Genomic DNA, 127,819 nt, shown 5'->3' with positions numbered 1-127,819 from the left:
AATGATCTGATTGTTAATGTTCCGGCTGATTTTTGCTCTGTTGGTCTAATTATTACAAATTACATTATTAATAATTTACTGTAGTTAGGGATATTCACTTTTATGTTAATTTATTAATAATTATCGATGAGTTGGAATAATCAGCTTGTTACACAAAAATAGGGTCATGTGACGGAAAACTGGCCATTATGAAAACAAGTCTATGAAAAGGGCTTTGTTGGAACACAGAAACTTTCAGATCTTAAATGAATGTAAAGAAGAACTTATCTAAATAGTGCTACTACGACTGCTAATAGGTGTCAATATGTGTATAAAACTTCTGTAGAAGAAAGTCCTTCACATTGTTTGTTATAGACACAGGCTGGTCACAAGTGTTCTTTTTTATTAGTCCAACTTATACCATGTCACTAAGTCCCAACATTCATTAGACAGACACAGACTTGTCAGTGCAGCAGTGGCTGATTCATTAAACCTTCCACAGCAACTGAGCTCTGTAGTGACTTTTACATGTAATGTGATATTCTTGACAGCAGGTGTCACTAATCGGAAGGTCAGTGGTTCAATTCCTAGCTCCTCCAGTCTGCATATCAAAGTGTCTTTGGGCAAGATAATGAACCCCAAAATTGCTCCCAATTGCTGCTCCAGCACCCTGCATGGTAGCTTGCCACCATCAGTGCGTGTGAATCGATGAAAGTGGCTTGTAGTGTGAAAGCGCTTGGAGTGGTCAGAAGACTAGAAAGGCCCTATATAAGTGCAGTCCATTAACCAAATTACAACACAAGACAACAAGCAGCAGATGTCACCTTACACCACGGAACATGTTCCCACTTCACATGTGTATCTAATGGAACAAGGTGTTTTTTCTGAAGTTTTAAATGAAACGGGAGACCTCGCTGCCAATGAAGATTTCATCCAACAGAGAGAATGAAACATTTCTCGCTCTCAGCATTCCAGAATACATAAAAGTATATCCATTAAATTTCTGTCTCTCATTAAAGAGCCGTAATTATATGATCCTTTCTCAGGGGTGATTCCTCAACTATGGCTTGGTGGAAAGGATCTTGAGGAATTTTGCATTAATTCTCATATCAGAAGTGTTCTTACCTCTATTCAAAGTCAATCATCAGTTGTTCATCGGATGATGAACAGAGTTAGAGCCTTGTGGAAGCCTTGTGGAAAAGGTGAAAGAATTTTAATCATATTATGCAAAAAATATAAGAGGCAGTTATCGTGGTGGAAAAATGGTCATTTTCGTCAGGATTCAAGTTTTCAGTAGAAAAAAACAAAACAATGTTCACTAGAAAGAGGTAATGATACACATATAAAGATCTGTGGGCAGAGTAGGGATGTGCAGTATTTGTATTTGCATCTGTATTTGTTGAGACAGCAAAACTATTTGTATTTGTATTTGAATAAAAGTAGATATAGACATAATGATCCTGTTTTTGTTTTTATTAAACTTCTGATTTTAGGATATCAAATTGTTAAAATGTGTTCTTTAATAAAGTATTGTAGCAAAGTAGGATTCCTTCACCAGGTCTCAAACGCTGGTCTCCCAGACTACAGACTACTGCCCTAACTAGTCAGCCAACAGGCTCAGCTCTGCTGGATATACAGACCTGCAGTTATTTATACATGCATGACACAGAGACACTGATGTAACCTCACTACGCTACAAGGCCCTGACCTGCATGCTGTTATTTGACATGTTTCTTTTTCTTGCCAAAAACAAACAATTTTTAAAATATTTTTACATAGTAATAATATTTGTAAAAAAAACCACTATTTGAGCATTTCTGAGTACTGTATTCTGATTCAGCTCCACCCCTAGTTAGTTATTTCTTGTATGGTAGCACTGTGGTCCAGTATAAATAGACATCATTCAGTTTCAATGACAGCGCAAGTTCCTAGTACTGAATTACTTGGTATAGTCATTGGTATACCTATAATAATCTCATGAGGGGTAAGGTTCCTGATGGGTGTGGACCTCTGACATTGGGGCTAAAGGGAACAGCACTGTCAATTTCAGGCATGTTTGAGTACACAGTTTGGCTAGTTTGTACTGAAGGATACCATTTTGTCTTTCAACTAGCCCTACAGACTGTCGGTGGTATGGACAAAGTAGTCTTTGAGTAGTTTTTGTTTAATTCCCAGTGATATTTATTTGTCCAGTGAAATGACTACCTTCAGCAGACATTTCGCTACAGAAGTAGAGTCAGTCTTCTTGAAAGCCTATGCTTCAGGCCAGTTTGGGAACATATTTACATCTACAAGAATATTGTCATATTCATCACATTTTGGCATATGAATGGTCTATTTGCGGAGCTTCAAAATGTCCCCAAAGGGGAGGATGTGTTGACATCATCATCTGTACTGTTTTTCCGGGGTTGTGTTGTTGCACAGTATTCACAAGTGTAGTTCAAGTGCAGCGCATCTCAAGTGTCACAGGAAGTAATAGGCAAAGCCATCAATGGGAGTCCTTCTTTCTACTGTGTTGAATGAATTATAACACACATAACAGTTCTTAGGGTTTGGACTATTATTAGCTACCATTTTTTTGAGGAATGTGTTTTTGAGGGCTGTGGTTCATATGCAGTAGGTGTCTTTCTCTCTTGGTATACCAAAAGGTCTAGTTTGTGGTATCTGTAGATTTCTCTGTTCACTATGCATAATCCACCCAGGATTTTTGTTGGTCCTTTGTTCTCTCTGGCGTCACTTCTCCATGCTTTAGTCAGCATTGGGTGTGCAGCGCCTTTGTCTGGGGCTCTGATGCCTGCATTGCTCCCCTGCTCTTCTGACGGCTGTCAATGTCCTACATCTTTTTCTGGAGCACGGTAGAGGAGGCGTCTGCCTACATTGGGATGTGTGGACCCAAGTGGGACGACCCTTAAACTTGATTGTTGTGGTTGGTGGTAGGCAGGTCGTGTTGCAGCTTGGACCAGCAGGGTTTCAGGGTGTTTGTTGGTGGAGCTCCCTGATGCAGACCTAGTCGACTGGTTAGATGTGGCATGCTTTGTCCCTTGGAGGAAACTGGACAGTCTCTACCTAAGAATGGGTTCGCCAAACGGCTGAGGTTAGGTCATAGTAGAATGAGATTGTTTTCTTATTCGTTACATAAGATCACAATCGTGGGATATCTGGCACAGGGAGAGGCTGAGATGGGTATTTCTGCAAACTCAGGCTTCTGGCCAATTTACATCAACACACTTACAGAAAACATTGACAAATTTTCACACTTCAGTTTTTAAGAGTCCATGTGGGGAAGGATGTGTCAGCCTTTTCATTTGTTTTCAGGCGCTAAAACATATCAATCTTTTAGAATTATCTGAAAGGTGAGGGCAAGGTTTAGATGAGCATGAAATGACATCCACACAGTTATGGGGATCGCCATCATCTTCTGTAGGTAATAGTGTAGCAGGGTTAAGAACAGAATATGTTTTGAGTGTAATGTGTGGAGCAGTGAGTGTTAGTACAAATTTTGCCTCTCTGGACTCTGTTATATGTCTGTTATGTGCCTCTCTGGTAATCAGGGTGAGTGCAAGATGTGGGACCATGTCTGTGAGTGGAGAACCTAAGACAATATCAGCAGATTTGTCAATTGCAAGTGCAGCTGCAGCTTTTAGATAAGGTGGAAGTCCTCCCTCTATGGGCTCAGGGTAGAACCTCCTGGAAATTAAAGATCTCTGAGACTGGGGATCATCACTTCATTGATAGTTCCTAGGTCTTGTTCAATTCTGTATCCCAGTTTCCCTGGCTTTTAAAAGTACAGGATGTACAGTAGTGTTGCATGGACTATTGCATGCCACTATTATTCCTTGCTTTAACAGAGATTTAATTACAGGTCTAAGGCCTTCACTCTTTTCTTGAGAAAGACATTACTGTGAAATCATTGGAAGGGAGGCATTATATGTTAGTAATATCTGTACTGGCACTGCAGTTCTAAGCAACCATACTGACAGGGGCACACTGGACACTACGCTATCATGCACATTACCTTTTTCTCTACTCATGGGACAATTTTGAACTATCACAGCTTTCAGCACTGCCGTTGTGTCATCCTGGTTAGTCTCCAAAAGGATGCCGTCTGGTGTGCAATAGATGGTGCGGTTTGGTTTACATATCAAATCTCTTCCTAATGGATTCACTAGTGTGGTATCTGACAGGAGAGAAGAGTGTGAAGTCGTGAAGCTTGACATGCTGTCAGTAAAAGGCTTATAGATACTACAGTTGGCAGTGATATTGCCCTTTTTTCTGTTTTCATAAGCAAAATAAAGGTTTCACAAATCTGAAAGTGGATTTACACAGCGTTATGGCTTTATTGCTACGATGTCTAAAACTTTTTCACAAGTGTAAATGGTGAAAAAAACGGCCACTAAATGTCATTATTTATGTTTCCCTTAAATTTTCCTTTAACCTCAAGTCAGAGGCTGACTTCAGCATTGTGAAGTGTTTCTCATTTAACTTTAGTGCAGACCTCCATTATTCTGCTTTCATTTTAAGTCTTTTTGACTGTAGCTGTTTTCATTCTGGTTAGAATTTTATTTCTGAATATTATAAAACATCCAACAGGTTGCTGGAGAGGCTTTCATTTTGAAACCTGTCCTCGGAAGTCATATTTTCACTGCGGTCAAGCCAGTCTCCATTGCAAAAAAAGCATGGTCAACCTAGCCCCCACTTTGTTCGGCAGTATGTGTATATACTAGGCATTACAATAAGAGCATGTAAGAACCAAGCGGCAACCTTTGGGACTGTTAAATGAAGCCAATGTGGAAGTGCAGTTCCTTGAATGGCCACTTGAGGCTCCAAAAGTGAGTTATTTCCCATAGACCCCCATGTTCAAATGCCCAACTTTACAGCAGAAATAAACATGTTTACAGCCTGGTACAAAAAACGGTTTTGGTCTCTGTAGCTAATTTCCTCTTTCATGACAACTGTACGGGGAGTGAATTTTTTATAACTCACCCGTTTAAATTTAATTAAGCCATAAAGTTATGCATAATGAAGGACATGGCTGCTTTGAGTGACAGGTCCACCAGCCGCTAGGTGGCTTGTTTCAGCCATTCGACCCGCCTCTTTGCCCATTTTTGATTGGCTGGGAGTTAGGCAGCGTCACGCGCTGCCAAGATGGCGACGGCCGGAGCGGCTCACTTTGAGCTTCAAAACCGCTCTTCAGAAACCAACGGGTGACGTCACGGTAACTACATCCATATTTTTATACAGTCTATAGTAAGAACCTAATAAAAGTAACCTTCCAGTGAACACGATTTCACATTCATTCAGTCAATCAGCCTGCTAACAATAAATGAATAAATAAAAAAATAAATAATATATACATAATTCATGGGGGTCATTGCCGGGGATAATGCTGAGGCATGACGGGTAGTAGCAAGACTCTTGAAGCTCCATCCTTGGAGAAAGGCCATCAGTGGGAAAAAATCACTGATCGCTGAAGAAGAAAGGATGTTGGACATCAGGGCACGGTGCCTTATATACTGTGGACGCCTCATATATTCAGGTAGGCACGTCTTCAATGACTGGCTATGGTTATGCAAATTTCAGTGGCCGTGTGATTGGAGGAGAGTATTATCCATAGAGTCCAGTGGAGGGCGGAGCCTGTGAGAGATAGAACTAACATTTAGAGGGCTTTAACTTTGAAATTCAACATCAGAATGTCCTGATATTGTCTGAGTGACACTCTGAGGTGGTCAACCATCAATCTGAAGTGAAAATGTTTTGTGGAACCAGGAAGTTCCTCAAGGACAGTATGTGCTTAAAAGTCAGATTGGTAGAATAGAATAGAATAGAATAGAATAGAAAGCCTTTATTGTCATTGTACAGAATACAATGAAGTTAGGTGCGCTACTACTGATCATTGCACAGAGAAACAAAACAAAACAAAAACTACCTCAGCGAACAAACAACCACAGCCAACAACACAGGTTCTAAAAGAATAGGTATAATGAATAAATATGATGTAATTTTGCACCAGAATAAGTGTGAATTATTAAGTTTGACTAATTGTTCACACAATTGAAATGAGAAAGTCTGAAGCTTTCTCTGAAATACAGTTGGCAGACGGATGTTATAGTTTTATAATTATCAATTTTATTTATTATTTAATAAGTATTATTTTTTCCTTATGTAGTTATGTTTATATATATATATATATATATATATATATATATATATATATATATATATATATATATATATATATATTTTATTTTTATTTATTTTTTTTTTGCTGAATGAATGAATGAATGAATGAATGTGAAATCAGATTCACCGGAAGGTTGCTTTTATTTTGTAATCAGTTCTTCCATGCCCTTACCGTAATGCCTAGTATATACACTCACCCCAAAACAACGTGGGGGCTAGTTTGATCGTGTTTTTTGAAGTGGAGGCTGGCCTGACCGCAGTGTACTATTCGACTTTAATGATGCAAGCAGTGAGCGGAGTGAATCCGCTGCCTGGCTGTAAATAACCGCAGGAAAACGGCAGTATTCAGTGTAGTGAGCGGAGGAGAGATGGACCGACACCGTGAAGTGCTGGATGTCCTTTCAAACCCTGAAACGAAGCTGCGAACAGAAGGTTTGTGCGGATTTTACTGCTGAAAACACGCTAACGCTGCAGGGAGAGCTAAGCTAACGTTAGCCGCAGCTCGCTCCTGCTGTGAGGTTTTATTTTGTCTTTCTGCATGTTGTGTCTTAGTTTGTAATGTGTTAGCTGTGTGATTCACTGCAGGATCTTTCATTTAATCATCATGGCAGTAAAACAGATCTAAACTTACAAGCTCACAGTAAAATCTCTAATTGATTGTCAGGCTGCAGGTACAGAAAGTTGCTCTGATGGTTTATAAACTAATAACAGCTTCTCCTGAAATAGCAAAGATGCTCTTAAAGAAGAAAGTAAAACAAATGTAAAATTTAAAACTGTGGACAAAGCTGCGAAAGTGTTTTATTTTAATGATTCATTCATCTAGAGCTGCAACAATAAGTCAGTGAATCCATTTTTTTATTTTATTTTGTTGTATACTATTGAGTTAATTGCCAACTATTTTGATAATTGATTTATCGTTTGGAGTCATTTTTGAGGAAGAAAATGTCCAAATTCTCAGATTCCAGCTTCTTAAATGTGAATATTTTCTGGTTTCTTTATTCCTCTATGACAGGAAACGGAGCAACTATTTATTCATTAAATTAAAATGTTCTATATTGGGATAGATATCGTTATCGGGATATTAAATGACTTATATCGGGATATGAGATTTTGGTCATATTGCCCAGCCCTAATTATGGATCAAACAACTAATGGATTGATCAAGAAAATATTTGACAGATTAATAGATAATATAGTTAATCATTAGTTGCAGCTCTACATTCATCATTTGAATCATATCTATAAATGCTACCATATGGGTAGTGAAATGATCAATAATAGGGGTGTTACGATTCTCCAAATCCACTGTTGAATTCATACCTTGGGGTTTTGTTGTGTGTGTGTGTGTGTGTGGGGGGGGGGGGGGGGGGGGGGGGATCAATAAAATTATGAAGATAGATTAACTTTATAAATAAACTTCATAAATTAACTAAGTAAACAAATAAAAACCACTTGTCTTAAGACCAGTCTACTATTAACTAATTACTATTAAATTACCGTACTTCCTCTAATAGTGGCTGGGGCCTTTATTTACCTGGCATGGTTTTAGTCCACTTGTCCCCTTAGAGGGAAGGGTCACTGCAAATCAATACAAAATTGTTGTGAGTGATCAGCTTTATCCTATGATGAAACATTTCTATCCTGATGGGAGTGGTCTCTTCCAGGTTGACAATGCCCCAATTCACAGGGCATGAGGGGTCACTGAATGGTTTGATGTGAATCATATGCTATGGCCTTCACAATCACCAGATCTCAACCCAACTGAACACCTATGAGAGATTTTGGACTGGCATGTTAAACAGCGCTCTCCACCACCATCATCACAACACCAAATGTGGGAATGTCTTTTTGAAGAATGGTGTTCCTCAGCCTTGGCATTGACTCTGCAGTCTCTGGAACTCCTCTGGAGGGATGAACACCCTGAAATTTGGTTTACAGCAGGCATCAGACACATCAGGTTACACAGAGACATATAAACATTGAACAATAACAAGCATAATAAATAAAAATCATGTTTCCTTTGAGTAAACCATTAGCTCAAATAAAAACAAAGATACTCCTAACACATTGAACCAGAGAGTGGTAAACCTCAGCCAGCAAAGACGGCAACAGTACAAGATCTAGTATTATGCACTGCTAGTGAAGTGCAGAATAAATGCTGTGCAGTGGCAGTGCGTAAAATATACAAGAACTCCTTATAAAGTGAATGGTCAGGACAGTTAAGTTAATACTTTGGGCCTTATTGATAACATGCTTACTGTAAATGTCCTGGAGCTGGGCTTGCTGCACCCCAATCACCTTACTGGTTACTTTAACAAGCTATACCCAGCCTGTTTTTACTGGACAGGTTGAGGCAACATACTGATAAAACAGTCATTAAAACATTACACACCTTAAACGAATTAATCTTTCTTTAAAAGAACAAATGCTGCTGGACCCTATTGCAGACAGCATCAGTGCTGGATTCAAAACTCAGGTTGTTATCAATAATAGTTTCTTAGTATTTATACTTAGGGACAATCTCAACATCCTTATCCTGACTGGTAGTGTGAATAATACCATCAGACTCATGCGAGTGTTGTTGTCTTTATTGTCTACTTTGACAGCATGTTTAGAGTTAAACGTAGCTATCTACCACTTCTCTCTGCTGGAACTGTTGTAATCTGCTGTACACTCATACACTAAATGTCAGGAAGCTGCCATGGAAACATTATACCATTTCTTCTTCGCTGGTTTTCTGTGGCTGACTTGCTCGTCTGTCCTCCGCACATGCCCAGTAGGAGGAAAATTTCCCATTTTGGCATTATAACGTTGGCAGACATATTTGCAGAAACGAGCTGAATCTCCTGCTGTGGATGTGTGTCATTTTTGCTTGAAAACGGTGTTTTGCAATTTAGCCAGTTTAATGTAGACATAATCTTATTTCGATAATGGAAATGCTCATTAATCGGAGTCCTAAACATAAGGTTAATTTACTCAGCTATTCTCTACATTTTCTTTGTATCCTACAGCAGTCCACCTGCTCGTGAAGGCTGTGGCATACAGCCTAAAGCTTTGGGAATAATGAAGAAAGCAAATCTTAAATTTAGAATTTTTATCACAATTGTTCCCTAGACCAGTCCTTATTTAACAGGGTTAGGGTTAAGGTCAGGGCCAGGTTTAGGGTTAGGGTTAAGGTCAGGGCCAGGTTTAGGGTTAGGGTTACTTAGCTATTCTTCAGGTTAGCCATCTAGCCACAATTAGTCGATTACTAGATTAGTTGTCAACTATTAAATTAATCTCCAACTATTTTGATAATTAATCATTTGGAGTAATTTTTAGGAAAATGTACTTCTCAAATGTGGATATTTTCTGGTTTCTTTAGTCCTCTATGACGGTAAACTGAACATCTTTAGGTTGTAGACAGTTGGTCAGACAAAACAACAAACTTCAGGTTGCATCTTGTGCTTTGCGAAACGGTGATCAACAGTTTTCACTTTTCACACGCTTTATAGACCAAACAACAAATTTAATTAATTGAAAAAAATAATCAACAGATTAATCGATCATGATAATAATTGTTTGTTGCAACCTTGGAAAGTTGTGTTACTATCCCTGTGCTGCAGCTCAGAATGGAAACTCCAAAAGCACGTCTTTAGGACTGCAGCTAATGACTATTTTAATTATCGATTAATTTATTGATTATTTTCACGATTAATTGATTAATTATTTGATCCATAAAATGTCAGGAAATGGTGAAAAATGTGCATCACTGTATCCCAAAGCCCAAGGTGACGTCCTTGAATACCTTGTTTTGTCCACAACCCAAAGATATTCAGTTTACTATCATAGAGCACTTAAGAAACCAGAAAATATTCACATTTAAGAAACTGGAATCAGAGAATTTGGACATTTTTTTTCTTACAAAATGACCCAAAAGATTAATTGATTATTAAAATAGTTGTTGATTAATTTAATAGTTTGAAACTAATTGATTAATTGACTGATCATTACAGCTCTACACTTATTGTTAAAAAAAAAACATCTACTTGATTTGATTTACTCTTGTTTTGTCACCTACTCAGAAAAATATTGCCTTAAAGTGCTTCTAGTGTTTGGAAACTCAATGGGATACCTTAAACATAAAATATGGTTATCAAGTTTGATGGAACAAAAGTTCATGTGTTTACATTAATAGCTGTCTATCTGTCCGTCTGTGTTTCAGCTTTACCTTTAGATGTGCGAAAAGTGATTGTTGGTGAAGAGCAGCAGGAGAGGAGCTCCAGTCTGGACCAGCAGGACCCAGAGCCCCCACATATTAAAGAGGAACAGGAGGAACTCTGGATCAGTCAGGAAGGAGAGCAGCTTCAAGGGCTGGAGGAGGCTGATATCACCAAGTTCACATTCACTCCTGTCCCTGTGAAGACTGAAGATGATGAAGAGAAACCTCAGTCCTCACAGCTTCATCAAAGACAAACTGAACAGATGAAAACAGAAGCTGATGGAGAGGACTGTGGAGGACCAGAACCAGCCAGGAGCTCAGATCCAGATAGACATTTACAACCTGATACTGATGACAGGTCTTCAAATTCTTCTGAGACTGAAACCGAAGACAGTGATGAATGGAAGGAGACCAGTGAACCTCAGTCAGGTTTAACGTCTCATATGAGTTGTGATGAGTTGAATTCATTCAGCTGCTCCGAGTGCGATAAAAAATTTAGCCAAGAGGGACACCTGATCATACACCGGAGAATTCACACAGGGGAGAAACCTTTCAGTTGCTCAGTTTGTGGTAAAATATTGGTATGCAAGGGGTCTCTTAGGAGGCATATGAGAATTCACACAGGAGAGAAACCATTTAGTTGCTCAGTTTGTGGTAAAATATTAGTATGCAAACGGTCTCTTGGAAGACATATGAGAATTCACACTGGAGAGAGACCTTTTAGTTGCTCAGTTTGTGGTAAAAGATTTGTTTGCCAAGGGTCTCTTAGGATACATACGAGAATTCACACAGGAGAGAGACCCTTTAGTTGTTCAGTTTGTGGTAAAGGATTTGTATGCAAGTGGTCTCTTAAGAGACATAAGAGAATTCACACAGGAGAGAAACCCTTTGGTTGCTCAATTTGCGTTAAAAGATTTGTATGCAAGGGGTCTCTTAGGAAACATATGAGAATGCACACAGGAGAGAAACCCTTTACTTGCACAGTTTGTGGTAAATCTTTTACTCAGTCAGGTCTGCGCTACCACATGAAAACTCACACAAGAGAAAAACCATTTGGTTGCTCAGTTTGTGGTAAAAGATTCAACCAGGAGGTGACTTTGCAGCTACACATGAGAATCCACACAGGAGAGGAGACATTTAGCTGCTCTGAATGTGGTAAAGACTTTGGCATCAAAATATATCTCAATAGACACATGAAAATCCACACAGGAGAGAAGCCATTTAGCTGCTCTAATTGTTGTAAAAGATTTAACAAAAAGGGAAATCTGCAGAGACACATGAGAATCCATTCAAGAAAAACCATTTAGCTGCTCAGTTTATGCTAAAAGGATTTATACAAAAGGTACATCTGTCAAGCTACCTGGCTGTCCACAAAGGGGAGAAGTGCAGTGTTTGCTACCAAAGATTCAGTTGGTCTACACAGTTCAAAAGACACAAGTGTGTTGATGAGTCCTCAGTATGCCAGTCCTCAACTGAAACGGATGGAAACAGAAGCTGATGGAGAGGACTGTGGAGGATCAGAACCATCCAGGAACTCACATCCAAATAGACATTTACAACCATCTACCACCTGGCACGTGTGCGCCGCGTTCCGGCTCCAACGCGGTTTTGCTCCGTCCTCTGCATGGACGTGTCAGAAGCGTGTTTTCACTGCAGGGAAGCTTTCCACCGTTTAAAGTCAGTTGCACTCCTACTACAGTAATTACAGCAGCCTAGTCAAAGCTGAATAAGTCCCTTAAGGCTACTGTAATTACTGCAGTAGCAGGGCAACTAAACTGCCCATTTTTGTTAACTTGCTCAGATTTCGTTGATTTGGTAATTTTCCTTGATTTTTGTGCTTCTGCTATGGTTAAGCAGGCTACGTAGTTAAATGGTTTCTTTATTCATCTGTTTTAATTGCGTTTATTGTTGATATACGACCAGGAGTCTGCACGGGGTGTTTTATTTTGAAAATTGTCTGCATGGGGTGTTTTATTTTGAAAATTGACCGGATGCTCAATGCTGTTTCTGTGTCTCACTTCCTGCCCAGCTCGATCTGCTCTGTGCTGCTTGACGCGGCCTCCGTAAAAAATAGACGAGGCGCGCCCGGTGAAATTGGATACATTGACTAGAGTGGCAGCGATCAGCCCTGGCAGCCGCGTCAGAGCTGGAACGCAGCACACACACACACGCCCGGTGGAATCTAGGGGTTAGTACTGACAAGGTTTCAGACTCTCCTGAACCTTAGACAATGATTATTATTGGAAGGAGACCATTGAACCTCAGTCAGGTTTAGACACCATATGTTTTCCTTTAAAGTGATGTAATACTGGCTTAAAAACTTGTTCTTTTTCTCATGTGTTACTGAACTCATTCAGACAAGAAACTTTTCAGTTGCTCATGTTCATTTCACACAAGCGGAAATCTCTTCAAATGCATTAATGTTTATGGTAAAGGTTTGTCCTGGTGTTTTTTCAATAGACTGGGTTTCAATATTAATAGTATATAAAGGTGTGTTTTTGGTATTAACAGCAGTAAGTGCTCAAGAAAATTTACAAATTGAAACGACTATCAACATAAATTAGTCAACAGTAATGTTAAAGGAAACACGAGCCAAACTGACTAACTGCTTTGGTAATTTGGTAATTGGGCTTTGGAGTGGACTGGACAAAAACTTATTTGTCCAGACTTATTAAGGAAAGACTAAATACATACGAGAAATAGGAAGAAATTACTTTTAACTGAAAGCTGAAAGGATAACAGAACTCTGAAAAATGTGTAGGAGAGAACAGGGAAACATGAGCCACTTTTTACATTTGATGATTTTACTGCAAAATAAAAGTGTATTTGTTTCAAAGAATAGTTACTATATATACTTCAGGTTGTTGTGTACCCATGGAAATTAAAACAAGTTATGTAATTGTTATGGTTTTAGAACAGTGACCCATCAAAAAAAGTTAGTCCTACGGCACAACTTACACAAAAGTAGGGGTAAAATGAGCATGGGGTTGGGGTAAATAGTGCTACCATTAAATACTGATATAAAAATGACAAAGTCAAACAATTTTGAGATAATGATAAGGCAAAAAATCATTCTTTCAATTAAAATTATATGTTTGTGTCCTGTTGTTCAACATATTACCTAAACACTTTCAGTAAAGATTAAACTGTGATCTTTGTGTGTTAGCTAGAGAAATAGTGTGTGTGTAAATGTGCTTTTGTGTAAACAGACAGGTGACAAAGGAAAAACTGGTCCAGGCCTGAATGTTTGACCCCTACAGTGAGGGGGTCTGGTGACTCTGTTATGCTTTGGGGGGCATTTTGCTGGCATGGTTTGGGTCCACTTGTCCCCTTAGAGGGAAGGGTCACTGCTAATCAATACAAAGTTGTTCTGAGTGATCAGCTTTATCCTATGATGAAACATTTCTATCCTGATGGGAGTGGTCTCTTCCAGGATGACAGTTCCCCAATTCACCGGACACAAGGGGTCACTGAATGGTTTGATGAGTATGAAAATAATGTGAATCATATATTATGACCTTCGCAGTCACCAGATCCTAACCCAGCTGATCACCTATAGACAGCGCTCTCCACCACCATCATCAAAACACGAATGGTGTCCATCCCTCCAGAAGAGTTCAGAGACTTTTAGAATCAATGCCAAGGCACATTGAAGATGTTCTGGTGGTCCAACACCTTACTAAGACACTTTACGTTGGCTTTTCCTTTAATTTGTCACCTGTCGGTATGTAAAGCATGTTTGCTTGTGGCTTAAACTTAACATTAGTCAACAATTAGGTATTTATTCATCAACATTGTAACACTTGTAACAGGGAACAAACATGAACAGGGTCTCTAGTCTCTAGAATATCGGAAAATAATTTTCGGGGTTAAATTGAACCATTGACTCAACTTGCCCCAACATTACTGGCACGTTTTACCCGAAAACCTCCATTTAGACAAAACTGTTTCACACAGTGGCTCAGATCCACATTGATGCTGAGTTTATGACCTTGTTTTGTAGCTTATGCTGACTTAAATGAACATGTAATAATGTCCAGAACTAAGATACAAGACTGATAACTTAAGTGACATGATGAATTCACTTGCCATGACAAAAATCTATTTTACTGACCAAGATGTCTACGATGGATTGAGTAATGTGAACTATACTTTCTTAATTTGTGGTCACATGATTATTTTTGTTTATGGTTACCTAGATAAAGGGAGTGGCTCATTATACCCCGTTCTCCCCTAATAATTTGTTCAGAATTTTAATGTAATCCAGCCATTTATTAAGGGTTTTTCAAAAATACTCAGCATAAAAGTTTCCATGTCAGGAGTTGATAGTGACAGTGATGATTACAGTTATGTGTAATATAGATGCTGTTTTTTAAACTTTGTAAACTTATTTATACTGTTGCCTTTTTCCTCTATGATTGTTTATGTTTTTTTGTTTGAAATAAAATTAACTGAATAAAGTGAATAGCATTGTGTATCATTAACAGTGAGACAAGGGGCTCCATGGAAACTTATAAGAAATAAAGTGTGTGAGTGAGCCATAATGATCTGAATTTTAATGTTCCAGCTGATCTTTGCTCTGTTGGTCTGATTATTAATAATTAATTAATAATTATTAAGAATAATTTACAATAATTAGGAATATTCATGTTTATGTTAAATTATTAAGAATTATAAATAATATAAGTTGGAATACTCAGGTTGTTACAGAAAAATAGATCCATGTCACAGAAAACTGGCTGGTATGAAAACAAGTCTTTGTATGAAAAGGGCTTTGTTGGATCACATTAACTTTCTGACCTTAAAGGTATAATACGTAATTATTCCACATTAAAATGTCTAAAAACAACTAGACCTATGTTATATATGTTGTTGAGTTGTGTACTTACATTATCCCAAATGTTTCCAACAATTTTCAAACCCAGAGAAATCTGTAATTTAATCAAAGTAACGGACCGTTTCATTTGGTCGCCTGTCAATGGCGTCATACCTCTAAATTTGCCAATCAATGACACATTTATAATCATAATGTTGATTTATTACTTTTGTGTGATTAATTTCATTATTCTTTTAATTTATGCGGGAGTCAACATTTTATTTTGCTCTTAATATTCATTTTATTTTATCTTTAGTTGTCTCACACCTTTCATTTTATTTTATGAGTGCTACAAACTAATCATTGATTACATTTCTAAGATATACATACATACATATATATATATATCTGCGGACAATGGTTTATAGGTCCATGTGATGAATGAATGATATTGACAGTATAAAGAGCAGCACAGCCGTGCATAAAGGTTGAGCATAATGACAGCTGTTCTGGCTGTTGAAGAACCTTGCCAGTGCAACACGATTTGTGAAACTGCACTTCTTCTTACCTGTTTGTTTCACTGACAGGCAGAGCAGGTGGCGAACTGATATGAAAACAGTTGGTTCAGGGTGTGTCTTCATCCATTTATGGATAATTGTGGGAGTGGAAATGAGGCTCCTGCAGTTCCTCAATGACTGAGATTTATAAAACAGAACCAACTGTACGCACAGTTTTACAAATCTGACTAAAAGAATGCATATGCATATTTCTAGCTTTGTGTGTACACTCAGTTTTAGTCATGAATCTGCACAGAGTTTTATGCATCTGGCCCCAGGACTCTTCCTAGAGGTGCCTGGCCTGGCCTTGGTAAGAGAAGTGACCAAGAACCTGATGGTCACTCTGGTTGAGCTCCAGAGATCCTGTGTGGGGATGGGAGAAACTTCCAGAAGGACAACCATCACTGCAACACTCCACCAATCTGGGCTTTATAGCAGAGTGGCCGGATGGAGGCCTCTCCTCAGTGAAAGACACATGAAAACCTGCTTGGATTTAGCCAAAAAGCACCTAAAGGACTCTCAGACTGTGAGAAACAAGATTCTCTGGTCTGATGAAACCAATATTGAATTGACCTCAGTTCTAAGCATCATGTCTGGATAACCTTATCACCTCCCCGATACCATCCGAACAGTGAAGCATGGTGGTGGTAGCATCATGCTGTTGGGGTGGAAAACCTGATCCAGAGCGCTCAGGACCTCAGACTGGGCCAAAGGTTCATCTTCCAGCAGGACAATGACCCTAAGCACACAGCTAAGACGATGCAGGAGTTGCTTAGGGACAACTCTGAATGTCCTTGAGTAGCTCAGCCAGAGCCCAGTTGAAAACAACTGAACATCTCCAGAGAGACTAAAAAATGGCCGTCCACTGACAGTCCCCATCCAACCTGATAGATCTTAAGAGGATCTGAAGAGAGGAATGGCAGAAAATCCCCAAATCCATGTGTAGTGACTTGATTTGGACAAACAAGAAAACCTAAGCCACAGTGAGGAGCTGTTACCGAAATATGTAATTGACGCGTCGTCATGTGGCGGCTCCATGTAGTAAATCAAACATCTGCGGACTTGCGCTTAAGATGTATTTATTTACCACCATGTACCAATAAAGCCTTTGCTATACACACACTTGCACCTATAACTTGCATGAAAACAAACAAAAAAGGCTTAAAGATTAGCCTCTAAACGGCGGTCAAAAAACTGGGTGCTTCTCTCGGTAGCAGCACACCTGAGGAGTAATTGCCTCTTCTTCTACATATGCATTTCCATATGCTGCTGTCCAATACGCCACCTACTGTGGCAGGGAATGACCTTAACACACACATAGATACAAATGGCTCTAACACTATGTGTGTAAAGGTTGTCACGTTTGCAGCATCTATTCAAACAATTAGTCCTCACCATAATTATACAGTTACATTACAATTTTATTTTGTTGTTCACACATAATTTTTTCCTCCTTTTTGTATCCAGACCTTGACCGAAGCCATTGAACAGCTAGAGACAAGCATGTCATCCATGTTACTTGAGATGAGGAGCATTTCAGAGGAGGTACCAGCCGATGAAGCAGCTGACAGCGACTTTTTTCCCCACACTAGCAAATCTACCTCAACACACACATCTAACTCAGATCAGCAACTGGACGCCCCAGTCAATTGTCTGACAGGCTGTGGGTTGTGAATGAATTAAATGTTTGGAAAGTGTCATGTGGGGTTGCCACTGATGCGAGGAAAATCTTCAGCTCTGGGTCCAAGATAAGGATAGAGTGGAACCGTCTGGATGGGCACAGTAGAGTGTGGCAGTCTTGGTTAGAAGTTTTAAACTTACAGTTGCCAAAGAAGACAGTTCATTATTTGGTGCAGTCTGGTGGTGCGGTGTCTCACACCAGTGGTTCATGAAGCCTGTACAGAAATGCAGGAAGAGCTGATGACAGATATGAGAGAAATCTCAAGCACCAGTGCAAAGTTTGGTGTCTGTGGAGATGCAAGGTGGGTAATAACCAATAGTAATTGCAAACATCATGTTGTGCTTATTCCATTTATTCTAGAACAACTACAGTATTTTTCTCTACCAACAGAACAGATTCCCCGAGGTTACAGTGCAAAATATTAATGCTACAGCTTTATGGATGACTCATCAAAGTAAATAATCATGTCTGATCTGGTAAAATTCAGTTCATTTTTTTCTGTTAACTTTTATTTGACATGAGTGGATAAACACATGAAATATATGTAATTGTCTGCATAAGTGTGTTTTGGCATCGTGATTTTGTTTTTTTCTGTCCAGGTTTCTGAGACCACAAGCTAACCTGAGGTGCTGGCATCCTCTGATCCAGAAAGATCCTGATGTTGTATTGTAACCAAGTCCCACTCATGGCAGTAGTCGCTCTCTGGGTCCATGGGCATGGGTTTACAGTTTACACATCTTCACCACCAGGTAGCTTAGAGCTCTTTCTTGGCCTCCAGCTTGGCCACCAGTTTCCTCTCTCTCTTTCAGCTTGTTCACTCTCCATCTGCAAAAGTTCTTCTTCTGTATATTTTGGTTTTTATAGGTATCCTCTTGTCTCCAAAGTGAACAGCATTTTGTTGTTGCTGTCATAATCACTCATTTTTTATTTCCTTGTATTTGTTGTCTCTTCCATAAATATATAAAATATTCAGTCATGGTCAAAACACCAGAAACTGTGACATAGTGCAGCCATAATTAACATCTGGCAGAAGGAATGAGATACAGACAATAAAGGGAGACATGATTATAGGGGACAGAAGTCAGTTAATGTCAAACAGTTTAAAGGAGGATGCCATAATCACAGAGAGAAGGTGATCAGTACACAGTTAAGGTTCAGGCATGCAGGTTTTCACTCCATGTTATATTTAATGGGGAAAAATCCATCAAATCTGTCAGTGGTGTAACGTTCTGGAAGATGTAGAACACATTTTGATGCTGTTGTAAATATAATAAAGACTTCACCTTATGGGATTCACCGATTATGACAAATGCTCTCATTGACCAGACTCCATTGATGACCATATTCATGCATTCTGGCTCTGCCCATACAATCAATCATTCTGGTCTGAGCTCATGAGCAGACTTTCCACCATTCTTGGCCTCAGTGTCCCCCTTCCTTTGTTTTGTTTTGTGCTTTTTGTTGTTGTCATCCCATATACTTTTACATCTATGATTCCTGTTTTTGTTTTTTCTCTCTTTTATGTTCTATGTCCTGATAATTAAATGATAAAAGAAAAAATAAATTAAAAAAGTAAATGTAATACGGAGAGCGAGACACTAAGAAGGGGAAATAGGGTGTGATTTTTATTTCCTGTTTATTTATTTCTTTTTTCTTTTTTTTATAGACCAATCAGTATTCAGATTATGTAATGTTTTGAATCTACACACATCGATACAGCAGGTGGCGGTTTGCAGCTTTGAAGCTGGTTTGCGATCCGCCAATAAACACAAAGAAGAAGAATTGAAACCCGGAAGTAATTTTCTTTAGCATACTGGCGTCTAGATTGTGTTGCGTGTTAGCAGAGTCCTGCTCTATTTCTTCTTCAGAAAGTGTCTGAATGAACCATCATGTCTGGATAAACCTGTCTGTGCTGCTCACGATGTTTCACCTCTGATTTATCTCCCGGTAGCCCACAAGGACATTGAAGTTAGCTCAGTGTGTTAGCTGTAAAAAAAAAAAAATTGACGGAGCTCAGGAGCAGATTGATTGTTTGATGGAGACCAAACTGAGTTTCTAACGGAGAAAAGGTTACGTGTTAAAAATGTCGAAAGTCCAAATGCTGAGAGCGTCGGTGACGCAGCGACTAACTGCGGCTGCTGAAGAGATATTTGTGCTGTTTGAAAGATCGATAGCAGAGTACGAGGAGGAACTTTCTCGATCCAAAGAGGAGAACGAGCGACAACGCAAACTACTGGACGCTGTTTTCAACCCTCAACTTCAGCTACACAGAGCAGGTTTGTTCCCTTTAAGTTACATCTTCCCAACAAAAAACCCTGTTTGGGTCCCCTTGTGAATAATCCACATGGGGCCCGCATGAAATAGCGGACGTGGACATGTGGGCCCCAAATTATGGGGCCCTAGTGGGAAACCCACACCAAACCTAAAATGGTGGGCATAGTGTGGGCTGGTCACTGGTGCTGTGGGCCTGACGAGAGCTTATTTTAAAGGTGCCACTGACCAACAGTGGACCAAGAGAATCCCAAAAAGACACAAAATCAATATTTATTTTAAACTCTATTGTAAACTCTTAATAATTAATATGACAGAATGAATAAGTAAAAATAGATATGATACAGCATAATAAATACAATTCAATGTAACATAGGCCTAAAACTCTCAACAATAATCATAAAACCATTCTAATAATCATAAAGATGGAACAAAATAACTGAATCCTTCAAGGCACCAAAAGACGGGAACAGAGAACAGGAGCCTGTCTGTTGTATGGAGGACAAGCTGGGGCATCTTAAACCTGAAACATTTACACACAATTAAAATACTCTTTACTTTTAACGTTATCAAACGAAGAGAAATGTCCTCCTAGTAACATCCCTCATGGCAGGGTTTTATAGCTCTGATCAGTGAACGAGAGGACTAGCATTCTCACCACACTGCTAAATCTGGTCTGAATACAGCCTTAGACCTACTACCTCTGCGTCCCTCCATCTCTGTCTTGAGGATTTCTTAGCCAATGTTTGATGGCAGTTTGTTTTGCTGCTTTTTATCACTGCATCTGTAAGAAGAGAAAAAAAAAGTAAAAATCTTTAACAATTTTAAAAAAAGTAATGAGGAAAAGCTGGAACCACACAAACTGATATGATATGAAATATGAGTGTGTACGCATGTATCCAGGGTTTCCACCAGAAAGGTTCATCCTACAGGATCCTGACATGGACAAAAGTCCTGAGTTTAGAATAAAGTGACAAGTACAAAAAGAGTAATCTATATTCTTATAGGTCAGTGGAAACATTTTATTGTTCCGTGTTTTTATTTCCACTCTGGTTTTAAAAACAGAGCTTCGAACAAACTGAGAGATTGTTTATGACACTAAACACATAATGATGATTTTAGCTGCTTTTTAATGAAGTAGATTCTCTCCCCGTAGTGAAACTGACAGTGTGGATGATTTTACACTTTGATTCCATCACTGCAGCTTAGGGATGCATGATATTGGATTTTTTGCCGATATCAGATATGCCGATATTTTCAACTCATTGTGGCTGATTGCCGATGCCGAGGAGACTATTATGCATGCAGCATAGATTGTACTAAATATGATCAAGAAAGACAATATATGAAGGAAGAACTTAGGAAGACTGGAGTTCAGCATTAAAACTTTAATGAACCTGCCAAGTGGGAGCAGCAGTAGAGTTTTCATTGAGTTTATTAGACAGACAGGATTAATGTGCAGGATTTAATCTCTGGTCCACACTCCGGACCAGAAGGTGGCGGTAATGCACCTAATACGCTGGTTGCCAACCGCCGTTATAAATCAAAATGAAGTTTTTTCCAAACAGAGTGGTACATCCTGTCAGCCAAAGTGTTTCTTGGTTTCCTATCTGTGCCATGGAAGTATAAAGAGAACTTCCCGGTATGAAAGTACCCGGATCTTCCGCACTGTGTGGCCTATAGTGCATGCGCACTAGTGACTTTCGCTGGCCGAGTCGGCTACTTCTGGTTTAGCCCTCCAGCTAACTTGAATGGGGATAAAACAATTCAGTTCAATTCAATTCAATTCAATTCAATTCTCTTTCACAATGTAAGTCTGTGGGAAAAAGTCTTTTTGGGCCAGTGTGCATCACGTGACGTTGTAATTACACAGTTTGGCCGCTATGTCCAATTGGCTTCAAAGCCTGGCGCTCTTCCTGTATCCAGTTCTCTTTATACATCCATGATCTGTGCAGCCGAACATAGCAGCTCCTCGACGGACTGTTTCACCCTGACGGTCCCGGTGTTTCCTCTGCAGGCTGCACTTCACTCAGCCGCCCATCAGACCCGCTGCTTCTTCCCACTTTAACCTGAATAACAAACCGAGACTTGGTGCCCCAGTTGGACCCACATGGAAAGCCGGGGCTAACGTTAGCTGAGAGGCTAGCTGGCTGTGCGTCCCTCAGGCCATGCTGCGGCTAACGCTCTGCAGCCTCTCAGCGGGTCTGACGGGCAGCTGAGTGAAGTGCAGCCTGCGGAGGAAGCACCAGGACCGTCAGGGTGAGAAAGTCTGTCGAGGGAAGCACAGTCAGGCGGCGTTGGAGAAGGTGACATATCAGCCTCTCATAATTGGCAGAATTCGCCAATGCCGATATTTTATTTTAGAGCTTTTATCGGCCGATACCCCAAATCAGATGCCCCAAATCATGTTTTAAAAATAAAATTTGATGTAATGGAACTTCCTGCTGTAATATATATGATCAAGTATATATATGTTTTTCCACATCATACATACATTTTTGTGGAGTAAATAAATAGAGAGGAAAGATGCCACCCTAAAGGAAGCTCGACTGTAGAGGAAATCAACAGACTGACAGGCTTATTAAAGAAGAAAATTGTCGGTCAAGTATGTTAGAATGAATACATTGCTAATTCAAATTTTGAGATACAGGCTGTTTGCCTGTGTTGGCAGAAAAGTGCCAAAATTCTTTGCTTCCAGCTTCTTAAATGTGAATATTTTCTGATTTCTTTAGTCTTCTGACAGTAAAGTGAATATCTTTGCGTTGTGGATAGAGCTGCAATGACTAGTCGATTAGTCCATTAGTTGTCAACTATTTAATTACTTGCCAGCTATTTTGATAATTAATTAATCATTTGAAATATTTCTCTCTGGTTTCCTCAGTCCTCTGTGACAGTAATAGGAATATCTTTGGGTTGTGGACTGTTGGTCGGACAAAACAACAAACTTCAGGTTGCATCTTCTGCTTTGCGAAACGGTGATTGACATTTTCCACTATTGACGCTGTTTTCACACATTTTATAGACCAAACAACAAAATTGATTCATTGACAATATAATTAACAGATGAATCGATCATGAAAATAATTGTTGGTTATTTTCATTATCAGTTAATCTGTCCGTTATTTTCACGATTAGTCGATTAGTTGTTTGGTCCATAAAATGTCAGAAAATGGTGAAAAATGTGCATCACTGTTACCCAAACCCCAAGATGACGTCCTCAAATGTCTTGTTTTGTTCACAACCCAAAGATATTTTGTTTACTGTCATAGAGGAGTAAAGAAACCAGAAAATATTCACATTTGAGATGATCAGAAAGGGATTAGAGAGCATCAGAGAGTTATTTTTTTAATGACTCAAAATTATTAATTGATTATCAAAATAGTTGCTGATGAATTTAATGGCTGGAAACTAATCGATTTAAATTATTTATCTTTGCAGCTCTACATTTCTTGTTTTAAAAAGACGGTAACTTTGGAAAATATGCACTTGATTTGATTTTACTCTTGTTTTGTCACCCACTCATAAAAATATGACCCTATAGTGCTACTAGTGTTTGGAAACTCCACATGGTACCTTTAACATAAAATATGATTATCAAGCTTGATGGAACAAAAGTTCATGTGTTTTCATTAAAAGCTGTCTGTCTGTCTGTGTTTCAGCTTTACCTTTAGATGTGCAAAAAGTGATTGTTGGTGAAGAAGAGCAGAAAGAGAGGAGCTCCAGTCTGGACCAGCAGGACCCAGAGCCCCCACACATTAAAGAGGAACAGGAGGAACTCTGGACCAGTCAGGAAGGAGAGCAGCTTCAAGGGCTGGAGGACGCTGATATCACCAAGTTCACATTCACTCCGGTCCCTGTGAAGACTGAAGATGATGAAGAGAAACCTCAGTCCTCACAGCTTCATCAAAGACAAACTGAACAGATTAAAACAGAAGCTGATGGAGAGGACTGTGGAGGACCAGAACCGGCCAGGAACTCAGATCCAGATAGACATTTACAACCAGATACTGATGAAAAGATTTCAGACTCTTTAAAGACTGAGACTGAAGACAGTGATGAATGGAAGGAGATCAGTGCACCTGTTGTAATGACCTGTGACCTGAGTTGTAATGAGTTGAAATCATTTAGCTGCTCTGAGTGTGGCAAAAAATTTAGTCAAAAGGGACACCTGCTCATACACCGGAGAATTCACACAGAGGAGAAACCTTTCAGTTGCTCAGTTTGTGGGAAAATATTAGTATGCAAGGGGTCTCTTAAGAGACATATGAGAATTCACACAGGAGAGAACCCCTTTAGTTGCTCACTTTGTGGTAAAAGATTAGTATGCAAGGGGTCTCTTAGGAGACATATGAAAACTCACACAGGAGAGAAACCCTTTAGTTGCCCAGTTTGTGGTAAAAGATTTGTTTGTGAGGAGTCTCTTAGGAGACATGTGAAAATTCACACAGGAGAGAAACCTTTCAGTTGCTCACTTTGTGGTAAAAGATTTGTATGCAAGGAGTCTCTTAGGAGACATAAGAAAACTCACACAGGAGAGAAACCCTTTACTTGCACAGTTTGTGGTAAATCTTTTACTCAGTCAGGCCTGCGTTACCACCTGAAAACTCACACAAGAGAAAAACCCTTTAGTTGCTCAGTTTGTGGTAAAAGATTCAACCAGGAGGTGACTTTGCAGCTACACATGAGAATCCACACAGGAGAGGAGACATTTAGCTGCTCTGAATGTGGTAAATTATTTGGCATGAAAAGATATCTGCAGAGACACATGAGAATCCACACAGGAGAGAAGCCATTTAGCTGCTCTTATTGTCGTTTTAGATTCAACAAAAAGGCAAATCTGCAGAGACACATGAGAATCCATTCAAGAGAAACTGTTTAGCTGCTCCATTTGCGCTACAAAGATGTATACAAAAGGTACATCTGTTAAGCTGGCTGTCCTCAAAGGGGAGAAACCATTTTATTGCAGTGTTTGTTACCAAAGACTACACAGTTCAAAAGAAACAAGTGTGTTGACGAGTCCTCAGCAGCTCAACTGAACAGATGGAAACAGAAGCTGATGGAGGATCAGAACCAGCTAGGAACTCACATCCAGATAGACATTTACAACCAGTTAGTGCTGACGAGGTTTCAGGCTTTCCTGAACCGTAGACAATGATTATTATTGGAAGGAGACCAGTGATCCTCAGTCAAGTTTAGACACCATACATTTTACTTTTAAATGATATGAGAGGTAATACTGGCTTTTTCTCATGCGTTACTGAACTCTTACCTTGCGAGGTAGCTGGATTTGTGAAGGTCACACAACACACCATCTTTTCTGGTTTCAAGTCATGCGCTTGTGGCTGAACCACAATGAATCAGACCAATCAGCGTCCTATAAGGAATTACAGGCAGCTACAGGTGTGGTTTAGGTGTGATGACAGTGAGAAGCCCATTAGTTACCCCGTGATAGACAGTCGTTCATCAAATCAGGACGACATAGACTCAGATGGTTCTGTGTAACAAATAATCTGAGCATGTCAGGTTAAATGAACTCATCCAGGAGAGAAACATTTCAGTTGCTCATGTTCATTTCACACAAGTTGAAATCTCTTCAAATGTATTAATGTTTATGGCAAAGGTTTGTCCTGGTGTTTTGTTTTTTTTAAATAGACTGAGTTTCACTATTAAAAGTATTGTGTGTTTGTGATGTAAGTGCTCAAGAAAATGTATGTAATGTATGTAAATGACTACAAACACAAATTAGTCAACAGTAATGTTAAAAGAAACACAAGCCAAACTGACCTGCTTTGGTAATTTGGTAATTTGGTAATTTGGCTTGGGAGTGGACTGGACAAAAAAGTTGAATTATTAAGGAAAGACTAAATACATATGAGAAATAGGAAGAAATGACTTTTAACTGAAAGCTGAAAGGATAACAGAACTCCATCCTCTCAATGTAGTCATGAAGAAAAAATGTGTAATAATTTGTTCAGAATTTTTTTTAAAAAACCCAAAAGCCAAAAAACTTAAGGAAAGACCAAATACATACGAGAAACAGGAAGAAATTAGATTTAACTGAAAGCAGTAATAAGAAAACGGAGCTCCATCCTCTCAATGTAGTCATGAAAAAAATGTGTTTAGTAACTAGTTCAGAATTTTAATGTTAGTTAAATATAAGTAATAAAAAATATATTCAGCATAAAGGTTTTCATGTCGGGAGTTGATAGTTACAGTGGTGATTAGTTTTGTGTAATATAGAGGCTGTTTTTTAATGTTGTAAACTGTTTTATACTCTTGGCTTTTTCTTCTATGATCTTTCAAGTTTTTTGTTATGAACTATGATCTTGAAATAAAATTACCTGAATAAAGTGAACAGTATTGTGTATCATTAACAGTGAGACATTGACTGGTATGAAAACAAGTCTTTGTATGAAAAGGGCTTTATTGGATCACAAAAACTTTCAGATCTTAAATAAGGTTGAAGGACTGATCTAAATATTGCTGCTGTGACTGCTAATAGATGTCAGTATGTTTTTTTAAGACTGCTGTAGAAGAAAGTCTCATTTTCTTCCAGCTCCTTCACATTGTACTTAATGTTGTAGAACAGGTCAGATATTTGCTAGAAAGCAGACACAGGCTGGTTACAAGTGTTGTGTCTTCTTGAGTATTACTCCAACTTATATTACAAGTCATATCAATAATTAAAGCGGCAAGCAGCAATTATCAGGCCCTTGCACTTTGCGCCACAGTCGAAGGGCTTTTACTGCAGGCATGTAGATGTCTGAAGGCCAGAGGGTTGTACTACGAAGCCAGATTAGTGGGTTAGCGAGGTGTGTCGAGCATAAAGTCAGAGTTTTCAATGTCACGAAGGTGGCTCTCTTTTAACCTGCTACATCACCATGGTAACTTATACTGCAAACTTAACCTGGTCTGGAGCAGGTTATGTTCCAAGTTTCGGCTTAAATTGGCAATAAAAAGCGCCGTCCTTTCACTAACCACCTGATTTGCTGCCAAGTCTGTTTAACACTGCTGGTACTGCAGCTATTAGAAGACTGATTAGAGAACTGATTAGTCTTTTACCATACTTGCTATTGATTTGATGTCATATTGTAAATTTGTAATGGTGCAAGAGGTTAGGGTTACTTGTGGGATGGGATTTTGTTACAATATATCAAATTGTATTTCAAATTGTAAAAAGAAACATAAAAAACAAAAAACTGATGAAAAATACTTTAAACAAAGTGATTTCCACTGATCCTTCATTATGGGACAGAGTCAGACAGTATAATGTTTAGATCTGCTGCATCAAGTTTAATGTTTAAGAGCTCTGGATGTGGGAGGTACGGAGAGTGCATTGTGTGGTAAAATATGTATATAAACTAATTACGTAATTGATACATTTGTTTTTTTAATTAACAAATTTACATCAGCAATTTTCTACCAGCATTCCTCTCTCACCTTATTTGCAGCAACAGCGTTGCTTTTTGCTGTGATAATGTATTTATATTATTCATAGCTCTCAGTTATAATGATCTGTTCCTCCTGACTGAAGTAAGCAGCACACGATCAGTCCATTTTGTGCGGAAAAAGAGTCAAATGACACCAAACGCCCCCTTTTATGGGGACGCACACAGAGCCTGAAGCAGAAAGCCTGAGTTAACAAAGAAAGTTCATAACCACCGTCGTGATACCACTTATCTCTGATCGCGAGTTTAGGGTTTGTTAATCCAGCTCACATAAAGAAAGCCTGAATATGTTGAACTTGCTTCGTAGTTCAACCCCTCTGGACTCTTATCGGACTTTGAATGAAGGAGTTAAATATCACTTCTTGTGACCACTATGTGGTGCTAGAGAACACCCTAATTATACATCATGTTGCTGTATATCATGTGTAGACACCATATAAGTTTCATGTAAATTGGATGATGTTTGTAACATAAGTCTCACTTCCTGTTGTCAGTAGGTGGCGCTATGACTATGACTTAATATTGACATGTAGACGTGTTCAGGCCTGGCCTCTTATCATACATGAGAAATTTGGGGCAGATTGGACAATGTTAAGTTGAGTTACAACAACTTCCTGTTTCATGTTTTGGGCAAAATGGATTGGCATGCCATGTCAGGGCATTCCATGAAATCTCATAAGCTTCGCAATTTCGCTTCATAAAGGTCTTTAGATGTCACTAAATTTGAAGTCACTCGGGTTAATATTCTAGGAGGAGATTGTTAAAGTACAATGCCTGTGTATGGCTTCACTTTGCAAAATAAATTGCACAATACATTCAAAATGGCTGACTTTCTGTTGGATTTAGGGTATGGCTCCAAGACGCTTTTTTAAGTCTGGAGATGTTACATCTGCCTACCAAATTTTGTACAAGTACACCAAGTTTGAAGTTGGGGGCTTTGACTTTGAAAACTTCTACGGGGCGCTCTCGACCCATTTTGCTACACCCAAACCCAACACCCATATCAATCAATCAATCAATCAATCAATTTTTATTTATATAGCGCCAAATCACAACAAAAGTTAGATATTATCATTAAAGAAGCTCATAAAGTCATTACTAATGAGAGCTATAGGAATACATGGATCAATAGAGTTATGACTATTTGTCAGCTGAAAAGGAACCTAGGGCAGTTTTTATTCTCTTCTATTAATGCTGAGTAATAGGCGGCTCTGGCATTACAGAGGGCCTTCCTATATGTTTTAAGACTATCTTGCCAGACTAAGCAAGCAAGCAAGCATATCCAAGTTACGCCAGTTCTGATGCATGTGCAAAGTTTCCTGAGTTTTCCAGCACCTATAGCACCTCGAATATGTTAAAAGTAATTAGGGGGTGCTATAGAGCCAACGTGCCATGCCCAAGGTAATTAGCAATATCAAATCAAAATACTTACTAGTTCAAACATGGGTGCAAAGTTTTGTGAGTTTTTTCACATCCTAAAGGCCACAGTATTGTGTTGGTGCTATATTGACCCAAATATTAACCCAGTGATTTTTAGTGTGTGCATACCTATGGGCGATTGTAATTTACTTGATTAATTTATTTATCAGGGAAAACATATTAATTAACATCAATACGATGTAATAAATGTGTCAGATTTAGCTACATGAAAGCACAGGGAGACGCAGCACAGATGAAAGGAAACCTATAGAACCGTTATAAAATACACAATACAAGCACGTAAGGAAATCAACAGCACACAGCAGCAGATAATTGGTGGAACAACTCCTTAAGATTTATGATATTTTTCATTGGTTTTATCACTCTTGAGAAGATTATTTTGAAGAATAGAAGAAATTCATGTTGCATTTGTGGTGGATTTGTGTCACGTGAACTTTTTTCTGGAACTCTTCTAGAAATATTTCCAGGACAAGGTGACCATATTTTAAATTTAGTTTGTGTATGGACTAAACAAACAAGATACAGGATGCTAATTAATGAGCTTCAGAGGTGTTGGTGGATGCATTTCTGGTTGTGTCCCTCTCTTTCTAGCCTTTTGTATCATACTTAACACACAGACATGAGATTGATTGCATTGCATCTGAACATCCCACTCTCAGAAAGAAAACAAATACATTTCTTTGTTAGAATATTTAACTATTCCACTAAGAAATAACAACACAAGAGTTCAAATGTTTGAGGTTTAACATTTAGCTAGAAGACAATCTCGGTGTTTCTGGTTAAATCTGGTCAACAAAACACAAGAAATCAAATCAAATTCATCAATTAGCCTTTATTGTATTACACATTCTTGCCTAGAGCTTGTAAGAAATTCATTTTCAGTTGCTTCAGTGTGTAATTACGTCTCTACAGCTTCATTTAGCACCACTGCTCTCACCAGCACACTCATGTCTTTTAAACTGTGACTGCCAAGTGAATCTTTTGTCACAAACACTGCAGCTGAACGGTTTCTCCCCAGTGTGAGCCGTCATGTGTCTCGTCATATGTCCCTTTCGTGAAAATCTTTTACCACAAACTGAGCAAATAAAAGGCTTCACCCCAGTGTGTGTTCTCATGTGCTGAACCAAAGTGTGACGCTGAGTGAAACTTGTATTACAAACCGAGCAGGAAAAAGGCTTTTCTCCTGTGTGAATTCGAAAGTGTGCCACCAAATCTGAGCGCTGCCTGAATCTTTTGCTGCAAAGTGAGCAACAAAACGGTTTCTCTCCGGTGTGGACTCTCATGTGTTTGTCCAATGACCAACCATGACTGAAACTGGTGTTACAAACTGAACAGATGAAAGGTTTTTCTCCTGAATGACATCTCATATGAGCAATCAAGTGTTCCCTCCGATTGAAACTTTTACTGCAAAATGAGCAGCTGAATGGTTTTTCTCCTGTGTGACATCTCATATGTCTTTTCAGATTTGTCTTGTGGCCAAATGTTTTTCCGCACTCAGAGCAGATAAATGATTCTTTGTCAATATTATTTACATTATTTTTAACAGAGTTTAAACATGATTCCCTCCTGGTCCAGTCGTCATCACTGACATCAGTCTCAGAGGAGTCTGAAGTCTTGTCATCAGTATCTGGTTGTAAATGTCTATCTGGATGTGAGTTCTTGGCTGGTTCTGATCCTCCACAGTCCTCTCCATCAGCTTCTGTTTCCATCTGTTCAGTTTGTCTTTGATGAAGCTGTGAGGATTGAGGTTTCTCTTCATCATCTTCACTCTTCACAGGGACAGGAGTGAATGTGAACTTGGTGATATCAGCCTCCTCCAGCCCTTGAAGCTGCTCTCCCTCCTGACTGGTCCAGAGTTCCTCCTGTTCCTCTTTAATGTGTGGGGGCTCTGGGTCCTCCTGGTCCAGACTGGAGCTCCACTCCTGCTGCTTAGGGGGAACCTCTTCTTTACTATCCAACAGCTGCTGGACGTCTGCAGGACAAGCTGAAATACATACACACATATAATGGAAAACAGATGTCATGGCTACACTGAAACCACTGATACCACTACTTCATCTCACAGTGGGCTGTGTTTAAAAAGGACCAAGACTTCAACACCTGACTCAGAAAATGATCTGTTTCAACACATATATCAGCAAAGATGTCACATGAAACTGAAGTACAGAAATGTTTGAAGTAATTTAGAAACAGAGAGAACTAACAAGTTCATTTTCAGCTGTAAAATGTTCCCTACAGAAAACATCTTGGTCACAAATTCTTAAATTAAAACACTGAAATTAAAAGTCATTTTTTGTATGCCAAAGCAACACATCTGCTCTGTAAATCAGTTGTTCTTTGTTGTCGTTTGAAAAAAAAAAAACTGAAACCATAAGGGAAATGTTTATACTTTTTGGTTAACTATGGTCTGCTATAGGTTTGTGTTAATTAGACAGAATACTGTTATTTATCCGTTTACCTTTGTCTTTATTTCAGTACAGCAAATTAAATCTTGGATAAAGTGATAACGTATCATTCTATCATTGTTAGAATAGACGGTCACACTGAGCCTGACAGCATCCTGCTACTCAAGAGCCCCACAGACTCTGAACAACCTGCATTAGCTTTCCTGCTAAAGTCTCCTTCTTATCTAACTTACAAACATGATCACACATCTTGTCCTGCAAAAGGTTATTTTTCACTGCAAATATATACATATATATATATATTGGAAACACTGGAAAAAGGAAACTGATGGTGTCATCTTGTTTTGTCCACAACCCAAAGATACTCAGTTTACTCTCAAAGAGGACTAAAGAACCCAGAAAATATCACATTCATGAAGCTGGAATAAGATAATTTGGACATTTATTCTTTTTCATTGTCATTTAAAATGACTCAAAACAATTAATCAATTATCAAAATAGTTGGCGATTAATTGAATATTTGGCAACTTATCAGTTATTATCGACTAATGGTTGCACCTCCATGGTCTGACCCTAAATTAGTTTGTTTGCCTGCTTCAGGGTAAATCTATTAGAAAATAATGAGTTAATTAATAGCTGAAACTGTCAGTTGTTTGTGTGAAAGCTTGTTAAGTGAAACGTGTTTGTCGATGAGAAATAAAGTCACAATCACAATTTAACCGTTTCATCGTCATTACCGTAAACTTCGGAGTACTTTGGCTCCACCGGTGAGGACGCTCTCAGTATTTGGACATTAGACATTTTCACACAATGACAGAAACTTTTTCTCCTGTGTAAAAACTCAGTTTGGTCTCCATCAGACTGTCACTAAGCTGCTGCTGAGCTCCGGCCCCGCTCCGGCTAACAAGCTAAGCTAACTGCAGACGCCTATGCGCTGCGACGAGAATCATTATAAACAGCTCAGAGTTCATTTATCCGCATCTGAGGAGGCTCCGATGGTGCATATCTGTTGTATGTTAGAGACACTTTCGAAAGAGAGAAACGCGACTCTGCTGCTGACTATACACGCTATCCTGCTCATACAGTGTAAAGTTAGCCGTAGTAAAGACGTTCATCCTTCTTCTTCTTCTTCCTCTTTGAGCTTTAACGGCAGCTTGCATCGTTGGTGTTGTCTTTACTGCCATCTTGTGGACTTAGTTAACTCCTACATCAGATTTTTCAACCCTATTCTCTTGACACTTCCTGCCTTGTCCACTTCCACCACACTACAGTGACGTTATACCCTTTAAAGCTGCTCCTTTCAGCCCCGACCTCTTCATTCCCTCCATTGTGTCCTTTCTGAGCTATATTTCCTGCGGTTAACAAGTACATGTTCTATTGTTTCTGGTACCTGACAACGTTCACAAAGTCCAGTTGGATACGTCTCTATAATGTGTCAAAGTCAAAGTGTTTTATTTGACAAATGCAAAGTGTAACACATGGTCATCCTGAGCAGTGAACTTCAAGAGACATGGCAAGCTACTTAGTAGGTATAAGAAAAAAAATCTAATTATCAGGAAAATCACAAATAAGGGCAAGAATAGCAAAAGTATACATGCTATAACAATATAGTACGCTGTGATGTAAAACCTGAATGATTTGTCAATTATCAAAACTGCTGGCAATAATTATGCTTTCAGTCAACTAATTAATTGACAAATCATTTCAGCCCGCTTTCCTGTCATCATCCTCATAATAAATACCAATCAACCAGACTGTAACGTCAAACACTAATTAACTTTTTATTCATGTTAACTGTATCAGTTCACACAAACAAAATTAATAAGAAATTAACAATCAAACTTCACAATCAAAAGATTAAAAGCTCTTTACAGTCTGTGAAAAAAACATTTAATACAAAATACATATTTAACAGATTACCAGAATATATTGATCATCTCTTTGAAGGAGTCCAGCGCTGCAGGACTGTTTTCATTTACATACACTCCAGTCTTCTATAAAGGCACACAGAACACATTTAGCTTCATAAATACCATGTAACTCACACAAAATATTAGCAAAACATAAGAATGATTAACGTTACTTAAACACTGACCATCAGTTTATCAATCTTGTTTTTGTTTCTTTCTCTTCTTACATTGCCCTGGGCTGGATCTGTTGCAATTATTTTGATATTGGTGCTGATACGATATCAGAGTTCCAGTACAGTAAATTAAAGACAACATCTCAGTGTGTCAGTTAATGTTGTCTGAGCACAAACAACCAAAACAGGAACTAATAAGTAAAGCATTGTGAGGACTTCAAGTTGTGATTTAAATTAGGAAATATCTGAAAAATCATCTAAAAAATGAAGAAACTGACCAAATATTCAATTACAAATTTTAACACTCTTTTCTACTGATAAATTTTGGTTCTACTCTAGTACTGAGGTTCAGTTCTGTCCTTTTTGACATGCTTTCAGTGCCAGACTGACCTTAAAATTCCTATAACGCTGTCTGTTTCAGTCTGCCAATAAGGATAAGCTTAGTGCACCAATAACTGTAGTATCAAGTCCTAAAGTGACCAATCATAAATTGTTTTTTCGAGGAAATCTTGGACCACAAACTGGGACACTGAGCAGGAGGGATAAATGTCAACATTTATCTCGTTACATACATTTACTTCTTATAGGCCTTCCTATTAAAAATAATTATTAGTCTTTCTTTCTTTAATACAGACTCCTGTGAGAAATATTATTCATGTCTCCACCCAGTTACTGCTGTGACAATCAAGTGCATCAGCAGATATAACAGCTGCATGAGTCTAATGTTTTACCTGCGAGACTCGTGTTTGAATGATGTTGTTTATCATTTGTGATGTGAAGACATCAGATTTTCACATTCAGAAAAATAAAAAGTGCACCCTTGTGTTAGTTTAGTAATAAAATCCTGATTGACTGCTGACCGAGCTGTCGGCCGAAGAGTCGATCACACCGAACAGTAGAGGAGAAGGCGGTGGAAACGCTGGTACAGGTCTGTTTAAACTGGAGTTCAGTCAACTTCACTGCATTTAAAATCGGAGCTAAGAGCGTAAGAGATGGAGCAGAAATACAGTCGCTCTGTCATCAATCAATAATTTAGAGACAAGAATCAGTAAGTTTGTATGATGATGTGGCCAAAAACAACAAAGACAGTGATTTCACTGACAAAATGTGAGTCGACTCAGCCGTACTTAACAGTTTTTCGTTATTTATCACAGACATTCATCTCCATCTAAAACATGTAATGCACTCATTAAACACATTTTTTTTTGTGAACACTCCCTCGTGGGATTATTGAGTTTTCTTCGTCATAACAGAAAAAACTTTTACTACCTTTAGACTGAGTTGCATCAACAAAGATTAATATAATCTAAGATTAGTTTGATTGAGATATAAAATTAAGCAGAGCTCTAAAAATGAATCCTTGTTGGTACAACCCAGCCTTAGAGAAGCCAAATTATTTCTTCCTGATGTTACATATACTGTATAATTTACAGAGGCTTCATTATTTCCAAGGAATTATACCTGACTGAGTTTATCAAGGGTGTTCTGAAAGGTTCCTGCATATCAGCATCACTGATCTCAAAGTTCCTGGCTGGTTCTGATCCTCCACCGTTCTCTCCGTCAGCTTCTGTTTCCGTCTGTGGAGTTGAGCTGCAGACTGTTTGAAACTTTGACGACTCACCAACACAGTGGTGTTGTCTGACCTGTGCCGGCCAGGTGAATCTTTTGTGACAAACTCTGCAGCTGAACGGTTTCTCTCCCGTGTGGAGTCGTACATGTTGTGTCAGACCTTCCTTTCGTACAAAGGCTTTACCACAAAACGAACATTTAAAGGATTTCTCCCCTGTGTGGATTTTCATGTGAACTGCGACATATCCTCGACTGGAGAAACGTTTATTACATATCAAACAGCTGTAAGGCTTCTCTCCTGAGTGAACTCTCATATGTTTCTGCAGATACTCTTTGCAGTCAAATATTTTACCACACTCAGAGCAGTAAAATTTTTTCTTGCCAGAATTACATCTTTCAGGGACTGTATTATTTTTCTCCATTTTTAAACCTGGCAGGGGCTCCATGGTCTCCTCACAGGCGTGATCAATGACTTTAGGGTCACGTTCAGAACAGTTTGAAGACTTGTCATCAGCATCTGGTTTTAAATGTCTATCTGAATGTGAGTTCCTGGCTGCTTCTGATCCTCCGCAGTCCCCTCCTTCAGCTTCAGTTTGAAACTGTGATGACTCACCAACACAGTGGTGTTGTTTGACCTGTGCCTGCCAGGTGAATCTTTTGTGACAAACTCTGCAGCTGAATGGTTTCTCTCCTGTGTGGAGCCGTACATGTTGTGTCAGACCTTCCTTTCGTACAAAGGCTTTACCACAAAACATACATTTAAAGGATTTCTCCCCTGTGTGGATTCTCATGTGTCTATTCAGACACTTCTTATATTGAAATATTTTACCACACTCAGAGCAGTTATATTGTTTCTTGATGGTATTACATCTCATATCACTAACAAGGACTTTATAATTGTTCACAGAGTTTAAATCTGGCTGAGGTTCACTGGTTTCTGTCCAACCATCATCTCTGACTTCAGAACAGTCAGAAGTCCTGTCGTCAGTATCTGCTTGTAAACGTCTATCTGGCTCTGGGTTCCTGACTTCTTCACCTCCCACTGAGTCTTTGTTCTCCTCAGTTTGTCTTTGTTGAAGCTGTGAGGACTGAGGTTTCTCTTCAACATCTTCACTTGTCACAGGGACAGGAGTGAATGTGAACTTGGTGATATCAGCCTCCTGCAGCCCTTGAAGCTGCTCTCCCTCCTGACTGGTCCAGAGTTCCTCCTGTTCCTCTTTAATGTGTGGGGGCTCTGGGTCCTCCTGGTCCAGACTGGAGTTCCACTCCTGCTGTTTAGGGGGAGCCTCTTCTTTACTTCCAAACAGCTGCTGGACGTCTGCAGGAAACACTGAAATACAGAAATACACATTATGGGGAACCATGTGTATTTGTCCTGACCCATTAGGTACAGGATGATCGGTTCGATACGCTCCGTGACTCATTACTGTTAAAACAGCTTTATAATCCACTTACTCCAACGTGTGGAACAGTAATTCTAGAGCGCGAGTTCCACCTGGAATGTTTTGGTAGTGCACCGCTTAGGTGTAGCATGCTCATAGATGTATGCTAGTATGCTGGTTTATTATTAATCGATTAGTTGCCAACTATTTTGATAACTAACTAATCATTTTGAGCCATTTTTTAAGAGAGCTTCTTAAATGTGAATGTTTTCCGGTTTCTTTAGTCCTCTTTGAAAGTAAACTGAATATCTTTTTGTGGACAAAACAAGATATCTGAGGTCATCTTGGACTTTGGCAGTGTTTCCCCAATATTCATTCTGCAGCAGCGCACCAACGCTGCAAAATTAAGAGCACCACTGCCAAAATTTCACACGATCATTAATATCAATGGGCTACTAATGATTTAAACTCACACACTGTGTGAGCAAGATAACACCCTACATTACCATGGGATTGTTTTGAGTCATCCTCCCTCTCCTTATTCTTCAAAGGACATCCACATGAAAGGTACTATTGTAAGAGTAGCGTAGCTCCGTTGAGGAATAGGGCAGTGCGTAATGTGTGCGCATAGCGAGTGTGCGGTTGAGCGAACGGCAGAAAAAGTGGCGGTGAATGCGAGCGGAATAGCGGAAAAGGTTAGCATTAAGTTTTCAATATGGCAGTAAATGTACAGTACAGGCCACTGTGTGTCAGTTAATAAATGCTGCAGCTTCTCAAGACCAAGAAAAGACTCATCTATTGAAGGGGGTTAGCCCAGAAGTTAGCAACAATGCACTAACCTGACCAGGCTCACTTAAGGTGGACTGACCTTTAAGGTGGACCAGCAGTTCTCGTGTTCCGCTCTTAAACAGAGAATGGAGAAATGTCTGGCTGCTGAACTCCACAGCTGATTGAGAGTCCTCTCTATGACCAAGAAAGTGGATCATATCACTCCAGTTCTCAGATCTTTACACTGGCTTCCTGTCTGTCAGATAACTGATGTCAAAATACTGCTTTTGGTTTATAAAGCACTGAATGGTTTAGGGCCAAAATATATTTCTGATCTGCTGCTAAGTTATGAAGCATCCAGACCTCTCAGGTCATCTGGGACAGGTCTGCTACACTGCACCGTAACTTTTATTCTTGTATTTTATATCTGTCTTATTCTATTTTAGCTTATTTTTGTTTTCTTTTCTCTCAGCACTTTAATGACTGTTTCTAACTGCATTTAAATGGTGAGTTTCTTTTGTCTCATTTGAACTGTCTTGTTGCTTATTGTCCTATATAAATAAACCTGCTTTGCCATTTTATTGTTGGTCAGACAACAAGTCATTGGATCAATGATCAACATTTTCTGACATTTTATGGACCAATCGAGAAAATAATCAACAGATTACTCAACAATGAAAAAAATCATTACTTGCAGTCCTATTCTGGATTAATCTACAACAATTTTCTCATTTAATCGACAGGCTGTTTGTTCTATAAATCATCATAAAACAATGTAAAATGCTCATCACAACATTTTACAGCCCCGAACCTCCAAAATATTCAATTTACTATCATAAGACCAAAAAAAGCAGCAAATTGAACCCAACACGATCAAATATTTGGTATTTGTACTTGATAACGATTAACTGATGATCAGAATAGTTGGTGATTAATTTTTCTGTGGATTGACTAATGAAATTATCTGATCAATGCAGTTTTGAAGTATTTTACTCGTAGACAAGCTTTACAGTTGTGTTTAAACATAAATTAAACCTAAAAGTACAAACCCTGCTGCATGCTGTAGTATCAGCTCAGGTTAAACTGAGTGTGATCAGAGTGAGAATAAGATGTAAAGAGAACAAACCTGCTCTGTGCAGCTGAAGTTGAGGGTTGAAAACAGCGTCCAGTAGTTTGCGTTGTCGCTCGTTCTCCTCTTTGGATCGAGAAAGTTCCTCCTCGTACTCTGCTATCGATCTTTCAAACAGCACAAATATCTCTTCAGCAGCCGCAGTTAGTCGCTGGTCGACCACAGCTCTCAGCATTTGGACTTTAGACATTTTAACACGATGACAGAAACTTTTTTTCTCCGTCAGAAACTCAGTTTGGTCTCCATCAGACTGTCAGTCTGCTGCTGAGCTCCATCAGTTTATTTACAGCTAACATGCTAAGCTAACTTCAATGTCCTTGTGGACTACCGGGAGATAAATCAGAGGTGAAACATCGTGAACAGCACAGACAGGTTTATCCAGACATGATGGTTCATTCAGACACTTTCTGAAGAAGAAATAGAGCAGGACTCTGCTAACACGCAACCATTTTGATAAAGAAAATAACTTCCGGCTCTTATTCTTCTTCTTTGTGTTTATTGGCGGATCGCAAACCAGCTTCAAAGCGGCAAACCGCCACCTGCTGTATCGATGTGTGTAGATTCAAGACATTACATCGACTGAATACTGATTGGTCTATAGAAATATGAAGAAAATATAAAGTATTAAGAAAATACCATTTAAAAGATAAATAAATAAATAATGTGAGGAAACATTACTTTTCAATGATGAAAGGAGTTTGGATACTGACTTTGAATATAAGTAAGAACATTTCTGATATGAGAATTATTACAAGGACATTCCTCAAGATCCTTTCCACAAAGTCACAGTTTAGGAATCAGCCTGAGAAAGCTTCATATAATAACGGCACTTTAATGAGAGACATCAATTTAGTGGATATACTTCCAAGTACTCTGAGAACGGTCTAATCCTCTCTGTTGGATGAACTCTTCATAGGTAGCGAGATCCCCCCGTTTCATTTAAAGGTTCAGAAATAAACACAATACCTTGGTCCTTAAAAATGGGGTCTTATTTTTGTATACATGTTGATTGTTCCATCACATACGTGTGAAGTGGGAATGTGTTACATGGTGTAAGATGACATCTGCTGCTTGTTGCCATGTGTTGTGATTTATGGCCTTTTACTGACACCTGCTGTCAAGAATACCACATTACATGTAAGAGTCACTAGAGGTCACACTTGCTGTGGAAGGTTTAATAAATCAGCCACCGCTGCACTGACAAGTCTGTCTGTCTAATTACTGTTGTGACTTGTAGTAAAAATTGGAATAATACTGAAGAAGACAGACTTGTGACCAGCGTGTGTCTGCTTTCTATCAAATATCTGACCTGTTTTACAATATAAATTACAATGTGAAGAACCACCAGAGCTGGAAGAAAATGAGAGACCCTCTTCTACAACAGTCTTATAAACATATTGACATCTATTAGCAACCACAGAAACACTATTTAGATCAGTTCTTCTTCTTTAAGATCAGAAAGTTTTTGTGATCCAACGAAGCCCTTTTCATACAAAGACTTGTTTTCATACCAGCCAGTTTTCTGTCACATGGACCTATTTTTGTGTGACAAGCTGGTTCCAACTTATATTATTTATAATTAATAAATTAACATAAAAGTGAATATCCCTAATTATGGCAAATCAGTAATAATGTAATTTGTAATAATCAGACCAACGCAGCTGGAATATTAACAATTAGATCATTAAGGCTCACTCACACTTTATTTCCTGACGTATCGTAAAAGTTTCCACAGAGCTCCTTGTCTCACTGTTAATGATACACAATACTATTCACTTTATTCAGTTAATTTTATTTCAAGATCATAGTTCATGACAAAAAAAACATGAAAGATCATAGAAGGAAAAGCAAACAGTATAAAACTGTTTCCAAACTTTAAAAAACAGCATCTATATTACACACAACTGTAATCATCACTGTCACTATCAACTCCTGACATGAATATTTTTTGAAAACCCTTAATATATGGATGAATTCATTCATATATTTAACATTAAAATTCTGAACAAATTATAAAACACCTTTTTTAATTTCATGACTACATTGAGAAGATGGAGCTCCGTCGTCTTATTAAAGCTTTCAGTTAAATCTCATTTCTTCCTGGTTCTCATATGTATTTAGACTTTCCTTAATTACTCAACTTTTTTGGCCAGTTCACCCTTCAAGCACAATCACCAAAAGCAGTCAGTTTGGCTTGTGTGTCTTTTAACATTACTGTTGACCAATTTGTGTTGATAGTCATTTCAATTTTAAAATCTTCTTGAGCACTTACTGCTGTTAATACCACAAACACACAGTACTATTTATAGTGAAACTCAGTCGATTAAAAAAAAAAGACACCACCAGGAAAAACCTTTGCCATAAACAGTAACACGTTTGTAGACATTTCCTCTTGTGTGAAATAAACACAAGCGACTGAAAAATTTCCCTCCTGGATGAGTTCAATAACACATGAGAAAAAAGAAAGTTTTTAAGCCAGTATTACAACCATAGATTGTATAAAAATATGGACGTCGTTACCGTGACGTCACTCGTTGGTTTCTGAAGAGCGGTTTTGAAGCTCAAAGTGAGCCGCTATGGCCGTCGCCATCTTGGCAGTGCGTGACTTTGCCTAACTCCCAGCCAATCAAAAATGGGCAAAGAGGCGGGCCAAATGGCTGAAACAAGCCACCTAGCGGCTGGCGGACCTGTCACTCAAAGCAGCCATGTCCTTCATTATGCATAACTTTACAGCTTAATAAAATTTAAACGAGTGAGTTATAAATAAATTCACCCCCCGTACAGTTGTCATGAAAGAGGAAATTAGCTACAGAGACCAAAACCGTTTTTTGTACCAGGCTGTAAACATGGGGGTCTATGGGGATTGACTCGCTTTTGGAGCCTCAAGTGGCCATTCAAGGAACTGCAGTTTTTGGCTTCATTTTACAGCCTCGGAGGTTGCTGCTTGGTCACATCCCATATCACTTAAAAGGAAAACATATGATGTCTAAACCTGACTGAGGTTCACTGGTCTCCTTCCAATAATAATCATTGTCTAAGGTTCAGGAGAGTCTGAAACCTTGTCAGCACTAACTGGTTGTAAATGTCTATCTGGATGTGAGTTCCCAGCTGGTTGTGATCCTCCACAGTCCTCTCCATCAGCTTGTTTCCATCCGTTTCAGTTGAGGACTGGCATACTGAGGACTCATCAACACACTTGTGTCTTTTGAACTGTGTAGACTGGCTGAATCTTTGGTAGAAAATACTGCAATAAAACTGTTTCCCCCCCTTTGTGGACAGCCAGGTAGCTTGACAGATGTACCTTTTGTATAAATATTTGTAGCACAAACTGAGCAGCTAAAGGGTTTCTCTTGAATGGATTCTCATGTGTCTCTGCAGATTTCCCTTTTTGTTAAATCTAAAACAACAAAAGGAGCAGCTAAATGGCTTCTCTCCTGTGTGGATTCTCATGTGTCCCTGGAGATATCTTTTGAAACCAAATTGTTTACCACATACAGAGCAGCTAAATGTCTTCTCCCCTGTGTGAATTCTCATGTGTAGCTGCAGAGTTACCTTCCGGTTGAATCTTTTACCACAAACTGAGCAACTAAATGGTTTTTCTCCTGTGTGAATTCTCTTATGTCGCCTAAGAGACCCCTTGCATACAAATCTTTTACCACAAACTGAGCAACTAAAGGGTTTCTCTCCTGTGTGAGTTTTCAGGTGGTACTCCAGACCTGACTGTGTAAAAGATTTACCACAAACTGAGCAACTAAAGGGTTTCTCTCCTGTGTGAATTGTCATATGTCTTCTAAGAGACCCCTTGCATACTAATCTTTTACCACAAACTGAGCAACTAAAGGGGTTCTCCCCTGTGTGAATTCTCATATGCCTCCTAAGAGACCCCTCACATACAAATCTTTTACCACAAACTGAGCAACTGAAAGGTTTCTCCCCTGTGTGAATTCTCTGGTGTATGATCAGGTGTCCCTTTTGGCTAAATTTTTTATCACACTCGGAGCAGCTGAATGATTTCTTGCTAGTATTACAACTCATTTGAGACTTTAAATCTGACTGAGGTTCACTGGTCTCCTTCCATTCATCACTGTCGTCAGTATCAGTCGCAGAAGAGTTTGAAATCTTGTCATCAGTATCAGGTTGTAAATGTCTATCTGGATGTGAGTTCCCGGCTGGATCTGATCCTCCACCGTCCTCTCCATCAGCTTCTGTTTTCATCTGTTCAGTTTGACTTTGATGAAGCTGTGAGGACTGAGGTTCACTGGTCTCCTTCCATTCGTCACTGTCATCAGTGTCCGCTTCAGAGCAGTCTGAGGTCTTGTCATCAGTATCTGGTTGTAAAAGTCTATCTGGATGTGAGTTCCTGGCTGGTTCTGATCCTCCACAGTCTTGTCCATCAGCTTCTGTTTCAATCAGTTCAGTTTTTCTTTGATGAAGCTTTGAGGACTGAGGTTTCTCTTCATCATCTCCAATTGTCACGGGGACAGGAGTGAAGGTGAACTTGGTGATATCAGCCTCCCCCAGCCCTTGAAGCTGCTCTCCCTCTTGACTGGTCCAGAGTTCCTCCTGTTCCTCTTTAATGTGTGGGGGCTCTGGGTCCTCCTGGTCCAGACTGGAGCTCCTCTCCCGCTGCTCTTCTTCACCAACAATCACTTTTCGCACATCTAAAGGTAAAGCTGAAACAGACAGACAGCTATTAATGTAAACACATGAACTGTTCAATGAAGCTTGATAACCATATTTTATGTTTAAGGTACCATGTGGAGTTTTCAAACACTGGTAGTGTTATGGGGTGATATTTTCATGAGTGGGTGACAAAACTAGAGTAAATCAAATCAAGTGGATATTTTCCAAAAGTAGTCTTTTTTTAAAGAAAAAGTGTAGAGCTGCAATAATTGGTTGATTAATCCATTGATCTTCAACTACTAAGTTAATTGGTGCATTTTTTGATAATTGGTTAATTGCTTTGAGTAATCAAAACTCTCTGACTCCATTTTCTTAAATGTGAATATTTTCTGGTTTCTTTAGTCGTCTATGACAGTAATCAAAACAAGACAGTTGACGTCACCTTAGACTTTTCATCATTATCTGCCATTTTATGGCCCAAACAACTAAACAATTAATCGTGAATATAATCAACAGATTAATCGAACATAATTGTTAGTTGAAATCTTGGTTAACGGTTAAATAAATGGACATTCAGTTAAGGGCTCTGATTAATGAGTATTTAAGTAATTGAAATAAGACTATGTTTACATTAAGCCAGCTCAATTTTAAAACAGTATTTTTAAGCAAAAAACGACATGGAGATTCAGCTCATTTCTGCAAATATCTCTGTCCACATTAAAATGCCAAAATGGGTAAAAGAAGCTGGAATCAGAAAATTAAATGTCAAAATTCTCTGTCTCCAGCCTTTTAAATGTTTTCTGGTTTCTTTAGTCCTCTATGACAGTAAGTACATAAATATTGATACTACTACTACTGCTAATAATAATATTCAGTCATCCCCCATACCTCCTCTCACCTCTGAAGGCCAGGACATCCCCATTTCCTCCTCAGTCACTAATCTGGGTGTTAGGTTTGACCCTCAGCAGACTTTTGATAACCATAAAAGAAATCTATGCCAAATCGCTTTCTACCATCTCAAAATCATCTGTAAACTCCAGCCCTGTCTAACCCTGTCAGATCCAGAGAAACTTGTCCATTTCTTTATCTCTTCCAGACTGGACCACTGTGCTCCTCACAGGGATCCCTGGTAGGAGCATCCAGGAGCTCCAGTCCATTCACAACAGAGCTGCCGGGATCCTGATGAGAGTGAAAACACGTCAATACTGTTATCATTGCACTGGCTCCCTGTCCTCTTCAGGATGGACTACAAAGTCCTGCTACTCACATACAAATCCATCACAAACCTCCATCCGCACGCTCAGATCTGCCAGCAGCTTGCTCCTCCGGGCCCGCAGGGCTCCGCACCACGGCCCCCCCAGTACTAAAGCTCCGCATCATGGGGGACCGAGCCTTCTGTTCGGCTGCACCAGACTTGTTTAAAGGCCTAAAAACCTTTTTTTTAATCTTAACTCTTGAAGTCTTTGTTGTGTGTTCTATGTTATTAATACTGTAGCACTTTGAGTTTCACTATGGATGAAAAGTCCGGTACAATTTTAAATATCAATATCTTTGACTAATCGTTGCAGCTGTCATTCAGCTCTTCAGTCTTCAGTTTAGAGGGGCTGTACAGAGCTAATAATATCAGAGTAAACTGTTTATGGTTTGCTTAATTTAAAACTCTTAATAACGACAGTTGTTAGTTGTTGGTTCGTATCTTTCGGCCTTTAACATGAGCTAACTGCGGCTAACAGCCTGTACGGAGGGTTTAGCTGCTAGCATTAGCTTAGCACTGACTCCCGGCCACATTAACAGAGTATTAACACGTTTCCAGCAACATAAAGACAACAAACCTGCTTTTCGCAGCTTTTTATCGGGTTTTAAAACCTCGTCCAGCAGCCTGCGGTGTCGGCGGTGGATCTCCTCTTCATACTCGGTTATTGTTTTCTCAAAATGTCCAAATATCTCCTCCACAGCCGCAGTTAGCCGCTGCTGGACGAAAACCTTCAGACCCTGAAGGCTGCACATTTTACACACAGCTCAGAAAATACTAATACTGGCGCTTTTCTGCTGTTATTAGATGGTGTGTAAACCAAACTCTGTTCCCACTGCAACGCCTGATCAATACACACGACTACTTCCGGGTAATATTTCAAAAATTAAAGTTGATGACAGACCCGAATCCGCCCACTCATATCAAAATAAAACATCTTCCCATTTAGGAGAGTCTAAAAAAACAAACAAACTGAAGCATCAGTGTTAGAGCAGCATGTTACTGTTGTAGCTGCTGGAGGTGGAGCTAGTTTACACTACTTTATATACAGTTAGCTAGTTTAGTCCAGTGGTTCCCAACCTAGGGGTCGGGCCCCTCCAAAGGGTCAGCAGATAAATCTGATACACAAATCTGTTTTCAGTTTTTGGACTTTTTCTCTAATCTTTGATTTTTGCTGAAATATTGGATCATTTGAACATTTATTGAAATGAAAGCATGTGAGAAGTTTAGAGGGAAAAATCACTATTTGGTGGAGCTGTTAACAACTCATAGACATGTGAAATGTGACCCCGACTACACACTGCTTTTTGTAAGACGTCAAAAGTTATATTATCCATTGTGTCAAATCTTCATCTGAAAAGTAACTAAAGCTGTCAAATAAATGTAGTGGAGTAGAAAGTACAATATTTCCCTCTGAAATGTAGAAAGTAGCATCACATGGAAATACTCAAGTAAAGTACAAGTACCCCAAAACTGTACTTAAGTGCAGTACCTGAGTAAATGTACTTCATGGTTTCTGAAGCTTTCAGCCACACCTGGCAGCCTTCCTCATCAGATAGAGTTGAGGATCATGTTTCTTCTCAAAGTTCTTAGAAAATAATTAACCACATTGAATCATTAGTAACCAGTGTTTATCTGATGAGATCTTCCGCCTTCTCTTTAAGTTTTAAACTGAAGATAACTCACTCTTCAAAGCCCTTTTTGCTGCTTTATCCACCTTCTCATTCCTATCGATTCCAACATGGGCAGGGACCCACACAAAAGTAACAGACAAACACATCTGGTGAACTCCAGTCCTAAGCTAAACTAACGTTCAGTGGCTTTATAAACTGCTTTGTTCCACGAGCGAGTGTCTGAGCTGTGTGCCCGTCTCTTCTCTCCCTGTTTTCTCCTCTTGTCCTCTCTTGTCTCTCGGGCATCTCTTGCTAGATCAGGACCCATCCTGGAACCGCTCTGCTTCCTTGGCTTTCAGTGTCATCTCCTGAGGTTTTAGATCTGGTTCCCCATCATTTAGTCTTCATCATTTGTCTTTTCTTGTCTCTTGTGTATGTGATGGTGTGATGTGAGTCTCCGCTGTGTGCAGGTGTAGTCTGTCCTCCTGCAAGGTCTCCATGGTGATGAAGGTCATGTAGCACAGGTCCTGTTATCCTGCTCAATGCTGTATTCTGTAAATTCATGTTCTATTATGCACACTATTGCACGTCTGTCCGTCCTGGGTGAGGGATCAATCCTCTGTTGCTCTTCCCGAGGTTTCTTCCATTTTTGTTTTCCCCGTTAAAGATTTTTTAGGGAGTTTTTCCTTATTCAAATCAAGATTCTAAGGACAGAGGATGTTGTATTGTATTGACTGTAGAGACCCCTGAGGCAAATTTGTGATTTGTGATATTGGACTTGTGCAGAGTTTGACACTGGAGGACTGAAAAGTAGAAAATTTCCTCTGTGCTCATGTGCTCATTAAAAATCTGATTTTAAGGGACAGGCCTACGAGCATGATTTGTGACAGCACAACTAGTTTTGAAGTATTTTATGTACGGTCAAACATGTCTGGAGGGGATCTTTAAGTTAGTTTCATTGGGATATACAAGAGCCTTCTGTTAATTTTGTACAGTAGATTTGTAAAAAAAAAAAAAAAAAAAAAAAGCAAAAGTTCTGATGTAAACAAAAGGTCAAAACAGACCCAAACCTATTTGACTACCACTGGTATAATACATCAGTTGGAGCTTTATTTTGTAAAACCGTCCCGGAAGTAGTAGTTGCTATGTAAACGCTTGATAAAAAACAGCATATTAACCAGTTTACTGAAGATTAAAAAGGGCAGAAAAAGCGTCAGAGTCTGTGAGGATGAACCGACACCGCGGACTGCTGCATGTGGCTTTAAAACATGAAACAGGTTTGTTTTATTCTGCTGGAAACACGTTTAATGTCAGTGCTAAGCTAACGTTAGCCAAACAGTACTGTTAGCTGCAGCTAGCTCCTGCTAAAAGGTTTTTATTTTGTCTCCTGGGGTTTTATTCCAGTTTGTTCACCGTGACATGAAGGAAACTCTGGTTGTTCTGTTCCAGAAAGACGTAACTTAAACTCTGTGAAGCTAATCTGCAGCTTTTCTTCAACAAACTCTGGAAGAAGTGGAAGAAATACTCAGATCCTTTACTGCAGTAAAAGTACCAACACAGCAATGTAAAAATACTCAATTACAGGAAAGGTCCTGCACTGAAAATCCAGACATTAAGTTTGTGTGTTTTTCAGGTTGGTATTTGAAGCATTAAACAAAACTAGAAAACACAGATAATACTCGTGTTTGCATTAACACAGCTGATAACATGTCAGTCACTTTGTCAGAGTAAATGTTGTGTTGCAATAATAAAATCTGCTGCGATCCAGACTGAACATGAACAGCAAACAGAGTCAATTATTAACTCTTTGTATTTTGAGGTTAAATGTTTGTAGAGTCTCAGTGTGAAGCCCTTCTGTCACTCAGGCGTTCATCAAATTAGTTTCAGGAAGAATGTTTTAAAAACGTTGGAGGGAATATGATGTTCTTACCAACCTATGAGGTAATAAACGTCTCCTTTTTGTCTTTTAAATTCAATTTCAAAACTGTATACACCACTCACTGCACATTTAGATTTTGTTTAGTCTGAACAGATCAAACCGAAAGAAGCAGAAGCTACTCAAAATATGAGAAACTTGAAGCATCATGTTTGTGGTGTTTCTAGTTAAAGAATTAAAAACTAAACTGAAGCATCATGTGATGTCTAGTGTCCATGCAAAGGTTTTGCATTTCTTAAACCTGCAGCGCGTAACTTTTACATAAAAATAAATGTCTGTTACATTCAAACCAAACAAGTTCACACAATGCTGATCAGGCCGCCAGATAAATGTCTCTGTATTTACAGTATACAGTTTTAAATCTCATGTCAGGGACGACGTTCCCGTGCTGGCAGCAGCTCTTCTACACTTTCCAAATGTTATTGGACCCAATGGATCAAATTCTGATTTGTGTATCTCTGTCATTTCGCTGGATTTATCCACCGTTAATACAGTTGCAACTGCAGGCTACGACCAGTATGTACTGGCCATCAGGCGTACTGGGACAAATCCCCGTGGGCCCTCTCTGTGTGCCTGTCATTCAGGATGCACATCATAGTGCTGCAGGCCTGCAGGCTGTATTCAGACCAAAAATAATATTAAGTTGATCTGATTCACCATCTCTTCTTTCACTCTCTAGCTCGCTTAACCACAGCTGCTCTCTCTCTCTTTTTCTCTCGTCTTTTTTTACAATGATTTTTTTGGGGTGGGACGGAAAAGTCTAACTTTACTTGTAACGTTATCAAACAGAGAGAAACGTCCTCCCGTCCGCCTTGTAACGTCTTTCTACTCACAGCCGAGCGCCTCCTTTTACTCTCACTGCCAGAAGGGGGAGACAAAAGTCCTGCACACCAGCTTTAAGGTTTATTCCTCAAAAGCAAGCAAACAAACAAAAGAACAGAGAGATCTTGGCCCATCCAGATGCATGCTGGTCCTATACCTGCCTACCTTCCTGTATAACCTCCCACAAGGTTACCTGAAGAAAAAACAAAATACTAGTTAACTAAAATTAAATATGATTAACAAGCAAATAATGAAACAAGAAGCTAGCAAAAGAAAATATTATTGAAATCTAATCTAAATAAAGCAAATATCTAGAAAAATCAAACAATACTAATTATTTTTAATAAGACAACAACCAACTAATAAATAGCTCCTACAGTATGTCCTCAGTATCATGGAATAGCAGGTGTTCAAATGTCAAATTATACATTAATATGTTTATCTGTGTTTCAGCTTCACCTTCAGATGTCAACAAAAATATTATTATTAAAGAAGAGCAGCAGGAGTGGAGCTCAAGTCTGGACCAGCAGGACCCAGAATCCTCACACATTAAAGAGGAACAGGAGGAACTCTGGACCAGTCAGGAGGGAGAGCAGCTTCAAGGGCTGGAGGACGCTGATATCAACAAGATCACATTCACTCCTGTTCCTGTGAAGAGTGAAGATGAGGAAGAGAAACCTCAGTCCTCACAGCTTCATCAAAGACAAACTGAACAGATGAAAACAGAAGCTGATGGAGAGGACTGTGGAGGACCAGAACCAGCCAGGAACTCACATCCAGATACTGATGACAAGACTTCAGACTGCTCTGAAGCCGACACTGATGACAGTGATGATTGGAAGGAGACCAGTGAACCTCAGTCAGGTTTAAATGATGTGAAAATAAGTCCATGTCAGAAAAAAGACTGTGTCAGTAGCGTGGTTTGGTACACTAGCAGCAAACCGTATAGTTGCTTCAAGTGTGGTAAAGAATTTGGACACAAGAGGTCTATGCAGAGACATGTGATGTCTCACGAAGACGAAAAGCCTTTAAGCTGCACAGTTTGTGAGAAACATTTCAGAGGCAGGTCAGAGCTTGTGAAGCACATGAGGATCCACACAGGAGAGAAACCGTTCAGTTGCTCTGTTTGCGGTAACAGATTTTCCAGGAGTGAAAGTTTGAGTCGTCACATGAGATGTCACACGGGAGAAAAACCTTTCAGCTGTTCGTTTTGTCTGAAGCGTTTCCGATGTCGACAGTATATCGTGACACACATGAGAACCCACACAGGGGAGAAACCATTCCACTGCTCCTCGTGTAGTAAATGTTTTTCTTCCAAATCAAAGTTGACCCATCACACGAGACTCCACACAGGAGAGAAACTGTACGCCTGCTCACTTTGTGGTAAAAGCTTTTTAATTAAAGCAGCTCTGACAGAACACATGACGGTCCACACAGGAGAGAAGCTGTTCAGTTTGCAGTAAACATTTCTGGTTTCACTCAGATTAAAAACCATAATAAAAATGATAATAAACTCACGTGCTTTCATTTCAATAAATGTTCAAATGATCCAATATTTCAGCAAAAATCAAAGATTAGAGAAAAAGTCCAAAAACTGAAAACAGATTTGTGTATCAGAACTTTGTTTTTTCTTCTTTCCTCTCCCATTAATCATCTCACCACCCCTCAGATTTATCTGCTGACCCTTTGGAGGGGCCCGACCCCTAGGTTGGGAACCACTGGACTAAACTAGCTAACTGTATATAAAGTAGTGTAAACTAGCTCCACCTCCAGCAGCTACAACAGTAACATGCTGTCTAACACTGATGCTTCACTATTAATAATCTAATGATGTCATATATAATAATATATCAGTCAGAGGGACCAAACCACTACTTTTACTGCAATACTTTAACTACATCAAGCTCATAATACTTATGTACTTTTACTGCAATACTTTAACTACATCAAGCTCATAATACTTATGTACTTTTACTGCAATACTTTAACTACATCAAGCTCATAATACTTATGTACTTTTACTGCAGTAGGATTTTTCATGCAGGACATTAATTTGTAATGGAGTATTTAGTACTTTTACGTATGTAAAGGATCTGAATACTTCTTCCATCACTGGAGTTTGTACTTTACAAAAAAACAAAAAGCTCCTTACAGAGAATAATCAATCAGAGATCATCAGTTAGCAGCAGGAAGAAAACAAACCTGCTCTCTGCAGCTTCATGTCGGGGTTTAAAACCAAATCCAACAGTTTCCGTTTGTGATCGATCTCCTTTTCAACTCCAGATATCGATCTCTCGAAATGTCCAAACAGATCACATCGAGCCGCATTTATCAGCTGCTGTTTGAATAAATCTTTAAGTTCCTGAAACATGCTGCTCTAACACTGACGCTTCACTATTAATAATCTAATGATGTCATATATAATAATATATCAGTCAGAGGGACCAAACCACTACTTTTACTGCAATACTTTAACTACATCAAGCTCATAATACTTATGTACTTTTACTGCAATACTTTAACTACATCAAGCTCATAATACTTATGTACTTTTACTGCAATACTTTAACTACATCAAGCTCATAATACTTATGTACTTTTACTGCAGTAGGATTTTTCATGCAGGACTTTTACTATTTTTACTTTGCTGTATTGGTACTTTTACTGCAGTAAAGGATCTCAGTACTTCTTCCAGCGCTGCGGCTGACAGTTTCTACAGAGGATCATGTGATTGTCAAAGGTCGACATTTATCAGCAGAGTGTTGCTGGATAAGATGAACTCTGTGCTTTTATTTCAAACAGCGCTGCTGCAGAGAAACGACATGATTAAAACATGAAATCTGTTGCAGTGTCGCCTTCACACAGAAGCCATCAGTGTCGTATTGTCAGCAGACTTTAGTCAGTTAAAGTGAGAGTCTGTGGATTTTAAACTCTTTGGTATTCAAAGAAAACAACACAGGAGATAAAACGGCAGCTTGAGGTGCGTCTGTGTTTAGAGGAATCATCTCTGGCGGCCCAACCTTTACATACACTCGAGGACTGAAAGTCTTTATTGGTGGTTTGGATTATGATCCTCACTGACTGGAGCTTTGACTTTAGTTTTCCCTGCATTCTGGTTTATTTTGCAGTAATTTTAATTTGTGTTAACAGTTACCTGCTCCCTATGCAGATATAAAGGGCTCATTGTAAGGTAACAAAAACACAAAATTATTATTTTCATGGGATTATACGCTAATAAAAACATACCTATGACTATTAAATTCCATTTCTGCCAGGTCTGTTCCAGTAGATGCCACTGAATCTTCGACACTGGTCCTTTAAGTGAAACATAAATAATGTTTGTTTTAGTGGTTGATTCTCCGTTTTTGCTCCGTTTACACTTGTGAAGAAATGTTAAACATTGTAGAAAAAGGCTTAACATTGTTTAAACCCACTTTCAGATTTGTGAAACCTTTATTTTGCTAATGAAACCAAACAAAAAAAAGGGCGATTTCACAACTTTTTCCATCCAGATCAAAAAACACTATACTTAGACTTGTCAAATCTGTTCTAGATTATTATTATTAACTCTAAATATAGAGGTTTTTGTTCTGGACATGGTCAAATGTGGTCTGGATGGAAAAAAAAGTGGTGAAATTGCCCTTTTTTTCTGGAGGGACAGTGTTAAAATGAATGGACAATGAGGGAAAATAAAACGTGAAGTTGGCAGTAATGCAACATCATGCATGTCAACTGCCGTAAAACCCTCATAGAAGAAAAAGGTCAGTTCATGTTAAACAGTTTACGGCAGAGGGGAGGTGGTCGTTACACCATTAAAGTTCAGGAAGGTTTTTGCTCCACGTTTCATATAATGTGGAAAAGTCAATCAACTCTGTGTCAGTGGTGCAACATTCTGGAAGATGTAGAAAACATTATGATGCACTGTTGTAAATATAATACAGAGAAGGAGACATTAAGAAATGTAGTATATGGACAGAGCAGGAATGGAGTTTACAATCACAAGTGAGTTTCACTAGTGAGACTTCAGGGAATCAGAAGTGGGTGATAGGTTATGTAATAATTTTTTATTTTTTTCTATTTTATTTCTATAAACCAATCAATGTTCCGATAATTTAATGCCATGAATCTACACACTATGATACAGCAGGTGGCGGTATGGACCTTTAAAGTTGGTTTGCAATCCGCCAATAAACACAAAGAAGAAGAAGAAGAAACCGTTTCCGGTTTAACTTTCGCGCACTCCTCCATTATTCTGCATTCATTTCAAGTCTTTTTGACTGTAGCTATTTTCATTCCAGTTAGAATTTATTCCTGAATTTTATAAAACACCCAACAGGCCGCCGTAGAGGCTTTCATTTTGAAACCTTTTCCCCGGAAGTCGTATTTTCCGGCTTTAATGATGTGAGCAGTGAGCGGAGTGAATCCGCTGCCTGGCTGTAAATAACCGCAGGAAAACGGCTGTATTCAGTGTAGTAAGGGGAGGAGAGATGGACCGACACCGTGAAGTGCTGGATGTCCTTTCAAACCCTGAAACGAAGCTGCGAACAGAAGGTTTGTGCGGATTTTACTGCTGAAAACACGCTAACGCTGCAGGGAGAGCTAAGCTAACGTTAGCCGCAGCTCGCTCCTGCTGTGAGGTTTTATTTTGTCTTTCTGCATGTTGTGTCTTAGTTTGTAATGTGTTAGCTGTGTGATTCACTGCGGGATCTTTCATTTAGTCATCATGACAGTAAAACAGATCTAAACTTACAAGCTCACAGTAAAATCTCTGATTGATTGTCAGGCTGCAGGTACAGAAAGTTGCTCTGATGGTTTTTAAACTAATAAAAGAGGAAAGTAAAGCAAATGTAAAGCCTTAAAAACTGGACAAAGCAGCAAAATTGTTTTATTTTTCAATAGCTAATTCATGTAAAGCTGCAACAATTGTCAATGAATTAATTAGTTGCCAACTATTAAAATAGTCGCCAACTCTTTGATAATCGATTGGTTGTCTTAAATGTTAATATTTCTGGTTTCTTTAGTCTTCTGACAGTAAAGTGAATATCTTTTGGGTTGTGGATAGAGCTGCAACGATCAGTCGATTAATCAATTATTTGTCAACTATGAAATTAATTGCTAGCTGTTTTGATAATTGATTAATCATTTGGAGTCATTTTAAGAAAAAGTTTCTCAAATTGTGAATATTCTCTTTAATCCTCTGACAGTAAACTGAATATGTTTGGACGACAAACTTCAAGTTGCATCTCGTGTTTTGGGAAACAGTAATCAACATTTTTTACTATTTTGACACATTTTATAGACTGAAAAACAAATTGATTCATTGGAAAAATAATCAACAGATTCATTGATCATGAAAATAATTGTTGGTTTCATCCCTGCACAACTAATGATTATTTTAAATATCCATTAATCTGTCAATTATTTTCATGATTAATCAGTTGTTTGATCCATAAATTATCAGATAATCGTGAAAAAGCCCAAGACGACGTCCTCAAATGTTTTATCCACAACCCAGATATTCAGTTTACTGTCATAGAGACTAAAGAAACCAGAAAATATTCCAGAAGCTGGAATCAGAATTTGGACATTATTTTCTTTAAAGACTCAAAACAATTAATCGATTATCCAAATTAATTTAATATTTGGAAACTTATCAGTTAATTGATTAATCGTTGATTAACCCTGCACATCTTGTTTAAAAAAGACCAACTTTGGAAAATATCCACTTGATTTGATTTACTCTTGTTTTGTCACCAAAGCATAAAAATACTGCTTCACATTTCTACGAGTGTCTCAAAACTTCACATATAAAACATGGTTATCACCTTTGATCCATGTGTTTACTTTAATATCTGTCTGTCTGTGTTTCAGCTTTACCTTTAGATGTGCGAAAAGTGATTGTTGGTGAAGAGCAGCAGGAGTGGAGCTCCAGTCTGGACCAGCAGGACCCAGAGCCCCCACACATTAAAGAGGAACAGGAGGAACTCTGGACCAATCAGGAGGGAGAGCAGCTTCAAGGACTGGAAGTGGCTGATATCACCAAGTTCACATTCACTCCTGTCCCTGTGAAGACTGAAGATGATGAAGAGAAACCTCTGTCCTCACAGCTTCATCAAAGACAAACTGAACAGATGGAAACAGAAGCTGATGGAGAGGACTGTGGAGGATCAGATACTGATGACAGGACTTCAGACTCTTCTGAACCTGATGACAGCGACAAAGTTTGGAATAAGACAATAGACCTTAAGTCAGCTTTAAACAAAACTAAAAATAACAGTTGGAATAGTGGCAAGGAAGCCTTTAGTTGCTCTGAATGTGGCAAAGGATTCATCTACACGACAAATCTGAAAAGACACATGATGATTCATATCGGAGAGAAACCTTTCAGTTGTTCTGAGTGCGGTAGAACGTTTGTCCAGAGGTCACATCTACACGAACACATGAGATGTCACACAGGAGAAAAACCTTTCAACTGTCCAGTCTGTAAGAAATGTTTTTCACGAAGTTCAAACTTACAAAGACACATGACGCTGCACACAAAGGAGAAAAGATTCAGTTGCAGTGTTTGTGGCAAAAGATTCACTTGGCTGAGTCAACTCACAAGACACAAGTGTGTTTGTAAATCCTCACAGCTTCATCAAAGCCAAACTGAACAGATGAAGACAGAAGCTGATGGAGAGGACTCAGCCAGGAACTCACATCCAGACAGACATTTACAATCTGATACTGATGACAAGACTTCAGACTCTTCTGAACTTGAAACTGATGACAGTGATGATTGGAAGGAGACCAGTGAACCTAAATCAGGTTTAAGGTCTGCAGAAAAAGTGCCTGTTAGTGACATGAAATGTAAAACTGGCGGGAAATCCAAAGCTACCTTCCGTATGGGTGGAAAATTGTGTAACAAGAAATATTTAAAGATACACCGGAGGGCTCACACAGGAGAGAAACCACATTTATATTTACAAGCAGATACTGATGTCAAGACTTCAAACCCCTCTGAACCAAAGACAGAAGTCAACGTTGGTAATTGGAAGGAGACCAGTGAACCTCAGTCCTCACAGCTTCATCAGAGCCAAACTGAACAGATGGAAACAGAAGCTGATGGAAAGGACTGTGGACCAGCCAGAAACTCATATCCAGATAGATATTTACAAGCAGATACTGATGACAGGACTTCAGACTCTTCTGAACCTGATGACAGTGACAAAGATTGGAATAAGAAAAGGGAACCTAAATCAGCCTCAAACAAAACTAAAAATAACAGTTGGAATAATGGCAAGGAAGCCTTTAGTTGCTCCGAGTGCGGCAAAAGATTCGTCTACACGAGAAATCTGAAAAGACACATGATGATTCATATCGGAGAGAAACCTTTCAGTTGTTCCGAGTGCGGTAGAACGTTTGTCCAGAAGTCACATCTACAGGAACACATGAAATGTCACACAGGAGAAAAACCTTTCAACTGTCCAGTCTGTAAGAAATGTTTTTCACGAAGTTCAAACTTACAAAGACACATGACGCTGCACACAAAGGAGAAAAGATTCAGTTGCAGTGTTTGTAAAAAAAGATTCACTTGGCTGAGACAACTCACAAGACACAAGTGTGTTGATGAGTCCTCGCAGTTTCATCTAAGTCAAACTGAGGAGAACAGAGAGGCAGAGCCTCCAGCCAGCAGCTCCACTGAACAGATGAAAATAAAAGCTGATGGAGATGACTGTGGAGGATCAAAACCAGCCAGGAACTCACATCCAGATAGATATTTACAACCAGTCAGTGATGACAAGACTTCAGACTCTTCTGAGACTGACGTCAGTGATGATGATTGGCCACAGATAAGGAAACCTCAGTCACACTTAAACACTCTTAAAAATAATGATGACCCTTTAAGTGACATGAGCTGTAACGCTGCTCAGAGATCATTTAGCTGCTCTGAATGTGGTCAAAGATTTGGTCGAAAGCCACATCTGAACGCACACATGAGAATTCACACGGGAGAGAAACCATTTAGCTGCTCCTTCTGTGGCAAAAGATTTTCTCAAAAGGGAAACTTAACAAGTCACCTGAGACTTCACACAGGAGAAAAACCGTTCAGTTGCACAGTTTGTAAAAAAACGTTTAGATACAGCGGAGATGTTAGCAGACACATGAGAATCCACACAGGAAAGAAAACAATCAGTAGTAATGTCATGATTGACAATAACATACAAGATCAGAACCAGCCAACAACGTGGATCCAGATAGTCATTTAAAACTACTTACTTACGATGAAGTTTTAGAAAGTGATGTGTTAAGTAATACTGTTAAGGAGTCATTTTGCTGCAGGGACCATCTAAAGAGGCACACGGAGGAGAAACTCTCCATGAATTCAGACAGCGAGCAGAGCTGACATGAGGGGCATTATTAACTCAACACATTGTAAATTTACATACAAGTTTTCCAAAAATAAAATCACGTGCAATGAATGCTTTTCAATGTGCTTACACTCTCTGTGAATGTAAACTGTAACTGGACCCGCTGAGTCGACGGTGGTCGTACAGTTATGTCATCATATTCTTTAAATAAATTTACAGGACGCAGTTAGTTTGGAAAATGTGTTTTGTCTGATTTCTTTGTCTTTCACTGACACTAAATCATAGTTTCAGATATATTGTTCTTTCCACCTGGTGATAAAGTTGCAGATGATACTGTTGTTGCAGACAGTAACGGTGGTCTACGGCACAGAGGAATAAGATATATCAGGCTTTGGTTTGGTCCTTCTGATTGATATATTATTATATGACATCATTAGAGTATTAATACTGATCAGTACTGGTTTCCACTTCACTTCTGGAATGAACTATAACTCAACTTAATCTGTATTTACACTTGTTGACTCCACAGTCAGAAGAAGCAGCAAATTAATGTTGTTTATGAGGTATTTTTTATTTATTTCTTGAGAACCGCTCATCCAAACAACTTCAAACGTTGACGTTATACTTCCTCATTTCCTCAGCGATCCACCTGCCAGGTATGATGTAGATCGGAACGGTTCTTGAGATATGTGAAATACAAACTTACATACAGACAGACAGACAGACAGAGATTCTTTGCTTTATATAGAGAGATGAACTGCAGTTTACATTCAAAACATGTTTAGACATCCTTCAAAGTCTTAAACGTCCTTGCTCCACAGGCAGAAGAAGCAAATCATCGTTGTTTATGAGGTATTTTTATACATTTCCTGCATTCATGCGCTTCCTTCAGTCCTCACCAATACATCAGGTATCAAGTAGATCTGATGAACGGTTTTGGAGATATGCGAAGGAAAAACATACATACAGACAGAGATTCTTTGCTTTGTAATGAGAGATACAGTCATAAGTGCTACTCTACTCTTTCCACTACAGACTGCACCATGTTTAAAGGTCCAAGTTATGGAAATTGGCTTGGTACAACACACAAAAAGGGATATTTTAAGTAAAGTTATAATGACCAAAACATTCCATAAGAGTAGTTGCACAAAAAATGTTCTAAATACGTCTCAAACTTTTTGCAAACTAACCTTCAATTAATCTTCAGAAAGGATTTTCAAGAAGAGGTTAAAGTATTAATCAGCAAGAACAGGCGAAGAAATATCATCTTTGGATATATTTTTTTTAAATCAAAGCCTAGCTAGCTGTCAACTGCTAACTGTTACCAACCTTCCAAAGGAGGGATTTCCAAATTCCAATGAAAATCTACCTTAAAATATTTGATAGTGTTATCCAGCCCATTGTGCTATATGGTAGTGAAGTATGGCGTCCACTCAGTCATCATAGTGATACCTTTTGGGACAAATATCCAACAGAATCTTTACATGCAGAATTTTGCAAAACCATTTTACACATACACAGAAAAACACCAACAATCAACGTTCAAAAGCCTCTGACACACTCTGACCAGTCTCACACCAACACTGCTTTCCAAACACCAACCAGAGTAAACCAAATTATAACGTAATGTAAAGAAACCTTTCTGGAACATTGGAAAGAAGAAACTAAAAGCCAAAGTAGATTAGACTGTTATCTGGCCCTAAAAAGAGATTATGAAATGGCAGAATATCTGTCTTCCATCAGAGAGAGAAAGCAGAGACAGATCCTAATCAAGAACAGGCTCAGTGACCATAAACTGGCCCCTGAAAAAGGACAATACAAAAAATCATGACCAACAAAAGAAAATAGAATATGTGGTCACTGTTCGATAGGTTGTAAAAAAAAATTTTTTTACAACCTTTTTGTCTTTTGACGTCTTACAAAAAGCAGTGTGTAGTCGGGGTCACATTTCACATGTCTATGAGTTGTTAACAGCTCCACCAAATAGTGATTTTTCCCTCTAAACTTCTCACATGCTTTCATTTCAATAAATGTTCAAATGATCCAATATTTCAGCAAAAATCAAAGATTAGAGAAAAAGCCCAAAAACTGAAAACAGATTTGTGTATCAGAACTTTGTTTTTTCTTCTTTCCTCTCCCATTAATCATCTCACCACCCCTCAGATTTATCTGCTGACCCTTTGGAGGGGCCCGACCCCTAGGTTGGGAACCACTGGACTAAACTAGCTAACTGTATATAAAGTAGTGTAAACTAGCTCCACCTCCAGCAGCTACAACAGTAACATGCTGCTCTAACACTGATGCTTCACTATTAATAATCTAATGATGTCATATATAATAATATATCAGTCAGAGGGACCAAACCACTACTTTTACTGCAATACTTTAACTACATCAAGCTCATAATACTTATGTACTTTTACTGCAATACTTTAACTACATCAAGCTCATAATACTTATGTACTTTTACTGTAGTAGGTTTTTTCATGCAGGACATTTACTTGGAGTATTTTTACATTGCTGTCTGGGTGCTTTTACTGCAGTAAAGGATCGGAGTACTTCTTCCACCACTGTAGACTTGTAGTATATTTATTTGCTTGTTTGTTTTGGAGTCTCCTGAATCGAAAGATGTTTTATTTTGATATGAGTGGGCCTGTTCCGGTCTCTCATCAACTTTAGTTTTGAAACGTGACCCGGAAGTAATCGTGTGTATTGATCAGGCGTTGCAGTGGGAACAGAGTTTGGTTTACACACCTCCTAATAACAGCAGAAAAGCGCCAGTATTAGTATTTTCTGAGCTGTGTGTAAAATGTGCAGCCTTCAGGGTCTGAAGGTTTTCGTCCAGCAGCGGCTAACTGCGGCTGTGGAGGAGATATTTGGACATTTTGAGAAAACAATAACCGAGTATGAAGAGGAGATCCACCGCCGACACCGCAGGCTGCTGGACGAGGTTTTAAAACCCGATAAAAAGCTGCGAAAAGCAGGTTTGTTGTCTTTATGTTGCTGGAAACGTGTTAATAAATACTCTGTTAATGTGGCCGGGAGTCAGTGCTAAGCTAACGCTAGCAGCTAAACCCTCCGTACAGGCTGTTAGCCGCAGTTAGCTCATGTTAAAGGCCGAAAGATACGAACCAACAACTAACAACTGTAGTTAATAAGAGTTTTAAATTAAGCAAACCATAAACAGTTTACTCTGATATTATTAGCTCTGTACAGCCCATCTAAACTGGAGACTGAAGGATTGAATGACAGCTGCAACCATTAGTTGATTAATCGGTTATTTTCTCGATTAAACGGCTAGTTTTTTTTTCAATAAAATGTCAGAACCCCCCCCCCACACACACCAAAAAAAAGATGTTCAGTTCATAATAACAACAACAATAATAATATACACATTTAATTTGTACCAGACTTTTCATTCATAGTGAAACTCAAAGTGCTACAGTATTAACAACATAGAACACACAACAAACAATTCAAGAGTTAAGGATTTAAGTTCTGGGGATAAGAATGTGATTCCTATTCCATTTTCTATATCTGCTCCTAGTAAACCAGTATAGACCTACAGTCTGCAGGCTTCAATCCACAAGTGTGATGAATGTCAACAATAACCTTAATGAAACATAATCACAAAGTTCAACTAGAACTAGAAATGCCTGGAATGTTAAAGATAGAGCTGCAAATTTTAGGTCCAGGTATCATCAGATAATTCATAACTCATTTGTAATTCAAAAACCAAAAATGGTAAATCTGTTATGTGTTTCGAGCAGGTCTGCGGACATTCAGCTAATTCGTTTTTGCGTTTGAAACCAAAAACGGAAGTCACATGGTTTTTTCCTTTTTTCATTTTAAACGAAAAAGGAAATCACGTGATCTATTCCTTTTTAGTTTCCCAACGAAAATCCAGAAAACCAAATTCAAAAGACCGTTCAATTTTGGTTTAGAAATCCAAGTATTTTTGTCAGTTTTGTACGATAGCGGAAGCAGCTACATTAGCCTACCCATGATCCTCAGCGACCGTTGCTATGGTGAAGATGCCAGCGTTTTTGGTTTAAAATGAAAAAAGGAAAAAACATGTGACTTCAGTTTTTGGTCCCAAACGCAAAAACGAATCGGCTGAATGTCCGCAGACCTGCTCGATATTCAATCCAAAAAGGAATAACGATAAAACGAATCGGCAAAAACCAAAAATGGGCCGGGTTTGATTGGTTTTTTGTTATTTGATTCTGACACCAAAAACATCTTTTTGTTTTTTGTTTTGAAATAAATAACAGATTTACTGTTTTTTGGTTTTTGAATTACAAATGAATTATGAATTATCTGATGATACCTGGACCCATTTAGTCCATTAATCGATTAATTGTCAGCTATTAAATTAACCTCCAACTGTTTTTATAACCAATTAATCATTTTGAGTCATTTTTAAAGAAAAAAGTTCAAATTCTTAAATGTTAATATTTCCTGGTTTTCTTAACTCCTCTATGACAGTAAACTGAATATCTTTGGGTTGTGGATAAAACAAGACATTTAAGGATGTCAGTCCTGGGGTTTTGGAAACACTGGTTGATATTTTTCACCATTTTCTGACATTTTATGGAAGTATAGTCAAACGACTAATTGATTAATCAAGAAAATAATCTGCGGATTAATCCGCAATATAAATAATCATCAGTTGCAGCTCTACGTTAATCATTTGAATCATATCTAGAAATGTTACCATGGAAAGTGAAACAATCAATCAATAGAAAATTCATCTGCAGTTATTTTAATAGTAAAGAAATGAAGGAAAAAAATCACTCAAATTCTGAGTTCCAGTTACTCAAATTTTAAATTTGCTGGTTTTTTTCTTTGATATTAAACTGAATATATATTCAGTTTTTGGCCGTTGGTCAGTCAAAACAACACATTTGAATATTTTGAAAACTGGTCTATAATTTTACATAACAAATGATAATTGACAGATTAAGGTAATGTCCACACTAAGCCGGTTAAATAAAATGCATCTTCTCTCCATTTTGTTTCTCCATCCAGACTAAAATAGCATTTTTCTCCCTTGAAAACAGAGTTATTCCAAACAGCCTCCAGAGTGTGTAAATGTGAAGTGGCCGACTTGGTGTGTAGTGTGTACGGGGAAAACTGAGCTTTTTTTATTACTGTTTATATATTGACGTGGGCATCACGTATTGCGTCACTTACGTTGCTTGACACATGGGTGTGGTTTCCTCATTATTTAACCTGTTCACTTAGGTGGTGGCGGGAGTTTTGGACAAAGGGAGTTGGTAGAGCTCTGATATTTTCTGTTGACCGTCGCCATTGTTACTATCATCACCATCGTCACCATTGTTACTATGATCACCATCGTCTGTTCATCACTTTATTTTCACAGTCAGATTGCATTTTTCGTATATTTTTTGTGCAACAGCTGCTTGTCAGACTCTTTCATTTTTGTTTATTTTTTCCATAAAACATCAGTAAAACGTTATCTGGACATCGGGATGGTTTTGTATGGACCTGTCACATATAGGAGCCTACCAAGTCTCTTAGCGGCCTTTTTTGAAAAGTAGTCGCTACACAAACATTAAACACTCAACGGGTGATTTACTCCGGAGACAGACGCTCTTTTGGTGCAATTTGGACACGCAACACGTTTAATATTAATACATTTTGAATAAGAAAGCAAACAGCGGGACGCTCAGCTCCATGTCTGAGTGCAGCAGGGGCTGTTTGATGTAAACACTGTCATCACCCCGCTCAGTGAAACTGACCGAGAGAGAAGAACAAATGCACACAGGAGAAAAAACAGATGTGTAGGCAGTAAAACTAACCAGTAGGAGTGAAGACGTATTTGATTGGCGACAGAATCAACCAATGGAAGGCCGTAAACTGCTTCTATGGTTCAACCTCAATTTAGTCTCACTGGTGAAGTTTCTGTCTTGATTAAAACCATTTAATTTAATGAATCCATATTGTTTTAATTGATAAGTTTGTCAGGTGATACATATATATGTGGTTCTCGAGAAATAATAAGTTCCAAACAGGCACGATTTGAACGGGCACTGTACTAGTAAACTAAATTTCAGGAAGCCGCCACAGAAACAGTATACCTTTTCTTCTTCGCTGGTTTTCTGTGGCTAACTTGCTCATCTGTCCTCCGCATATGTCCAGTAGGAGGAAAATTACCCATTTTGGCTTTTTGATGTGGATGGTGGTATTTGCGGAAACAAGCTGAAATTCCTGCTGTGGGAGCATATCGTTTTGGCTCGAAAACAGGGTTTTATAATTTAGCTTGCTTAATGTAGACATAGCAGTGATGGAAATGTTCATTAATCAGAGACCTAAACATAAGGTTAATTTATTTAGCTATTCTCTATGCTTTCATTGTATCCTACAGCAGTCCACCTGCTCAAGAAGGCTGTGACGTAGGAACAACGAAGGAAGCGAATGTTGAATTTAGAATTTTTAGCACATCTGTTCCCTAGACCAAGTATTTAAAAGTTTATCTGAAGTTATTAGTCATATTCAGCAGTCTGAGGTAATCAAATCCATTGGATGTCTTCCAAAGTTACTGTCTTTAGTAAAAATTTCTACAGCTGCAACGATTAATCGATTTGTCAATTGACAGAAAATTAGTCACTATTTTGATAGTCGATTTATTGTTTTGACAATTTTTAAAGAAAAAATCTTTGTTTCCAGCTTCTTAAATGTGAATATTTTCTGGTTTGTTTAGTCTTCTGATAGTAAACTGAATATCTTCAGGTTGTGGAAAGAGCTGCAACAATTAGTCAATTAATCAATTAGTTGGTAACCATTAAATGAATCACCAACTATTTTGATGAATTATTATTACTATTGAAGTAATTTTTTAAGAAAAAAGCTTTTCAGATGTGAATATTTTCTGGTTTCTTTAATTCTCCATGTCAGTAAATTCAATATCTTAAATAAAAACAACAGATTTCAGGTTGCATCCTGCGCTTTACAAAACTCTGATCGACATTTTTCACTATTTTCACACATTTTATAGACCAAACAACAAATCCGACTCATCGAAAAATTAATCAACAGATTAATCAATCATGAAAACAATTGTTGTTTTCAACCCTGGAAATTTTTCTTGTGTTACTATCCCTGCACTGCAGCTCAGCATGGAAACTCCAAAAGCATGACTTCTTGATTAAAAAAATATCCACTTGTTTTGTCACCCACTCATAAAAATATTGCTCTGTAGTGCTGGTTGTGTTTAAAAACCCTACAGGGTACATTTAACATAAAATATGGTTATAAAGTTTGATTGAACAAAAGTTCATGTGTTTACATTAATAGCTGTCTGTCTGTGTTTCAGCTTTACCTTTAGATGTGCGAAAAGTGATTGTTGGTGAAGAAGAGCAGCAGGAGTGGAACTTCAGTCTGGACCAGCAGGACCCAGAGCCCCCACACATTAAAGAGGAACAGGAGGAACTCTGGACCAGTCAGGAGGGAGAGCAGCTTCAAGGACTGGAAGAGGCTGAGATCACCCAGTTCACATTCACTCCTGTCCCTGTGAAGACTGAAGATGATGAAGAGAAACCTCAGTCCTCACAGCTTCATCAAAGACAAACTGAACAGATGAAAACAGAAGCTGATGGAGAGGACGGTGGAGGACCAGAACCACCCAGGAACTCAGATCCAGATAGACATTTACAACCAGATACTGATGACAAGATTTCAAACTCTTCAAAGACCGAGACCGAAGACAGTGATGAATGGAAGGAGACTAGTGCACCTCAGTCAGGTTTAAAGTCTCATATGAGTTGTAATACTAGAAAGAAATCATTTAGCTGCTCTGAGTGTGGTAAAAAATTTTGCCAAAAGGGACACCTGATCATACACCGAAGAATGCACACAGGAGAGAAACCTTTCAGTTGCTCAGTTTGTGGTAAAAAATTAGTATGCAAGGGGTCTCTTAGGAGACATATGAGAATTCACACAGGAGAGAAACCTTTCAGTTGCTCAGTTTGTGGTAAATCTTTTACTCAGTCAGGTCTGGAGTACCATCTGAAAACTCACACAGGAGAGAAACCCTTTAGTTGCTCAGTTTGTGGTAAAAGATTTGTATGTAATGGGTCTCTTAGGAAACATAAGAGAATTCACACAGGAGAAAAATCATTTAGTTGCTCAGTTTGTGGTAAAAAATTCAACCAGAAGGTGACTCTGCAGCTACACATGAGAATTCATACAGGAGAGGAGACGTTTAGTTGCACTGAATGTGGTAAACAATTTGTCTTCAAAAGATATCTGCAGAGACACATGAGAATCCACACAGGAGAGAAGCCATTTAGCTGCTCCTTTTGTTGTTTTAGATTTAACAAAAAGGCAAATCTGAAGAGACACATGAGAATCCATTCAAGAGAAACCATTTAGCTGCTCCGTTTGTGCTAAAAGGATTTATACAAAAGGTACATCTGTCAAGCTACCTGGCTGTCCACAAAGGGGGGAAACAGTTTTATTGCAGTGTTTGTTACCTGAGATTCAGTCGGTCTACACAGTTCAAAAGACACAAGTGTGTTGATGAGTCCTCAGCAGCTCAACTGAACAGATGGCAACTAGGGATGGACATTTGAAGAAATTTCCTTAATCGATCATCGGGAAAATTAACGATTAATTAATCTTTTTTGTAATATGTATTAAAAATGCCTATGGCAGAAAATACTAAAGAAAGCGCGTTTTTCCTTAATGAAATCTTTATTCCAAGAAGAAATTATAGACCAACACCAGTCCTCTTATACAGGCAGTTAAGCTGTTAAACAGAAAACAAAACAAAAAGGATATGTGGCGCGCTCGTAAAGGCAGCGGAGCCCGAGGCTCTGAGCCAAACCTCCGCAAATTAACAAGCCAAATCTACGGCGCTCATGGTAAAAACACAACTGTTAGACACAATTCAAAAAAATCATAAATCATATCAAACGATAATATGTAAAAAAATATATATATATATATTATTCAGTGCTGACAATTTTTACCTAAATGTAACTTGAATAAATCCAAAAGGCACACAGCCGAGAGAATAAAGTTACTACAGCCTACCGGTTGTTGTTGAGGAAGATGAGCATGTCAACGTGTTCACACAGCCTGGTGACAGTTAGTCCAGCAGCTGGAAGCACCTGCTCCGAAGGGAGCGACGTTGCGGGGATGCAGAGGTATTGTCCGCTGTGCATCGCAGCTCCTCCATGCACTGAGGTGATGGTAGGTTGAGAGGAGGAGGAGGATTCATTAACCAGTGTACGGTGAACGTTGTTCAAGTGGTGCATCATTGGGGTCGTTGTTGTGTTGTAGGTATACACGGCGTTGCAATGTTTACAATGAGCTTCATTGTTTTTTATCTCGAAATGGTCCCACACCAAACGTCGCCTTGCTCTCTTCATGTTTACTTTCGTCTAATTTCTATGGCAGCCCGCCGGCAGCTGAGGATTCATTTTCCCTCTTGAATTTAAATTGCGCCCCCGGCTGGTTGCAGCATGTAGTGAAATTCATTGCAACTTCAAGACACACACATACATAACATACTTAGATACAAACATTAAATCGATTTAATTCCACGTGATCGAAAAAATTCTTAACGATTAATCATCGATTAATCATGCCCATCTCTAATGGAAACAGAAGCTGATGGAGAGGACTGTAGAGGATCACAACCAGCCAGGAACTCACATCCAGATAGACATTTACAACCAGTTTGTGCTGACAAGGTTTCAGACTTTCCTGAACCTTAGACAATGATTATTATTGGAAGAAGAGACCATTGAATCTCAGTCAGGTTTAGATGTTTTCCTTTTAAGTGATATGAGATGTAATACTGGCTTAAAAACTTGTTCTTTTTCCACCTGCGTTAATGAACTCATCCAGAAGAGAAACTTTTCAGTTGTTCACGTTCATTAATCCTGATTGTTTGTTACACAGAACTATTTATTAGAACTATATATTTTTCAAAAAGTACTCGGCCAGTGACTGGATGAACCATCTGCCTATCACCATCTGTCACCGTCTTAGCTTATGAGGCAGCTGGACTTGCGTGATCATGTGAGAACCTCATAGGACGCTGAGCGGTCCGAACCACAAATGTGTAACCTGAAGCCTGACGAGATGGATTCTTATGATGTTGTGATATTGTGAAGCCAGCTGCCTTGCAAGGTAACGTCCATTTCACACTAGTGGAAATCTCTTCAAATGTGCTAATGTTTATGGCAAAAGTTTGTCCTTGCATTTTTTTTAAATAGACTGAGTTTCACCATTAATAGTACTGTGTGTGTTTATGGTATTCACAGCAGTAAGTGTTCAAGAAAACTGAAAAATTGAAATGACTATCAACACAAATTGGTCAACAGTAAAGGAAACACAAGCCAATCTGACTGACTGCTTTTGGTAATTGGGCCTAAAATGTTGAGTTATTAAGGAAAGACTAAATGCATACGAGAAACGGGAAGGAATTAGATTTAACTGAAAGCAGTAATAAGGTGACAGAGCTCCATCCTCTCTCAATGTAGTTATGAAGTTTAAAAAATGTGTTTTTATAATTTGTTCAGAATTTCAATGTTAGAGTTAAAGATATGAAATAATTAAACCATATCAAGGGTTTTTCAAAAATATTCAGCATAAAGGTTTTCATGTCAGGAGTTGATAGTGATTACAGTTGTGTGTAATATAGATGCTGTTTTTTTAAAGTTTTGTAAACTGTTTTATACTGTTGGCTTTTTCTTCTCTGGTCTTTCATGTGTTTTTTGTTATGAACTATGATCTTGAAATAAAATTAACAGAATAAAGAATATAATGGAATAGAGTTCCTTTCAGCTATAGAGATTGATGTGACTGGTCAATCAATCAATTCAGTTTTTATTTATATAGCGCCAAATCACAACAAAAGTCATCTCAGGGCACTTTTCACATGTAGCAGGTCAAGACCGAACTCCTAAATTTACAGAGACCCAACAATTCCCCCATGAGCAGCTCTTGGCGACAGCAGTAAGGAAAAACTCCCCTTTAACGGGTAGAAACCTCAAACAGACCCCGGCTCTTGGTGGGCGGCCATCTGCTTTGACCGGTTGGGTTGAGAGAGAGAAAGAAAGAGGGAAAGGGGGAGGAGGGGGGGGGCAGAATAACAACAATCATAACAGCAACAGCCAGGGAAGGGTGCCAACAGGACTGTGAAGGACCGCGAAGGCTCGGCCCAGAACCCAGGGTTCCCTGAGAGATGAGAAAGCACAAAAAAACTCCGGGAAAGAAGCAAAGTTAGTGACATGCATTGATGTTACATGAATGCATACAGATGGAGATGAGGAGGAGGAGAGAGGAGCTCAGTGCATCATGGGAAGTCCCCCAGCAGTCTAGGCCTATAGCAGCATAACTAAGGGCTGATCCAAGGCGAGCCTGGTCGGCCCTAACTATAAGCTTTATCAAAAAGGAAAGTTTGAAGCCTACTCTTAAACATAGAGAGGGTGTCTGCACCCCGGACTGAATCTGGAAGATGGTTCCACAGGAGAGGAGCCTGATAGCTGAAGGCTCTGCCTCCCATTCTACTTTTAAAGACTGTAGGAACCACCAGTAAGCTGCATACTGGGAGCGCAGTGTTCTAGTGGGATAATACGGTACTATGAGCTCTTCAAGATATGATGGTGTCTGACCATTAAGGGCTTTGTAAGTCAGGAGAACTGGTGTGTGTTAATGAGTGTGAATGGGTTAAACCCAGTTCAAGCATATTGCATTCACTTGAGAAAAAATAATCCTGCCCTGTTTTTCTGAATAATGAGATACCTCAGAATCCCAAGATCCCTACTTAAGAGCTTGATTTCATGGAAGCAAACATGTCCTGCCTGTTTAGTGTAATCCAGTTTTATTTTGGTTTGGGTGAGAAAAATTGGGAGATACTCATCTCTTTAAGTAATATAGATGGTCTTGTTATTAGTTTGGCACCTCAGGACAGGCAAAATGTTTCATTAAAGCCCCACAAAAGATGAAACAAACACAGCAGACTGCCTACAGAGCTGAGAGGTTAGGGTTAGGGTTAAACTCCCTCTATAGTGCTCAGTTATAATGGAAGACTGTTAGAAAAACATTCAAACCCACTGATCTTCAACATCTTCCAAGTCATTCATACATTCACGTAGAATCTTCGTTTGAACTTTAAAACGGGTCACAAGACTTGGGACTTTCTTACATTAATTCAACATTTTCATATAATTCACACTTTTTACACAATTGCAGTAAAAGTTTCATGAAATTTCAGCCCTTCTCAGATTATTACATTAGTGTGTATTACGCAGAATGTTCAGACCCAGAGTTAGGCCTTAAAATTTTATCAAAAGATCTTCAACACATTGTAAGCTTCCACTCTACAAGCACAATTTATACATCTAAATGTAGACAAATTTGTCCTCTTTCATCCAGTGTTACTTCCATTGAAATAGGACTCACAGTTTTTGAATAAATTGCCCAAAAGGGCGGAGATGATGCTGATATATGAATTGTAACAGCTCCTATATTTTAAATCATAATACAGATAGATATCGTACATAACTGAAAGAATGCAAAAATGTATTTAAAAGTTTATCTGAAGCTAATATGAAGCTTCAGCGTCCAAATGAGTCAAATCAAGTAGATATCTTTCAACGTTACAGTCTTTTTAGTGCCAAAGTTCCTCTTTTTGTTACTATACTTCCACCTGCAGCTCAACAGGGAAACACTGTCCGAGGAAACACAAAGAGGGAATTTGATGCTAAAAAGACTGTAAATGTGTCAGATATCCACTTGATATGACTAACTCAGACTGCTGAAGCTGAATAGAAGCTTCACACAGACTTTTAAATGACTGTGTGGACACACTGTGGATTTTACCCTCCATCACTTCCATTGAAAGCACATTTGAAGGATCTTTTAATATCCAGTATGAACAGGAGGAATGATTACAGCGAGGAAAACCTCTTTCACTGCTCATACGGACACCTGACTGCACACTTGATGTGATGACGATGAATACGTCATGGTTCGTATGACAAAAGTCCACAAGTCTGGAGAGTTTACAGCTTAAATTTCTGCACAGGTCTTGATATTAAATCCAAGTTCCAGGTTTTCTCTGGAGGACAGACTACGACAGCTCGGTTGCAGAGGCATCACAACAGTTCCTGGACTCTTGTCCAGGTGCGTCTCATCACCCACACTTGCAGTCTTGAGCACTTCAGTGCACGTTTATGCAATGCCAGGTAGTAGCCAGTTGTGTCCCACGTCTGACATATACCAACACACACTACACTTAACCCACACCGACGCACATTTCTCCTAATATTGCTTTGATGTGATATTATGAGCAAAGCGTATCCCACAATTCACCACGTTCTACTGCTCATCACCGGTCCAGTAGGTGGCAGTAGTGCGTTTATTGCTCCACATATGGTTATCACGTGATATTAACAGTGAGTCTGTTCTACCTGATGGGACTGATAAGATGAATATCCGAGACTGCCAGGATAAATATCAAATATCGCATCCATTATCAAAGATTTTGAGAAATATGTTCCATTCTTAAACAAATGTTATCAGACAGAATCCATTCAACATGATATTGTCTCTTTTATGTGGTCTAAATTAAATCTGCATGCTTTTAGATAACTTGATTTAACAGCTCAGTATTTCTCCTCTCAGCTCCTGAAGTTTTTTAACGGCTTTCGACTGTAACTCCAATACTGTTTGGTTGAGCCGACACTATTCTTACTTTAACAAATCACAGGAGCTTGACTGTGCAATATAAAGTATTTGTATTTGCGTGATCATGAACAGGAGGAACGATTACAGCAAGAAAAACATGTTTCGATGTTCATTTGGGCTCCTGACTGTTGTTAAAGCTATAATATGTAATTATTCCACATTAAAATGTCTAAAAACAACTAGACCTATGTTATATATGTTGTTGAGTTGTGTACTTACATTATCCCAAATGTTTCCAACAATGTTCAAACCCAGACAAATCTGTAATTTAATCAAAGTAACGGACCGTTTCATTTGGTCGCCTGTCAATGGCGTCATACCTCCTCTACCAAAGAGTAAACACGCACAAGATGCATACGGCGGCGCTGTGTTTGTCCGCTACAATGGCGTCTACCAAAGAGTAACTTACACACATACAAGATAATACATCGGCGTTGTGGTTGTTCCACACAAACTGTTATAAATGGACTTTTATTCATTTTTAAGTCACAGTCTCTGTTCTGTACAAAAATGGATTTAAAATATTTTTGAAGCTTATACTGTATATCTCTTTGGGAAGGGAACTTTTACTGTCCAGTATGAACAAAAGGAATAATTACAGCCACAAAAACTGGTTCAATGTCCATATTGGCACCTGACTATTGTATTAAGACAGACTTGAACCTGTAAACACTATGAATGAGCCAGTTTTAAGTTGCTCGGCAGGTTGGATTGTTCTTATATCAGCTCATCATAAAAAGGTAGCAGAATTGTCTCATACATGATGAAATCGATGAGGAAACGTTTTTTATTTTCTTGTTCACTTGACAGGAAGAATTTAAAAGAGATTAAAATGATAAAACCTAAATATTACCAAACTCTAAATATGACAAATGTCCATCACTGCTTCAACACTGTGCTGCTCCGGTGTTTCATCGCTGCTGAACAGAAGTTTTACTGCTGCTGCTGTCATAAAAACACTTGTGACTTTTGACTTGTGAATGTTTTGTCACAAACATTGCAACTGAATGGTCTCTCCTCTCTTTGAAGATGCACGCGATGTTTCAGACTTAGTTTACGTGTAAAACTTTTCCCGCACACTGAACAACTGTAGGGTTTCTCTCCTGTGAGGATTCTCATGTGTGTCACAGCGTGGTCGCGCCGTGTGAAATGTTTCTTACAAAATGAGCAGCTGAACGGTTTCTCTCCTGTGTGACATCTCATGTGAATCGGCAAATGTCCCTTGTGACGAAATCCTCTACCACACTCGGTGCAGTTAATTGGTTTCTCAGCAATATCGTATCCTTCATCACTTAGAGAAGTGTCTTTATTTTTAGTCTCGTCATCAGTATCAGATTCTAAATGTCTATCTGGATCTGGTTCTGATCCTCCACAGTCCTCTCCATCGGTTTCTGTTTCCATCTGTTCAGTTTGTCTTTGATGAAGTTGTGAGGACTGAGGTTTCTCTTCATCATCTTCACTCTTCACAGGGACTGGATGTTTTTATTTATTCATTTAATTATCTCTGCCACCACATGGGTTATCTGTGTGATTTGTTGATAGGGTTTCAATATATAAATGATTTGTGGTGCAATGGGTATGTTTAGTTATGTACTGAAATCTAATTGAAAATTGTTACATTGACTTCTAGAATGTAAATATACTTGTAAATAAATAGTTATGAAATAATTACATCATATATAAACTTAACACAAAAAGTAAGGAAGTTTGTGTTTGGTAGATTATTTCTTTGTTGTAACAATGCTTCTTGGCAATAAATCTTATACTTTTGGAAAGCCTTTTTATTTCCCTTTTAAATGGTGCCACATTTGAAAGGAACATGCATTTGAAGGATGAGCAGCAGAGCTGAGTATGCGGGTTGTGCCCATGAAAAATTTGCCAAATCTTCTCTGCCAATGCCAAACAGCTTATTCTGCCATTGACATTGTTTGGTGGATTGGATGATTGAAGTTTGCAGAAACAAGACATGTTGGCAATTTAACAATTGATTCATTTAACAAACAGGAGCCTCAGTAGCGTGTGGAAGAACCATACACAGCCACAACAGCCTGGCACCTCCTCCTCATGCTGGTCACCAGCCTGGTCACACACTGCTGTGGGACGGCATCCCATTCTTCAACCAGCATTTGTCGCAAGTCAGCCAACGTGGTTGTGTTGGTCACTCTGGCACGAACAGCACGCCCAAGCTGATCCCACAAGTGTTCAATGGGGTTGAGGTCGGGACTGCTGGCAGGCCGTTCCATCCTCTCCACTCCCAAATTCTGGAGGTAGTCTCTGATAAACCCCACTCTGTGGGGGTGAGTGTTGTCATCTTGGAGGATAGAGTTCCCAGACTGTGGAGATATGGGATTGCCACTGGTTGCAGAATCTCATGTCGATATCTCTCTGCATTGAGATTGCCTCCAATGATGACAAGCCTCGTTTTTCCAGTGAGGGAGATGTTACTCTATCCAAGCAGCAATCAGCATAGCGTTCTCTGCGTCTTTTCCACACTTTGACCCTATGATCCAACTGCCGTAGGCAGAATCAGGACTCATCGCTGAACATAACGTTCCTCCACATGTTCAGGTTCCAGTGCACGTGTTGCTGACACCGGCGCAAACTTCTTATAAATCTCTTCTTAAAACTTTTCTCTTTGTAAAAGCTTTTGGAAATGTTTGTATGTCTGCCTTGTCTGTTTTTACTTTCTTTGTGGAAAGCACTTTGTAATATCGTTGGGAAATGTGCTACATAAATAGTTTATTATTATTATTACTGTGATTTCTAGTGAGACACAGCAGAAAAACAGTGAGACTGTGCAAAGACACCTCTTTTTTATTTTAAGGAAGCCTAATAATAATAACAGCCTTTCTATTGCTAACAAACTGTCTCTGTCCTTTAAAAACACTTGAAACTAGACAGCTGCCAACAGTTTCATTGTATAACTTTTATTTATTCATGGAATTAAGTTCATCAGGTGCCAGCTGAAAGAAACTAAAACAAATCCTGCTAACAAGAGTTTTTGGGAGACTACTCAAAGCAAGAGTTAACAGAAATAGAATACTTTATTCTTATATATGATGCTAAAAACAACACAACTCTGTCAATGTACAGAAAAAACAACAACACATACATTCAAGTGCCGATGAATTGAGTACACTCAGGGTTTTTGCTAGTAATGTTTTTCTTGTGTATGAATTCTTATGTGCAGTTTCAGGCTGTATCTACGGCTAAACCGTTTGCCGCATTCAGAGCAGCTAAACTTCTTTTCAGTTTGGTCTTGGTGAAACTTTACGGGGTCACAAACAGCCTGGTGATTTCTGAGCTGATAAAGCCAAGTGAATCTTTTGTCACACGCAGCGCATGTGAATCGTTTCTCTTTCATGTGGACGGCCATGTGGTCCGCCAGACCTCTTTTGTGTGTGAATCTTTTACTGCAAAGTGTGCAGCTGAATGGCTTTTCTCCTGTATGAGTCTTGGTATGTATCTGCAAACACACCTTCTGGTTGAATCTCTTACCGCAAATTGAGCAACCAAACGGTCTCTCCCCAGAATGAAGTCTCATGTGTGTCATAGCCGCTTCTTTGCTGGCAAATTGTTTCTGACAAACGGTGCAACTAAATGGTTTCTCTCCTGTGTGAACTCTCATGTGTCTCCTCAGACCATCCTTACGACGAAATCTTTTACCACACTTATAGCAGCTTAAAGGATTCTTGCCAGTATCACTCGCAGGGACTTCATTGTGCTTCAGAGTGTTTAAATCTAAAGTCACGTTCCTGGTTGGTTCTGATTTTCTATCAATATTATCATAAGTGTTTCCTTCTTTGCCGCTCACTGGCTTCTCCCCTGTGTGGATTTTCATGTGTTTCACAACACCTCTTCTAAGCCTGAAAGATTCCTTACAAACTGAGCAGCTAAAAGGTTTTTCTCCCGTGTGAACTGTGATGTGAGTAGTTAACTGCCCCCTTTGTAAAAATCTTTTACTGCAAAATGAGCAACTAAATGGTTTCTCCCCTGTGTGAATTTTCTTGTGCTTATTCAGATTTGACTTGGAGCAAAATGTTTTGCCGCACTCAGAACAGGTAATTGAGATTTCACCACTATTATATTTCTTATCACTAATGGGCACTTCCTTGTTTTTTGGAGTCTCATCACTGATGTCGGTCTCAGAAGAGTCTGACATCTTGTTGTCGTCAGACTGTAAATGTCTATCTGGATCTGAGTTCCTGGCTGGTTCTGATCCTCCACAGTCCTCTCCATCAGCTTCTGTTTTCATCTGTTCAGTTTGTCTTTGATGAAGCTGTGAGGACTGAGGTTTCTCTTCATCATCTTCACTCGTCATAGGAACGAGAGTGAGTGTAAATGTGGTGATATCAGCCTCCTCCAGTCCTTGAAGCTGCTCTCCCTCCTGACTGGTCCAGAGTTCCTCCTGTTCCTCTTTAATGTGTGGGGGCTCTGGGTCCTCCTGGTCCAGACTGGAGCTCCTCTCCTGCTGCTCAGGGGGAACCTCTTCTTTACTCTCCAACAGCTGCTGGACGTCTGCAGGACACATTGAAATACAAACTGCATAACAAGTGCTGACTGTTACAAGCTGTATGTACATTTACTGTCATTTCAATATTACGGCCAAATAACAATATGAATCATTTAGCCGTTGTTTGGTCAGTAAGCTCTCTGCATGGTTAGTGGTGGTTTAAATGTGGATATTACTGAAATGATTAGTTGATAAATCAATTGGTCAGCAACAACTGATGATCACTTCATTGTTTTTAAGTTATTCAAAGCAAAAACATCCAGCTCCTTAAATGTGAGTGTGTGAGTATTTGCTGCTGTTATCTGTTTCATACAGTTGAAATTGATTGATTGATTGATTGATTCTGTGTTTTGTATGGAATAAAGTTAGGGTCATATGTATTGGAGCTGTGTATCTCCATATCTGAATGTGAGAAAACATTTTGTATGAATACATTCAAATATGTCAATGTGTGAAAATGATCAAATGAATTCATGTTTGAATGTGTAAAAAAATATTTGAACAAATAGATTTAATTTTTTAAAACCATAAGGAGATCTGTAGCTGTGCGTGATGTGTGAATAAATAAAAAAGATTTGAGTCTATAAAGAAGATTTGTGGTTAAACATCTGTGTGTTTGAGGGTGAACTCAACTGTATTTGTGAATCCTAAGTTAACTTCTACGATTCAAACCTACGAGATCAAATACTTTTGTCCCACATTCGTCTCTTCCTCCTGACTATCCGATGGGGATGATTGTCCACTGGAAGCACGTCCCAATTTAACAAAGCTCATTATAAAAATACACCATTTAAAATAAGCCTTGTTTGTAGGTGACGAGCAACATGGATGATATTTAAAAATAAAGTCACTGTTTAATTTGGCTCCCATTTTGTAGGTGAATGTGGATTTATTTTGGTAAAAATGTAACCTGAATGATTAGTATTTTTAATCTTTTTGGGTTTTTTTTGTTCCATCTTGGTATAAAATTGAACTTCCATGGCCATGGGACACTTTCGTCTGTCAAATCGTGATGTTTTCACATAAGTGCTCAAACTGTAACTACGCCCTTCATCCTTTGCCACCTTAGACTCAAAGAAACGCAGGGAAACCCGGAATATTACACTAAAATGTACTGTGTATTGTTCTATAAACAGATAGATTCCCTCAACGTCTTCTAGTAAAGTTCTATTTATCAGCTTTACAGTTGCATGCTGTAGTATCGGCTCAGATTTCTACTCTTTTAGCTTTTTCATAACAAACCAACGTGACCAAACTCTTCAAAATAAAGGAACATGTCACTCAGTGTCTATGTTTCATTTATTTTATCTTGCTTCTATTTCACTCTATTCTACTTTTATTATTTTTAAGTTTCATTACATTTTCATAAGTTTTATTTCTTGTGTTAGTCTCAGATTGTTTTACTGTCTTATTATTAGCTTGTCCGTCATCTTCAGTTGCATTAACCTTTATTAAAAGGTGCTATACAAATACCGTACGGATGATTGATTGATTGATTGATTGACATTGATCTCGGTGCTGATGTGTGTTGCGGTTTGCAGATTGAGTCTGTGGAGGATTTTGAGTTGTTTTAAGGAAACTTTGATGTAGTTTGCAGCTGATTAAGGAAAATAAGTAATATACCGCGTTAATTTTGCTGATGAGTAATGTAATTACTGTCACAATGAGTATATGTAATCAGTTATTAATTACAAAATGTTCTGTATACTCTTTTCTAAATCTATAAGTTAACTTCAACGTCTTCTAGTAAAGTTTTATTTATCAGCTTTAAAGTTGTGTTTAAACCTGAAAGTACAAACCCTGCTGCATGCTGTAGTATCGGCTCAGGTTAAACTGAGTGTGATCAGAGTGAGAATAAGATGTAAAGGGAACAAACCTGCTCTGTGTAGCTGAAGTTGAGGGTTGAAAGCAGCGTCCAGTAGTTTGCGTTGTCGCTCGTTCTCCTCTTTGGATCGAGAAAGTTCCTCCTCGTACTCTGCTATCGATCTTTCAAACAGCACAAATATCTCTTCAGCAGCCGCAGTTAGTCGCTGGTCGACCACAGCTCTCAGCATTTGGACTTTAGACATTTTAACACGATGACAGAAACTTTTTTCCTCCGTCAGAAACTCAGTTTGGTCTCCGTCAGACTGTCAGCGTTGCTACCACTGGTTGCCGCGGTAACATACATCCCCGTTACCAGCTAACAAGCTAAGCTAACTCTACACGGTTTGTAAGATACTGGAAAACTAAAATAGCAGCAGAGAGTCCGTTCAGACAGATCTGTCCAGTCATACAGAGGCTGACGGTTCATTCATGCTGTAAAGAGGACAGTTAATCAGACGCCATTTGCGGCTGTTCTTCTTCTCTGGTTATTGGCGGATCGCGAAGAATCGTCACCTGCATACCGCCACCTGCTGTATCGGAGTGTTTAGAGTAAAGACATTAAAGGACAGGTTCCCAGTGTTCCCAGTATGTTAAACCAGCAGTCAGGTGTCTGTAATCATTCCTCCTGTTCATACTGGATATTAAAAGATCCTTCAAATGTGCTTTCAATGGAAGTGATGGAGGCCAAAATCCACAGTGTGTCCACACAGTCATTTAAAAGTCTGTGTGAAGCTTCTATTCAGCTTCAGCAGTCTGAGTTAGTCATATCAAGTGGATATCTGACACATTTACAGTCTTTTTAGCATCAAATTCCCTCTTTGTGTTTCCTCGGACAGTGTTTCCCTGTTGAGCTGCAGGTGGAAGTATAGTAACAAAAAGAGGAACTTTGGCACTAAAAAGACTGTAACGTTGAAAGATATCTACTTGATTTGACTCATTTGGACGCTGAAGCTTCATATTAGCTTCAGATCAACTTTTAAATACATTTTTACACAGAAGGAGGACTGTGGATTTTGTCCTCCATCACTTCCATTGTAAGGTCATTATGAAGGGATCTTCTAATGGTCAGTATGAACAGGAGGAATGATTACAGCAAGAAACACAGACTTGGAAAATTACTGATGAGTTGTTAACAGCTCCATCAAATAGTGATTTTTCCCTCTAAACTTCTCACATGCTTTCATTTCAATAAATGTTCAAATGATCCAATATTTCAGCAAAAATCAAAGATTAGAGAAAAAGTCCAAAAACTGAAAACAGATTTGTGTATCAGAACTTTGTTTTTTCTTCTGTCTTCATCTCAGGATCTCATTCAAAGCTTCTGGAGAAAATGTGAAACTAAAATGAGAGTTTATTTGAGGCAGTTTTCCTCCAGAAACACCACAAACTCCAGAGTTCATGTTCAGAGCAGACAAACGTTTGTCAGTCAGTCTCTGAACTTTCAGCTTTCTTCACTAAAACATTTTAATGTTTTCAAGTTGGAGCTAATTTTAACATCTTATACTGTTGATTAATCTATTCTATAACAAACTGATCATGTGTATCAATATCAATGTTTTATGTGTAAAATATTGATCTGAAAAGTAACTAAAGCTGTCAAATAAATATAGTGGAGTAGAAAGTAGAAAGTAGCATCAAATGGAAATACTTAAGGACGATAAAGCAAAGTGGATCAGAATGAATCAATCGAGGTTTAAACGCCACCATTGTGTCAGTTTAAACTCTGTAAAACATAACAGGTACATTTATTGGAAATCTCCTCTTCAGACAAAGTGTAAAACAGTAAATTACAGTATTGCAAGCTAGCTAACAGTACCAGTAATCACCTTCTAAAAGTATTCTTAAAAAGTTAACTTATCATCAATACTAAATCTACACATACAATCAATTTAACTCATGTGAAGTACGACCAGTCACGTACCGGAGCGTAAATACACCCATGTGTCACAACATGAAATCAAAACAAATCTGAGATACTCTGGATTTAAACATCAATAGTCCGTCAGATATCTAATAATGATCAGATTCAACTGCAAGCAAAACCCAAATATTAACATCTGATAAATAAATTACAGGTGGTCAATATCCTCCCACTCAAAAATCACCATCCTAACCGTTATCACAGTCCTCCTCATCACCATCGAGAACAGGTTCATTGTTAAATAGCTCCTCTTCCTCTTCCTCATCCTGGGTTGTTTGGCACCTGCTCCTCCGCTGTCAGAGCTGCAAGAGCCTCCCGTCCGGAAGCGCAGGTCCGTCCCTCCCAGAAGCAGAGGACGAGGTCGTCTTCGCTCCTCTCTGAACTCTCAAAGACTTTCTGATCGTATCCTTGTCCAGGTGGAGACCATCCGGTCCACAAGCAGGCGGCGGGCGGCGGGGGGGCTTTTACGTTACCTCCTGCTGTGTTTTCCTTATCTGCATCTCCAGCCGTCCACTGATCTTCATCATGCAGACTCTGCTTCCAGCGCTGGTTCCACATCACATCGGGGGCTTGGATATTTCCAGTGCAGCCTCCCTGCATCACTGCTGTTGAAGCCACATTTCAGTTCAGCTTTGGTGGGGGGGGGGGGGGGGGCACCAGGAAGTGGGGATGAATGTAATAAACTCTGAGACTGGTTAGACGGACTTCTCCATTGGTGACGCACCCGAGCAACCAGCTGACAAGAGCGGGCAGTAACGGTTCTGATGTGCGTCTCGACTCCTCCTTTGATTGTTTGACATGTTTTTTCCTCTTTTCTTGTGTGTGAATGTCCAGCCGGTAAGTTATATATTCTCATCCTGATATTGAGACTGGGAGCAGATTTGTTGCCAAATGTGGAATTAGTTATTGTGTGTTTGGTTGCCACTACCTCAGTTTGATTAATACCGTTATTAGTAAATAGACACTGAAGACACTCAAGTGGTCGTTCAAGGAACTGCAGTTGCAGCGGCGGTTGCTGCTCGGTGTTATTATGCCTACTGATAGTAGCATTTGTATTTATACGACTATTACGTTGATTGTTATTGCTGTTAGTGTTTACATTCTTAGTGACTTTATCAGTGTCAGAACTGAAATCACCATTACTGTTAGGCCTGTGTACATTATCAGCAAAGTCTAGTTAAATTGTTGGTGGTTATTTGTATATTTTATTGCTGATTTGTTTCAGACCACACACACACTTACCTTTGATACATGTCATGACTGGTTTAACTGTACTGCTGTGCTGTATTAAGGAGTAATCACTCACTAAATGGTGAATGTTATCCTAAATATTCACACCTTTTCTTCAGTGAAGTTGAATTTTCTTTCTATGAGAGAGTAAGTGGCGTTCACTGAGCTGCAGATCTGCCGCTGCGCTGCCTTCACTTCATGAACAGCCCCTCTGAACACGTTGAGTTTGGTGGTGAAGTGGTGCGATGTCAAAGTGAGAGGTTGTGTCGCTGTAGAAATTTCTGTAGCCAACCTCTACTAGCCATAAACATCTTGCCTCCATCACTCACTGAAGAGTAGATCTCCAACGCTTTATTTTTGATCATTTGTTTGGATATTTGGATATGTTCATCCTGCATTGAGTAAATCCACGCTGAAAGCCTTCTCTCTAGCTCCAAGCTAGATGTTTTCCTCCCGCCTCCAGCTAGCCGTGCTCTCCTCTTGTCGGCTAGCAGCAGCTCATTCTTCTGCTTTTTCCAGTACCTGATTCTTTTCGAGTCGATGTCAAAGTGCTTTGCAGCTTTCTCTCCTGAATGTTCCTCCGCATACTGCAAAACTCTCTCTTTGAATTTGACATCAAATCTCCGTCTGAGCGCCATGTTAGAATTAAATGGTTTCTCCCCCGTGTGCGTTCTCATGTGTCTTCTAACATCACTATTATATCTGAACGTTTTCTTACAAACTGTGCAACTGAACGGTTTTTCTCCTGTGTGAAGTCTCGTGTGACTCGTTGAGTTTCCCTTTTGAGAAAATGTTTTGCCGCAAAAGGAGCAGCTGAATGGTTTCTCTCCTGTGTAAATTCTCATTTGTGTGTTCAGATGTGGTTTGCGGCCAAATCTTTGACCACATTCAGAGCAGCTAAATGATCCCTCAGCAGCATTATGGGTCACGTCGCTTAAAAGGTCTTCATTATTTTTAAGAGTGTTTAAACGTGATCGATGTTTCCTGCTCTCTGTCCGATCAATGACGTCAGTCTCAGGAGTGTCTGAAGTCTTGTCATCGCTAACGGGTTGTAAATGTTTATCTGGATCTGGTTCTGATCCTCCACAGTCCTCTCCATCAGCTTCTGCTTGTTCAGTTTGTCTTTGATGAAGCTGTGAGGACTGAGGTTTCTCTTCATCATCTTCACTCTTCACAGGAACAAGAATGAGTGTAAACGTAGTGATATCAGCCTCCTCCAGCCCTTGAAGCTGCTCTCCCTCCTGACTGGTCCAGAGTTCCTCCTGTTCCTCTTTAATGTGTGGGGGTTCTGGGTCCTGCTGGTCCAGACTGGAGCTCCACTCCTGCTGCTCAGGTGGAACCTCTTCTTTACTCTCCAACAGCTGCTGGACGTCTGCAGGACACATACAGACAAAGATATTATGGAAAAACGTTATGTTCAAGCCAAGCTGAATAATTTGGGATCATTTCTCAGTGAGCTTCTCTGCAGCAGCTGCTGACTGTTACAAGCTGTAAGTGCATTTATTTATTGAATATGAAACTCTTGGTAGTTGTTTCGACAGGAAGCTCTCTGCATGGTTAGTAGTGGCTTAAATGTTAAAGAAGACTTAAATGTGCTGAAATCACACAACTGATGTTCGGTTAATTGTCATTTATCAAGCAACAAAACAAACAAACCAAAAAACCCCCAAAACACATCTTCTGGTTCCAGCCGCTCAGAGAGAGAAGAAGTACTTGCTGCAGTTATTACTGTTATCTGTTTCATAGAGTTGAAATGGATTGATTGACATTTGCGGATGATATATTTGAGTTTTTTAAAAAATCTGTTAATTATATATTGGCTATATTAGTTTTACTATAAACACATATAATATATAGTAACATTTTATTTTACAGGTCCTTTAATTTTATACCAGTTTCCTGGAAATTTGCAGGTATTTAACGGGACATTTTCCAGAAAGGGTGGTGCAATGTGTTACAAACTCTAACAAAAAAGGAAGAAGTGTTAAATACCTTCCTATTATTTCAATTTTTCTTATAATTTGTGCTAAATTGCACCTCTCTTTTTGTACAATGTAAACTATTAAATACCTGCAAATTACTACAGGAAATGTGTAAATAGTGTAAAATGAAAGGGCCTGTAAAATAAAGCGTTACCAATTATACTAAGAGTTTTGATAAGGATGCTTTAAATCAGAGGAACATCGTTCAGTGTAAAGCTGAACTTGTCAGTGCTCTCTGGTGGACAAACGAGATTTTGTGTTAGTTATTGACACACATATATTTACACTGATACTGATAGATCTGAGGGTCTATCAGATCCCAGGAAGCTAACATTAGTTCAAACTGATACAGTTTCATTTAGGGGTCATCAGGGGTCATTTCCCCCCCTCCCATTATGCTGTGTGTTATGTAAGAGATAATCAACGAGTAGCTGGACGTTAAACGGTCTTAAGGCATGAGAAGGAGGCGAGGAACCACCGGGATCTGCTCCTGCTGCATCTCACTGGTTCTATGCGGATCTCTTTGTTATGTTCTTTCCACTGTAACTCAACAGGGAAACACCGTCAATTAACATGAACTAACATCAGATCCTGACCGGTCCTGTCGGCCTGTCTGGAGGGAATTTGGCACTAAAACGACTGGAACATTTAAAGATGTCAGCTTGAGTTTAAATAAGTTACCTGCAGCAATATCATCCCCATAAAGAGACGCACAGCGGCAACTTCATCCGTTATATTTAATAAACTGAAAAACATTCTTTTTGAAATCTATTTATCTATCTATCTTTATCCATCTATCTACATAGGCAATGTTTTGAGATGCATTAAGGGCAGATAATATAGATATAACAATAAGAGCACGTGGATTTCCGTTTTTAATTCACACGAAAAAAAGGAAAAACAAAATAACTCATTGTTTATTTGTTTATCCAGTTATCAAACGAGTTGAAGACAAACCCTGCTGCATGCTGTAGTATCAGCTCAGGTTAAACTGAGTGTGATCAGAGTGAGAATAAGATGTAAAGGGAACAAACCTGCTCTGTGTAGCTGAAGTTGAGGGTTGAAAACAGCGTCCAGTAGTTTGCGTTGTCGCTCGTTCTCCTCTTTGGATCGAGAAAGTTCCTCCTCGTACTCTGCTATCGATCTTTCAAACAGCACAAATATCTCTTCAGCAGCCGCAGTTAGTCGCTGGTCGACCACAGCTCTCAGCATTTGGACTTTAGACATTTTAACACGATGACAGAAACTTTTTTCTCCGTCAGACTGTCAGCGTTGCTACCGCAGGTTGCTGCGCTAACACACGTCCCCGTTACCAGCTAACAAGCTAAGCTAACTCTACACGCTTTGTCAATTCAGACACATTTATCCGGACATCCGTGGTTCGTTCCTGCTGCATAAAAGATACTTTCCCGCCGTTAGCAACAGTAAGGCCGATCACTTCCGGTATGTGTACATTTCTCGATTTCAAAATAAAGCCCCGAGGATTTTCAGAGTTATTGATCCCACTGATTTTACTGGCAACGCACGGCCTACTCTGCCTCTGATTGGCTTAGTACTCATTGCCTTCGTTTATTGGGTTGGTCAGGGTTCTTGCTGAGAAAAGCAGTGGGATCATGGATGTATTATAAGAGCTCTTATTATACACCTCTGAGTGGGATCCATAATAACAACGTGCCTCTTCTTCCTCCTCTTCCGGTTTTATTGTAATTGACAACCAGCGTTAAGGCGCATTATCGCCCCCTGCTGCATACTGAAAATCATCGCGTTCAAATTTTACAAGCTTCATGGTCAATAACACAACATTCTGGTAAATCTGTTATTTTGACCCACTGTTACACACAACAAGCTTCAGCTAAACACATATTTATTGTTTCTTGAACAAAAGAATGTGCATATGAAATTCAAAAGATACACAAGTTATTAACAATCAATGACAAACATGCAAGTTTAAAAAGAGTAGAGATTATTGTAAACTATAGTTTGGGCAAATAATAAAAATGACACCAAAACTGTCTTGTGTTGCTCTATTGACCCAATGCGGGTAAAATTTAAATACTTTTTAGTTTGTATGCTGGAGTGTGGACCAGAGTTAGCTAAACCCTAAAGGACAGGTTCCCAGTGTTCCCAGTGTGTTAAACCAGCAGTCAGGTGTCTGTAATCATTCCTCCTGTTCATACTGGATATTAAAAGATCCTTCAAATGTGCTTTCAATGGAAGTGATGGAGGATAAAATCCACAGTGTGTCCACACAGTCATTTAAAAGTCTGTGTGAAGCTTCTATTCAGCTTCAGCAGTCTGAGTTAGTCATATCAAGTGGATATCTGACACATTTACAGTCTTTTTAGCATCAAATTCCCTCTTTGTGTTTCCTCGGACAGTGTTTCCCTGTTGAGCTGCAGGTGGAAGTATAGTAACAAAAAGAGGGACTTTGGCACTAAAAAGACTGTAACGTTGAAAGATATCTACTTGATTTGACTCATTTGGACGCTGAAGCTTCATATTAGCTTCAGATAAACTTTAAATACATTTTTACACAGAAGGAGGACTGTGGATTTTGTCCCCCATCACTTCCATTGTAAGGTCATTATGAAGGGATCTTCTGATGGTCAGTATGAACAGGAGGAATGATTACAGCAAGAAAAACAGCTTTAATGTTCTGAGGGTAAGCTGAAGTGACTGTGAGACCAACGACAGATGGATGAGACAAACTCCAGGGATACAATGCAGAGCACTTTTATTTTTTCTTTAAAGTTCTTGGTTTGTGTGACTGTGGTTTAAGCTCTGCAAAGACAACAAAAAGTATTATCACATAAACAAACAGGTAAGCATTGACAACAGAGCCAAATATATGAATTTAAATAATGTGAGAATTGAAATAAATCAAATAATGTATAAATCTAACTCACACAACGCATGGATGGAGTCAAAAAGGAAGAACAAAGGGAGGAAGGCAGCATATAGAGCCTCTTGAGTGGATTGATTAACTGCAGCTGAGGGGGGGTAATCCTTTCAGGTAGGTGTGTTTGATTAATTGATTGTCAACTTTCAAATTAAATGTCAACTATTTTGATAATTGATTAATTGCTGGTTCCAGCTTCTTAAATGTGAATATTTTCTGGTTTCTTTAGTCCTCTATGACAGTAAACTGAACATCTTTGGGTTGACATTTTATAGACCAAACAACTAATCGATTCATCTAGAAAATAATCAACAGATTAATTGATAGTGGAAATGATCGTTAGCTGCAGTCCTGAAATCCTTGGCAGAGAATCTTTGCCTGACTGGTTCAGCGTATTATAACAGACTGTGTGTGCGTTATCAAACCTCACCATAGCAATAACTTTACACAACAAAACTGAAAAAAAAAAAAACAATTGTCATCAAATTTAAATATGTCACATTATTGTTTTTTATTGATAAACGCTGTCACTGGCATGGGTACATTAGTTGAAGTCTGTACCCTGAGCGGACTCTCTGGAAGTCGGCAGAAAGTGCGTTTGAGGCTCCTTGTAGACTTGATGAACTGTAGATTTGGACAGACGTCGGCACTCGCAGGCTTCAGTCTGTTTAAGACATTTGGATTCAGCTGTAATACAGTATATCCAGCATGTTACCATAAGGTTCCTATAGTACTCAGCGTTTGTAACATCAGTTCATGAATATTTTTTATCTTACATTCATAATCCAGAAATGTCCATGTGGTTCCCACCTCAGGTAACTGGTCACTGAAGTGGGAATGAAGCAGAAATTCCCAGCAGAGTCTCTCAGTTATTGCTGATTTCCAGCTGAACCAGCAGCTCTGCAGCTGCTCTCACCGACACACTTGTGACTTTTCACCTGCGACTGCCAGGTGAATCTTTTGTCACAAACACTGCAGCTGAACTGTTTCTGTCCGGTGTGAACTGAGAAGTGATACGTCAGATTGGCCTTTTGAGAAAAGCTTTTATCACAAACAGGGCAGCTGTACGGTTTCTCTCCTGTGTGGACTGTCATGTGTTTTTTCAGACCTCCCTTTTGTGTGAAGCTTTTGTCACAATACAAACAGCTGAACGGTTTCTCCCCGGTGTGGATTCTCATGTGATTTACTAAAGCGCTGCGCACTGCAAAACTCGTGTCACAAAATGAGCAACTGAAGGGTTTCTCTCCTGAGTGACATCTCATGTGACGAATCAAGTTTGGCCTCTGAGAAAATCTTTTACCGCAAACTGAGCAACTGTATGGTTTCTCTCCCGTGTGATATCGCATGTGTCTCCGCAGACTGTCCTTACGACCAAACTTTCTACCACATTCACAGCAGATAAAAGACTTTTTGACAGCGTTACACTTGACACCACTCACAGGAACTTCAGTATTTTCCAGAGAGTTTAAACCTGATTGAGGTTCACTGGTGTCCTTACAATCATCTTCACTGACTTCAGTCTCTGGTTCTGAAGCATCTGAAGCCTTCTCATTACTAACTGGTTGTAAATAACTATCTGGATACACGTTGCTGGCTGGTTCTGATCCTCCCACAAAGTCTCTGTTCTTCTCAGTTTGGCTTTGATGAAGCTGTGAGGGTTCTTCATCATCTTCACTCTTCTTCACTGATACAGGGGAGGATGGGATATCAACACCAACCAGCCCTTGAAGCTGCTCTCCCTCCTGACTGGTCCAGAGTTCCTCCTCTTCCTCTTTAATGTGTGGGGGCTCTGGGTCCTGCTGCTCACAGGGAACCTCTTCTCTATTCTCCAACAGCTGCTGGACGTCTGCGAGACACTCTGAAATACAGATAAACACATTATGGTAAACCATGAGTTTGTGTTAAACCAAGCTAGATACATAACATTTCATGATTTATAGGGTAGATTCATGATGTTCCCAGTGTGTTAAACCAGCAGTCAGGTGTCTGTAATCATTCCTCCTGTTCATACTGGATATTCAAAGATCCTTCAAATGTGCTTTCAATGGAAGTGATGGAGGATAAAATCCACAGTGTGTCCACACAGTCATTTAAAAGTCTGTGTGAAGCTTCTATTCAGCTTCAGCAGTCTGAGTTAGTCATATCAAGTGGATATCTGACACATTTACAGTCTTTTTAGCATCAAATTCCCTCTTTGTGTTTCCTCGGACAGTGTTTCCCTGTTGAGCTGCAGGTGGAAATATAGTAACAAAAAGAGGAACTTTGGCACTAAAAAGACTGTAACGTTGAAAGATATCTACTTGATTTGACTCATTTGGACGCTGAAGCTTCATATTAGCTTCAGATAAACTTTGAAATACATTTTTGCACAGAAGGAGGACTGTGGATTTTGTCCTCCATCACTTCCATTGTAAGGTCATTATGAAGGGATCTTCTAATGGTCAGTATGAACAGGAGGAATGATTACAGCAAGAAAAACAGCTTTCCATTGAAGCAGACAGTTCAGTATAAACAGAGCTGTGTGTGTCTGATGCATGTAGGGTGTGTAATTTTCTGTCCATTGACTGCTCGTCTGTTGTGTTTTGCAGTAAAACGTCACTGGTTAAATAAACATCTGTGTATTACTGGACGAATGTCCACTTTTATTAAAAACTGGTTGGATTTGTATGAATTATGAGATGGGATGACTTTCCATCCTGAAACCTTTTTATATCAGTGTTACTGAGCAGTAACTGACTGGTGAAGACGCGTCTTTGTCCGGTTTCACAATAGATGAAATTGTGGCAGTATTCATATTTGCAGGGAGCCAGGAATTTGGTGTTACAACACTTTCATTTGAAATAAATTCCTGCTGAAAGTTGAATGATAATCCACTAATAAACAGTGAGTGGTGGTAATGGGACAAGAAATGTAACGATGAAGAAGAAGACTGCTGCTAGTGTGCAAACATGGTTTAAGGAAGTCAAATAGTGCCAAGATGTGGAATGATCAGACACTGAGATGCAACTATCATTTGCTCACATGCAATATATAAAACATTTTGCTGAATATTTATAATTATTGTTTATTAGAACACATTATCTTCCACCAAAAGGGGAAACAAATGTAGGCGGTTATACAGATTATTGGGGGATTCAGGGCTACATAAATAACATTTAACATAAATGACAATAAAAATCTCGTCCAGTGCTCCTCAGAAGTCAGAACAACACGTGTGAAACCTTGAGCTGCTGTGTTCTTTATGGAAATGTGACACATGACCTCGACACACTGACGTCGTGTCTGTTACGTTAAAGCGATTCAGGCCTTTATTCATACATGAGGCCGACCACAGCTTCCATGTGACAAGGTGCTTGACTGAAACTGGCGATACATAATGTGGTTCGTGAAAAACAATAAATGTGAAACTATGATAATCCACAGAACACACAGGAGTTTACTGAGACACTGAAGTATCACTGTAACTATCTACATGGCAACATATCAATGGATTTGAGTAATAAATTATATTATTATTCATATTAACAGAGCGTCTGTTTCAGTTCTCTAATTCTGTATCTTCACTCTTTTATCCTGTTTCATGCTTCAGTTTCATGTGGATCACTTTGTTATACGTGCCGTCTACAATTTGTTTTGTGTTCATGATTTGAACCTGTGAGTGCATGCGTGAGTCGGTCCCCATCGCTACTGTTGCTGCTGTAAAAACAGTGAAATGACTCGTTTCACTATCAGAATTTGATCCATTCAGTCTGATAACATTTGGAGAGAGTCTAGAGGAGCCACATGATTGTTATTATTTTATTCTTCATATCGGCAGAGAGCTAAACTGGAAGTTCGTCTCTGATGTGACGCTCTATGGGTGCATCATCACTGCATCATCACTGCTATGCCAGCGTAGGAAGGTTGCCACAGACAACACATATGTATTTTTTTCCCCAGTATAGCGAAGCCAAGTCGGTCTGATTGGCTCTGCCCCTGATATTGTTAACCTAACCATCTCACTCCTCATGTCCAAACCAAGCAGCAACCTCCGGGGCTGAAAAATGAAGCCAATGCGGAAGTGCCAAAAACCTGCATTCTAACTAACGGCCATCAGGGGGCGACTCCACTGGCTGCTAACAGAAGTCTGATTGTATGGAAGTCTTCTCTCTTGATTTATTACCTCAGTGAACTGTTTCCTGATGAGTTTATGGTCTCAATCACTAGTTTGAAGTCTCCTTCAATACAGCATGATGGTCATTTTGTAAATCATGGCCCCATTTAGAGTAAAATAGATGATACAGCAGCGTATGCTTTAGGGCGTGACTACAATGTGATTGACAAGTCGCTACCATAGCGACAATGTTGCTTACGTGATGTAACCATTGCGTATGGGTGTAGCTGCTGCTATTTCACAGTGTTTTCAGTTCACTGAAGTTAATTGCAACATTGTGGTCGCCTAAAAACAGTCTTGTTCAGCGTTTAGTTGTAATAAAACACCCATCAATGAGTCGGATGATCAGTTTTTCCGGTGAGTACATTTTGTTTGAAAGGTTTTAGGCCTGTCTTTCGCTAGCGAAAATTAGCATTAGCATTATCACTGTTAACCATAGATTGTAAATGCACCATGCTAACCAAGCTAGCAGCTAGCGCTCGTCCAAATATGGTAACTTCTGGCTCCAAAAAACAAACATGGCGACGGTCAAATCGCTGCACTCGAGGCTTCTAAACGGCAGTTCGCAAACAAATAGTGACGTCACGGTGACTACGTCCTTTTTTTTTTTTTTTTTTTTTTTTACAGTTTATGGCCCAAACAAACCAACGAAGGTAGCCAATCAGAAGCAGAGTTAGGCAGAGTAGGGCGGGTCAGTCCGTCGTCATCCTAGGAAAATATAAATGGGCCTCTGGATGTGTGAAATATAATAAGATTTACCTGGCGGTGATGGGCTTAGTCCGCATTGTGTGAACATGTTTGGCGAAGGACGTTGATTTATATGTAAAAGACCCGCACAGCAGGTTTAAAGCTGCCGGTTAATTGAATAAAATAATCGATTACTTGACGAATAGTTGCAGCTGTCATTCAACCCTTCAGTCTTCAGTTTAGATGGGCTGTACAGAGCTAATAATATCAGAGTAAACTGTTTATGGTTTGCTTAATTTTAAACTCTTAATATCTGCAGTTGTTAGTTGGTGGTTCGTATTCTTCGGCCTTGAACATGAGCTAACTGCGGCTAACAGCCTGTACGGAGGGTTTAGCTGCTAGCGTTAGCTTAGCACTGACTCCCGGCCACATTAACAGAGTATTAACACGTTTCCAGCAACATAAAGACAACAAACCTGCTTTTCGCAGCTTTTTATCGGGTTTTAAAACCTCGTCCAGCAGCCTGCGGTGTCGGCGGTGGATCTCCTCTTCATACTCGGTTATTGTTTTCTCAAAATGTCCAAATATCTCCTCCACAGCCGCAGTTAGCCGCTGCTGGACGAAAACCTTCAGACCCTGAAGGCTGCACATTTTACATACAGCTCAGAAAATACTAATACTGGCGCTTTTCTGCTGTTATTAGGAGGTGTGTAAACCAAACTCTGTTCCCACTGCAACGCCTGATCAATACACACGATTACTTCCGGGTCACATTTCAAAATTAAAGTGATACAAAGCAGGATGCAATTTTCTTTCTTTTTCTCTAAAAGTTGGTGATGCCAGTTTAAGTCTGCAGTAAATCCTGTTAGTGATTCTTTTGTTCTTCAGAAGCTGAAACCATTGACTATTTATGTTTTAAATTTTCATACACTAATTTGTTTTGGTCCACACATTCATTTACTTAAAATAATATCATTTATTTTATGGATATATTGGATGTAAACATTCTTGTGATTATTTTGGGTAACAATCTATATCTATATAACTATATATATATATATATATATATATATTTGCTATATACTTTTAGTCACCAAAAAATCTGGTAAAAATGAATAGAACAACTAAAAATTGTATACATCTATATCTCAGTCCTTGCTTTTTTAATGTCTCTTGTCTTGCTCTTTTGGGCTCTTCTTATTCATTGTTTCTCTTTTTTTTGTTTGTTTTGTTTTAAAAAAGCTTTCTCTTGTGTTTCAGTATAATGACACCTCCTTTGTTTTTTATTTGTTTGTTGCAGCATCATTTGCACCATTGTTAATTAAATTCTATCACTTATTTTATATATTTATTTCTTGTCTTATTCTGTATATTATATATAAGTTGATGACAGACCTGAACCTGCCCACTCATAACAACAGAAAACATCTTTTTTTCCCATTTAAGAGTCTAAAATAAATATACCACTAGTGTGCAGTGGTGGAAGAAGTACTCAGATCTTTTACTTCAGCAAAAGTACAACACAGCAATGTAAAAATACTTCATTACAAAAAAAATCCTACTTTTCGATCCCCTCCAGACATGTAATAACACATAAAAATACTCTGCTTGGAACAACAATAATGTAGGTATCTACTCCTCCCTCGTTAAAAAATCTAACATCTATAAATATGCAAATATATTTAATCTCATACGTTTTCCTGTTGGACACAAGATGTCTCCTTCTTCACTGCAAAGTCCGTTCTCAGTGTTTGTGTAAGTTGCAAATTGGACGATGATTGTCTCCAGATTTCCAGTGAGCTCAGAGAAACTTTCTACTTTTCAACAGATGAATGTGAAAACAAACTCTGCTCATTAATCATTCTGCACAGAGAAGAAGAACAAACATCCATCCAACCATCACATGAGTGAGAGGGGACGTAAGTAAAAGTACATAAGTATTATGAGCTTGATGTAGTTAAAGTATTGCAGTAAAAGTACATAAGTATTATGAGCTTGATGTAGTTAAAGTATTGCAGTAAAAGTACATAAGTATTATGAGCTTGATGTAGTTAAAGTATTGCAGTAAAAGTAGTGGTTTGGTCCCTCTGACTGATATATTATTATATATGACATCATTAGATTATTAATAGTGAAGCATCAGTGTTAGAGCAGCATGTTACTGTTGTAGCTGCTGGAGGTGGAGCTAGTTTACACTACTTTATATACAGTTAGCTAGTTTAGTCCAGTGGTTCCCAACCTAGGGGTCGGGCCCCTCCAAAGGGTCAGCAGATAAATCTGAGGGGTGGTGAGATGATTAATGGGAGAGGAAAGAAGAAAAAACAAAGTTCTGATACACAAATCTGTTTTCAGTTTTTGGACTTTTTCTCTAATCTTTGATTTTTGCTGAAATATTGGATCATTTGAACATTTATTGAAATGAAAGCATGTGAGAAGTTTAGAGGGAAAAATCACTATTTGGTGGAGCTGTTAACAACTCATAGACATGTGAAATGTGACCCCGACTACACACTGCTTTTTGTAAGACGTCAAAAGACAAAAAGGTTGGAAACCACTGGTTTCATCTTTAACAATGTGTTGTATTTTAAAAGCTTGTTATATTATGCATTGTGTCAAATCTTCATCTGAAAAGTAACTAAAGCTGTCAAATAAATGTAGTGGAGTAGAAAGTACAATATTTCCCTCTGAAACGTAGAAAGTAGCATCACATGGAAATACTCAAGTAAAGTACAAGTACTCAAAACTGTACTTAAGTGCAGTACCTGAGTAAATGTACTTAGATACTTTCCACCACTGAAAGTCTGTATTTGTACACTTTTATCACTGGTGATATTTTGGACACAGATTGATCTTTTTTTTTTATTCAGATAAGAAATGTATTTTATTGCTGTGTATACTGTTGATCTGGGAAACATCATGTTGTGCAGCATCTTTGGGTCTGCTGTATGTACAAAGTTGTAGTTCCAGTAACAAAAGTTCCCCTTTGTGTTTCCGTGCTGAGCTGCTGGAGATTCAACCAAACTCAGAGTGCAGAGTTCATTTACTGTTCTCACCGACACACTTGTGTTTTTTCAGCTGTTTACGCCAACTGAATCTTTGGTCACAAACACTGCAACTGAAACGTTTCTCCCCGGTGTGGACCACCATGTGCTGTCCCATATTTCCCTTTTCTCGAAATCGTTTACCACAAACTGGGCAACAAAACGGTTTCTCTCCTGTGTGACACCTCATGTGTCTCAGCAGAGAGTCCTTATAGCCGAATACTTTATCACACCGAGAGCAGGGGAAGGTTTTCTTAGTGTTACATCCTGTATCGATTACAGGGACTTCAGTACTTTTTATAGAGTTTAAACCTGACTGAGGTTGTGTTTGGCTCTGATGAAGCTGTGAGGACTCACCAACGCAGTGGTGGATTTTGAGCTGATAATGCCAACTGAACATTTTGTCACAAACGCTGCAGTTCAATCGTTTCTCCCCCGTGTGGATTCTCATGTGTCTCAGTAATTGTCTCCTCCATGAAAAACTTTTCTTGCAAATAGAGCAGCTGAAAGGCTTTTCTCCCGTGTGACATCTCAGATGTTCCCTCAGATGCGTCTTTCGACCAAATGCTTTCCCGCACTCAGAGCAACTAAATGGTTTCTTGCCATTATTTAGTCCCACATCACTCACAGGGAAGACAGTTCCAGGTGAGGAACGGTGTGAAGCTTTGCCAACAGTATCAGGTTGTAAATGTCTGGCTGGTTCTGATCCTCCACAGTCGTCTCCATCAGCTTCTGTTTCCATCTGTTCAGTTGAGCTGCTGGCTGGAGGTTCTGCCTCTCTGTTCTCCTCAGTTTGGCTGAGATGAAGCTGTGAGGATTCACCAACACATTTGTGGTTTTTGAGCTGATAATGCCAAGCGAATCTTTGGTCACAAACACTGCAACTTAACGGTTTCTCCCCCGTGTGACGTGCCATGTGGTGTGTCAGATGTACCTTTTGTATAAATCTTTTACCACAAACTGAACAACTGAATGGTTTCTCTCCTGTGTGAATTCTCATGTGCGTCTTCAGGTTTGAGTTTTGGCTGAATCTTTTACCACACTCAGAGCAGCAGAACGGTTTCTCACCAGTGTTACAGCCATTATTTTTCAGAAAGTTTAAAACTGACTGAGGTTCGCTGGTCTCCCTCCAATCATCTTCCTTGACTTTAGTCTCAAGTTCAAAAGATTCATGAGTCTTGTCATCACTAACTGGTTGTAAATGTTTATCTGGTTCTGATCCTCCACAGTCCTCTCCATCAGCTTCTGTTTTCATCTGTTCAGTTTGTCTTTGATGAAGCTGTGAGGACTGAGGTTTCTCTTCATCATCTTCACTCGTCATAGGAACGAGAGTGAGTGTAAATGTGGTGATATCAGCCTCCTCTAGTCCGTGAAGCTGCTCTCCCTCCTGACTGGTCCAGAGTTCCTCCTGTTCCTCTTTAATGTGTGGGGGCTCTGGGTCCTGCTGCTCAGGGGGAACCTCCTCTTTTCTGATAATCAGTTTGCAGACATCTGAAGGTAAAACACAGACATGCAGTCATTCGTATAATTGTTACACATCCATTGTTCAATGATGCTTTAATGAAGCATTTGCCAATAGAAGAGGTTCATTAGAACAATCTGTCATTTTCTGCTTTGCCCTGAGTCTTCAGTGCACCAGAGGAAAATAAAAGACTAGTAAAAAGAAGTGGAGGTTTGGATATATGTGGATTGTGATTGTTACATTGATAAACATCAGAAACACTCCTGACTTCCCTTGAGAGTCTGCAGGTATGCTAGCAGTGCAGTATTAGACACAGCAGTGTTTCACGCTTAAAATAAACATCTGATACAACTTTGTCCTGACGATGGCAATAAAGATACGACCTTTTACTTCCAGAATCAGAAGCGCTTGAATCAGATCCCCGTGCAACTCTGACGCGGTGAAAAGGCCCTCGCTGGAGCCAGCGTGTAGTTTGTCTGATTTGTGTTACCATGGAAACATGGTGGTGCAACATGGCGGCCTCCAAGGAAGAGGACGCGCTCCCTGTGTAGCTATAAAGGGCTCTGTAATGGCAATTTTCATTTTTCGATGTCCTTTCTTTTCCTGTTTTTCCCGTTTGCCATTAATACACAGGTAGGTTGGGTTAGGAGTGAGTCCGTTAGCTGCCGTTTAGTTTGTTGTTTTATTGAAGTCTTTGTACATGTCATGAACATATCGGGTTTCTGTCTGCTGTAGTGTGCGTCTGTTACCGGTCTGGTAAGAACTCTATGTGCTCCACCTGCCTGTGCCTCCCGTTTCCTGTCACCTATGCCCCTACATATACAACCCTGTGCATCTAATGACCGCCACCCAGTGTCCAAAATAATACTGCAAGTGATAACTAAACCAATGAAATGCCAACAATCAACATAAATGGCTCCTACAGGCTCATTCTATGATAATGAAAACACAATGATTCTTATTTTCAGATGATTTCTGCCAAGTCTGTTCCACCTTTAATGTGCTTATTAGGCTACATTCATTTTTTAACAAACATATCTACGTAAGAGATATGATATAAAACAGCAACAGTCCTTCATAAAGGATTTTTAATCTCAAGTTAACTGTCAGTATGATTCTCAGGAGTGATTCTGAGACGTTTGATGTTCATAATAATACAAACTGCAGACATGTGTTGGGCTTTTATTTTGAAGACAACAAATACTGAGCATCCGGCCTCCGTCTGAATGTCTGACGCAGCTGCGGAGAGCTAACTGTTAGCCTTTCACTGATCAATAAGCAGATATGCAGGCAGCTTGTTTGACAGCGTGTTTAAAGTGAGGTCGGAGAGCAGAGCTGAAGGTTGACTGAGGTCAGCGGAGTCAGAATGAAGCACAAACAGCTTCTACAGACCTGCTCTGGTCGTTTCCGGCTTCACCTGCAGCTGCAGCAGTCTGCGCTGCCGATCGATCTCCTCCTCGTACTCTGCTATCGATCTCTCAAACAGGAGAATGATCTCCTCGGCAGCAGCAGTCAGCCGCTGCTTCACCGACGCGCTCAGCATTTGGACTTTAGACATTCTTGCAGAGCGGAAGTGTGAACCGAGCTCCTCCTCCTCTTCCTGCCGCTCCTCGCGCTCTGTGTGACGGCTGCAGCCTCTTCTTCCCCCCGCTGCCTGCAAACATCCACCTCCACCTGCTGACAAATAAATAAATACCATCAAACTAAGGACGTTGTCCCGTGTGTGTTAAACGGATATATAGACAGTGGTGGAAAGTAGCGAAGTAACTTGACTCAAATGTAGTTTTGAGGTACTTATACACGAGTATTTCTATTTGATGCTACTTTCACTGATGATTTAAATGATGACAGAGATATTTATGTGTTGTAAACTATATACTCAGACCAGTTAGTGTGTGTTCTGTCAATATAAAATGTCTCTGTATGCAGCTCATAGTGGTTTATAATGATGCTGTGAGGTTGCTGCTCTCAGGTGTTCCTACAAGTGGTGAAATAACCTACATTTGAGCTTATTGTAGTTTTATCTGGTCTGTCTTGTCATGTTTCTTTTTACATGCTATGGACCCTGTTGTGAGTCTGAAATAAAGTTTGAATTGAATTGAATGATACTTCCCCTCCACTGTATTTCAGAGGGAAATATTGTACTTTCTACTCCTCTGCAGTTCAGTAAATGTACTCGGTTACTTCCCATCAGCTTCCTGGTGGCAAAAAATTCGTCTACACGACACAAATTTGAAAAGTCACATGATGATTCATATAGGAGAGAAACCTGTCAGTTGTTCTGAGTGTGGTGAAACATTTGTCACATCTACAGAAGCAGTAAAATGTCAGACAGGAGAAAAACCTTTCAACTGTCAGTTTGTAAGAACCGGACAACGCCGACGAGTTTACGTTGTCAAGTTTGAGTTTTTGAGAATTAAGTTTAAAGATTCAAATTCTGCTTTTTCTGGTTTTCTGTCACTGAAGTCGGATGTTAAACAGGGTCAAAGTTCCAAAACCTGAGTTGATCGTATGCAGAAATGCTGCCTGCAAGTCAAAAGTCAGGGCTTCAACCTGCTCTGAACACTTTGTTTGCAGTGACCTTTACTTCCTCATCCAACTGATGTCAGATTGTTTACACACGTCCAGATATTTTCTAACACAGTTGTTCATCTTTTGTACTGATGATTCAACCAGTTTCATGTTGAGGTGCTCAAACTGTGAGTAATGTAACATCGTCTGTGTGAAACATGAATGAGATTTTTACTTGTGGAACCAGGACGCACACGAAATACCTCCTCCCACTCAGCTACTTACATTTCAGTCACATTTCACATGTCTATGAGTTGTTAACAGCTCCACCAAATAGTGATTTTTCCCTCTAAACTTCTCACATGCTTTCATTTCAATAAATGTTCAAATGATCCAATATTTCAGCAAAAATCAAAGATTAGAGAAAAAGTCCAAAAACTGAAAACAGATTTGTGTATCAGAACTTTGTTTTTTCTTCTTTCCTCTCCCATTAATCATCTCACCACCCCTCAGATTTATCTGCTGACCCTTTGGAGGGGCCCGACCCCTAGGTTGGGAACCACTGGACTAAACTAGCTAACTGTATATAAAGTAGTGTAAACTAGCTCCACCTCCAGCAGCTACAACAGTAACATGCTGCTCTAACACTGAGGCTTCACTATTAATAATCTAATGATGTCATATATAATAATATATCAGTCAGAGGGACCAAACCACTACTTTTACTGCAATACTTTAACTACATCAAGCTCATAATACTTATGTACTTTTACTGCAATACTTTAACTACATCAAGCTCATAATACTTATGTACTTTTACTGCAATACTTTAACTACATCAAGCTCATAATACTTATGTACTTTTACTGCAATACTTTAACTACATCAAGCTCATAATACTTATGTACTTTTACTGCAATACTTTAACTACATCAAGCTCATAATACTTATGTACTTTTACTGTAGTAGGGTTTTTCATGCAGGACTTATTAGCTTGTTTTGAATGACAACAAAAGGAAATATAAAAGACACATAAATATTCATCGACAGGCTTCTAAGTGGATTTTGATTGTTTTTTTTGTCCAGCTAAGAGAATTCACTCTCAGTTTTCTGAATAATGAAACAAGATACTGTTTGATGTTCAATGTGAATATTTAAAATATATTTTTGGTGTGAAAAGCCTCTAAAGAAAGGAGGGTTTGTGTTTGATGCTTCTTCAGTTGATTGAAAACAAACCTCTCAGCATCAACAGATTGACTTCAATGTAAAAAAAAAAAAAACAACTTTAAACTAATTTAATAAGCTGCTTCGCTCTGTCAGCAGTCTGTCGAAGAACAAACCTGATTTCTCTTTTGTTGTGATAATATTCTGTGTGTGTGTGTGTGTGTGTGTGTGTGTGTGTGTGTGTGTGTGTGTGTTAGCTGCTGTAATTAATGTGTCTTATCTCTGAGCGCTGGATGCTGGGAGCTAAATGCCATCCTGTCCCTCTGATCCATGTCGATAAGCTCCGTCTGTCTGATCACCGCTGAAATGAAAGGTTCTCTGAATCAGAAGCAGCTCGGCTCTGATTGGACGATCACACGGCTCAGCTGGTGGAAACACACAGCTGGAGGTCTGCTGGCGAACCAGAGGGACAGATCAAATTCAATAAAATGGCTTCTTTCACAAGGAACACCAGGACGAATATACACAACAGACAAAAAAGAATATATTAAAAATATGACAACAATAATAATAATAATAATAATAATAATATATGAACTGTATATATATATATATATATATATATATATATATAATAAGATATGATAAAATTAATCAAAATTAACTGAATTCCAAAGTTTAAAAAGAAAAGAAACACAAAACAGACTAACTGGCCCGCTAACTGCTAAATAACCTGCTAACTTACCTGCTAACAGCTAATCAACCTGCTAACTGCTAAATAACCTGCTAACTTACCTGCTAACAGCTAATCAACCTGCTAACTGCTAAATAACCTGCTAACATACCTGCTAACAGCTAATCAACCTGCTAACTGCTAAATAACCTGCTAATGTACCTGCTAACAGCTAATCAACCTGCTAACTGCTAAATAACCTGCTAACATACCTGCTAACAGCTAATCAACCTGCTAACTGCTAAATAACCTGCTAACTTACCTGCTAACAGCTAATCAACCTGCTAACTGCTAAATAACCTGCTAACTTACCTGCTAACAGCTAATCAACCTGCTAACTGCTAAATAACCTGCTAACTTACCTGCTAACAGCTAATCAACCCGCTAACTGCTAAATAACCTGCTAACTTACCTGCTAACAGCTAATCAACCCGCTAACTGCTAAATAACCTGCTAACTTACCTGCTAACAGCTAATCAACCCGCTAACTGCTAAATAACCTGCTAACGTACCTGCTAACAGCTAATCAACCCGCTAACTGCTAAATAACCTGCTAATGTACCTGCTAACAGCTAATCAACCTGCTAACTGCTAAATAACCTGCTAACTTACCTGCTAACAGCTAATCAACCCGCTAACTGCTAAATAACCTGCTAACTTACCTGCTAACAGCTGATCAACCTGCTAACTGCTAAATAACCTGCTAACTTACCTGCTAACAGCTAATCAACCTGCTAACTGCTAAATAACCTGCTAACGTACCTGCTAACAGCTAATCAACCTGCTAACTGCTAAATAACCTGCTAACTTACCTGCTAACAGCTAATCAACCTGCTAACTGCTAAATAATCTGCTAACTTACCTGGTAACCACTAATCAACCAGCTAGCTGCTAATCAAGCTACTAACGGATCTGCAAACTGACTTTCTGGAACTGTGGACCCTGCAGCTGCTGTCGGACATCAGTTTTAAATGAAGGTTTGATTGGAAGGTGGCGGCGTCAGGTCTTTTTTAGGAGAGTTTGTGTCGAGTGACAAGGCCTCAAGGCTGATCAGCCTCACCGGGGGTTTAATCAGGGATGACTGATCGACCAACGATGATTGATTGGGGAAGTCTTTGACCTGTCTTGTGTTTCTGTGTTTATGTCTTTGCTCTGCGAAAAACATTTTCAGATCGGTGCTGTTTCAGGAAACTCCTCATAGCCTCTTCTAAAAGTTAGAAATGACTGAAACATGTTGTTGCTTCAAGCTTCAAACCATCAGCAGCAGCTGCTTCTCTGCATGTTGAGCTTTGATATCAGGAGGAAAACAAACACCAATCATCAGAGATCTGCAGGATGTTTGGTGAATTAGTGTAATGTGGGACACTAAGCTCAAATGCATCTATCTCCTCTTCTAACAAATGCTAATGAACAGGGCCACTGTCAAAATAAACCTGGGATAAAAGGATATAAATGTTACTGATTATAATCAGATTGTGTTTATAAAGGGGTAATTGTGGGACAATTTTTGCAATTTATACTTCAGCAATATATTTTTATATGAAGCCAACAAATATCCGCATCCAATACCATTCTGGGATCACTGGGGGGCCGAAAGGTCTAGATCACATTGATTCATACAATAAAACATCTCTGGTCAATAACATAATGTATTATATTATGTATTAATATTAGTAATCATATAATTTGCAATCTACCTAAAATAAGTCAGAAAATGAAGCATTACAATGAATAACTATTGTACATTTAATGTGTCTGTCCCACATTAGTAAAACCAGTTGTCCCACTTATAAAACCTCATTTTCTAAAGTGGGACAATGAAAAATTGACTGAAATAAAAAATAATGAAACCATATATATTTCACTATATTATAGCATATTGTGATGCATGAATATACCTGATTTTACACAGAGGTGTCTTATCTTGTGTGATATTTAGTCGCTGATGTCCTTCATTGTGGATCAGAAACATTTATTTACTTTAAATAACTTACTGTTAAAGTAACTAAACCATTGTGACAGATATTTATAGACAGTGTTCAGGATTTAGCTGGACAGCAGGAATGATTTAAGACATATAAACATACGCTGCTTTGGATAATAATTTGAGTCTGATCTGTTTTTTCCATAAAAAGTACAATTAGCCCATAAAAAAATCCTTCATCTGCTCCTTCTTGCTTATTAAAAATCCAGAATCTCTGAATCTGTAAATATTTCTGATCTGTGAAGTTTTCCTGCTGGACTCCAGATGTTTCCTCCTTCACTGTAAAGTTCATCCTCAGTGTTTGTGCAACTGGAGGCTTCAAGTTTCCACATCGCACTAGTGTCAAGCCGCATACTGGACCACGATTGGCTCCGATCTCGTTATGATGTCATGAAATCGGTTGACATGTGACTGACGCTGAGCTGATGGAGGATCAGCTGGTTCTGACACGGAAAGCTGTGAGCTTCACTCTGACAGGAAACAAAACCAGCTGCAGGCTGATAATTAAACTCTTACAGGAAAAATCCAATTAACTAGATAATTAATTATCCTGCACAAAAGCTGCATAAGAAAATATCTACCAAACTCAAATATATACAGTCTAATCAGTGCTGGAAGAATTATTCAGATCCTTTACTTCAGAAAAAGTACAAATACAGCAAAGTAAAAATACTCCATTACAAGTAAAAGTCCTGCATGAAGAATCCTACTACAGTAAAAGTACATAAGTATTATGAGCTTGATGTAGTTAAAGTATTGCAGTAAAAGTACATAAGTATTATGAGCTTGATGTAGTTAAAGTATTGCAGTAAAAGTAGTGGTTTGGTTCCTCTGACTGATATATTATTATATATGACATCATTAGATTATTAATAGTGAAGCATCAGTGTTAGAGCAGCATGTTACTGTTGTAGCTGCTGGAGGTGGAGCTAGTTTACACTACTTTATATACAGTTAGCTAGTTTAGTCCAGTGGTTCCCAACCTAGGGGTCGGGCCCCTCCAAAGGGTCAGCAGATAAATCTGAGGGGTGGTGAGATGATTAATGGGAGAGGAAAGAAGAAAAAACAAAGTTCTGATACACAAATCTGTTTTCAGTTTTTGGACTTTTTCTCTAATCTTTGATTTTTGCTGAAATATTGGATCATTTGAACATTTATTGAAATGAAAGCATGTGAGAAGTTTAGAGGGAAAAATCACTATTTGGTGGAGCTGTTAACAACTCATAGACATGTGAAATGTGACTGAAATGTAAGTAGCTGAGTGGGAGGAGGTATTTCGTGTGCGTCCTGGTTCCACAAGTAAAAATCTCATTCATGTTTCACACAGACGATGTTACATTACTCACAGTTTGAGCACCTCAACATGAAACTGGTTGAATCATCAGTACAAAAGATGAACAACTGTGTTAGAAAATGTTTTGTGGTGTTTTTTTAAAAAGTCAAAGGTACAAAACTGTGTACATAACATTTTGTTCTCTTTGGTGATAAACGGTAATTGCAGGTGTGTTTTTGGACGTCACCCCCAGAGATCCAAACAGTGTCACCTGTTTGATGTTGCGTTAGCAGAGACCGGAAGAACAGTACGCTGCTTCACACACAGGTGAGTTGAAGAAAGAGTCTGTTGTGTTAGCTCCGCCTACCCTCTCTGATGGACCAACCACTGCTGTGCGACGGAAAACTAACTGCAGCGCCGGTGATTTGAACTCATGGCGGGAATGTTGCCACCAACACCCAGTTCTTAATACTCAAAATACAGTGAATGCAAGAGCTTCCATCAGTGGGCCACAGGTTCAATCATCATTGTGTTACCTCATTTGGAGATAGATAGTGACCTAACAGATATTTATTTAATTGAAATCTTCGAGATTATCACTTTAACTACCCAAGGTGCATTTCAGCATGAAACAGCCAATCACAGAGCTTAAAATTTGGCTGCGTGTGCTGTTAACGGTGGGCAGAAGCTGAAGCTGAAGGTTGAGAAAACTGATTTTACAAACTGCAAAGTGAATCAGTTTATTGTTAATTTCTTAGTCAATTTGGAGTGAATCCAGTAACCAGTAACCTTCTTCTCAATAGCAAAAGTGGCCGAGGATTTGACGTATTGTAGTATTCTTAGACGTCCGACAGAATCACAGACAAAAAGTTATTTCTCAGAAACAAAGTGTAAATAATGTAAACGGGTGTCAGAATATAAACCTGTAGGATCGTCACATCATCCAGGAGAGTCCTGAGTTTCTGTGTTCAGTAACATCAAAGAGATCGATTAAAGAAATATTTGAAATGAGAATACAGAACAAGAAAAATACTTCAAGAAGCAGCGACTGCTCACACATCACTGCTCTATACTTTATGTAAATACTTCTTCCACCGCTGGATCTTAATGACTTCATGAGCTTCCCTGAACCCTTTACTGGTGTTCACCTATGTAGAGCACCTGAACGCTGAATTAAATTGGCAACATTTTGCACTGAACAGACATTTGCAGGCTGTGTACCACCTCAGCAAGCTCCACCAATCAGATGCTTTAGATTACAAGCAGACACTAAGAAAGGATTTACCTGACAGACTAATCTCAGGGGGAAAAAAGTCCCCTGTTTATTGTAAATTGATGGAAAACAGGAATTCATTGGAGCCGTGCAGCTTTATGAAGAATCTTTATTTAACAAAAATAAATGAATCTGAGGGATAGACACTGAAACTTCAAAACAAAGACAGAAACATGCAGAAGGGAAGCGAGAGACATCCAGGTGAGACAGGTGTGTGTGTGAGAGTGTGTGTACTTCTATATTTGTGAGGACCAGTTTAAAGACTCGGTCACACCAGAATTAAAAATGGAAAAATGCAGGAGGGAAGAAAATCAGCATAATTTTTTGCATCTTTTAAGCTTTTGAGCTCAACTTTGGTGAAGTTGCAAATTTGCAACTTGACTGATAACAAGTCGCTCTGACAGTACTGACCTTCGAGTGGACGGAGAGTCCAAAACGGAGGAAGCTATCGCAGTTAATCAGTTAGCTGTGTTGCTAACATCCAGTTTATTTGACAGCCTCTGTGTTAGTATTTGTTTTACAGACAGTTAGGAGACAGGAATCGATGGTACAAATGTCTTTTTAAAGAAACTGTGAAAATATTCTGTTAGCAACCAAGCTAAGATAACGAGTTTGCTAACTGACTGTTAGCAAGCTCGTTCGTTCAAAGCACTTTATTTTCCCTCTTCAATAAGTTTTTATTGAACAAAATCATGGGCAAAACATCAGGAGGAAGTAAACAGAACAGTAGAGAGGAAATAGAGAGAAGCTAATGAGACTGAGTGATGCTAAGAGTTAGCTTGTCAGCTACAGCAGTTAGCTAACATACTCTGCGAGTAGTCAATGACCCAGCAGGTGTTGAAGTTTGCATCCAAATGTGGTGAAAGTTTTAACTAAATTTCCAGAAAATCAGAAAAATAATAAGAATGAATACTTGTTTCCATCCACGACTGTTAGTGAATGTTAGGAGTTGGTTTTCAGTAAATTTGTTAACTGACCTATAGCAACCTCATTAGCTTGGTGCGCCTTATTTTCCCTCGTCAATAACTTTTTATTGAACAAAATCATGAACAAATGTCAGGGAGAAGTAAACAGAACAGAAGAGAGAAAATAGAGACAAGCTGGGTTAGCGCATTAGCGATTAGCTCGCCAGCTACACCAGCTAACCCTGCGAGTAGTCTGCATGTCTCAAAGCTCCTCCAACCAAATATTTTGCGAAGATTTCGCTGGTGTGACCGAACCTTCAGACCTCAACAGTGGGGTCATTTTGTTTGGTCCTCAGTTCTTCTCTAAAGAGCCGTTTGAGGGTTCAGACTTGGTTTTAGGGTTCAGGTTAGAGAATGGATGATGTCCTCACAAGTACAGAAGTATAAATGTGTTTGTGTGTTCAGTAGCAGCGCAGGAAGAAGGTATTGCAGGCCGTTCCTCTCAGACAGTCGCACAGTCGGCCGATACGAGGTCCGTGTTTCATCGCACATCGCTCGCCGACATCACACTGAGAGACAGACAGACAGGTTTCAGATTTTAGCTTCAAAAATAAGCTCAAAAAAAGGATCTTAACACAGGAGGAAGCAGATATTTAAAGGCAATTCTTATGGACATACAGAGGGGAACAGTCAGAGACGGCCAAGATATTCAAAAAATAATATTTAAAAAGTCATTAGTTCTAATTTTATTTTATCAATTCATAGTTTGACAAACAACATCTAAACGAAATGTTTCTGAGGAAATAAACCCTCCAAACCTGCTTGTTCGCTTTGTGTTGGAATGTGATGTGTCTACAGAGAGCTGAGCAATAGTGATTCAATGAGAGACTAATTTCAAATAACAATAAAATTGACCAATCACATCTTCCCTCTGAATGGGTGGGCTTTGTTATTGTTAACTTTATGACAAGTTCCGCCCACTGAATGGGACATCAATCACAAGCTAACGGGAAAATAACGCTGATAAACTAGCTAGCTAGGCTGCTGGCTCATGATGGACGCCACGAGTAACGTTACCACCGTTGGAAATTTATTATCCACACTGTTTTCAAGATTAACTTTTAATGAAAAGTTGGACTTAATCGACAAAAGAAGACCTACAACAGGCCTTAATTTGGTTCAGAAAACCAAGACTTTGAAAGGCAACTCCAGAAAATACACATGATACTCCTGGATAACAGGATCAACCAAGTGCTGCTGGGATTGCTTGCTGTTTGGTGTGGAGACTGGGTACTGGTTCAAAGTCCATATCCAAGTCAGCCCATCACCATCCGAGCGCTTCAAGTAATCTGAAAGCTACTACCAGCACACAGCTGCAGCTGGATGAGAACACAACTGTCAGACCTTAATTTCCATCGAGAAGGAACTGCTGATGAATCAAAGGATCAGTTGACCCTGCTGACGACCACCTCATCCAGGAGGCCTCTGTTTTGTTTATGTAGGATAAATACTATTGGTGAATGGGCCCATTTTATATCAACTTTAGCGCTCAAGGAGTTATTTTAAACCCAGCTGAAGCATCCGTTGACGGGTGGAGCCGCCGGCGCCGCTTCGGCTTCAGATCCTGGGAGGTCCCCTGCCAGAGGGGAAGCATTTACTAGGCGGCAGTTCACCAAAAAGCACAGCGTGAGAGGTTTTTGCTCCAAGGGTGACGGCCACAATGAAGCCGTTGAATTGCAAAGGCTGGACTGGTATCTTAACTTTTTGTTTCAGAGCTGGAATTGTCATCGGTAACTTTTGCAGTTCTACAGGAGAGAACACAGAAAGCAAAGCTTCCAGGCTCACTACTAGGAAACCAGATGACAAACTAACAGTGGTGGAAAGTAACTAAGTACTGTACTTAAGTAGGATAATATAACAAGCTTTTAAAATACAACACATTGTTAAAGATGAAACCAGTGGTTTCCAACCTTTTTGGCTTTTGACGTCTTACAAAAAGCAGTGTGTAGTCGGGGTCACATTTCACATGTCTATGAGTTGTTAACAGCTCCACCAAATAGTGATTTTTCCCTCTAAACTTCTCACATGCTTTCATTTCAATAAATGTTCAAATGATCCAATATTTCAGCAAAAATCAAAGATTAGAGAAAAAGTCCAAAAACTGAAAACAGATTTGTGTATCAGAACTTTGTTTTTTCTTCTTTCCTCTCCCATTAATCATCTCACCACCCCTCAGATTTATCTGCTGACCCTTTGGAGGGGCCCGACCCCTAGGTTGGGAACCACTGGACTAAACTAGCTAACTGTATATAAAGTAGTGTAAACTAGCTCCACCTCCAGCAGCTACAACAGTAACATGCTGCTCTAACACTGATGCTTCACTATTAATAATCTAATGATGTCATATATAATAATATATCAGTCAGAGGGACCAAACCACTACTTTTACTGCAATACTTTAACTACATCAAGCTCATAGTACTTATGTACTTTTACTGCAATACTTTAACTACATCAAGCTCATAATACTTATGTACTTTTACTGCAATACTTTAACTACATCAAGCTCATATTACTTATGTACTTGTACTTTTTCATGCAGGACTTTTACTTGTAATGGAGTATTTTTACATTGTAGTATTGGTACTTTTACTGCAGTAAAGGATCTGAGTACAACTTTAAATAACTAACCTCAAACTTAAATAAAATAACTCATAACACTTTCTCTATTTTTCCTTCAATTAGTTGCAGGTTAAAGGAAATTAAAGACCTGTAAAATTAAGTGTTAGTTTTATTTTCCTACATGAAAATCTAAATCTTGTTTTAGGCACGATCTAACGTTGTATTTTATTGTGCACACTGCTGCACTGAAGGAATTTGCTGTTTCTTCCTCCTGTATACTGAGTTCTACCTCGAACCTTGAAATAATATTCTTGTGGAGATGAATTGAACCCTGAAATCTGCCTGACAGTGTAAGTTTTGTTGTTTAAACCCCCAAGTTAGTGATAGCTACAGTCCTGAAATAAATACAACTGGGAATATACGTACAATTATATAATAATAATAATAATAATAATAATAATAATAATAATAATAATAATAATAATAATCTCTGCAGTTTCAGTTCTCCATCTGTTCGTGTTTGATGTTCTCACCCGAGGAATGACGCTGGCTTTCTTTTCCACAGAGAGACCGACTCTGTTTTCAGCTTCATCCAGGAAACCCTGCAGAGCTTCAGCCTGAACACACAATATAACACACACATTAACACACAAACACACACATTAACATACACAAACACACACAAACACACACATTAATACACCATATAACACACACATTAACACACATTAACACACAAACACACACATTAACACACACAAACACACACAAACACACACATTAACACACATTAACATACACAAACACACACATTAATACACCATATAACACACACGTTAACATACACAAACACACACAAACACACACAAACACACACAAACACACACATTAACACACATTAACACACACATTAACACACAAACACACACATTAACACACACAAACACACACAAACACACACATTAACACACACATTAACACACAAACACACACATTAACACACAAACACACACGATATAACACACAAACACACACATTAACACACACATTAACACACAAACACACACATTAACACACAAACACACACGATATAACACACAAACACACACATTAACACACACAAACACACACGATATAACACACAAACACACACACACAAACACACACATTAACACACATTAACACACACAAACACACACAAACACACACAAACACACACATTAACACACATTAACACACACATTAACACACAAACACACACATTAACACACACATTAACACACAAACACACACATTAACACACAAACACACACAAACACACACATTAACACACAAACACACACATTAACACACAAACACACAAACACACATTAACACACAAACACACACATTAACACACAAACACACACATTAACACACAAACACACACATTAACACACAAACACACACAAACACACACATTAACACACAAACACACAAACACACATTAACACACATTAACACACACAAACACACACACAAACACACACATTAACACACAAACACACAAACACACACATTAACACACAATAACATCAACCATCAGTATCAGTGAAGTTAAAGGACTCAGCATGCTCAGTGGTGTCTGCCGTACACAGAACTACTCTCTGGAGACTGAAAACATGATGCTGTTATTCGTCTTTGAAGCCGTTTCTAAACAAACTAACGTGACCAAACTCTTCCTGATGAAGGATCATGTGACCCAGAGCAGCGGTGTGACTCACTGACGTGTTTTTAATCAGATATATCAGCTTTGCTACAAACACAATATATGTTGTTGGTTTGGATCCAAACACGAAGACAAATATAGAAAATCAGCAGAATGATCCTTTAATGTGACACATCGGTTAAAAGTAGTAAAAATAAAAATAAATGAACTGACTCATCAGTTCAGGGTCGGAGCTCCTTCTGAGGACTGAGGTCATATTTTTCTTGTGTTTATGTTTTAGACAAACAAACACTAGAAGATCTTCTCCAGCAGAAGGCTTTAAAACAATATCTTCCATATTTTGGACAAGAAGCCGATAAGATCACAGCGCTGCTACGTTATATTTATATTAAATAAAGAGGTTTTGATCATTCATCAATCTGAACTGGTGTTTCCTCTCTACTGGGAAGATCTGTAGTGAATCTTCAAAAAAAAATCATTTTTAAAGAGAAATCAGTTGTGTGTTCCTGGACGCTGCAGCTCGTTTTATGGCGTTTTATCATAAATTATTTGTGTTTTTGTGCTGTTTTGTGTGTATTTTATGTATTTTAAAGGTACATGCAGATTAGTTCATATATTTTACTTGTTTCTATTCAAATAAGCAATAAATATTATATTGGAGATACAAGCCTGAATGTTCTGAGTGGTTTTTAGTATTATTTGAATTAATTTAAGATATATTTATACTGATTTTATCTGAGTGCAGCTTGTTTACAGTGAAGATGAAACCAGCTGCTTATTGTTGCTTTAGAGAAAAAATCATTTCTGTTCAGCTGCCACCGTTTTATGTTCGTTAGGAATAAAACTTTATTGATCAAACAGACTAAAGCCACGCAAATAAAATTTAAATTCACAGTAAACTTGTTTCCTTTAAATAAAGTCCATCATATTATTATTATATTATTATTATTAATAATAATAATCAATATTTTTTATCTTCATTAGACTATTTCAGCTCTTACACGTTAGTTCTCTAATTTGATAACAGCACGTTTTATACAAATATTTTAATTTGAAAATCTTACAACCTTATATTGTCTAAAATTTAACAACCTTCATCATCTTAATTAATGATTCATCTTTGTGCTTTAATTACTTATAACTTGAAAACAATCTTAATATGCTAAATGTGACCACTGTAAAACATTATTTCAATATTAAAATAATTGTCTTTAACCACTTTAATTATAATTTAATAATCTTTTATTGTTTGGACACTTTAATTAACTATAACTCCACCTTAATTAATTATTGTTTGACAAACAACCTGCACAACATTAATTGTCTATAAATGAACTGCCTTCATCTTTTTTAACAACATTTCCAGCAGACTTAATTTTATTTTGACCATCTTTTATTAATTAGTTATAATTTAATCATTTTATTGTTTGGCCACATTTTACCACCTTAATTGGCTCTAATGTTATTGTCATTTATCAGCTTCAATTCCACCTTAATTAGTTCCATTTTTAAGCTTTTCTTAAATAATAACTTTAATCTTAAAATGTCTTTTACAATTTTAATTAGTTTTAATTTCACCAACATAAACATAATTGACACCACCATAACAGTTTAATCTTTTATGACCTTAATTGACATAATTAATACATTTTCACCATTCAATTAACTATCAACTAACCATTTGATCACCTCACTTATTTTGAATTTAACTGCAGTTTCCTGCTTTGAAACCTCATAATTTAAACATTCTATCTTTTATCCCACATAAATAAAACTAAAATAAATAAATAAAGTCTTTTTTTAGAAGAAGAACTACAGAAATCTGACGGAGACACAAAGATCCTGCGTGACGACAGATGACTCACCAGCTCTCTGGTTGTGAATCCGAGGGTCGGCTCGTCAGGTGCAGACGGCAGTTGGCTGTCGGCCGACCTTTGACCCTGACAGAGTGATGTCAGCACGGACAGACAGACGGACAGGTAGACGACGGCTCGCACGCTCTCCATCACAGAAAACCTTAAAAAACCTAAAAAAAAATACCAACATTTAATTTTAGCATCACAATAAAAACTTCAAATAATAAATAAAGTTCAGTAATTCAGATGAACTCACGATTAAACACAGAAATAATTTAAGATCCTACAAGAATATTATAGAAATATTCTGATTTCTTCTTCTTTGTTGTCTAATTTCAGCTCCAGAGTCTGTTTCTCTTTGTTGTTCTAGTTTGTACTGATGTTGTTTTTCCTTCCCTGTGAGCTGAGTTCTTCTTCTGCTGCGCGGTTCGTTCCTCCTCCTGTATTTATAGGTGTCTCCTCCTCCTGCGGAGTGATGCCTCAGCGGCTGTCACACGTTATTCATGTATTCAACACATCAGATAAAAGTGTGTGGATGTGTTTTGCTGTGATTGATGATGCGCCTGTTGCGGTTAAATATTAAACAGGTCGATGCTCAGATGTTTACATGAAAACACTCTGCGGACCGGCGTGTTGTTGTGCAGAGGTCAGAGGTCAAACTCTGACTCACAGCTGAAGGTTATAAAGCTCACAGAGGAGCCGACTGTCCGTCATATGGAAATATCGTCTCATCAGGTGGATAATAATCATTCACATCAAAATAACATCTATTGATTGTTTAAAGACTGTAATCACCAGATAAAGCTGCTCCAATCAATCATTTTTATTTAAAAACTGATCAAATAACACATGTGATATGGAATGAATCACTTGTTCTCAACATCTCTGCAGATTTTCTGCTTCTTTTGGCTCCTAGTTTTGCTTCTGTGCATGTTTGAAGTTTGTTCTGCTGCCAACAAATAGACAAAAAAAAATCCTCCATGTAAATAGTCTGTTTATTGTTGGTATGGAATTATTACACATGTTCATTGATCGCACAAGACCACCTTATCAAATTCAAATTGTTTTGAAATGGAGGAAAGTTTTTTTGTTTTTTTTTTGCAGGTGATATGCCAATCCTTCTGATGGTTTGGGTTAAAAGTAGAGATGCATGATATTGGATTTTTTGTCGATATCCGATATGCAGATATTTCCAACTCACTGTGGCCGATGCTGATATATGCACATATTATTTTCCAGCTGGCTGAGGAGACTATTATACATGCAGCATAGATTCTAAATATGATCAAGAAAGACAATATATGAAGGAAGAACTGAGGAAGACTGGAGTTCAGGAGCTCAGCATTAAAACTTTAATGAACCTGCCAAGTGGGAGCAGCAGTAGAGTTTTCATTGAGTTTATTAGACAGACAGGATTAATGTGTAGGATTTAATCTCTGGTCCACACTCCGGAGCAGAAGGTGGCGCTAATGCACCTAATACGCTGGTTGCCAACCGCCGTTATAAACCAAAAAGAAGAAGGTGAAGTTTTTTTATTTTTCGAACAGAGTGGTACATCCTGTCAGCCGAAGGATTTCTTATCTGTGCAGCCGAACACCGCAGCACCTCGCACCACCCTGACGGTCCCGGTGTTTCCTCCGCAGGCTGCACTTCACTCAGCCGCCCGTCAGACCCGCTGCTTCTTCCCACTTTAACCTGAATAACAAACCGGGGCTAACGTTAGCTGGGAGGCTAGCGGAGCGTTAGCCGCAGCATGACTGGAGGAGCCAGCTAGCCTTCGCTAGCGTCTCAGCTAACGTTAGCCTCGGCTCTCCATGTGGATCCAACCGGAGCACCGAGCCCCGGTTTGTTATTCAGGTTAAAGTGGGAAGAAGCAGCAGGTCTGACGGGCGGCTGAGTGAAGTGCAGCCTGCGGAGGAAACACCGGGACCGTCAGGGTGAAACAGTCCATCAAGGGAAGCACAGTCAGGCGGCGGAGGAGAAGGCGACATATCGGCCTCTCATAATCGCCAGAATTCGCCAGAATTCGCCAATGCCGATATTTCATTTTAGAGCTTTTATCCGCCGATACCGATGACGTGCCAATAATATCGTGCATCCCTAGTTAAAATGGTTTGGTTTAGGCACATAAACCACTTGGTTAGGGTTAGAGAAAGATCGTGGCCCAACATGACGGTAAAAGATGTCTGCTTAGGTGTCTACAAGAGGTCATTCACCCATTCTGCACAAATAGAACAAACTACTATCAGCACAGAAAACCAGTCTGGATCAACAGCCTGTGGACGACTGGCACAGAGTCCCGTCTCATGTCAGTAGTCGGTAAGTTGTTGCACCGGTTCTGTAGCTTTAGCCAGTGCTTAAAATATAAAGGACCAAGACCAGAACCCTGAGGAACCCCACTAGTAATTATTGACACTGTTAATGGGATAATCTGTTGCACTCAGCTGTTTGCTTAGCAACAGCTACTTTATAAGATGATAATATGTCAGATGTTGTGTTTACAGAATGTTTCTGCTGCCACCTGGTGGCCAAAAAAAGAAATGCTTCACATTTTAATTAGACGCACAATATGTAATTTCAGCCGCTAGGGGTCTCAATCAAAGCAATAACAAACGACGGAGTGTGATGACGGTGTGAAGTAGCAAGGGATCATGGGAGTTGTTGTCTTCATCGTTAAATAACCAGCTTCAGCGGGATAGGATTACTCCAGTGTTCATCATTCAGTCTCGTCCTCTCCAGATTACAGGTAAAAACACTGAATAAAGCTGTTTGACCTAAAAAAATCACTGTTTCTTTGACGATGTTTGGTGACCACCGGACTTCCTGGAGGGGCTGTTAGCCGAGCTGCTGCTAACGTTTGTCCAGTTTATTTCTCTGATAACTTAAGATCCAGATGTCCAATGACTAAAATCCTTCTTCCGGCTAAAAGATATAGTTAAAAACCACCTAAATTTATCATGAAAATGTGTCTTAAAACTGAATAAAAGTCCATTTATAACGCCGATGTATTATCTTGTATGTGTGTAAGTTACTCTTTGGTAGACGCCATTGTAGCGGACAAACACAGCGCCGCCGTATGCATCTTGTGCGTGTTTACTCTTTGGTAGAGGAGGTATGACGCCATCGACATGCGACCAAATGAAACGGTCCGTTACTTTGATTAAATTACAGATTTCTCTGAGTTTGAAAATACACAACTCAACAACATATATAACATAGGTCTAGTTGTTTTTACACATTTTAATGTGGAATAATTACATATTATACCATTAAATCCCTGTTTTGATACTATTTATGGTTTGCTTTTTTTCCCCAAATTTGCAAATCAGCTATTTTCATCGTCCACCATTACCTCAACCTGAGTTTGTTTGACTGCTCTGTAAACAGAAACACCAGCTGCTTGTCTGTTGTATTGTTAGTATTAATTAGTGTATTATAAGCATCAATCAGTATAAAGTAATTAATTTATAAAATTAATTAGTATTAGCATATTTGCAGTTGCCACCAGTGACCACAGGTGTCACCAAATCAACCAGGACTGAAATCTGAAGGATTATTATTTATATATAAATAAATAATAATCACGTATTCCTCATATTTACTTGTAAATTCTGAGATAATTATCTTGTCAGCTCAAGATATCACGATTCTTTTAATCCAAATTTACAGGGATGCTTTAAATATTTATTTATAATAATGACAATAACATTAACACTGTTTCACACACATTAAAGCTAAAAGATGTTTTTCATCACAGTCGAGGTCGATGAAATGAACAGTGTCATGTAAATAAGACTGAAATAAATATTTAATCATAAACATGGTTAAAACATTCATCAGATGGTAATAAAACATGTGAATAACCAGGTTTTTATGTTTTATATACTGATTACATTTTCCCAGTAAACAGCTTCTCTCTCCACCTGCTGATTAAACCTGCCGCTGCTTCCTCTCAGAGGTCAGAGGTCAGAGGTCAGAGGTCAGAGGCGAGGAGCTGGGAGGATTCAGTGTTTCTCTTTGTGTTGACAAATCTCCCATCATGCACTGCAGCGGGAGGCAGCGGCTGACCTCAGATCAGCACGGACGTGTTTAATGATGACGCAGGAGGATTTGCGTTTTGCCCTTTTCTGCGTCTGATTTGCATCGGGAGGCGACCTGCGAGGTGATGATGTCACCGCAGGGACCGCGCTTTCATCGCAACTCTCATTAACAGCAAATGTCAACGTGCGACTGCACCGACCGCTGAAAACCTCCTATCTGCAACTCTTTTATATTTTCTGATCAGATGAGGTTTTTTTATGCTGCCAGTAATAAAATCACCAAACGATGCACATTATTTACAATCTAAACCGTCTGTCATTCACTATAATCCCCCATTAATCATTAATAATCAGTATATAAACTGTTAATAAATGGTTTATAACACTGTAATGTCGTTTTATATCTCAATATCACAAGAAAACACATAATTAAATTCTGCTCCAAGGAACCTGAATGTGTTTTTATCAGCATGCAGATGCAGAATATATATAAACCCATGAGACATGTTTGTTATTATAAAAGCAGAATAGAAAGAAATAAAAAGGGAAAAATAGAAAATGAAAGTAAACAAAGAGATTTTGGTCTGAAATTAATGAAATCAGGAGCAAAGCAGGTGATAATTAACAGCTGGGATGTTTCAGATAAAGAGGATGAATGTTTAATATAAATTATATCATGTAAATAAGATTTAAATGAATATTTTATCATGAACAAGTGTTGTTTGAGGATATTAACGGAGTAAAGTTTGTTAACTGCTACGTCAGTGTCGACTCTGAATGTGTTTGATTGTCGGAGACGTCACGGCGAGCGTCGACAGTCGAGGCTGAAACTGACGTCATGCTGACGCTGATTATTCAGAAAACCACAGAAGAAGACAGAGGACGACCTCCAGAAGAAAAATGATCTGGAAACTGTTTGATTTCCCACATTTACAGAAAGTTCTCAGGTCCTCGAACATTAAATGATAATTTACACTGTAATTACTCCTTTAAACAGCATCTAAATATCAGAAAGTATATTTGAAGCACATTATTATTCTTCATGATAAATAAAATATAAATATATGTGCCAGAAAAATACATTCACACAGTCTATTATTCCTCTTATTTCAAGCACTTCAGCGTACTTGAAATAAGTATATTAATAAGCAATTCAACTTCAAGTGTACGTTAGTTTTCTTCCTACTACACTACAAAAATACATAATTTATAATTAGTACATTTACAGTATTTGTACAAAAAGATAAACACATTCAAGCACAACTAAATGTTTCTCAAACCTGGATTTCAGTATATTTTTAACTAATTATATATTATTCGTATATTAAGTATATTTTTAAAATGTTGACTTTAAGAACATAAATTGTAAGTGGAAGTTAAATTAGTGTCCTTTCAGATTGAGATTTTACAGGTGAAACAAATGATCAGTTTGTAAAATATAATGTTGAAGTATGATAAGATATGAGTTTTATAGATTAAACTATAATACCTCCAGCTGCATTTCATGTATGAAAGGTGACACACAAACAAGTTTATTGTTATTTTTATTAAAGTTAAATTTAAAATAAGTTTTACCTTGATGACGTCACAGTTTTTGGTTACACACATTTATTAACACTGAGGTCACGTTTGTGTCGCCGCGTTATCAGCCGACAGCAGAGAGTTTCACTGAAGGTCACAGACTGAAGCCGCGGCCGCCGAAACACATCAAACACACCTTTCATCCTGCATGTGTGTGTGTGTGTGTGTGTGTGTGTGTGTGTGTGCGTGCACGTGTGTGTGTACCAGGTATTCCTACGTTGTGGGGACTCGCCTCCCTTATGGGGACAAAAAGCAAAAGTCCCCTTAATGTAAATCATTAATGTTAGAGAGAAGACTTGGTTTAAAGTTAAGGTTAGTTTAGGGTTATATTAAGGTTAGTTTAGGGTTACGTTAAGGTTGGTTTAGGGTTATGTTAAGGTTAGTTTAGGGTTACGTTAAGGTTGGTTTAGGGTTACGTTAAGGTTAGTTTAGGGTTACGTTAAGGTTGGTTTAGGGTTACGTTAAGGTTAGTTTAGGGTTACGTTAAGGTTGGTTTAGGGTTATGTTAAGGTTAGTTTAGGGTTATGTTAAGGTTAGTTTAGTGTTACGTTAAGGTTGGTTTAGGGTTACGTTAAGGTTAGTTTAGGGTTATGTTAAGGTTAGTTTAGGGTTATGTTAAGGTTAGTTTAGTGTTACGTTAAGGTTAGTTTAGGGTTATGTTAAGGTCAGTTTAGTGTTACGTTAAGGTTGGTTTAGGGTTACGTTAAGGTTGGTTTAGGGTTACGTTAAGGTTGGTTTAGGGTTACGTTAAGGTTGGTTTAGGGTTACGTTAAGGTTAGTTTAGGGTTATGTTAAGGTTAGTTTAGGGTTACGTTAAGGTTGGTTTAGGGTTATGTTAAGGTTGGTTTAGGGTTATGTTAAGGTTGGTTTAGGGTTACGTTAAGGTTAGTTTAGGGTTAAGTTAAGGTTAGTTTAGGGTTATGTTAAGGTTTGTTTAGGGTTATGTTAAGGTTAGTTTAGGGTTATGTTAAGGTTAGTTTAGGGTTACGTTAAGGTTGGTTTAGGGTTACGTTAAGGTTGGTTTAGGGTTACGTTAAGGTTAGTTTAGGGTTACGTTAGGGTTACTTTAGGGTTACGTTAAGGTTAGTTTAGGGTTACGTTAAGGTTAGTTTAGGGTTATGTTAAGGTTAGTTTAGGGTTATGTTAAAGTCAGGATAAGTCTCCAGGAAATGAATGTCAATGCAATGTCCTCTGAATTGATGGAAACACGACTGTGTGTGTGTGTGTGTGTGTGTGTGTGTGTGTGTGTGTGTGTGTGTGTGGTGCTGGCAGGACTTTAGACTGTGTTTATTTCTTTCTTTTGAGGTTAATATGATGGTAAAATATTATTATATTATTATATTATTGTTATATACAATTAATATGAATACTATGAAAACCATCAAGTGTAAATATACATTATGAACTCTTGCAGTAAAGTACAAAAATATTGTTAGTGTGTTATTTCTGTTTCCCATAATTTTCACAACAACAAACAATTTTTCCATATAAATTTAATGATATTATTGGCAAAATATCATGAACATACTGTACTTTCTGTTACTTTCTGTTTTATTAAAGGTGTAAACGTATTGAATCTTCTGTAAACAAAAAGACTAAAAACCTTCTTTTTCTTTTTCTTTGTCCTGTTGGACACCTTTTTTTTGTTTGTTTTCTTGTTTCTTGTGAGTTTATTGAAACTTTAAAATAAAGTTGTGAGAAAAAAACGATGACAGAAGGCCATTTTGAAATATTTCCAGCTTATTTTCTGATGTGTTCTGTGAACATGTTCTGATCTTTTTCTTTAATCAGATGATAAAACCTGTAAAAACAGAATAAAAAGCGTCGTGTGGCGGTGAAGCTGTTCGTGCAGATTTCTCCTGGACTGAAATAAACGAGGAGCCCGAGGCGTCCGTCACTTCCTCCTCTCGGTTTCCGTCAACACTCGCTGTGAGTCGTCCTCATTAGCAGACACCTCCGATCACGATCAAATCTCCGTCACACGGCAGCTACAGCCGACACATCGCCAGAAATAAACCGCTCCCCGCTAATAACATCTGAATGCCCCGAGGGCCTCATGCTGACTCACAGAGTTCAATCAGCTCAAACACCTGAAGAACCCTCAACTAACCTGCAAACAACTTTTGTTTTCATCAAAATTCATCTATTTTTTAAAAGAATAAAATCCAAATTGATTCTTCAAATGTTTTTTTTTATTCTGATCAACAGAAAAAAAACATTCAGAGGAACAAATTACTGCTATTATCAATAATTTACTGTTGATCCAATAATCAGGTTTTTATTCATCAAACTGATTAAAGTAAAAATGATTCACTTCTAAATATCATTGATCAGGATCAATAATATGTTATCGAAGCAGCATCCTTGAGTGATTTATGTAATGTATAAAAACATTAAAATGCAAATTAAAAAGAGACTTTTTAAAATTTTAAATAGAAAAGTTAGTTTTATATTTTTTTTGTATTTGATTTGTGATTTATGATCAATTTCTAATCATCTTCATGTCGTCATGGTGATGAATAAATGAACAATTTTATTTACCATTTAAATGTTTAATTCCTTATAAAATAACATATCAAACAACAATATGACATAAATAACTTTTGGTGAAAAACAACATTTTTTTTTACAGTTAATTTTTGGGACATTTTACTTCGAGGGTTCTGCAATTTGGTACGGAAGTAAAATGGTGTCAAAACTGTTAATTGGTTTAGTGGGTGAGCGCTGACTGGTTATATTTGGGAACATGCGTAGTTGTTAATTTGCAATTCTTTAACAAAACCTACTTCTCAGTGTGTAGTTTTGTGTATGAAATAATATATTAACACATTAAATATTAGATCACGAGTGAGCGTCTATCGGATCACTTTTCTAACAGTTTCTGGGACGCTTTTTCCATATTTTCCTAAAAGTAGCTGCTGTGTAACTGTTAGTTCTCAGGACATTTCAGGTTATGTAATTTGGTCGTATACAGAAAATGCACTCATCACAGAGTTTTTAAGAAAAAACCTAATATGCTAATATGTAGTTTTACACATAAAACTATACAAGTATTTTCTGTCTGTTTAAGAATTAAGAATCAGTTTTTGCAAATTAACATCTATGAACCAAAATATGAATTTGTACTCATCAATTGCACCACCTCTCTGTAAAATGTCCTAAAAATTAACTGTTAAATATCTGCAAATTATTCAAATTTTTTAATTCCAGGAAATTAATATAAAATGTGTGTAAAATAAAGAAAAACATGTTTCACACTGAAGAAAAAACGACCAGTTTTATGAGAAAGTTTTTGTTTTTTTTATTGAATAACAAACAAAAGACAAAACTAAATAAAATGTATTTTCTGCTTCATTTAACTCTCATAACTGAGAAATCTGATCTTGTTCTTCAACACCATCAGTAACATCATGTCATGTGACAGAAATATTTTCCTTTATCATGGATTAAATCTCACATCATTCTCAGTTTTGAATAAACCAAATGTTCTAAATTTTGGTTTATTCCAAATCTGATTTTTCTTTAAACAAAACAAAACCTTAAATGACGCAAAAATGAACTTTTTGTTTCTAAATGTTCACTTCCTCATGCTGTGCTCTTAAAAAATAAAGTGTGAATATTCTTCTTTGTGTCCCACATGAGGGTTTTCTTACAGTCTGCTCAAACGTCACTGACGGCTTTTAGTTCTGCAGCTGTTCACATATTTTATAAGTTTTAAATCCAGCTGTCAGTGTGGAACTAAACTCTCTCGACAGCTGAATGTCACGCAGCTCAATATACTTTCAATTTCCTGTATTTCATCCCTAATTATAATGATTTATAACTGATGTTTAGACATTATGAATACATGAGATTGTTGTTAATTATTCCTGCAGATTTAAAGGTTTCACACAAATTGAATGAACATTTTAAACAATAATAATTATACATCTTCCTGCAGAATAACAAACCACTGAGTAAACTGTAAAGATTTTAGAGAAACTTCAGTATTTTTCAACCCTGTTTTCCCTTCATTTTGTGTCTAAGTGACTAAATGGTTCATACTGAGTGAGATCTGTGGGATGTAAATCTTTGGGTCCAGTGAAAGTTCTTGTTTCTGCCGCTGACAGGCTCAGATTATTATTCTAAATGTCTGACAACACGATAAACACAGGAACTAGCCGCCTGTAGCAGCAGCATGGCTAACTATTTAGTTTCCTTGAAAGTCAACCTCCAAAATGTAAACGAACCGGCGTATGTGGTGACTCACAGACTGTAATTCCTCACAGTTACATGTTGTAATCACATTTTTCTGAGCGTGTGGAGCTGGATGTTCAGTCCAGCCAGTTGATTCTGTGGAGGTGAAACAGTCTCCAGGACGACAGTGTTGATAAACATTGTAAATCCATTTGTAGCAGCTGGAATTACTCTCATCTGTGGGCATTTATAGATCGTCCTGGTATATATTGATGCCCCTGGGAGGCACCTTTACTTGTTTACAGATTCCTACCAGACCTAGACAAAGCTTTACAGAGCTCTCCCTTCCACATATCCAGATGACTTTGTCTCACTTTCACCCTTGTGATCCTGCAATCTAATATATATATATATATATATATATATATATATATATATAACCATACATGGTACACAATGTACAGATTTTTCTATCATCTTTCCTGATGGTCCTGTTACCTCTCTGCCTCCATTCTTCATTTTTCCTCTTTCAGTCTTTTTATCTCCTCTCTGTTTACTCCGGCTCAAAGTTGTAGATGCAGCGTGAGGGTCCCTGGCACAACTTCACCTACGTCCAAGGTGCAAGGAGAAGAGAAAGAACTCCAGCAACACTTGTAGTATGTATGTATGTAGTATTCGGCTTGTGGCCTTCATCAGGGTCATCATCAAACACATTACAAACAACATTTAAATAAAGTAAGTTGGGTATGAAAAAAGGTAAAAAAAAGTTAAAAATATATATATATATAAAAGACAACCAATCATATACATCCAGACACATATCAGCCAATGGGACATCTGCAAAGATGGATACATGGTCATGTGGTTTCAGGCCAGTCATTGTCCAAGAAGGGACATGTGTGACACCATATTTGGTCCATTAACTAGAAAGGTGCAACTAGAGGTTGGTACTTGGGTTTTTTGTTCATTCAAAACTGTGCCTGTTAGATATGACATACAGGCTTTATAAAGAGCTGTGTGTGTACTCCGACTGGAGTGGACTAGTCCACAGGATGATCCGTCACTGCACTTACAGTCTAACGGTGATGAAACTCAGCTTCAGACCGGCGTGTGCGGATGAATATGTGGGTGTAGCCGTGCTGCTGCTACAGGCGGTTACTTCCTGTGTTTACTTGTGTTGTCAGACACTTATAATAACAGTCTGAGCCTGTCGGCGGCTAAAACAAGAACTTTTAGTGGACCTACTTTAACAGTTACCCTGTTGGATTACATTGCAGCCTGCTGAAACGCTCTCTCTCCACACTGGATCAACTCCAAGAATTTTTGCCTCCATTAGTCTTGAAAAATACCAAAGTCTCCCTTTAAGATGAAGTGTCGTTCTTACAAGTTTGGTAAATAAACGTGATTCATGATGAATCTGGAGATAAAAACTGATGTGAAAATGTTTTTGGGGATTAGCGGTGGAAGAGTGATGAGTGATTCCCATGTGAGACGGTAAATATGTACTTCAACCAAGCAGCAACCTCCGGGGCTGTAAAATGAAGCCAAAAACTGTAGTTCCTTGAACGACCACTTGAGGCTCCAAAAGCGAGTCAATCCCCATAGACCCCCATGTTCAAATGTCCAACTTTACAGCAGAAATAAACATGTTTACAGCCTGGTACAAACAACGGTTTTGGTCTCTGTAGCTAATTTCCTCTTTCATGACAACTTTACGGGGGGTGAATTTTTTTATAACTCACCCGTTTAAGTTTTATTAAGCCGTAAAGTTCTGCATAATGAAGGACATGGCTGCTTTGAGTGACAGGTCCGCCAGCCACTAGGTGGCTTGTTTCAGCCTCTTTGCCTATTTTTGATTGGCTGGGAGTTAGACAGAGTCACGCACTGCCAAGATGGCGACGGCCGGAGCGGCTCACTTTGAGCTTCAAAACTGCTCTTCAGAAACCAACGAGTGACGTCACGGTAACTACGTCCATATTTTATACAGTCTATGACTTCAACTCTTTGGAGTAAAAGGCCAGCTGTGCAAAAGAGCCACAAACAACATCATAGAGGCTGCGGAGAAAGCCTCAAGATGGCTGTGGATCCGGAGGGGGGGGGTCCATGGAGTAGTGGGCCACTTGGACACAAGTCGGGGGCTGATCACCCCTGACTGGGTCGCCCAGGCGAAGGTGTCTGATGATCTAAGACCTGAAACAACCAATGACCTCGAGTTCATCACTGATGAGTCCAAGTAGCACCAAGAGGTGACAAGTATTAAATGATCAACAAGAAACCATTAATGACTTTTTATTGCAAAACACAAACAATCAAATATTGAAATAAACAATAAACAAAAAAGAATCTGTTTGAGATTGTTCTGGAAGCCTCTAATATTCTTATATTATGCTCATATGTGTTCTGATGGAAAACATTTTCTGTTATTTCCTAAATAGTTTCAAATTTTAACCCATTTTTTCATTAATATTCATGAAAACAAAACATTTCTTGTTAATTTCTGTTGTTTCTTTTCTTCAGTAGAAACACGCAAACACAAAAATTTGTATTTTTAAACACAAAGACAGTCATCATGCAGAACACATGATTCAGGGCAGCTATACTTCCTTCCTGGTGGTAAACACTTCCTCATCCTGCGCTGTGAGTGGACAGTTTGAAGACTTTAAAACTTGAAAATATGACCTGCAAAACTCCCAGAAGGTGAAAGAATAAAATACATTTTCATTTACATTCAGTTATTGTCTTTTTTTTGTCTTATTTCTACATTTAAATCCTTTTCTCTGCCTCCTCAGAACAATCTGTAACAGATGAAGCTCAAAGTAAAATACAGAAGTGCCGCATGTTCACAGAGACAAAGTGCTGGCGTGTGATTCACAGATAAAAGCTGATGCGAAAATGTTTTTGGAGATTTTTGAGTCAAAGGTGATGAAAAACACAAATACATTTATAGTTTTATAAAGTTTTATAAAGTGTCTGGATTATCTAGAAATTATTATCTTAGAAACATAATCAGTGTTTCACTGCGAGCGGATGTTTGTTTTATCAGCTGCTTCCCAACATCTTAAATAAAATTCATAATAAACATCTTTCTGTATTCAGGTGGAGGTATGGAAGTTCATTAATGACAAAAAATCTGTGAGTCAGTTTTAAGAGCAAACAGAAAGATGAGTGTAATCGATGTTTTTAGAGTTTAATTAACATTTTGAGCTTCTTTTATCGTCAAAGCTACTCACACATGGGTGTAACTTATTCATTAGTATTTATTCAGATTTTCTCTATTTTGTTGTTGTTTGTGCTTCCAGGTTTGTTCCATCAACTTTTTCTTTTGTCCAAAACACGTTCAGTTTGAAAAACAGACAATCCCAACAGACAGATGTCGGTTTGTCTTGTTGAAACCCAAAAATTGTCATTAAAGGACAAATATTCTGCTCATTTCCAGCCTCTATATTTATATTCTGGGGCTCTACTGGAATAAAAACTCCTTATTGATCTTCTACTAGTCCTTTATGCAGCCCCTCAGTTCAGCCTCTGTCTGAAACAGGCCGTTTTAGCTCCTGTCTCTTTAAGGCCCGCCTCCTGATGAGCCCACTCTGTTCTGATTGGTCAGCTTCAGGAAGCTTCCTCCGGCTCCGGAGGCTATGTAAACAAACTATAGTAGCAGGATTTCACTTCTTTTTCTCCTTCTTTAATACAGAAATCCAGGCTTCATGAATCTTACGTTCAAACATATTTAGAAGGAAATTATTAATCTGAAATTAAACTCTGACATTTATATGGAAAAACACAGAATTTATCCAAAATTAAAATGTAGAATTTAATGAACGTTTTTGTTTTGTCTCTCTGTGAACTTGTTTTGTGGTGATGAGTCTCACTCTGCACAACTTTTAGCTTCATTTAAGTCAGATTTTGTTTTGCTCTCACTCAACAGTTTTGACATTAATAATCTTCCATACACGTGCACATTACCACCATATATAAACACATCTCACCATTTACAGAAGATCTTGGTCCTGCTCTCACCCACATTCAGATAAAGTTTAAAAAAAATGAAAAAATTGTGAAAAATATCCTTTAAAACCGATCGATAAGTTTTTCTATTGATATGAAGAGTCCTGGTGTTTTTATAGATTTATTCTCTCTGTGATTGGCTGAAGTCCATCTGCTACCTCGCTGGAGCGACCGGTGTCGCTCTCTGCAGAGGTCAAAGGTCACACAGGTGACGCTGACCCTTCCCACCTCAGATCAGGTGATTCAGGTTCCTGCGAACAGTCGACTGCAGCTGGAACAGAAACACAACGAGCAAAGTATTGATTAGATATTGAAAACGTCATGATGGAAGCTGCTGTTAGCGCCTGCAGGCTGCAGAGAAACCAGAAAATATCACATTTAAGAAGCTGGAATCAGATCATTTGGACTTTTATTCTTAAAAAATGATTCAAAATGATTATTCAATTATCAAGATAGTTGAGGATTAATTCAATAGTTGGAAACTAGTCGACTTATTGCAGCTCGACGCAAGGCTCTTTGTTTTGTACAAAACTATTTAACAGTTTATTTGAAGATATTATGAAGCTTCAGCAGTTTTTTTTTGTTCTTTTTGTGACTTTCCCTCCACTGAAACTCAGCAGAGAAACACAAAGAGTTAATTTTGTGCTAAACAGGCAGAAACTGCTTCAAACATCATCAGTCAGCTGGTTTATATCTGCAGTTAAACTCCAACTGCTTTCATCACATTTGGGCTGTAGGACTGTTTTAGTTTGTTTGTTGTTTTAATAATATATGTAATATTTAAATGTATTAATAGTTCTATTTTATTAGATTTTTGCAACATTCAGACAGATTTTGAAAGTTTAGCTTTATTATTATTATTATTATTTTAGGATATTTTGTTTATTTGACTGGTATTTAGTGAAGTTTAACACTGTTCAGGTTATACAGGTGTGTCGGCAGGTAAAGGACCAGCATGCACCTGGGAGGGTTTACAGTTTACTGTGAGATCAGATGATTTATTTCTTCTTTTGTTTGTTTGAAAAAAAAGTCAAAGATTTGTTTTAGCTGCGTATGTTACCCATGATGCATCAGTGGCTCTCTGGTGTTAAGTTTGATTATTGACAAACAGCTGCTACATTAATCCTGACAGGATCTGGAAATGTATGGATGTGTGAGAGGAGACGAAACCCAGAAACACACAAAGCAGCATCAGATCAGTGAGGCTGCAGCTCCTCCTGCTGGACAGACAACAAACTGCAGCTACACAACAGCAATAAATAAATAAATAAATAAATGGCTGCATTTACACAGAGCTTTTATGCAAAGTTCTTTACAGTGTTGTCTTTCAGTGTGCTGCCCAAAGACACTTCAACATGTGGACAGGAAGAACCACAGACACTGTGATTAATGGATCTGCTTCAGCTCCTGAGCCACAGATGCAAATAAAAATGTTCTGAGCCGTTCTAATCTAAATATACACGACAACATGTCCATCATGTGATTCCTGCAACTTTCCACCATCAGGATAAACTTTAAAGGACCAGTTTGTAGGATTTAGTGGCATCTAGTGGCGACTTTCCCAGAGTCTGAAACTAATAAATGTCTTCAGACTGTTTTATGTATTTGATGTAGTCTGAAGTCTGTCAAACAGCAATGTCAGGCTATCTTGGCTCAGTTGTTAAGTTAACTGGGGGGCGGGGGACCTTTTTCCAAGCTTTGTCTGAGGGGAGGCCCTGGTGTAGGAGAACCTACGGTGGCCTCGAAACTTGCGGAAACCACAAAAGAGTCGGCGTTTGGTTTGTCCGTTCTGGGCTACTGTAGAAACGTGGCGGCTCAGTGGAAGAGGAGCTGCTCCCGCCGTAGATATAAAGACTCATTCTATTAAACACTAATTAAAACATACTTATGAATATTATATTCAGTTTCTTCCAAGTCCGTTTCGCTAGATGCCGCTAAACTCTACACACTGGTCCTTTAAATATTTACCAGTAATCCATCTAGATACAGCTGTAAGTTCCTTACAGATTTTCCTGCTTTGAATGTGTTCATGTCTTTCCATCACCTGACGCCCCGGCTGCTTCTCTTTCCTCCTTAAACTTTTTTCTTTCAATCTTGAATCAGTTGCATCTTCTTTACTCTCTCCTTGTTTTTCTGTCAACACCGTTACATCCTGCAATTTCTCCCTCATCTTCAGCGTGGAGGGTTTGTTTGTTTTAAACACCTGCGTAGCAGGAGCGGGTGGCGGTTTGTTGGTTGCTCCTTGTTAACAGTAAGAGCCTCGGTGTCTCATCGAGGATACGGTGTTCAAACGGAAAACAAAACGAGCGCTCCTAGAAGCTACAACCGAAACTGTGGTAGGAAGTCAGTCTGAGCTAACAGCTGTAAAGTGATGGAAGTTTGTGTAAACGGTATTTCAGAATTTGAGAGCAGCCCTGTGTATAACTGTAAAATAAAAAAGGGAAATACGGGAGATTTACTGGATATTATGAAACGGGAACGCAGCGAGAGAGGGGGTGAAAATACGTCAAGTCTGTTCTGCTAGATGCCACTAAAGTCTACACACTGGTCCTTTAAGTGTGTGTGTGTGTGTGTGTGTGTGTGTGTGTGTGTGTGTGTGTGTGTGTGTGTGTGTGTGAGACTGACCTGCTGAGTGTGTGTGTGTGTGTGTGTGTGTGTGTGTGTGTGTGTGTGTGTGAGACTGACCTGCTGAGTGTGTGTGTGTGTGTGTGTGTGTGTGTGTGAGTGTGTGTGTGAGTGTGTGTGTGTGTGTGAGACTGACCTGCTGAGTGTGTGTGTGTGTGCGCTCTCATAGTGTGTGTTGTAGCTGCTGGACGTTCAGGCTGATCAGGATCATCAGAGTCCAGACGAGCGTCCTGAAGTCCTGCAGACAGAAAAGAAAACAACAAGCAGGTTTACTGACGTTCAACACATGAAACAGTCACAAAGTAATTAAGTACTCGAGTACTGTACTGTAATTGTACTAAAGTACAAGTTTGTACTTCTCACATCTCAGCACTTTCTTCTTCTTCTTGCTGTTTTCATTGATTCATACTTATTGTCTGAATTGCAGCACTTTTAATGTCTTGTTAAGTTTCCAGGCTTTTGTGTTTTTATGCTGCAAAAAGAATTTTCTGTGAGCTGAGTGCAAAGTTTTTATACTTGTTCACTGGAGTATCTGCTGGAGGCCGACGGCCGCCTGCCTAGAGTCCGGTTCTGCTTGATGTTTCTTCCCATTAAAGGGGAGTTATGACTTGCTGCTCATAGAGGGAACGTTGGGTTAATTAAAGAGTTCGGTCCAGACTAACTTCTGCAGTGATTTGGTGCTTTATAAGTAAACTGACTTGACTTGAGTTTACTTTCATTTCATAGCTTATCTCTTATCATCGTGATGAGAGATAAGCTAAAAAATTTCCAGAGCTGTAAAATCCCATCTGTGAGTAATATAAATCTCTGTGTGGTCTCCTGGTGTTTGATAAGTTGTGAAATTCACTGATTCACATTCTCAAACTGGACTTTCTGCATCTGTGTCACCAGTAAGAGTGTACAGTTTCTGTTTGATTCATTTAGTGAAACCTCTCTAACAGCGTCCTCTCACTCTCTCATTATTCTCTCTGTATTTACTTGATGTTTAATCTCATCCTTCGTGTTCTTAGCTTTCTGGGTTCACTTCTTATTGAGATTGTGTTTGAATAGTTCATGGTTGAAAGACTTTGACATAAAATGTGTGCATGTCTCTAACAGCAACTCTGTGTTTGTTGATACTGGCAGAGATCAGCTTCACATTAATATAAAACAGATGGAAACATACACACACACACACACACACACACACATGGGGCTCTGCAATGTGTTGAATCAGCCGTTTTATAAATAATCGCCAGGATCAGAATCCATCTTTTGATCGGTGTCGGAGGATCATCTCGTCTGTTTCTGATTTTATCTTGGCTGCAGTTTAAAGGTTAAAGGTTTAGATCTGTGTTGGACCTGCAGTCAGCATCTAACATTTAAAAAACAATCA

General features: G+C 38.7%; 13 protein-coding genes and 1 long non-coding RNA gene across 19 annotated transcripts in view; 5 read left to right on the top strand and 9 right to left on the bottom strand.

The window, feature by feature from the left end:
- The first annotated feature begins 6,362 nt into the window (after window positions 1-6,362).
- LOC137198922 (gastrula zinc finger protein XlCGF57.1-like) lies at window positions 6,363-11,801 on the top strand. The gene is made up of 2 exons (XM_067612939.1): window positions 6,363-6,591; window positions 10,364-11,801. Exons 1-2 carry the CDS (start codon window positions 6,528-6,530, stop codon window positions 11,665-11,667), a joined length of 1,368 nt encoding a protein of 455 aa, XP_067469040.1. The 5' UTR covers window positions 6,363-6,527; the 3' UTR covers window positions 11,668-11,801.
- A 7,374-nt stretch (window positions 11,802-19,175) lies between these two features.
- Window positions 19,176-24,694, top strand: LOC137198920 (zinc finger protein OZF-like). The gene is made up of 2 exons (XM_067612936.1): window positions 19,176-19,690; window positions 23,345-24,694. The coding sequence occupies exons 1-2, from the start codon at window positions 19,498-19,500 to the stop codon at window positions 24,562-24,564; spliced, it is 1,413 nt and encodes a 470-aa protein (XP_067469037.1). The 5' UTR covers window positions 19,176-19,497; the 3' UTR covers window positions 24,565-24,694.
- Window positions 24,695-29,390: 4,696 nt separating this feature from the next.
- Window positions 29,391-38,388, bottom strand: LOC137198928 (gastrula zinc finger protein XlCGF8.2DB-like). 2 transcript variants are annotated; one of them, XM_067612946.1, is made up of 2 exons: window positions 37,907-38,388; window positions 29,391-30,545 (listed from the first exon to the last, which is right to left on the bottom strand). In XM_067612946.1, the coding sequence occupies exons 1-2, from the start codon at window positions 38,097-38,099 to the stop codon at window positions 29,488-29,490; spliced, it is 1,251 nt and encodes a 416-aa protein (XP_067469047.1). In that variant the 5' UTR covers window positions 38,100-38,388; the 3' UTR covers window positions 29,391-29,487. The 2 variants fall into 2 exon arrangements, with proteins under 2 accessions (XP_067469047.1, XP_067469048.1); XM_067612947.1 differs by lacking the exon at window positions 37,907-38,388 and adding an exon at window positions 31,716-32,128 and having other exon boundaries at window positions 29,391-30,557.
- LOC137198906 (gastrula zinc finger protein XlCGF57.1-like) lies at window positions 34,186-77,684 on the bottom strand. 3 transcript variants are annotated; one of them, XM_067612920.1, is made up of 2 exons: window positions 76,624-77,684; window positions 34,186-35,960 (listed from the first exon to the last, which is right to left on the bottom strand). In XM_067612920.1, the coding sequence occupies exons 1-2, from the start codon at window positions 76,814-76,816 to the stop codon at window positions 34,489-34,491; spliced, it is 1,665 nt and encodes a 554-aa protein (XP_067469021.1). In that variant the 5' UTR covers window positions 76,817-77,684; the 3' UTR covers window positions 34,186-34,488. The 3 variants fall into 3 exon arrangements, with proteins under 3 accessions (XP_067469021.1, XP_067469022.1, XP_067469023.1); XM_067612921.1 differs by lacking the exon at window positions 76,624-77,684 and adding an exon at window positions 50,358-50,498; XM_067612922.1 differs by lacking the exon at window positions 34,186-35,960 and adding an exon at window positions 73,146-74,752 and having other exon boundaries at window positions 76,624-77,156.
- LOC137198916 (zinc finger protein 260-like) lies at window positions 41,107-44,643 on the bottom strand. Its single transcript, XM_067612932.1, has 2 exons — window positions 44,365-44,643; window positions 41,107-42,582 (listed from the first exon to the last, which is right to left on the bottom strand). The coding sequence occupies exons 1-2, from the start codon at window positions 44,537-44,539 to the stop codon at window positions 41,246-41,248; spliced, it is 1,512 nt and encodes a 503-aa protein (XP_067469033.1). The 5' UTR covers window positions 44,540-44,643; the 3' UTR covers window positions 41,107-41,245.
- Window positions 46,465-49,672, top strand: LOC137198936 (gastrula zinc finger protein XlCGF8.2DB-like). Its single transcript, XM_067612957.1, has 2 exons — window positions 46,465-46,674; window positions 48,609-49,672. The coding sequence occupies exons 1-2, from the start codon at window positions 46,626-46,628 to the stop codon at window positions 49,616-49,618; spliced, it is 1,059 nt and encodes a 352-aa protein (XP_067469058.1). The 5' UTR covers window positions 46,465-46,625; the 3' UTR covers window positions 49,619-49,672.
- On the top strand, window positions 52,354-56,745 carry LOC137198888 (zinc finger protein 665-like). Its single transcript, XM_067612893.1, has 2 exons — window positions 52,354-52,706; window positions 54,027-56,745. Exons 1-2 carry the CDS (start codon window positions 52,643-52,645, stop codon window positions 56,402-56,404), a joined length of 2,442 nt encoding a protein of 813 aa, XP_067468994.1. The 5' UTR covers window positions 52,354-52,642; the 3' UTR covers window positions 56,405-56,745.
- LOC137198931 (gastrula zinc finger protein XlCGF57.1-like) lies at window positions 59,186-65,037 on the top strand. Its single transcript, XM_067612952.1, has 2 exons — window positions 59,186-59,490; window positions 63,846-65,037. The coding sequence occupies exons 1-2, from the start codon at window positions 59,316-59,318 to the stop codon at window positions 64,901-64,903; spliced, it is 1,233 nt and encodes a 410-aa protein (XP_067469053.1). The 5' UTR covers window positions 59,186-59,315; the 3' UTR covers window positions 64,904-65,037.
- A 1,679-nt stretch (window positions 77,685-79,363) lies between the features above and the next one.
- LOC137198924 (zinc finger and SCAN domain-containing protein 31-like) lies at window positions 79,364-83,200 on the bottom strand. Its single transcript, XM_067612941.1, has 2 exons — window positions 82,781-83,200; window positions 79,364-81,136 (listed from the first exon to the last, which is right to left on the bottom strand). Exons 1-2 carry the CDS (start codon window positions 82,971-82,973, stop codon window positions 80,013-80,015), a joined length of 1,317 nt encoding a protein of 438 aa, XP_067469042.1. The 5' UTR covers window positions 82,974-83,200; the 3' UTR covers window positions 79,364-80,012.
- A 1,263-nt stretch (window positions 83,201-84,463) lies between these two features.
- Window positions 84,464-90,369, bottom strand: LOC137198933 (zinc finger protein 300-like). Its single transcript, XM_067612953.1, has 2 exons — window positions 89,962-90,369; window positions 84,464-86,503 (listed from the first exon to the last, which is right to left on the bottom strand). The coding sequence occupies exons 1-2, from the start codon at window positions 90,134-90,136 to the stop codon at window positions 85,515-85,517; spliced, it is 1,164 nt and encodes a 387-aa protein (XP_067469054.1). The 5' UTR covers window positions 90,137-90,369; the 3' UTR covers window positions 84,464-85,514.
- A 1,960-nt stretch (window positions 90,370-92,329) lies between these two features.
- LOC137198909 (gastrula zinc finger protein XlCGF57.1-like) lies at window positions 92,330-95,593 on the bottom strand. The gene is made up of 2 exons (XM_067612925.1): window positions 95,381-95,593; window positions 92,330-94,017 (listed from the first exon to the last, which is right to left on the bottom strand). The coding sequence occupies exons 1-2, from the start codon at window positions 95,544-95,546 to the stop codon at window positions 92,522-92,524; spliced, it is 1,662 nt and encodes a 553-aa protein (XP_067469026.1). The 5' UTR covers window positions 95,547-95,593; the 3' UTR covers window positions 92,330-92,521.
- Window positions 95,594-97,877: 2,284 nt separating this feature from the next.
- On the bottom strand, window positions 97,878-99,936 carry LOC137198962 (uncharacterized). The gene is made up of 2 exons (XR_010931713.1): window positions 99,259-99,936; window positions 97,878-98,116 (listed from the first exon to the last, which is right to left on the bottom strand). It is a non-coding gene; the product is annotated as an uncharacterized lncRNA (long non-coding RNA).
- A 3,085-nt stretch (window positions 99,937-103,021) lies between these two features.
- cart4 (cocaine- and amphetamine-regulated transcript 4) lies at window positions 103,022-111,128 on the bottom strand. Its single transcript, XM_067612987.1, has 3 exons — window positions 110,027-111,128; window positions 106,987-107,070; window positions 103,022-104,400 (listed from the first exon to the last, which is right to left on the bottom strand). Exons 1-3 carry the CDS (start codon window positions 110,165-110,167, stop codon window positions 104,293-104,295), a joined length of 333 nt encoding a protein of 110 aa, XP_067469088.1. The 5' UTR covers window positions 110,168-111,128; the 3' UTR covers window positions 103,022-104,292.
- Window positions 111,129-122,087: 10,959 nt separating this feature from the next.
- si:ch211-191i18.2 (uncharacterized protein LOC564095 homolog) overlaps window positions 122,088-127,819 on the bottom strand; it is a 16,480-nt gene continuing 10,748 nt past the window's right edge. The window contains exons 4-6 of one of the 3 annotated variants that reach the window (XM_067612986.1): window positions 126,603-126,682; window positions 126,505-126,532; window positions 122,088-124,090 (exon numbers count right to left, since the gene is read on the bottom strand). In XM_067612986.1, coding sequence (XP_067469087.1) covers window positions 126,608-126,682 — 75 coding nt within the window. In that variant the 3' untranslated portion in view covers window positions 122,088-124,090; window positions 126,505-126,532; window positions 126,603-126,607. Of the gene's footprint in view, window positions 124,091-126,504; window positions 126,533-126,576; window positions 126,683-127,819 lie in introns of all 3 variants that reach the window. The other 2 variants (XM_067612984.1, XM_067612985.1) reach the window with 2 other exon arrangements.

Source organism: Thunnus thynnus, chromosome 15 (genome assembly GCF_963924715.1).
Source record: "Thunnus thynnus chromosome 15, fThuThy2.1, whole genome shotgun sequence".
NCBI classification, from domain to species: domain Eukaryota; kingdom Metazoa; phylum Chordata; class Actinopteri; order Scombriformes; family Scombridae; genus Thunnus; species Thunnus thynnus.
This window is presented reverse-complemented; position numbering and strand designations above follow the sequence as displayed.

What these genes read in the sequence shown, in the direction of transcription:
- LOC137198922 (XM_067612939.1), top strand. Translation starts at nt 6,528, where the DNA reads ATGGACCGACACCGTGAAGTGCTGGATGTCCTTTCAAACCCTGAAACG. An exon ending in AACGAAGCTGCGAACAGAAG is followed by an intron (nt 6,592 to 10,363) that starts GTTTGTGCGGAT and finishes TCTGTGTTTCAG; the next exon opens with CTTTACCTTTAGATGTGCGA.
- LOC137198920 (XM_067612936.1), top strand. Translation starts at nt 19,498, where the DNA reads ATGTCGAAAGTCCAAATGCTGAGAGCGTCGGTGACGCAGCGACTAACT. An exon ending in ACTTCAGCTACACAGAGCAG is followed by an intron (nt 19,691 to 23,344) that starts GTTTGTTCCCTT and finishes TCTGTGTTTCAG; the next exon opens with CTTTACCTTTAGATGTGCAA.
- LOC137198928 (XM_067612946.1), bottom strand. Translation starts at nt 38,099, where the DNA reads ATGTCTAAAGTCCAAATGCTGAGAGCTGTGGTCGACCAGCGACTAACT. An exon ending in ACTTCAGCTGCACAGAGCAG is followed by an intron (nt 30,546 to 37,906) that starts GTTTGTTCTCTT and finishes CTTGTCCTGCAG; the next exon opens with ACGTCCAGCAGCTGTTGGAT.
- LOC137198916 (XM_067612932.1), bottom strand. Translation starts at nt 44,539, where the DNA reads ATGTGCAGCCTTCAGGGTCTGAAGGTTTTCGTCCAGCAGCGGCTAACT. An exon ending in TAAAAAGCTGCGAAAAGCAG is followed by an intron (nt 42,583 to 44,364) that starts GTTTGTTGTCTT and finishes TGTCTGTTTCAG; the next exon opens with CTTTACCTTTAGATGTGCGA.
- LOC137198936 (XM_067612957.1), top strand. Translation starts at nt 46,626, where the DNA reads ATGAACCGACACCGCGGACTGCTGCATGTGGCTTTAAAACATGAAACA. An exon ending in GGCTTTAAAACATGAAACAG is followed by an intron (nt 46,675 to 48,608) that starts GTTTGTTTTATT and finishes TCTGTGTTTCAG; the next exon opens with CTTCACCTTCAGATGTCAAC.
- LOC137198888 (XM_067612893.1), top strand. Translation starts at nt 52,643, where the DNA reads ATGGACCGACACCGTGAAGTGCTGGATGTCCTTTCAAACCCTGAAACG. An exon ending in AACGAAGCTGCGAACAGAAG is followed by an intron (nt 52,707 to 54,026) that starts GTTTGTGCGGAT and finishes TCTGTGTTTCAG; the next exon opens with CTTTACCTTTAGATGTGCGA.
- LOC137198931 (XM_067612952.1), top strand. Translation starts at nt 59,316, where the DNA reads ATGTGCAGCCTTCAGGGTCTGAAGGTTTTCGTCCAGCAGCGGCTAACT. An exon ending in TAAAAAGCTGCGAAAAGCAG is followed by an intron (nt 59,491 to 63,845) that starts GTTTGTTGTCTT and finishes TCTGTGTTTCAG; the next exon opens with CTTTACCTTTAGATGTGCGA.
- LOC137198906 (XM_067612920.1), bottom strand. Translation starts at nt 76,816, where the DNA reads ATGTCTAAAGTCCAAATGCTGAGAGCTGTGGTCGACCAGCGACTAACT. An exon ending in ACTTCAGCTACACAGAGCAG is followed by an intron (nt 35,961 to 76,623) that starts GTTTGTTCCCTT and finishes TCTGTATTTCAG; the next exon opens with TGTTTCCTGCAGACGTCCAG.
- LOC137198924 (XM_067612941.1), bottom strand. Translation starts at nt 82,973, where the DNA reads ATGTCTAAAGTCCAAATGCTGAGAGCTGTGGTCGACCAGCGACTAACT. An exon ending in ACTTCAGCTACACAGAGCAG is followed by an intron (nt 81,137 to 82,780) that starts GTTTGTTCCCTT and finishes TGTGTCCTGCAG; the next exon opens with ACGTCCAGCAGCTGTTGGAG.
- LOC137198933 (XM_067612953.1), bottom strand. Translation starts at nt 90,136, where the DNA reads ATGTGCAGCCTTCAGGGTCTGAAGGTTTTCGTCCAGCAGCGGCTAACT. An exon ending in TAAAAAGCTGCGAAAAGCAG is followed by an intron (nt 86,504 to 89,961) that starts GTTTGTTGTCTT and finishes TCTGTATTTCAG; the next exon opens with AGTGTCTCGCAGACGTCCAG.
- LOC137198909 (XM_067612925.1), bottom strand. Translation starts at nt 95,546, where the DNA reads ATGTCTAAAGTCCAAATGCTGAGCGCGTCGGTGAAGCAGCGGCTGACT. An exon ending in GCCGGAAACGACCAGAGCAG is followed by an intron (nt 94,018 to 95,380) that starts GTCTGTAGAAGC and finishes TTTTACCTTCAG; the next exon opens with ATGTCTGCAAACTGATTATC.
- cart4 (XM_067612987.1), bottom strand. Translation starts at nt 110,167, where the DNA reads ATGGAGAGCGTGCGAGCCGTCGTCTACCTGTCCGTCTGTCTGTCCGTG. An exon ending in GATTCACAACCAGAGAGCTG is followed by an intron (nt 107,071 to 110,026) that starts GTGAGTCATCTG and finishes TTGTGTGTTCAG; the next exon opens with GCTGAAGCTCTGCAGGGTTT. An exon ending in AAGCCAGCGTCATTCCTCGG is followed by an intron (nt 104,401 to 106,986) that starts GTGAGAACATCA and finishes TCTGTCTCTCAG; the next exon opens with TGTGATGTCGGCGAGCGATG.